The sequence below is a fragment of the Engystomops pustulosus genome, chromosome 1 (assembly GCF_040894005.1).
Source record: "Engystomops pustulosus chromosome 1, aEngPut4.maternal, whole genome shotgun sequence".
NCBI lineage: Eukaryota > Metazoa > Chordata > Amphibia > Anura > Leptodactylidae > Engystomops > Engystomops pustulosus.
Genome location: NC_092411.1, coordinates 83,354,358 through 83,498,536, shown reverse-complemented (window position 1 = coordinate 83,498,536; position 144,179 = coordinate 83,354,358). Strand labels below are relative to the sequence as shown.

Genomic DNA, 144,179 nt, shown 5'->3' with positions numbered 1-144,179 from the left:
AACGTGTCTTTAACAGGTGGAGTACTGGAGAGGTATTTGGAGGGAGCCACAGGATGTATTTCACCAGCCTGGATGTAAGAGCAGGCTGGGAGGCAGCTGTGTCCTTAGAGGAGGCTTCAGCTCGGTCCTGGATCTCTTCAGGTATCACCCTTGAAGGTAGGAATGATACCCCTTTTCCTCACTACACTAACTCTAGTCTTAGCTTCCACTTCAGGCAGGGGCTAGGCTCTTCCTGCACTGGTCTGGTATGCTAGAGTCTCTGAGCGGCTGCTCAGCTAACTACTCTCTGCTTGCGTCCTGCAGACCCAGAGGGCCTGACTAGGACCGGTCTCTTCTCCCTTCTGGGAGAGACTGCTCTCCTCTCTCTCTGGGGAGAGACTCCTCTAGAACATTCTGGGCTAGGGGTTTTATTACCTTCCCTTGGTCAGGTGGTGGCTGCTCCTCCAATTACCTCTCAGTGCACATTCACAGGATGTAACACAGACATTGGTCAATAGCATCTTGCATTATACAAAATACTTAACCTCTGCCTTGCCAGGCAGGATTAACCACTGCAATTTCCCCTTGATCCTATAAGGACCATGTAGTGTAATGTGGTGTTACCTACAGGTGGGACGTATTCGCAAGCACTACCTCGCCATTGCATCGGCGAGGGTGTTGCATACCCCGGGGGCAATTGAAAGAGCCGCCCTCGGCTCGACTACAGATGTTTTGGGGCACAGAGGGGGCTAAGGGCACTTCTGGGAAGTGCAGGCTGTGTGAGGTGTAGGGACAAACCGCCCATGGTCCTGGAGACAGGCACCTGGGTTGGTGTCGGACTAAGACAAAAATATAGCTGTATGACAGTTGGTCGCTGACGCCGTTAAACCGAACTGTACAGTAGGAAAGGTGTGGTGTCATGTCCTGTAATCCACTCCTTGCACCAAGGCCTGTATATTTGTTTTATCAACGCTTCTTCCCTGGCGGCAATTATATGGTGTCTATCTGCATTGCGTTAGCATATGCGACACAAGTACCTCCTGACTGACAACCTTACCCATGTATGAGTGGCATCCAGGTGCTATCTGTGTAACACCCCCGGTCCCCTAAAGACCCGCAGTTTACGGACTACCCCCATGTGCAAACCTCAGTTTGAGGGATCAGGTAGCGGTCAGTGTTTTACACAAAAAGACGGTCCGACACAGCCACACTACAACCTGAAAAGCCTATGAAAGGGTTAATGCATACTACTGGCATATATTGACAGGGTGCAAATATTTTTGTAAACTCACATTGGCTTAGCAGCCCAATGGGTACACATCTTATAACATAACGTTACAGATAGATAGGCTACTCAGGGTAGCACGATAGTAAATGTCTCTTTTCCTGCAAAGAAAAGGCATAAAAAAGTGCAAGCAGAATGTCCATACCTAAAAAGGAAGGCATTAAGTGCAATATAGTAGTCAATAGACATAGCAACTTTTCCTGGGAGTATCTGGCAAAAGTCTCTCAGAAGGTCTCTAATGACAAAGTCCATCTTCTGGGTACAGCCCTTGATGTGGGGGGAAAAGTGCAATGAAGAAGCAAAGGGTCTCCTCTTTTTGGAGAGGGACAGAGTCCTTTGAAGAAATCTCTGCTGTGGCAGAGGAAGGGTGCTATCATAGCACATGACAGTGTATAATCTCTTGACTGAGATAAATAAGGGTAAGAGTCTCAGGACTGTCTCTGGCTCTTTGGGGAAAATGGAGATATATACACAAGATGTACATAGTTCAGTACCTGGAGAGGGCGACAGCCCTTCAGGGGTTAATCTTGCTGCTCAAAAGCAATGGCTGCAGGCATGGGAGCAGGAACTGCAGCAGGGACATCATCAGCCTGGGAGAAGAAAGCAGTGTTGAGATCTGTCACCTGAAGACATCTGGTGGTAGACACTGGAACTGCTGACATGGAACACCCAGAAGCTGGAGCTGGAACAGCAGGAAGGTCATCTGTGGCGGCAGGCATCTCAGCAAAGGAAGGAGACAGGCACTTCTCTGGCTGACCTTCTGTAGCTGGGGGCGCTGTGGAGCGCATGATGATGACCGCAGGAGCTGTAACTTCTTCACTGCTGACAGCTGAAGGATTGTTGTTCCTGGACTGACCTGCAGCTCTTGGGGGCGCTGTTGCGCTGGCGCTGGTAACCTCTGTAGCTGGCAGGGCGTTCTCACCGGACAGCCTGGGCCTCTTAGCAGGTGGTCCTGGATACTCCGCAGGACGATCAGCAGCATTAGATAAGGGGTCAGGCCCCTTTAAGAGAGTCCCTTTTGTAGCCGGGCCTCCTATGGGGAGATGTTGACCCTCTGCAGGGAGGCCGGACTGTACCCCAGCCGGGGCTAAGGGAGATATAGTAACAGTCACTGTGATATAGGCCCTGGGGGCCATGGTACTCACATCCGCGGTGGTCCTCTGGAGGTCTGGAATCGGAGGAGGCAGCCGCTGTGGAGAATCCGCCATTGGAGACTGCGTACAGGGGACAGCAGTAAGCGGTGCAGCAGAGGAAGGGGCCCGAGGCTCGTGGGCAAGCCATGCGACACTTGGTTCTTCATCGCGGAGGCTGTGCGGCATGTCGGCAGGACAGGAGACAGCACGTGGAGAAATCCAAGATGGCCGATTAACCTCTCTGATGCTGGATGGCGGCTGCGCTGACTCTGAGGTACCTCGTGGGCTCTCACTGGCGTTGCAGCGCGGGAGAGTTTCGCGCCAGAGGGCGGAGCTTGAGTCTTTCCCGCCAGGAGCTGTGGCGGGCTGAATTTTCTGCTGCGCCACAGCGCGCTGAGGCAGGATTCGCGCCATACGTGCAGGGGGCGGAGCTTAGCGATGTCTCTGGGTTTCCCGCCAGTGAAAGTTTTGGCGGGCTGGAATTACTTGCTGCGCCACAGTTTCTGAGGTAAAAATCTTCAGGCGCGGCAGCGCCGGATGTAGCAGAGCTGGTACAGTTCTTGCAGGGATTAACCTCTTGAGTGCTGGAGCGGCGCTCGACAGCACGTGGCAGCATTACCACAGTTCAATCCAGAAACACACAATTACTTGGGCCTAAACCCGGATGGCAGCAGGGTTAGGCAGCACAGTCTTTTTAATAAAGGAAAGTCTTTAATGCCGTAATAAGGCACAGAAGTCTGTATCCTGTTCGTGACGCCACTTGCAACATCCCCCACCGGGGCCTAGCCCTTGAGGTGAGGCCTGGAGACAGCCGGGGCCCGCGGTACCGGAGTGGCTGGCGGTTGCGGCCTAAGCACGCTATCGTCACGGTGCTTGGTACGGGGGGAACCGGAGGGCTGTCCTACAGCCTGGCAGGTCTCCAGCAGGGTGGTGTTGGCAAGAAAAGATGAGGGAGCGGCTGCTATAGCGGATCTCCCTGGGGCAACCCCTTAATATCCCGAGTGTGAGTCTCTGGGTGATGGACAGGGTGCCGGTGATGAGGGTAGTTGTAGTAGCAGGGACCAGACGGAGACAGAGGTTGAAGAAAACAACTTACAGTTCGTTTATTGCAACCGGCAGGAACTGCAGAAAACGTGTCTTTAACAGGTGGAGTACTGGAGAGGTATTTGGAGGGAGCCACAGGATGTATTTCACCAGCCTGGATGTAAGAGCAGGCTGGGAGGCAGCTGTGTCCTTAGAGGAGGCTTCAGCTCGGTCCTGGATCTCTTCAGGTATCACCCTTGAAGGTAGGAATGATACCCCTTTTCCTCACTACACTAACTCTAGTCTTAGCTTCCACTTCAGGCAGGGGCTAGGCTCTTCCTGCACTGGTCTGGTATGCTAGAGTCTCTGAGCGGCTGCTCAGCTAACTACTCTCTGCTTGCGTCCTGCAGACCCAGAGGGCCTGACTAGGACCGGTCTCTTCTCCCTTCTGGGAGAGACTGCTCTCCTCTCTCTCTGGGGAGAGACTCCTCTAGAACATTCTGGGCTAGGGGTTTTATTACCTTCCCTTGGTCAGGTGGTGGCTGCTCCTCCAATTACCTCTCAGTGCACATTCACAGGATGTAACACAGACATTGGTCAATAGCATCTTGCATTATACAAAATACTTAACCTCTGCCTTGCCAGGCAGGATTAACCACTGCAATTTCCCCTTGATCCTATAAGGACCATGTAGTGTAATGTGGTGTTACCTACAGGTGGGACGTATTCGCAAGCACTACCTCGCCATTGCATCGGCGAGGGTGTTGCACCTAGATTTATGGATTATACTTTACACTACACTGTGATTCCCTGCCTTGAAACTTGTGTGACAGAAAATGGATAAAAAATCCCTGTGATCAGTACACATATGGATGGTGGTTGCGTCCTTGCCCTAGACTTCACAAACAATCTTTGGAGTACATTAACCCCTTAAGGACGGAGGGTTTTCCGGCTGATTTCTCGCTCTCCAACTTCAAAAATCCATAACTTTTTCATTTTTCCGTGTACAGACCTGTGTGAGGGCTTATTTTGTGCGTAACAAATTTTACTTTCCCGTAATGTTATTTATTTTAACATGCCGTGTACTGCGAAGCTGAAAAAAAATTCCAAATGTGGAAAAATTGAAAAAAAACCGCATGTGCGTCACGTTCTTGTGGGCTCAGTTTTTACGACTTTCACTCTTCGCTCCAAATAATACGCCTACTTTATTCTTTGGTTCGGTGCGATCGCGGTGATACCAAATTTATATAGGTTTTATTGTGTTTTAATACATTTTAAAAAATTAAACGAATGTGTACAAAAAAGAAAAAAATTTTTTTGCGATCTTCTGACGCTAATAACTTTTTCATACTTTGGCGCACGGAGATGTGTGAGGGGTCATTTTTTGCGAAATGAGGCGACGTTTTCATTGCTACCATTTTGAGGTCTGTGCGACATTTTGATCATTTTTTATTTCATTTTTTATGTTATGTAAAAAGGTGTAAAAGTCGCATTTCGGACATTTGGGCGCCATTTCCCGCCTCGGAGGTCACCGCCGGCCGTAACCGTTTTTATATTTTGATAGATCGGGCATTTTGGGACGCGGTGATACCTAATATGTTTGTGATTTTTACTGTTTATTATGTTTTATATCCGTTCTAGGGAAAGGGGGGTGATTTGAACTTTTAATATTTTATTAATTTTTTTTATTTTTTAAACTTTTTTTTTTATTTTTTTTTTCACTATCTTTTAGACCATCTAGGGTACATTAACCCTAGATGGTCAGATCGCTCCTACCATATATTGCAATACTTCTGTATTGCAATATATGGCATTTTTGCAGCACATTCATTACAATGAGCCACTGGCTCATTGTAACGAATCTGCAGCTGCCAGATAGCCTTGTGTCAAAAGAAGACACGAGGCTACCATGGCAACCGATCGCCGCCCCCCGATGACGTTCGGGGGCGTGGCGATCGAAAAAAAGATGGCGGCGCCCGTGCGCCGCCGTCTTTTAAACGCCGCCCGCGACTTTGCGGGCGGCGTTTAGAGGGTTAATAGCCGCGATCGGTGCAAACACCGACCGCGGTTATTAGCGGTGGGGGTTTTGTGCAATATGCAAAAACCCCCACCTCTGTATGAAGAGGACTCAGCCCGTGAGCCCTCTTCATACAGCCCTTATACCTCTGCGCCGTAGAGCTACGGCGCAGAGCGTTAAGGGGTTAATCAGTGTTTCTATGCCAGTTTCCTGGCATATAAACACTGAAATTAAAGCTATTTCTTGCACAATGCAAGAAATTGTGATTATTTTCACGACTATGCCACTTCTACACCATGCGCGTGAAGGGGAGTGAAGGGGCATAGCCAGCCGTGCCTGCACACTTTCCAAAAACCTGCGAACATTCACCATTGAATGTTTGCAGGTTTTTATGTAAAACTATGCCAGGTATAACGTATAATGACAAAGTCCGAATATATAAAAGGAATTTCTGGAGGACTTACCCAGTAGCTGGCTAAATCGGCCATCACTCAAGTCACAGAAGAACCGAGTTCTAAATAAGAGCACTTTCCCTTGTATGTCTTTTATATGGTTATAAGGCTTATAATGTCTACAATCTAATGTACCTTTCATTAGATATGTCTATAGCCCATGTTTGGACAGATGTTTCTGCCTGTGATTGTTTAAGATAAAACAAAATAAAGAGTTGATAAAAAAAAAGAGCACTGAAAGCTGAGTGCTGTCATTTAGAGCTCAGTTGTTCTTTACCTGTGACTTGAGTGGTGGACGGTTGATCACCCTGCTGGGTGAGGCATCCAGGAACTCCTTTATATATCTGCCCATTACACCTTGCTGGTTTTAATATTCTTTTGACATCTTGTTATCTTTCCTGTGTCACTTTAGGAAATGTCAACAAAAAATCCCTAACCAAAAGGGTTTGCAAGGCTTGTTAGCTAGGTGACCAAGATTGTGAGCGAGTTTAGGGCCTTCAACCCTTTCTCAATTGTGACACTGTAACCAGATTTTACTTCAACCTCCTCAGGTACGGTACATAATGCCCCTTATACATATAAATCCTTCTCTTATGTGAAATCACGCCTGTTTACCCATTAAAAATACTGTACTCCAAAGTTACGGGAAAATGAGCAAAGAAGAGTCATATTTTATTGTGATCGGAGTTTAAAATCTGGAGGTAAAATCTGGTCACAGGTCCCCTTCAAAGGGAAACTGTCACCATACTAACCCCCTATAGCCCACAAAGAGTACCTTCTTATAATATATATTTACCCAGGAGGTCTTTTTAGCATATTTCTTGGCTGCAGCACAAAAGAAAAATCCTCTTTTATTCTTTTGTACAGTGCAGTCAGGTATCCCGGGCTCCTGAAGTCAGGCTGCTCTGCCTGCTCCATATCCCTGCCTTGTAGATTTCCAGAGATTGCCAAAGAATGGCATCACAATTAGGAGGCAGGCCCGAGACCCCCGATGCATGGAGTAGGCAGAGCAAACTGACTGCAGGAGGCGGGGTTACCTGATTGCAGGAGGTGGGGTTACCTGACTGCAGGAGGCGGAATTGCCTAACTGCAGTAGGCGGGATTGCCTGACTGCTGGAGGAGGGGTTACCTTACTATCTGACTGCATCCCACAAAAGAATAAAAGATGATTTCTTATTCATGCTGCAGCATGGTACTGTTTGTGGGCTTTGGGTTAACAGGTTCCCTAGGGTTTTGACATGTATTGATAGCCTGTCCGTATACTCCTATACATCTTTACAGATAGTGATGTCAGATAGGAAGTAAGGAGAAGAGGATAGGGAGGATGTAAAAGGAAATCCTATTATATTACTAGGATGGGGAGAGTAATGTTTCCTGTGCCCATTCAGACATAATACCTTGGCATGTAAACAATGTCTCTGGTATAACATGGGGATCATCTGATCCTCAGCCCAGATAAAGACATTGCTACATATTAATAATATAAAAATGTCAGATGCTTTTATAAATCTTCTAAACATGTCCAATTACATAAGCAGTATATAACCAGAGAATATGAAAGAAATAAGATGAAGCCTCAGGGCGCGTTCACACGTTGCGTTTTGACCTGCGTTTTCATTGCGTTTGAAACGCATATACAACAGCTGAGGAGAGGTGATTTGCCTAATTTCATCACTGTTAACGCATGCGTTAACAAAACGCATCGTAAACGCGATGTTAACGCATGCGTTAACAAAGCGTTAACGCATGCGTTTTGTTAACGCATGCGTTAACATTGCGTTTACAAACGTAAACGGTAATGTAATTAGGCAAATTACCTCACATCAGCTGTTGTATATGCGTTCCAAACGCAATGAAAACGCAACCAAAACGCAACGTGTGAACGCGCCCTCAGACATTCACAGCAACATGAGGACTCAGCTCTCTACACAGGTGGCATTAACATATCCCATTTTGTTACTTGCATTTGAGGATATTTAGAGCTGAAGCCCAGGAGCACTCTGACCCATTGTAATCAATGGGTTTTTACAGACTAGCATTCTTTTTCACGCACATTTTTTTAAACACACGTTTAAATCTCAGCATGCTCTACTTTTGCAAGTCATGCGTGTCAAAAACGCACCATACAAGTCTATGGAGATGCATCAAAGAGCCATTGCACCATGAGACACATGCAAGTCCAATGCAAGTGCAATGTTTTTTTTTCCAACCATTAATTGCCATAGAAAAGATAGAGCTCAGTCCTGACTCCTTTTCTGCGCGTGAAAAACGCATGAAATGCATTGATAACCTGAGACACTGAACAAACTCTGCCTGAAATCTGATGCGTGATCTGCAACGCAAGTGTGAAAAAGGCCTAAGGCCGGCGCCACACGTGGTGCTTTGTCTGCGCTTGCAAACGCAGACAAAGTCGCGCCCACTGCCGATGCGATCGGGCCGAGGCCCGCCCCGGTGGGCGCGACTTTGTCTGCGTTTGCAAGCGCAGACAAAGCGCCACGTGTGGCACCAGCCTAAGGGTGATGCCACACATGGAGTTTTTGGTCCGTTTTTAAGCATGCGTTTTCAGTCCGTTTAAGAATGCATGCATTTTTAAAACTCATATGTTTTTGCCAATTTTTCCTAATCATCTTAACAGATAAACAAGTTGTAAGCAGCCAAACGCATGGTAAACAGTCAAAAACGGATGCGTTTTCAAAAACACATGCGTTTTTAAACGGACTGAAAACGCATACTTAAAAATTTACCAAAAACGCCTTGTGTGGCTTCACCCTGAGGCCGGTGGCACACATGGCGCCGTTTTTAAGCAGTCCGTTTAAAAAACCATTCCAACAAGTACACAGTGGAGCACAATCTACTTACCCGGTCCAGTCGCGATCCCGCGGCATGTTGCCCGACGAGGATTCAGGTCTGCCTGTATTCACTAAAATCGTGCGCCCGATATCCAGCAGGTGTCACTGCTGCGCTGAGGTCCGCCGGAGTTCACCTTTTTCTTCCTGGTACATGTAAGTGCTTGATCTTGCGACACAAATCACTTTTTAAATTCTGCGTTTTTTCCGAATCTGTCGGGTTTTCCGACGGCCTCGCCCCCGATTTCTGTCGCATGAAAGCCGGCACCGATGCGCCACAATCCGATCGTATGCGCCAAAATCCCAGGGCAATCCAGCGCAAATCGGTAATATTTGGGAAACCCGGCGAAACTGCAGAGTTCGGACCCTTAGTAAATGAGCCCCAGTGTGGGGTTGATGTGAGTTACGGTGATGCCACACATGGCGTTTTGAAACCGTTTTTAAGCAATCTGTTAAAAAAGCATGCGGTTTTTGAAAATGCATCCATTTTTTAAAGGTTTTCTGAATTTGCGCAATATAAAACGGACAAAAGCGGATGCGTTTTCAAAAAACGCTTGCGTTTTTTAAAAAAGGATGTGTTTTTTAACGGACTGCTTAAAAACGGACCAAAAACGGTTTCAAAACGCCATGTGTGACATCACCCTTAGTCACATCAAACTTGCTCGTCGGCTTTAGGCCCTAGAAAAGAGTTTTGCCTTGTTTCTATATACAAACTGAATAAATTCAATGACACATAATTAACTTTAGCAAATGTACCTTATGGCAGTAATAATTCTGTATGCTCCATTGGAGGTTAAATGGTAAAATATTTCCGATATTATATGGAGATGTATAGCCCTGAAGGCAATCCTCTAACCTTATTTACATTGAACTATCTGTAATTCTCCCACATCTTATTACATCAGCGTTTATGGTTGCAAGCAATCTTTCCTATTAAGTGCATTGTGGGCAGATATGTGACTGGAATTATAGTGCTATGCTGTCTTCTACTTTTATTAACCATTTCATGTAGAACTAGAATGTCACACAACCATGGTAAACTACTTATCATGATGCAGCAACAAAGGCTATTTATAAAGACGTAAAACAGAGGCCAAGATAAAAAATAAATGCAGTCAAATTCCAGCTTGTGGAATTTAGTGCACTTGTCATGACAGGTGCACCTTAAATAAGGATATATACGTCACCATTTCTGAAATCAAAAATAGGTATCCTACATGGGAAAGACGGTCATGTGTAGTGTATCCACTGTGCAGAACAACTTCCATGTGCGCTTACACAAGTCACCATTACTCTGATGCTCCTGGACCTTATAAATAAGCAAGCTATATTCTCCCATAAAAGAGCCAAACACATGTCACTTAACAGTGGCCAAAGCTCTAAATACCTCCTCCTCTGTGATAGACACTGTGCATTGGAGTTCAGGAGATCTGGTAAGGGATATCTTTGGATGCAAGACCATCAATTACAGTGAAATCGGCTTTTTGAGGAAGGGAAAGCTTTATTTCAGTGTTAAAATCTCTGCCTCCTTGACTTTATACAGCCAATTTACATCTCACTGCAAAGCTGATTTTCTGAATGATGCCACTGAGCTGGGCCATGAAATAGATCTGATCTGGAAGGCGCTAGACAACATAGTGGTAGTGGTTTATTAGGTGAATTTCTGATGACAGGTTCCCTTTAAAAGAGCCAGTCATGTGTCCCTGTAATAGTGACAGCTCTTTGGCCCAGTATCCATGGCTCACTACCATAAAACTGCTAGCCATACAGTCCAAGGTCCTGGTTGCACACAGTTCTTGCATTCCCTATTAAGACATATGGGCATATTAACCATTTATCTGAATGGCCAGCATGTAATACTTTATTATCAATAGCTGGACATGGCTATAACTGGTGGAAACAGATGATAAAGGAGTGCTGCCGTCGAAAGACTGGGTCAGCACTGGGAGTTGCAGGACTAAAAGCCTGCGAACATTCTCCGCTGATACCTGTCATAGCTTTGTCCGCCAGTAAAGTATGGCCAGCAGATAAACCATGAGGTCTTAGCCTAATCATGTTTCTGCCATGGCGGGGAGAAGGAGGGGTGGATATAGAGCGCCAGCGTATGATTAAATGTACATTAAGGGCTATCTTCACCTGTCCCATAGTTAATGAAAAGTATGTCTTTGCACCAGTGCAACCGCCACTCTGTTCAGACATGTTTAAGGGGTTTTCCTGATAGGTGGGGGTAAAAGCACTTAACCCCTTCTTCTTCTTTATTCTGTGGAAAGCAGATATGTTTTATTAATGGGCAAAACCATTATATACAGAGCTTTTTATTCTTCATTTGGAAATGTGGTCATTTTATTAGCTAAACCCCACAGACTTTTTAAAAATCCACTGGACATAGAAAATAATGAGAAGAGGGGACGAGAGAGGAAGCATATTTAGAAGCAGAGAAAGATGAGTCTGGGCTGGCACATCCCAAGTTAGCTTTCAGTTGTTTTATGTATTTTTAGCCTGGAGGAGGCTGCCTATCTCTAGTAACATACATAAGCCACACAGCACATGTCTATTTTTATTGTGGTTTTGGTGTGGATTAGATATCAGGAAGGTGCTCACCCACTACAGAGTCACACACACATTAGGGGCTATTTCTGAACAAAAATCTTATCCTCAGCAAATAAAAAGGGTCATAAATGACACCTGTGCTGTGACTATATGGTCTGCATAGAAAACGTAGGCTTTTATTGTACGTTTAAATAATTTAATAAAATTGTAGATATTTTTTGGCAGACTTTTTTTTTTCCCCTTAATTCAGGCACATCAGTGTTCTAATGAAATAAATGTTATAAAAATATGTACATGAGTCTGAGGCGCTTAGCCTGACGTCACCCGAGTACCTCATGGCTCCGCCATCTACTAAAATATGCCCGCCCCCACTTACTTAATATTCACCCCTTCGCACATGCGTAACAAGTCTATACTTGCGCAGCCACACAAATAACCTGCCACCTGTGCAAGGAAAGACTTCTCATGCATGTGGAAGGGAAGACGGTGAAGCCATGAGGCTCTCTGGCGATGTCAGCCGGAGCGCCTCAGGCTAATTTACATATTTTATAAACCTCAAAGATATTGAGCATGCCTGTGAGGACAGTGCACCATCAGTAATCTGATGGTAGATATTCCTTAAGCAAAAAATATACTGTAAGATGGCCAGGCAGCCACAAGTGCATTCATCTAAAAAAGACCAGCATGTGGCTATCCTCAATGAATGGTTTAAAAAAAACTACACCAATACTGCTGCATATGTGTCTACTCAACTTCTGATGCCTGCACAGGATCGGATCACATCCAGACAGTTTCAGCTGTTAGACATCACAGTCAGTAGACATCACATAGAGACGGCATCTTTGTGGGCACTTTCACACGATTTTTATGCGTTTTTGACTCATTCCGCCGGCTTCAGCCTTAGGCCGGCGCCACACAGGTCGCTTTGTCTGCGCTTGCAAACGCAGACAAAGTCGCGCCCACCGGGGCGGGCCTCGGCCCGATAGCATCGGCGTTTCTATGGAAACGCCTGCGATCGGGAACGAGCCGCCGGTGTTTCGCGTTAAATTAACGCAAAACACCGGCGGCTCGTTCCCGATCGCAGGCGTTTCCATAGAAACGCCGATGCCATCGGGCCGGGGCCCGCCCCGGTGGGGGCGACTTTGTCTGCGTTTGCAAGCGCAGTCAAAGCGCCCTGTTTGGCGCCGGCCTTAGTCACATGGTGAGGTTACATTGCGTTTCCACTGCATCTGCTAAAACGCAATGTAACCTCAGCATGTGATCAAGGCTGAAGCCTTTGGAATGTGCAAAAACGCATCAAAAAACGAGACGCAACGCATCATATGAAAGCACCCTCAATTAATCAATCAAATTGAAATGGTTTTGCAGAGAATCTGCGCATATTCCATAGTGTAACATATTAGAAGGAACTATGCAATAGACTGTTATTTACAGGGTCTGACTGTGAATTTAAAATGGCTCTGGAAAAAACTATAAAAGTGTCCCCATTTTATGGACGGAGTCAAAACAAGTGGGTGTGGTCAGATAATGTGGGTGGGGTTATAACAGACAAATTGTTGGTAGATGATGCAAACACATGACCCGATAAGCCTTAAATACCTTTCCCCTGTGCCATACATGTACAATTCAGAGAAACAATATATTGATACTGCCTCCTATGTACAAGAATAATGCTACAATAACACATTTAGAATAACACATTCAATCCTGCCTTCTATATACAAAATAAAACTACTACAATACCTTCTCCCATATACAAGCCAATTACTATAATACTACCCCCTATGTACTAGACTATGGGGCAGACTTATCAAGCTGTCTGAAAGTCAGAATATTTCTGGTTGCCCATGGCAACCAATCACAGCTACCCTTTAAAATATTCATGAGCACTGGTAAAATGAAAGCTGAGCTGTGATTGGTTGCCATGGGCAACTAGAAATATTCTGACTTTCAGACAGCTTGATAAATCTGCCCCTATAACTACTATAATACTGCCCCCTATGTACAAGAATATAACTACTATAACACTGCCCCCTATGTACAAGAATATAACTACTATACTACTGCCCCCTATGTACAAGAATATAACTACTATAATACTGTCCCCTATGTACAAGAATATAACTACTATAATACTGCCCCCTATGTAACAAGAATATAACTACAATAATACTGCCCCCTATGTAACAAGAATATAACTACAATAATACTGCCCCCTATGTACAAGACTATAACTACTATAATACTGCCCCCTATGTACAAGAATATAACTACTATAATATTGTCCCTATGTACAGGAATACAACTACTATAATACTGTCCTCTATGTACAGGAATATAACTACTATAATACTGTCCCCTATATACAAGAATATAACTACTATAATACTGTCCCTATGTACAGGAATACAACTACTATAATACTGTCCCCTATTTACAGGAATACAACTACTATAATACTGTCCCCTATGTACAAGAATATAACTACTATAATACTGCCCCCTATGTACAGGAATATAACTACTATAATACTGCCCCCTATGTACAAGAATATAACTATTATAATACTGCCCCCTATGTACAACTATTATAATACTGCCCCCTATGTACAAGAATATAACAATTATAATACTGCCTCCTATGTACAAGAATATAACTACTATAATACTGCTCATATGTACAAGAATATCACTACTATAATACTGCCTCTATGTACAGGAATATAACTACTATAATACTGCCCCCTATGTACAAGAATATAACTACTATAATACTGGCCCCTATGTACAAGAATATAACTACTATAATACTGCCCCCTATGTATAGGAATATAACTACTATAATACTATCCCCTATGTACAAGAATATAACTATTATAATACTGCCCCCTATGTACAAGAATATAACTATTATAATACTGTCCCCTATGTACAAGAATATAACAATTATAATACTGCCTCCTATGTACAAGAATATAACTACTATAATACTGCTCATATGTACAAGAATATCACTACTATAATACTGCCTCTATGTACAGGAATATAACTACTATAATACTGCCCCCTATGCAGGGGCGTAACTAGGAGAGCTTGGGCCCCATAGCAGATTTCTGCATGGGGCCCCCTTCCTCTTAAAAAAAATTATATACATATTGGTACGGACACGTTTATACGATCGAACATATTTCGATCTCATGCACTCATGTACACATATTTACATTATATACACACAGGTAAAGTTCTAAATTCATTCACTCACTTTTATATACCCGTATACGCACACATTTATGCACTTACATATACGTGGGGACAGGAACGCCCCGCACCGGCCCACTGTCTGGCGCCCGGACACGGCCCTCCACACCACCGTGAAGGTGGTGGATTGGCGCATTAGGGTGCAAAAGTCCTGATAAATACCCCCCATACTGTGTATACATACAGCATATATACACATACAGTATATACAGAATGTACACATGTACTGTGTATACATACAGCATATATAAACTTACAGTATATACAGAATCTACACATGTACTGCGTATACATACAGCATAAATACACATACAGTATATACCGCATATACACATGTACCGCATATACATACAGCATAAATACACATACAGTATATACAGCATATACACATGTACCGCATATACATACAGCATAAATACACATACAGTATATACAGCATATACACATGTACCGCATATACATACAGCATAAATACACGTACAGTATATACAGCATATACACATGTACCGCATATACATACAGCATAAATACACGTACAGTATATACAGCATATATACATGTACCGCATATACATACAGCATAAATACACGTACAGTATATACAGCATATACACATGTACCGCATATACATACAGCATAAATACACGTACAGTATATACAGCATATACACATGTACCGCATATACATACAGCATAAATACACATACAGTATATACAGCATATACACATGTACTGCATATACATACAGCATAAATACACATACAGTATATACAGCATATACACATGTACCGCATATACATACAGCATAAATACACGTACAGTATATACAGCATATACACATGTACCGCATATACATACAGCATAAATACACGTACAGTATATACAGCATATACACATGTACCGCATATACATACAGCATAAATACACGTACAGTATATACAGCATATACACATGTACCGCATATACATACAGCATAAATACACGTACAGTATATACAGCATATACACATGTACTGCATATACATACAGCATAAATACACATACAGTATATACAGCATATACACATGTACTGCATATACATACAGCATAAATACACATACAGTATATACAGCATATATACATGTACCACATATACATACAACATAAATACACATTCATACTGAAAATATACACATATATACATACACACCATATACACTCATACAGAATATACATACTCATACAGCAGATACACACATACAGCATATGCATATATACACACACAGAGGCATACACATATATATATATATATATACATATACATATATATGTACACAGATAAAATTATTAACTTACTTTATGGTCCTGGCGGGCGGTGCTTTCAGGAGGGGTGGAGCGTCCCGTGAAGTTCGATTTAATAGTGATGTCCTGCCAGGGGTGAGCGGGGGTGAGGCAGGGGCGGGCCACATGGCTGTAGTCGGGCTGTGGGCGAGTAGGGAGACGTGACGGCGGGCGTCTGATGGAGCCGGCCGGAAGGACGCACTGACAGGCAGGTAGGGGAATGTGCCGGCGGGGGTGGGGGGACATGCTGGTGGGCGGGCAGGGGATCGTGGAGGCGGGCTGGCGATCGTGGAGGCGGGCTGGCGATCGTGGAGGCGGGCTGGCGATCGTGGAGGCGGGCAGCGGATCGTGGAGGCGGGCAGGGGATCGTGGAGGCGGGCTGGCGATCGTGGAGGCGGGCAGGGGATCGTGGAGGCGGGCTGGTGATCGTGGAGGCGGTCAGGGGATCGTGGAGGCGGGCTGGCGATTGTGGACGCGGGCAGGGGATCGTGGAGGCGGTCAGGGGATCGTGGAGGCGGTCAGGGGATCGTGGAGGCGGGCTGGCGATCGTGGAGGCGGGCAGGGGATCGTGGAGGCGGGCTGGCGATCGTGGAGGCGGTCAGGGGATCGTGGAGGCGGGCTGGCGATTGTGGACGCGGGCAGGGGATCGTGGAGGCGGGCTGGCGATTGTGGACGCGGGCAGGGGATCGTGGAGGCGGGCTGGCGATCATGGAGGCGGGCAGGGGATCGTGGAGGTGGGTGGTTGAATAGGAGGATATGGTGGCAGGCGGGCAGACATGCAGGTGGGCAGGTAGGAAGAATGCTGGTGGGCAGGAAGAATGCTGGTGGGCGGGAAGACTTGCTGGTGGGCGTTTGGAAGGAGGATGTGGAGGCGGGTAGGTGGCAGGATGTGCTGGCAGGCGGGCAGGGGCACATGTCGGCGGGGAGGATTTGTTGCCGACTGTCAGGGGGGACGGGAGAGTGGGCGGACATCACGGTCCACATCCATCCCGGGCCCCCTAGCAGCACGGGCCCCGTAGCAACCGCTACGGCTGCTACGGCTATTGTTACGCCACTGCCCCTATGTACAAGAATATAACTACTATAATACTATCCCCTATGTACAAGAATATAACTACTATAATATTGCCCCCGATGTACAAGAATATAACTACTATAATACTATATATACATATATACACAGAAGCGAACATGCAAAAAATCAGTATTTATCATATACAGCTACATAAAACACATGAGATCCTCACCTATTGCATCCAGTGACATCAGGTGACGTCTCCCCGGATTGTACTCGTTCCTTATCTTCTCCATTAGTTCCACCATCACCTTGTCTCTTCCTCCAGGTACACAGCTTTCCTGCAGAGTTTACCACACAGACGTCTTATGTTCTGCACTTTCCCATTGTCCCTTAACTGTCCCTTCTTCTGCTGTCACCAATACTGTGCCCCAAATACTGTAATAGAGCCCCCTAAAATATTAGTACCACACAAATAGTGCCTCATAATGTAACATACTGTAATGGTAAGGATAATTTATTTCTTCTTTCTCTCCTACCCCAGCCTACCCCAGACATAGAATGAATGGCTCCAGCCTACCCCATACATAGAATGAATGGCCCCAGCCTACCCCAGACATAGAATGAATGGCCCCAGCCTACCCCAGACATAGAATGAATGGCCCCAGCCTACCCCAGACATAGAATGAATGGCCCCAGCCTACCCCAGACATAGAATGAATGGCCCCAGCCTACCCCAGACATAGAATGAATGGCCCCAGCCTACCCCAGACATAGAATGAATGGCCCCAGCCTACCCCAGACATAGAATGAATGGCCCCAGCCTACCCCAGACATAGAATGAATGGCCCCAGCCTACCCCAGACATAGAATGAATGGCACCAGCCTACCCCAGACATAGAATGAATGGCACCAGCCTACCCCAGACATAGAATGAATGGCCCCAACCTAGCCCAGACATAGAATGAATGGCCCCAACCTAGCCCAGACATAGAATGAATGGCCCCAGCCTACCCCAGACATAGAATGAATGGCCCCAGCCTACCCCAGACATAGAATGAATGGCCCCAGCCTACCCCAGACATAGAATGAATGGCCCCAGCCTACCCCAGACATAGAATGAATGTCCCCAGCCTACCCCAGACATAGAATGAATGGCCCCAGCCTACCTCAGACATAGAATGAATGGCCCCAACCTAGCCCAGACATAGAATGAATGGCCCCAGCCTACCCCAGACATAGAATAAATGGCCCCAGCCTACCCCAGACATAGAATGAATGGCCCCAGCCTACCCCAGACATAGAATGAATGGCCCCAGCCTACCCCAGACATAGAATGAATGGCCCCAGCCTACCCCAGACATAGAATGAATTGTCCCAGCCTACCCCAGACATAGAATGAATTGTCCCAGCCTACCCCAGACATAGAATGAATTGTCCCAGCCTACCCCAGACATAGAATGAATTGTCCCAGCCTACCGCAGACATAGAATGAATGGCCCCAACCTAGCCCAGACATAGAATGAATGGCCCCAGCCTACCCCAGACATATAATAAATGGCCCCAGCCTACCCCAGACATAGAATGAATGGCCCCAGCCTACCCCAGACATAGAATGAATGGCCACAGCCTACCCCAGACATAGAATGAATGGCCCCAGCCTACCCCAGACATAGAATGAATGGCCCCAGCCTACCCCAGACATAGAATGAATGGCCCCAGCCTACCCCAGACACATAATAAATGCCCCCTGCCAGCCCCAGATATACAATAATGCCCCCCACCCCAGACACATAAATAATGCCCCCTGCCAGCCCCAGATATAGAATAATGCCTCCCGCCATATAATTAATGCCCCTTGCCAGCCCCAGGTATAGAATAATGCCTCCCGCCATATAATTAATGCCCCCTGCCAGCCCCAGATATACAATAATGCCCCCCGCCATATAATTAATGCCCCCTGCCAGCCCAAGATATACAATAATGCCCCCCCACCCCAGACACATAAATAATGCCCCCTGCCAGCCCCAGATAATAAATAATGCCTCCCGCCATATTATTAATGCCCCCTGCCAGCCCCAGATATAGAATAATGCCTCCCGCCATATAATTAATGCCCCCTGCCAGCCCCAGATATACAATAATGCCCCCCCTCCCCAGACACATAAATAATGCCCCCTGCCAGCCCCAGATATAGAATAATGCCTCCCGCCAGCCCCAGATACAGAATAATGCCCCCCCCCGCATGTAATTAATGTCCCCCTTTCTATAATTTAAAAAAAAACACAACATAATACTCACCTCTTTGGTCTTCGGTAGCTTGGTGTAGAGGCGCAGGATAGTGACGTCACTGCTCCGCGCCTATTAGACACCAAGCCGCAGAGCTGCAGGGAGGGTCGGACAGCTGACATCTCATAAGTGTCAGCCTCCTCCACGCTACACAGGTTGCGCAATGATGTTGATTGCGCGACCTGTGTAGCTGCCTGTATACACAGACGCAGAAGCAGCGGTGCTGCGCTGCGTCTGTGTACTAATCAATAGTACCTGCATCGTACTATCGTACGATGCAGGTACTATACATTAAATCAAAAATTGTAGGGATGGAGTGCGGGCGGCCTGGATCAGCTCCGGACCGGCCCACGGTGAAAATTCCCGGTGGGTACAATGCCCAGTCCGCCCCTGGTTATTAACATAACTCTTTACTGTATCTTTATTGTAGATTACTTACATGGACAGTGTCTAGATGTATTGTACAACCTCAATAAAGGGGACAGTGACAATTTGATCACTGGACTTCTACTAATCCTGGAAATTGTGGGTCCCGCTCTCACTTATTGATGTCTCGCTAACTGTGTTAGGGCGTTTTTAGGCCGTTTTTAGCTAGTGCGTTTTCAGATCGTTAAAAACGCATGTGTTTTTGTCCGGTTTTCCAAATTTTCACAAATAAAAACGGACAAAACCGATACGTTTTTTAATGCATGCGTTTTTTACGATCTGAAGACGCACTAACTAAAAACGGCCCAAAAACGGCCTAAAAACGCCATGTGTGACATCACCCTTAATGTCGGGAGTTTCTGAGGACGCACTCAGCTATATCAAGCACTTTCACAGACAGTGAATCAGTGCACTGGAGAGACTTGAGTGCTGTCCTCTCCAATTTCTGTGACTATCACATTATTGAAAGGAGCGGCAGGGCGCATGCTAAACCTCCACTGCATCATTTATTGAGACTGTAGTTCACTAACCACTGGGACACCCACTGATCAGATTGTTACGATCAATGTTGGTACAACCCATTTAACTGTTTTCCTCCAGTGTCTTTTCACATACTATGGCCGCGGTCACAAGTACCGCTCGGGGTCCGTTCATAACACGACGTTAGCGCACAGGGGGCGGTCCTTGGCCTGCACGCACATGCGTTTCCAGGGAAACGCATGCGATTGATAAGCCGATCACATGCGTTTCTCTGGAAACGCCTGTGCGTTCGGGCTGAGGACCGCCCCCTGTGCACTAGCGTCGCGTTATGAACGAACGCCAAGCGGTACTTGTGACCGCGGCCTATGCCAACAGCAAATTGGAGCTGTTCCACATTATCAGTGATCAGCCCTTTGATCGTTTACAGTTTCAGCGCGGCTGTTTAATAGGGACATCATGCAACCTGGTCGCTCTGTGACACACGACACAGACTGGGGTCGCAATCAGTGGATCTTTTCCTATTGAGCTCCATACCTGCTGTTAGTGTGAGGGCGCGTTCACACGTTCATAACGCGACGCTAGCGCACAGTGGGCGGGGCTCGGGCCGATCGCATATACGTTTCCTGGGAAACGCATGCGATTAATAACCCAATCGCATGCGTTTCTCTGGAAACGCATATGCGATCGGCCCAAACTCCGCCCCCTGTGCGTTAGCGTCGCGTTATGAATGTGGCGCTAGCGAAACGTGTGAACGCGCCCTTAGGCATAATGAAGGTTCCCAGTGTTTTCATAATGACAAAGTAAAAAAAAAAAAAAAAAATATGTATATACCTATTTGGTAATTATTCCTCTGTACAGCATTTCCCCCCATTTTCTATCCTTATTTAGTTGGTCTTTCCAGGGGTCTCTTTGCCCACACTTACCTCTGCACCATTCCGAATAGGGACACAGAGCTGAGACCAAACGCCAGTAGGCCGGCTGCACATTGAAGATGCAACACCCCTGCCAACGTATCGACAGAATGCAGTCAGTGTTAGGGTGATGCCACACATGGCGTTTTGAAACAGTTTTTGGTTAGTTTTTAAGCACTCCGTTAAAAAACGCATGCGTTAACAAACGCATCCGTTTTTTAAAAAGCCCATGCATTTTTTGAAAACGGAATCGTTTTTGTCAGTTTTTTATTGCGCAAATTTGGAAAACCTGTCAAAAATGGATGCATTTTAAAAAAAAGCATGCGTTTTTAAAAACGGATGTGTTTTTTAAACGCATGCATTTTTTAACAGATTGCTTAAAAACGGACCAAAAACGGTTTCAAAACGCCATGTGTGGCATCACCCTTAGAGCCCGTTCACACGTTGCGTTTTGACCTGCGTTTTCATTGCGTTTGAAACGCATATACAACATCTGAGGAGAGGTGATTTGCCTAATTACATCACTGTTAACATTTCCGTTTACAAAAACGCATCTTAAATGCTATGTTAACGCATGCGTTAACAAACTTAAACGGTAATGTAATTAGGCAAATTACCTATTGATGTCTCGCTAACTGTGTTAGGGCGTTTTTAGGCCGTTTTTAGCTAGTGCGTTTTCAGATCGTTAAAAACGCATGTGTTTTTGTCCGGTTTTCCAAATTTTCACAAATAAAAACGGACAAAACCGATACGTTTTTTAATGCATGCGTTTTTTACGATCTGAAGACGCACTAACTAAAAACGGCCTAAAAACGCCATGTGTGACATCACCCTTAATGTCGGGAGTTTCTGAGGACGCACTCAGCTATATCAAGCACTTTCACAGACAGTGAATCAGTGCACTGGAGAGACTTGAGTGCTGTCCTCTCCAATTTCTGTGACTATCACATTATTGAAAGGAGCGGCAGGGCGCATTCTAAACCTCCACTGCATCATTTATTGAGACTGTAGTTCACTAACCACTGGGACACCCACTGATCAGATTGTTACAATCAATGTTGGTACAACCCATTTAACTGTTTTCCTCCAGTGTCTTTTCACATACTATGGTCGCGGTCACAAGTACCGCTCGGGGTCCGTTCATAACACGACGTTAGCGCACAGGGGGCGGTCCTTGGCCTGCACGCACATGCGTTTCCAGGGAAACGCATGCGATTGATAAGCCGATCACATGCGTTTCTCTAGAAACGCCTGTGCGTTCGGGCTGAGGACCGCCCCCTGTGCACTAGCGTCGCGTTATGAACGAACGCCAAGCGGTACTTGTGACCGCGGCCTATGCCAACAGCAAATTGGAGCTGTTCCACATTATCAGTGATCAGCCCTTTGATCGTTTACAGTTTCAGCGCGGCTGTTTAATAGGGACATCATGCAACCTGGTCGCTCTGTGACACACGACACAGACTGGGGTGCGTTTCAAACGCAATAAAAACTTGACCAAAACGCAACGTGTGAACACACCCGTATGTCTCAGTAGTTTTAGACCCTGCCTGTATAGCAAGGGTTAAGGTATGTGATGTTTCTTATCCAGTTATATTCTTCCATGTGAACTAGAGTGTGATTGGAGAGTGAGCCTCCACCTGACCAGGGAATGACAAAACCCCTGGACAGGAAGGGACAATGTCTCTTAGGGTGAAGACACACATGACGTTTTTGGGCCGTTTTTACTAAGTGCGTTTTCAGATCGTTAAAAACGCATGCATTAAAAAACGCATCCGTTTTTAAAAAACGCATGCGTTTTTGTCCGTTTTTCCTAAATTGCGCAATGAAAAACGGACAAAAACGCATGCTTTTTTAACGCATGCGTTTTTAACGATCTGAAAACGCACTTAGTAAAAACGGCCCAAAAACGCCATGTGTGTCTTCACCCTTAGGCCTGAGTATTTCTTCTGAGCACATGCTCTCACCACATGAGCAGCTCTTTACCACCAGCTCTCTTGGAGAGCACATCATCCATCCGAGCATACAGAGAGACTGTGTGACGCACACTTTCTGTGCTACTCACAGAACACCCAGGGTAAAGCTGCAGCTTCCATATCTGGACACAGCTACATCCCAGCCTGCACCTACTACCAGGCTGGTGAATATTCTCCTGAGGATCATGCCTGCAGTTGTTCTAATAAAGAACCGAGAGTTATTTTGCACAACGTTGCCTCCGTCTGTTCCCTGGATGGGGCGCCCCATCCATTACCCAGGGACTCATACTACAGACACGAAAGGGGTAGCCCCCGGGAGATTATTTCTTGCACACACCACCTGCTGGAGACCTGCCAGGCTGTAGGACAGCCCTCCGGTCCCCATATCAAGCACCGTGACCTCAGCGCGCCCAAGGCCACAATAGCCAGCCACTCCGGCATTCTGGGCCCCGGCTGCCTCCAGGCCCCAAGAAAAGGCTAGGCCCCGGTGGGGAATGTTGCATAGAGTTTTACTGTCACGCATCCTTCCCCGGCTTCCTGTTCCCAGCACTTGGACATGGACTTGTAGGAGGACCCAGGAGCATAAAAGGGATGTCCTCAGAAGACACATCATACATATCAAAGGCTTATGCCCTGCTTGTGCAACACCCTCGCCGATGCAATGGCGAAGGAGTGCTTGCGAATAAGCCCCATAGCATGTCACCACATCACACAGGGGACATTGCAGTGGTTAATCCTGCCTGGCAAGGCAGAAGTTAATCTGTGTATGATGTAAGAGTCTAGTATCCAATGATCTGTGTTACATCCTGTCTCTGTGAACTGAGAGGTAATTGGAGGAGCAGCCACCACCTGACCAAGGGGAGATAATAAAACCCCCTGGCCAAGAATATTCTGAAGAAGAGAGCAGTTAGCTGAGCAGTAGCTCAGAGGCAGAGACTGGAGTCTCTCCAGTACAGACTCTTCGGAGTCTGTACAGCTAGCATACCAGACCAGAGCAGGAAGAGCCTAGCCCCTGCCTGAAGTGGAGCTAATAGCTAGGTAGTGAGGAAAGGGGTATCATCCTACCTTCAAGGGTGATATCTGAAGATATCCAGGATAAAGCAGAAGCATCCTTGAAGGTAGGATGATACCCCTTTCCTCACTAACTCTTGCTTTTTGGCTTTCAGCATCGTGATCTATACCTTGATCTATAGGGGACCAGGAGCACATTGGCTACATAGTGGCTGTCTTCAGAGATTTACCCGGCTGCACATGAGACATCAAGAGAAATAGCTACTGCCCCGGTGTGTGTATTCCCTGCCACATGTGTGTCTTGCACCAGATACGGTACATGCCCTGCTACTGCAAGTCCTGTTAACAGCACCTGGACCTATAAGCAAAACCAGACGTGGTCACCAGGCCCAGCATCTGAAAGCTCGGTACACCCAGGATGGCACAAATATAGCGCTGGCACACAGGCAGCTCAGAGCGCCAGCACCAGGTGCTAGCAGTACTCCAAATCACACAACTTATTCCAGGACCAAGCACCTAATTGGATAGGTGAACCAGGCCGCATCGGAACAACCAATCAGGCTCATTAGAACAGCGGCACCAGTCAGCACATGGCACCTGCAATGGTCACCGAGATGAACTGCCAAACACCCCATTGCAGGGCCATACCCTTGTATGGTTATGTGTTCTGCTTTCTTTGTGTTCTTGTTCTCCCTTTTTTGCACGTAAAATGCATGTAACTTGTATCCTGTAACATATGTGTGTCTCCTAAATTCATGTAATGGTAACTGTAAGGCTACGTATCACACGATGTATGCCCCGCCCCTCTCCATAGGAAGATACAGCGCATGACGCTGTATCACGGGAAAAGATAGGACATGTCCTATCTTTTCCCGGGCTACGGAGCGGTACAGTGCCGCACATGTGCGGCACCGTACCACTCCCGTAGAGGGCCGTGAGCCCATAGAAGTGTATGGGGGACGTATATCGGCTGTATATACGTCCCCCATACGTGTGTGTGAATGTAGCCTAAGCCTGTTACCTAGGATAATATGTAAAAAACATTTCCCTTTGGGATCATTAAAGTGTATTGTATAACTTAAAAAAAAATGGATCAAAATACCATTTTCCCCAATCCCTTCCCAATAAGAAAGGGGTTAATAAAAGTTTATACCAAAATGGTCCCGCTGTGCCAGAGGCTATATCTAAAGGCTGCGGCTTAGTGATATATCCGGTGGGTATGCCCTCTTCATGCCCAATTGGCATGGAAATGGCGCAAGGAGGAAAATAATTGCAATTCCTGGCCATGGAGAATTGGGATTTTTTTCTTGGCTTGTACACCAGAAGCCTTGATAAATCCCCTCTCCTGGACAGAACATAGCTCTCGGGCTGGTAGCATTGTTGTATATGATACTAGGCAGCACCATGCTACAGCTCTGTAGAAGGAAAAAGGAATGAGGTATATGTGAGCAGTGAAAAATTAACAAAAAAAATGGTGTGACATGAAGGGGTTAACGTCCAGGAGATACATCCTTCAAATGGTCCATATTACAACTGATAGGAGATAAATATAAGGTGTATGACCAGCAATCACCATAGTGCTGGATTAATTAGAGCTTCCACGAGCCCTCCTTTTATCTTATCAATCCCATAAAATGACATAAACTTCCACAACACGTGCATGTTCCCTTAGAAAGCCAAGATCGAGACTGTAAGAGCTCGTGTGCAATTACATTTTGTTACGCAAGATTGTATCACAAGTTAAACGATTAAATCTACTGCTCGCCATTAATAAGTCACTAACAAATGATTCTATTCTTTACCACACAAGTTCAGTCTCCGTAGAGACTGTCAAAAATTGCCGGTGCCGGCTATATTTCAAGCCGTCACGGCGGGGTATTGGGAAAAGTTTTCAATTAGCAATAATCGCGCCTCGGATAAACCTCATTGGCTACGATACTGCCACTGCGCAAAGCTACCGAACTTACACAGCAGTGAGGAGCCGGCCGCACGGACTATGTACCTACATTATAGCGATTCCCATATTATTACTTTTAAGCTTGTTCTGCATCTACTTGCACCCGTGTAGCCTTCCGTTCTCTGGCCGCTACCAATACAGTCACCGTAACTAATATACAACATATAATAAACACACAATCACGCATGGCAGTGCATGATGGGTATTCCATGCAAATAAGGAGGCGAGCTCTTGACGTCACGCGCCCCTCTACCCAGGATGCACCTGCGGACACACAAGCGCGCGGAGCTGCCTCACAAGTGCCGGGCTGTAGTACTACATCACTTGTGTGTTATAAGAGCAGGTTGAAGCACGGTATCATAGAGACGCTCGGTTCTGTGTCCGGTTACCAGAGTGTCTGCTTCTACAATTACATTGCTGTGATGGAATGCCTGTAGACTGCTCACTAGAGCCACCTAGCGGCTAGCAAGAAAAAGCGCTGCTGCTGATTCCCTGGTGCTGTGTGGAGGCCGGTGCTGCACGTTTTCAATCACTGTTGTAGATGAAGAGTAGCAGGCGCCGTGACATAGCGCACACTTATTGTAGATGTAGAGTAGCAGGCGCCGTGACATAGCGCACACTTATTGTAGATGTAGAGTAGCAGGCGCCGTGACATAGCGCACACTTATTGTAGATGTAGGGTAGCATGCGCTGTGACATAGCGCACACTTATTGTAGATGTAGAGTAGCAGGCGCCGTGACATAGCGCACACTTATTGTAGATGTAGAGTAGCAGGCGCCGTGACATAGCGCACACTTATTGTAGATGTAGAGTAGCATGCGCTGTGACATAGCGCACTTATTGTAGATGTAGAGTAGCATGCGCCGTGACATAGCGCACACTTATTGTAGATGTAGAGTAGCAGGCGCCGTGACATAGCGCACACTTATTGTAGATGTAGAGTAGCAGGCGCCGTGACATAGCGCACACTTATTGTAGATGTAGAGTAGCAGGCGCCGTGACATAGCGCACACTTATTGTAGATGTAGAGTAGCAGGCGCCGTGACATAGCGCACACTTGATGTAGCGTAGCAGGCGCCGTGACATAGCGCACACTTATTGTAGATGTAGAGTAGCAGGCGCCGTGACATAGCGCACACTTATTGTAGATGTAGAGTAGCATGCGCCGTGACATAGCGCACACTTATTGTAGATGTAGAGTAGCAGGCGCCGTGACATAGCGCACACTTATTGTAGATGTAGAGTAGCAGGCGCCGTGACATAGCGCACACTTATTGTAGATGTAGAGTAGCATGCGCCGTGACATAGCGCACACTTATTGTAGATGTAGAGTAGCAGGCGCCGTGACATAGCGCACACTTATTGTAGATGTAGAGTAGCAGGCGCCGTGACATAGCGCACACTTATTGTAGATGTAGAGTAGCAGGCGCCGTGACATAGCGCACACTTATTGTAGATGTAGAGTAGCAGGCGCCGTGACATAGCGCACACTTATTGTAGATGTAGAGTAGCAGGCGCCGTGACATAGCGCACACTTATTGTAGATGTAGAGTAGCATGCGCCGTGACATAGCGCACACTTATTGTAGATGTAGAGTAGCAGGCGCCGTGACATAGCGCACACTTATTGTAGATGTAGAGTAGCAGGCGCCGTGACATAGCGCACACTTATTGTAGATGTAGAGTAGCAGGCGCCGTGACATAGCGCACACTTATTGTAGATGTAGAGTAGCAGGCGCCGTGACATAGCGCACACTTATTGTAGATGTAGAGTAGCAGGCGCCGTGACATAGCGCACACTTATTGTAGATGTAGAGTAGCAGGCGCCGTGACATAGCGCACACTTATTGTAGATGTAGAGTAGCAGGCGCCGTGACATAGCGCACACTTATTGTAGATGTAGAGTAGCATGCGCCGTGACATAGCGCACACTTATTGTAGATGTAGAGTAGCAGGCGCCGTGACATAGCGCACACTTATTGTAGATGTAGAGTAGCAGGCGCCGTGACATAGCGCACACTTATTGTAGATGTAGAGTAGCAGGCGCCGTGACATAGCGCACACTTATTGTAGATGTAGAGTAGCAGGCGCCGTGACATAGCGCACACTTATTGTAGATGTAGAGTAGCAGGCGCCGTGACATAGCGCACACTTATTGTAGATAGAAACAGATAATTAACATAAATAAACTTTATTTCAATCAATGTAGATGTTAAAAACCAAACATAATGCAGCATACATGAACGGACAACAATAAATTAAAATTGTGTGTATACCAAATAGCGGTAGTAACCAGCCAATACAAAACATACCACACTGTGTATCAGTAATAGGTGAGCAGTAAAACGAGACAATACCCGAGAGTAGATTATCTAGAAATGTGCATATGCGAAACCTGTCGGGGCATTGTCTGTGTGTGATCCTCTCCTTGGTATAGTATTACAGCCACCGGTTTACAGCTCTGTTATGCACATTTCTAGATAATCTACTCTCGGGTATTGTCTCGTTTTACTTCTCACCTATTACTGATACACAGTGTGGTATGTTTTGTATTGGCTGGTTACTACTATGTTTGGTTTTTAACATCTACACTGATTGAAATAAAGTTTATTTATGTTAATTATCTGTTTCTGTGTTCTTTTGAACCTTTTCCTTTTGGTATTATTCTATCTTACCCTATGGTATTTTGTTTACATGCCCATACCTAACGGGTTTTCTACTTTTGTGCACACTTATTGTAGATGTAGAGTAGCAGGCGCCATGACATAGCGCACACTTATTGTAGATGTAGAGTAGCATGCGCCGTGACATAGCGCACACTTATTGGGCCACTGCACAATAACTCAACCACCAGGCTGTACCTAGAGGTCTACGCCCAGGCTTCTCAGAATAGAAACTGGGACCATTATACAGGTGCATTGCTTGTTAAAGCAGAGCCATGGAGACAAATGTACAATGGAGATGTGACTGCGCTAAGGATTTTCCAAGGGCTAGAACACATCCCATCTACTTGTATGGGCTTACGCTCACAGCCGAGGCTTCCCCTGTCCCGTGCGTAAGCCCGCTTCCTGGGACGCAGAAGATGGTAGATAGTGGTCCCTATTGTCATCGGCGTGAAAGCAGCACTCACCTGCCGATAACACAGGCCACACACAACAGTACCATTGTTTACGTCCCGAGAAACTGCACTGGGCATGCCCAGTAAATAGCATTAGGTTCTATTAGTTCTACATTTATTCCATCAAAAATTATGGATGAAATGTGCCGTGCCATTTAGTCCTGCAAAACTGCCAAGCTGATCATGAAATAGAATCGGGCTCCTATTCTTGATGTGGTTCTGTGCCCGTAATTAGATAGATCCATGGATACTAGGTACATAGAAAATGGCAGCAATGGCCATTTTGCATCTTCCACGACCCATTTTTTTAAATCTGATGTGTCACTGTAAGCCCGAATTCACACGACCATATGGACCGTGTCACAACTGCAGCTCCGTACCACTCTATACACAGGGAAAAGATAGGACATGCTTATCTTTCCCTGTGTTAAGGGCCGTGTGACGGGTGTCTCTATGGAGAGGGGAGGGGTCACACAGCTATGGCACATAAGGGCATACGTTGATGTATATTCGGCCTAAGTGGTTAGAACTTTGGAAAGCTTTGACATATCCAGGTGATTTTGAGACTATTTTTTGTAACACATTGCACTTTTTGTCAGTTGAAAAATATGGGCGAAATAGAAAAGTTCTCGATTTTTGAAATTCTGTACGCCGTAATAGTACAGCACTGGTTGGGAAGGACCTGGAGTACTATAACTGCGCACGTCGGGAATGGTCTAAAGAGGTTTTACCAGGAAAAACAGTAAAGTTCTACTTCATTTCTGTTAAACCCTGAATGGGATACCGCAAGTATCGGCAGGAATAAGACCTGCTCTGAGTTTTGCAGCTCATGAATGTGTGTGAGCTCACAGAAATAAATTTGTCGGGGTGCTAACCATTGAATCAGTGAATAGGACACATAGATAAGGAGCCTGCATTTGCATTAAAGATGACCTGTAAGAGCGATTTGGGACACTAAACCACAAGCAGGTCCCTATAGGAGCAGTCACATGTGGCGCCTGCATAGCGTTTACAAATGCAACACAAGCATCTGGGGGAAGGCCTGGGACCAATGGCATGTGTTTCCATGGAAAAGCATGCAATTGGTGCCCAGCTCCGAGATCTCGCAGTGCTTTCATAATGGCAATGCAAGCGTCATATGTGACCATACCCTCAGACTTAGGACATATCGTCAATATCTGATAGCTGAGGGTCCAACAGTAAGTTTGGATGGTAGTATGTTAGGTTTAATTGATTAACCCCTTAATGCATGAGGACATTTCTGTACGTCCTAATGCCGTTAAGGATGTATTAAGAGAGCTCACAGGCTGAACCCTATTCATACGTGGTTGGTGTTGGCTGAACACTGTACACTGAAACACACGATCGGTAAACTAATTACATACTGCCGGTGCGTGGCCGACCCAAAGAATACAGTAGAGTTGTTATTTAGAGTGCATAGTGCAAGATGTAAAAACTGTGTCTACAACGCAATTGACACAAATGCGTTTTTACTACCATTTCTCAGGCTATAATGAGGTATAATCCCATGTAAAACTCTACAGTGGATTCCATAGGGACTTTTTGGAGCAAATTTTTATTTGGCCTTGGCACTTTCACACTGTTGTTGTTCTACTCATCTGTAATTTTCACTTGAGTATGAAAGGGAACCTGTCACCACAATTTTACAAATACAGCTAGTACAGGTTCCCACAGAGCCTTTCATCCACATAAATCAACGTTATGTATATGTAATATGTTATATTCCCTGGTATCAGTGGGGGGTATGTCCTGCTTGGACAGCCCCTGCCATCTACTCCTCCCCATGGTCCATGCCTTTTCTAAGTATTTACTGCTTCATGTCATGTGACCAGGATGATGTCATCTAAGGTCTTCTATGGAGCATGGGAAGAAGTAGAAGTAGAAGAGTGATTTAATGTTATAGATAAAATCATGTCATTAAAGGAACCATTTTCACACTTCAGTTTTTCTTTTCAGTGGTCAGTTTCAAACCTGTTTTGTTTGTGTTCACTGAAGACTTTGGATCAGTGTGAAAAGAAAGGTTCAGTAAGGAAGGTCCATAAGAAAGATCACTGAAACCAAGAAGAGAAAAACATTCTATGCGTGTCCATAAGCCAACATGAGAAATCACAGATGTGAAAAAAACAACAATATGCAGCCAACCTTAATTTGGGTAGATATGACAAGATATGTGTCTGTTTGGGGTAGTCATAGAACAGTGATGGCGAACCTATGACACGCGCGTCAGCACTGACACGCGTAGCCATTTTTGGTGACAGCGCCCGCGGTCCGCCCCCTCCCTGTGTAATGTGCTGCCCCTGCGTAATGTGCTGCCCCTGTGTTAATGTCCCTCCCCTGTCCCTGTGTTTCTGCCCCCTGCTTACCTGTCCGGCGCCGCGTTGGTCCGCCCACCGTCTGCAACTCCTCCAGGCTGCAGTGCGCGCTGCTCGTCACATGACTGAGGCGACCTGGGAGGAGCCGAGCCGCCATTATCGTCAGACCTGCCAGTAAACCTACAGGGAAGAAGACATCACTGCATATTGCAGAAAACCCCCACCGCTAATAACCGCGGTCAGTGCTTGCACCGATCGCGACTATTAACCCTCTCAACGCCGCCAGCAAAGTCGCCGGCGGCGTTTAAAAGACAGCGGCGCGCAGGCGCCGCCATCTTTTTTACGATCGCCGCGCCCCCGAATGTCATCGGGGGGCGGCGATCGGTTACCATGGTAGCCTCGGGTCTTCTTTTGACACGAGGCTACATGGCTTATTCAGGTTCGTTACAATGACCTGCAAAAATGCCATATATTGCAATACTGTAGTATTGCAGTATGTGGTAGGAGCGATCTGACCATCTAGAGCAGGGGTCAGGAACCTTTTTGGCTGAGAGAGCCATGGTCGCCACATATTTTAAAATGTTATTCCGTAAGAGCCGTACAATACGCACATGCCCCCCAGTAGATACAGGTGCCCATGCGATCTACATCTTGGATCACAGGCACAGCTGTGCCCATCTCAGCTACGCCCCTTTCCGAGTTCGCCCACCTCTCCACGTTTCTGCTCTCATCCCGGCTGGCCAGTGCACAAGCCCTGGCACTCGCAAAATTAAAGGGCCTGCTCGCCACCTTACCCACTTCCTGGGTTCCTATAAAGACCGGCAGCTCCCAGCATTCCCCGCCGGATCTTAGTGCTTCATGCCTATGAGGAAGCTTTCCACAGTGTTTCCTTCCCAAGTTGTGACCCCAGACCTGTTCCTTATTCTGGTCCTTCGCTGCCAGCCCTGACCTCTTGCTCCGTCCCCAACCTTGCATCGTTGCCGCCTGCCTTGACCGTCTGCCTGTTCATGACCACGAGACTGCCTAGTGATCCTGTACCTCATCCTTGGCTGCCACCATGGACAGGTCGCGCCCGTGGAACGACCTGGTAGTACCACGCTTCAGCAAGACCATCCTGATTTGCGGCGGGCTCTGGTGAAGACCGAGTGCCACTTGGATTCCGGTCCCAGGTATCTGCTTACATCATAGTCCACGGTGGTCCAGGGGGTTCACTACTCCAAATCCGGACACCCACCACATACCCCCCAGTATATAGGCAGCCACAGCACATGCCCCCCAGTATATAGGCAGCCACAGCACATGCCCCCCAGTATATAGTTAGCCACAGCACATGCCTCCCAGTATGTAGGTAGCGACAGCACAGGCCCCCAGTATATAGGTAGCGACAGCACATGCCACCCAGTATATAGGTAGCCACAGCACATGCCCCCCCAGTATATAGGTAGCCACAGCACATGCTCCCTAGTATATAGGTAGCCCCAGCACATACTTCCAGTAGATAGGTACCCCCAGCATATACTCCCAGTAGATAGGTAGCCCCAGCACATACTCCCAATAGATAGGTACCCCCAGCATATACTCCCAGTAGATAGGTAGCCCCAGTACATACCCCCAGTAGATAGGTAGCCACTTACCAGCGCTAGAGGCAGGATTAAGCGCTAGTATAGCGCGAAACGGACCGTCGCCCGTGGTTAGTCTCCCGCAGTCTAGTTCCCTCCCGCAACGATGTATTTTAAAGTCTTGGAATAAAGAATCTACTTTTATTGGTGAGTGCCAGCTCTTTTCTTTCTATACGAACTGTTTGCTATACCTGAATGGACTTTCTTTTGAGCTAGAGCACCACTTTCACTTTCTACACGGCTGATATACAATATTAGCATTCACATATGCTAAAATAATGATGGACTAATTTATGTGAAAGTTTTTCTTGAGTAGTGCCCCTCACCCTACCTCCTTCTTTTATAACTTACCAGCGCTCCCTGCAGCCAGCTCCTCATTGCTCCCATGCTCTTCTCTTTGACCCAGGCCTAGACGATGGCGGCGATGGCACCTGGGTCGTATAAAGAACGTAAGCAGCGGTAACATCGCTGCCTGTGTCCAGTGATCAGTCTAAGACACACAGCAGCCATCACTATTTATTAAAGATCTGTCTGAGAGCCAGATGCAGCCAACAAAAGAGCCATATATGGCTCCCGAGCCATAGGTTCCCTACCCCTGATCTAGAGTTAATGTATCCTAGATGGTCTAAAAAATAGTGAAAAAAAAAAGAAAAAAAAAGTTTAAAAAATTAAAAAAATTAATAAAATATTAAAAGTTCAAATCACCCCCCTTTCCCTAGAACGGATATAAAACATAATAAACAGTAAAAATCACAAACATATTAGGTATCGCCACGTCCCAAAATGCCCGATCTATCAAAATATAAAAACGGTTACTGGTGGCGGTGACCTCCGAGGCGGGAAATGGCGCCCAAATGTCCGAAATGCGACTTTTACACCTTTTTACATAACATAAAAAATTAAATAAAAAATGATCAAAATGTCGCACAGACCTCAAAATGAAAAAGTTATTAGCGTCAGAAGATGGCAAAATTTTTTTTTCTTTTTTGTACACATTCGTTTAATTTTTGAAAATGTATTAAAACACAATAATACCTATATAAATTTGGTATCACCGCGATCGCACCGGACCAAAGAATAAAGTAGAGGTGTTATTTGGAGCGTAGAGTGAAAGTCGTAAAAACTGAGCCCACAAGAACGTGACACACGTGCGTTTTTTTTTTCAATTTTTCCACATTTGGAATTTTTTTTCAGCTTCGCAGTACACGGCATGTTAAAATAAATAACATTACGGGAAAGTAAAATTTGTTACGCACAAAATAAGCCCTCACACAGGTCTGTACACGTAAAAATGAAAAAGTAATGGATTTTTGAAGTTGGAGAGCGAGAAATGAGCCGAAAAACCCTGCGTCCTTAAGGGGTTAATAAGGGGAGGCCGCTGCTGGACATGCTATTAATAAGGGGAGGCCACTGCTGGACATGTTATTACAAAATTAGGGTTTTTTCTAAAGGTGACACATCACCCGAGTTATGCTCGGTTTTTTGGCGAATTTTGACACACCAAGCTCAAAAGGTTGCCCATCACTGTAATAGAATAATGACAAAGTCTGGACCACCTGTGGCATTGCATGTATTTTTTATTATTTATTACTTTCTGATCTTCCAATTTTTTATCCTATTTTTGTTGTAGCTAACAATAGGGCCCTTCAGTTTCAGCTAACCACAAGCTCAGCCTGTGATAATAATATCTAATATTTTATGGGTAACTGCAAAATGTTATTTTATCATGTACAATATTGCTAAATATTGACATAAATAACACGGTGTGTGATTTACATTGTTACACATTTCCTTCTCAGGTATAGGGAAACAGATTGGAACGGCACCGCGCAGAAGTCGGGTGCAGGCCTTCAGAGCGGGTCTGACGTGGCTCGCTAGATGCAATGAGAGAATAGGATGAAGCAGCACTCCAATATGTAGTGAAGAAGAAAAAAGTTTATTCCACCATTGATGCTATTTCCTTCTCATTTATAAGCGTGTATATATTATTGGGATTGTACTAAATAAGATCACTTAAGATTGTGGTTCTATATACTTAAAGGGGTTTTTCCACGAATCAAAGTTAGGCCCTATCCACAGCATAGGGCCTAACTTGCTCATAGGTGGGGGCCTCAGTGATGACTGCCGTGCATGACCATTCTGCTCCATTGAGACGTATGGAGCAGAAAGGCCATGCACGGTCGTCTGCCTCATTACTCTCCGGGAGCGACAAGGGGTCCGAATGAGGTAAGTGGGACCCCATCGGACCCCTCGTTTTTTGTGATCTGTGGGGTCTCATCACTGAGACCCCCACAATCAGCAAGTTAGGCACTATCCTGTGGATTTGTGGAAACCCCCTTTAAGTATCATCTTTTGTGCGGTTATTAGCACTTTTAATAAATTGTGTTGTTACTAGAAGTTAGTGCACAGCTTCTCTTTCTATTACAAAGAATAATAGTGGGAGATTGGAGAAGTAAGGATCAGTTTCCGACCTGAAGAAGCACAGGACAGAGAAACTCCGCTCTACTCCGGTGATTTATTTTCTTGGTGGTTTGGTGTGTCAAACTTTGGCTCACAGCTTTGCAATCCATTATTATTGGCCGAGGAAATAATTCTAATCATCTTATGGATGCACTTTATTAAGGGGATATGTTTGATGAAATGTTTCATTATTGTTGACCACTTGAACATGGAGATGGAAATAAAGATTAGAGAGGTTTCATGTTTCAGTGATATGAAAGAGATTTTCTCCAGTCTGCCACATTCTCCTAATCAGGACACAGTGTCAGAGAAGTGCACTTTCCATACATGGGAAGGATTTGCTGCTGATCTCACACTGCCAAGCATTAAACACAATGAACAACACTCCCTATTGAATGCATTGTGCATGACATAATTATTCAGTGGAAAGGCTGGATCCCAGCGGTTATCTGGAGTAACAAGATTTCACATTCTATTACAGCAAGTGCTTAGCAGAATGAAAGCTGTAATGTTTGTACATTAGTAATAATATCAATAGATCCTAAGCATGCGTTCACATTGCATCATGTTTTTTGTTGCGTTTTTGCTACATTTCCAAGGCATGTGATCACAAATCAAGCCTTTGGAGTTTGTCAAAAACGCAATGCATCGTGTGAACTCAGCCTGAAGAAGTGTTAGGTGTAACATAGCATCCATCTGGGACATGAGTAATTGCATATTGCTCCTCCTTTAATTAATATTAGATTTTAAGTCAAGTTAAAAAATTTTCCCCCACTACTTTACAATTTTATTCAGTTTTATTGATGTTTTAGCTCCTAAAACTCAGTGATGCTCAGTGCAAAATTCCTGAATGTGGGCAGACTCTCTGAGCAGACACATAATGATCCCTCTAGTGCTGTGAGATGCTCTGTGCTGACAATGTGCATAGATTATCAGGGTACAGGTTTATCCTGAGACTTCTTAAAAAAACAAAAGGTGGCCGGGAGGGGGCTGCTTAAAAAAATAAAGATATACTTCCGTGCACGCCAAGTAAACAAAAATGGCCACGGAAGCAGTGCTGGGCTCCAGCACTGCTCCCGCATAATTATAATTGAGGATCCAGGCAAAAAAAAATTTTGCCCCAGAGGAGAGCACAGAGGGGAGAGCACAGGGGGGAAGAGTTATACAGCTAGGCAGTGAGGGGGTTAACTGTATGTGGTGTGCAGGTGATTTATGGTGTGAAGGGTCACTGTAGGCAACTTATTTCCTTTCTCTGTGAAGGAGAATGAGGAGATCAGATACTGATACTGGGAGTTCAGTGGGAAAGCCTGTTTCCTGCAAGTCTATACTAACTGATCAATCACAGCAATCGCTTCATTGGGGGAGGGGGGAGGGGAAGCTTCTATTTCTCCCCTGACATGTTGATGAGTGCCTTGGTTCTCAGAAACCAAAGAAGACATGATGTTCCACAGCGTTATGGTGTCTTTATGCACTGGTTTAAGGGGTTAAGAAGCTTGTCTTTGTGGGAATACCATGTTACTATGTCTGAGCGGTTATAGGCCCCTGCTATGCCTCCTTCCTTTGTAGTTACAACCATGTACAAGCAGTCCCCGGGATACCTACAAGATAGGGTCCATAGGTTTGTTCTTAAGTTGAATTTGTATGTAAGTCGAAACTGTATATTTTATAATTGAGGATCCAGGCAAAAAAAATTTTGCCCCAGTGACAACCGGAGTTTCAAAATTTTTTGCTGTAATGAAACCAAGGATTATCTATAATGCTTCATTGCAGACACTTTAAATCTGATTATTGCAATCTAGGATTTTAGTAAAGCTTCCAGAGAGCTTCACCAGAGGTCACAGGGGGCAGAGGGGTCCGTCTTTAACTAGGAGTCGTCTGTAAATCGGGTGTCCACCTGTACATGACTATTACTTTGAAAGTGCCGTGGTCAGTGAATGAACCATGGACCATCCTGTATCCCCGACTGATGACACTGCTGGATATAGGACTCCTTACATTATAGCGACCTATGATGTAAGGATTTCCTGCTAATTCACTAAACAGCAGTGCAGACACTGTAATCATGGTTACAGTATTGGCGCTACAGTTCAGTGAAGAAAGAACAGATGTAAAAGGATCTGTCCACGTCAAGCACTATTTCTCTGGACAACAGCCAGATTCCATGGTGCCCACTGTATTAGTACTACAAGTGGAAGAGAAGACTCGCCATACACAGCATCCAGCATACCATCAGCAATCTTTTTTGCTTTATACATGCATGCAGTGACTGATATCCCCAAAAATAAAAGCTATTGGAAATCCCTGCACACACATTGGGTTAGCTGGCCATTGAATTATTGGAATACAGTGGTAATTGCAGTGTAGTATATGGTATTATGAAAATTACATTAACACATTGCGAAAACTGATTCATCATTTTCAGCAGATCCCAGTGTGGAAATTTGTTGATTTCTAATTTGTACAGGCAGAATTTACACAAACGTATGCCGCCAGATGACCCCTCCCTTCTCCATAGAGATGTGCAGCGTACAGGCCATGCACACCGGGAAAAATAGGACATCTATTTCTATCCTATTCCTATTCCAGTGTACGGAGCGGAAGGGTGTCGCACGTGTGTGGAACCTTATCGCTCACACCTCCATTACCATCTATGGGGGGACGTATTTAAGGCTTGCAGCGTACATATGTTCCCATGAATGCGGAGTGTACACAATTTACTGTGAATTACTGTAGGGAAATCTGGGATTAGACTTGGATACTGTAGTAAACATACGTATTGGATTTGCACCTTGTAAACTTCCTAAGAAGATTTGCTTTATTGGAAGAGTAAACTCCAGAGCTAATAGAGACCGTACACTTATATGTTCACTGTCTCCACATCTATTGTTATAGGAAACTTGTCTCCTCCTTTAGTTCCCCTCAGGGGCCATCATTGTCTTTATCCATATTTTCTTGTCCCTCCATACTTTTCTTCTACTGGGGTGTCTGTCCGATTATACAAGCCCCCATTGTGCCACTGGTCCTCATTCCCGCGCTGTCAGCACATTCAATTGCCGGATAAATCAGTGTCCTGCACCTGTACACCGAGGTTATTCATAGAGCCGGGAACTTCCTGTTTGACGCGCAAAGAACTGTGGGAGTTGTAGTTTATCGCTGCCATTGGCTGTCACTCTTGGGGTGAGTGTAATGTAGGGAATATGTCGGGGAGGGGTTGTATTAACCTTTGGGAAGAAGTACAATGATATGTAGCACGGCTTTCCGAGCAGGTTATATACCCGGCGGTGTCATGGTGGAGCAAGCGCAGCTAGTGTAATGGCCGAAACTATGAGTGTCCTGCCGTTTAGTGCTTGTTGCTGCAGTATGTGAGCAAATTGTCAACATGTCTCTAGTACTGCCATAAGAATTTCCCCCAATTATATCACTATCAAGTGCAAAGTAGTCAGTAACCCAGCAGCATTATGCTTCAAAAGGGAAAATATTTAGGAAGGCGACATATATGGAGAAATATATGAAATGCCGGGCATGTGGCTCTTACACTAGCTTACACTACTAAAGAGCCAAACTAATGGAGACCACTAAACCGCTTGGGTTCCTAGATTTAGTTGGGTTTAGGATCTAAAATCTGTTTACCCCACTAGTTTTCAAGGATCTGGCACTTGAAGAGGGGAAAGCTGTGGGGCATCAGTTGACTTGCATCTGTGCCTCAAGTCCTCCCCCGTTGCACCTAGAGGACCTGTCACCCATTAAATCACGCACTTCCTAAAGTTAGCAGCTTCTACCGCTTCTCCATTTTGGCAGTATTAAACTGCTAGCTTTAGGGTGATGCCAAACATGGCGTTTTGAACCCGTTTTAAGCAGTCCGTTAAAAATGCATGCGTTTTTTTTTTTTTTAAATGCATCTGTTTTTGACAGGTTTTACCAATTATCTTGATTAAAGTGTAACCGTCATTTCAAAAAACTTTTGATATGTTGTAGGGCAGATGATTTTAAGCCCTTTTGCAATTGGATTAGTTACCCGAATCTTGCTCCTTCCTCCTGTATTCTGCAGACTTCTCTTAGATGGCAGTCACTGCTCAGAAAGCTGTTACTATGGACATTCCGTCTTCATAAAGAAGACTACAGAACAGGAGACACGCCCCCATCCCCCTGCACACAGCTGACCACCTCATAGCTCAGTGCTGCAGCAGTCATGTGCAGGGAGAAGCCCTCACTTTCCCTACACTTGTGTATAAACACATAATCCACACAGACAGAAACTGAAGCCCCCCATCACCTCACACAAGGAAATGGCAGGAGACAATCTCTAAGTCTTCATACTGTGCCCTAATGTGCTGTGCTGGAGTGTTACATAGACAGATAGATAGATAGGAGATAGATGGATAGATAGATAGATGTTAGATAGATCTATGAGGCATAGATAGATATGACTAGATAGATAGCTATGCTCTCATTGGTCAGCACCATGCACTTGTGATGAGGTGACAGGAGGCAGGCTCCGCCCCTCCATCTTGCTGATTGTAGGTATTTGGAGAGCTGGAAACCCTGGTTGCTATGGGCCAAAAGAGGTACTAAATGAGGACCGAGAGGATGTTTTGAGGAATGATTCCCTGGAGAATGTATTTTAGTTTTTTTTTTGTTCAGAATGATGGTTACACTTTAAAAGAGGTCAAAAACTGATGTGTTTTTAAAAACTGGATGCGTTTTTTGATGGACTGCTTAAAAACGGGTTCAAAACACCACGTGTGCTATCGCCCTTAGGCCCCTTTCACACCTGTGTCTTTTACGTGCGTGCTTTTGATGCACAGAACTTGTAATCAATGGTTTTTTTCAGACTTGCTTTATTTTTCATGGACTTTTAAATCTCAACATGCTCCCCTTTTGCGAGTCACGTGCGTGAAAAATGCACCATGCACCATATGCATATGGAGATGCATCAAAAACGCATTGCACTCTGAGACGCATGCAAGTCCAGTGCTTTTTTCACTGATCAATTGCCATAGAAAGATAGACCTGAACCCTTTGAAAATACAAAAAAAATTGTGCATGAAAAACTGAGGCAGGCCCCTTTCACACTTGCGTTGCAGATCGCGTCAGAGTTTGATCAGGGTGCGATCAGAGTTCAAATAGTTTTCAGTCAGAGATTGTTCAGTGTCTCAATTTTTCACGCATGTTTTTTGTTTCAGTGTTTTCAATGCATTTTTAATGCGTTTTTCATGTGCAGATAATGCGCATGAAAAAGACACAGGACTGAGGTCTATCTTTTCTATGGCAATTGATCAGTGAAAAACGCATTGCACTTGCATTGGACTTGTGCGTTTTTCACACGCGTAACTTGCAAAAGCCTACTGATTACAATGGGTCAGAGTGCAATTCAAGTTCACGCGCATAAAAGAGGCCACACTGAACAAACTCTGTCTGAAAACTGATTTAACTGATGAAAAATGGCAGTTTTTCACTGACCAAACCCTGATCGCACCCTGATCAGACTCTGACGTCATCTGCAACGCAAGTGTGAAAAAGACCTTATCAGAACCCTCCTATAAAGCTAGCAGACACTGCAGCGCCATACCCTCGGAACGCCAGACCAAGCTCACAACGGTCGGGTGTACTCATAAGGGGGCAGTCCGAGACGCAGCTTCTCCCCTGGACCGCCCCTCTCACTCTATAGGCCGGCGGTGACTGCCAAGTGTCATTCGGCAGTTACCGCCGCTAATCCTGCCCCCTCATGAATACGTCGGACCACTTACAGCGCGGCAGTGTTTACTGGTGTTATCGGAGGTTTCCGATAGCGCTAGCAATGTAAGGGTGAAGACACACGTGGCGTTTTTAGGCCGTTTTTGGGCCGTTTTTAGTGCGTTTTCACATTGTTAAAAACGCATGCGTTTTTGACCAGTTTGAATTAAGATAATTGGTCAAACCTGTCAAAAACGCATGTGTTTTTTACGATGTGAAAACGCACTAACTAAAACGGCCTAAAAACGCCACGTGTGTCTTCACCCTAAGGCTGCATTCACACTACAGTATGGGGGACGTATATACGGCCGACATACGTCACCCATACACTTCTATGGGCTCGCGGCGCCCTACGGGAGCGGTACGGTGCCGCACGCGTGCGGCACCGTACCGCTCCGTAGCCCGGGAAAAGATAGGACATGTCCTATCTTTTCCCGTATTACGGCGCCGTGGCCATACATCGCTATGGAGAGGGGCGGGGGTGAGCTGCGCTCACCTCCTCCTCCTCCTCCTCCTTCTCCTCCTTCTCTCCCCGCGCTGCCATGTGCCCGCCGTGCTATCCACTCAATCCACTCAATCTTTAACCGTTGATTGAGTGGATAGCACACATACACATTCATTTCTATGGGCTCATACTCACTGCCCTGGTTTCTACAGCTGACTGCCTGAGCTGCAAAACTCTGGTTTTGGTGTGTTTTTAATTGTTTTATAAATGGCCAAACATTTTAAAATGTATGCTTTTTTTTGCTTGTTTACCCAGTGTTTGGCTAGTTTGAATCCGTTTTTCTTCATTCCTGGATATGTCAGCAGCTCTGAAAATGTTAACACAGCTGCTTACACTACCAGTAATGAAGAAAAACTGATTCAAACCAGCTAAACACATTGTAACATGCAAAAATGCATGCCTTTTAAATCGCGTTTAAAAATGCACCTTGTGACCGCACCCAGAGGGAGTTGTATTGGTGCCTGTGTTTGCGGCTTGGGGAATATTTTCAACTGTCATCATCGTGCAAAATTACCTTACATGCCGATATATTGGCCACACACAACAGACAATATGTCAGCACCTCTTACGGTGTACACCATGCTTGTACCATATGGTTCTATGGCTTTATATTGTGTACATATGGACATTTCTAGGTTTGAGAAAAAATATTTAATCATCTTTCTTCTTGCCCACTGGCTTTAACAGGCGCTTTGCTTCTTTTACAGACGTCTGGTCTCTGGATCTATATGTGATACTAAGTAATGTGGATCAATGTTTGGAAACGCTGTCCTGTACTTCGATGGCACAATATTGATTTCATCAGGCATAGCTCCCACCTTAGCATGTCAGAGTACATCCCAGCTTGTCCACCTCCAAAACCCGAGGAAGTTCAGAAGCTCCAGGACTTTTTACTGCGTTCTCAGCGACTGTTTGTCATGACTGGTGCTGGGATCTCTACAGAATCAGGAATTCCTGATTATCGCTCTGAGGGGGTAGGACTTTATGCAAGGACTGAGCGGAGACCCATTCAACATGCAGAGTTTGTCAGGAGTCAGGCAGCACGCAAGCGGTACTGGGCTCGCAACTTTGTAGGGTGGCCGCAGTTTTCTTCCCATCAGCCTAATCCTACACACCTGGCTCTGGCTAACTGGGAGAACACTGGAAAATTGCACTGGCTAGTGACGCAAAATGTGGATGCGCTTCATGCTAAGGCCAGACAGCGGCGGATGACTGAGCTGCATGGCTGTACTCATCGGTAGGTGTTCTGGTTTTTATACTTTTACCAATATTCATATATCATACTCTTTGGATTAACCATCTTATGCAAACCCAACTCCCGATTTTACTGTCAATTTTCTGATTAATCCTTTATTAAAATGCTATGCTATACTGTCTTTAATATTATGAATTTTACATCCTTTAGGGTGATTTGTCTTGGTTGTCACACAGTGATAAAGAGATCTGAACTTCAAGAAAAGTTTCTGGCACTGAATCCGTCTTGGAATGAGCAGGCATATGGTGTGGCACCAGATGGCGACGTCTTCCTTACAGATGAGCAAGTATCACATTTCCGTGTACCATCTTGTGATAAGTGTGGAGGTATCTTAAAACCACAAGTGACTTTCTTTGGTGACACAGTAAGCCGTGAAGTGGTGTACTCTCTTTATGAGCGTTTAAGTGAAGCTGATGCATTACTCATTGTTGGATCCTCACTTCAGGTGAGTACATTTTAAGGTGCCTTTGCATTAGAGATTCGCTACAGCTAAAAATCACAATTAATCATCAATTACCTGAATGGTCTAAGAGATGCAATGTGAAACCATGTCCAGATGCAGCCTAATAATTTGCAGTGTATAGTGAGTATCTGACAAGTGCATGCTGTTTCCGCTTCTATAAGAGCTTCCTCACGCATAATATTGATCTTTGTTCCGGAAATAGTGGTCCAGCACCTGTCATTGTTCACTTGTAGTGGCAATTAATTAGTAAATAAATAAATACATATTTATACATTTATTTTAGATTATTTTATTTTAGATCACTAGTAACAAGCAGCATGCTAAAATGTTAACAATGTTTTCCTGTTTTCTTACATGATCACTACTTTTTCTATTTGCAACAAACTTCTGTTTTTCTCTCTAAAATTTCCCCAGAATTCTCTCTAGCAAGATGGACATCACCTCACTTGGGTATTAAATCAAATATAAGCTTAATGTTGTGAGCAGGGGCCAAAAATAGGGAGGGCACGTACCCCAGGGCACCCAGCACTTTGCAGAAGGCAGCGGCCTCCACCAGAACCTGAAGCATCCAGACAACTCCAGCTGTAAATGGCCATTTTGTGTTCCCTTTATTCCCACTAAAACCACTTACTATTGACTACTGTGGGGCAGGACTGTAAATTGTCTACTTTGAGGGCATTGTAACAAAATTTGAAGTGTGATCATTGTTACTAGATTAGCTACTGTGGGGGCACTGTGACTACATTGGCTTTTGTAGGGGCCCTTTGACTATTTTGGCTACTGCAGGGGCACAGTGACTATTTTTGCTACTGTTGGATCCCTGTGACTATATTGGCTACTTTGGGGAGCAAAAGAACACTGTTAAGTTTGTGATAAGACGGTAGAGTAGATGATGATGAAGTGAGGAATGTAAAAATTTTAGGCCACAGTATGGCCTCCATCACCAGCCACCTCTCAGCATATGTCGTGGGTGCTGACCTAGTGATGTAACTGTCCACATATAGACAGTTACATTATTCAGGAGACACCCTGAACATTAGCAGCAGCAAATCACAGGCTGCTACCAATGTTTAATTCTCCCGCTATCAGGAACTAAACCAGGGCACTTATAAGGTATAAGAATGTAGTAAGGATATGTTGTAGCCCTCTGTGGCAACAATAAATTGGGAAACCTCCGTCCTTATAACAAAGAGAATAAATGAGAATGCATCAATGCAGCCATAAACAAACATAAGAAACGTATGTGCATGCTATTTGGGGGTTTTGGCATCCCTGTAGGGACCCCCACTTCATTATTTTTTTTTATCCAAGGGACCTTGACCAACCTTAAACTGTGCCCTTGTTATGAGGGGTGAGTCACAGAAGACCCCACTACAGGCAACTTCTTGGCTCAATCCTGACCTGTGCAAACTAGGAAAACAGAAGGCAAACACAGTGATGTATCACATGTCTTATTATTTATGTTTTCAAGGTTTTATTCTTATCTGTTTTCTCTGGATATTTTCCTTTTGTGAGTCAAAATCTTTCCGCAATGGGTGTAGTTGCTCTTCTTTTGGGTCTGCTCCTAAAGTGCTGTAGATGGTCAATCATATATTGATAGTCCACTGCCAAAGCCAGTGACTAGGTGCAGTGATTACCTGACTATGAATACAACATTGATTATGGGGACTGGCAGGGCTGTGGAGTCAGTGAAAGTTTGTGTGGAGTTGGAGTTGTGATAAAATGTACCGACTACAGCTCCACAAATAAATTATATAATTTCCTTTTACTGAAGACCCCATAGCAGGCTAAAAATACTTGTAGACCCCCAGAGCAAACAAATACTGATACTGTAGACCCCCAGAGAAGATAATAATACTGAAGACCGCATAGCAGATAATACTGGAGAGCCTTAGTGCATAAAATAAATAATACTGGAGACCCCCAGAGCAGACAATAAAACTGGAGACCAGCTAAGCAGACAAAAAAACTTAATAAATCCTCCCCTTTCCTGGCTGCTCTTCTGCTCCCTGCATCACACTGCAGCTTCTTCTCACCTCTATGTGCCACTCTGTGTCCAGCGCTGGTTCTATGGGTCAGCATCAGGAGCAGAGTGGTGCCAGGTGCAGGAGAAAGCAGTAGAGTAAGTACTTATCACTTCTGAGTCCTCCAGCACCAATGATCTGCCATGATTATGGAAGTGCTCACTAGACTCTGCCTGTATACAGGGTACGGACACATATGGCCTGTCGGCGCAGGTTGTGCAACCCTCTAATAGGCTTTTAGTGGAGATGAATGTGTGCTGCACATTATGTACATGCTCAGTAATGAAGCTCCCCTGCCATAGATTAGAGGAATGCACTGGGAAGGAATGCCTGCATTTATCTCAGCACTGTTAGTGTTTCCAGGAAAGCAGGACTGTGGAGTAACGTCAGTGACCATTTTGCTGTGGAGTCGAAGTTATGGAAATTGAGGAGTCTGAGTCGGAAGTATGGCCTACAACTCCACAGCCCTGGGTACTGGGCTGTCTTTAAGGGGTTAATACTAGACCAGACAGATATATTTTTGCGTTTATGCACTGTATATAATTGAAAATATAATATATAATGTAATTTATAAAAACTCTTTTTTTGGGTGTGTCATAATGTATACAGTAAACTTTGCTTTGGCTAGCTATAGAGTGATAAAATACAATGACCTGTAACACTCAAATAGGAAGAAAGCAAGGCTATACAAACAAGAGGTTAATGTATTTGAGATTTATGGACAATGACACAGAGTGCATCCACCTGCTGTTAGGTTTAAGAGCTTTCCTTTTATAGGAAGTTAATTGATAACTAGAATGTTGCTCAGACCTTGTTGAATTGAGATTTTTAGCCGATGATGAGACTAGAGATGGGTTATGTAAATTGTGAGTGTCTACCTTCAAATATACAGGTCTTCAGGAAATGCTTCATAATTTAATATAGTATTAAATATATTATAATATTAAAAATATTAAATTTAAACATAATTTAACCTTTCCCACTTATATCTAACATTTGTTTTTTTGTTTTTTTTTTCAGGTCTACTCTGGGTACCGGTTTGCACTCAAAGCCCAAGAGAAGTGCATTCCTATTGCTATTCTTAACATTGGAGCTACTAGAGCCGATCACCTTTCCATCGTTAAAGTTAACGCTCGCTGTGGAGATGTCCTACCAAAACTAATGGCTGTGGACCAAGAGCAGCAAGAAATCGGGGTCTGAATATTGTCAGGAAACCCCAAAGTGAATCTCCAACTTTTACTATCATGTTCATTTAGTTAAAACGGAACCTGTCACCACATTTTCACATATACAGCTAGTGACAGGTTCCTATAGGACCCCAGTAACTAACTGGGATCCTGACCAGGGTGACGTCATCTAAGGTCCTATACCCTTCACCTTTGCAAAATGTACCACAAGTATGTACCTTTTCACATGCAATCACTGAATGCCTCCATGGCTCTGTCAAAATAAGGGGAGGGGATTAATTTGTATCCTGGGAGAGGAGAAGAGTCAAACCCAGGAGAGAAAAATGGCTGTAATTAAGGTACCCTGCTTTACTGGCAGTTAATTTTTGAGAGGACTTATAATGCTTTACCGGCAGGCATTGCTGTTTTGGGGATAAAATTCTGATTACAGCTTTATAATTCTTTAAAGGAAACATACCATGAGGAATCTACCATCAGAAGTAGATCTGATGGTAGATTCTTCCATTTATGCCTCTGCCCTAATTTAATAATCCTGGAACCTAACGTTACTTGTTAAAAACTTTATTTAGGTAATATGTAAATTAACTGCATAGACTACTGGGGTGTCTACTGGCCTGGCCAGGGACTTGGGAGCTAAGGGTACTCCAGTCATTAAGAGACAATATGAAGGCTTAACCAAAGAAGAGTCCGAAACACATCTACAAGCTTTTTGTTGCTATTGGATGTTTCAACCTGACCAAGTAAAGTTTCAAGTTTTATATTCAATATGCCTTGTGCTGGATCGTTCCCTATTGATTCTTTTACCTAACTTCTTATTTTCAATGGTGGGCAACTTATGAGCCTAGAACTGTCATACACATACCCCTTGCGGGGGGAATTCACAGAGTTTGGTATGTTACATAGCCAGCTTCTGTATCAATCAAAAAGAGAGAAAATCAATGTGATTTTTAAAGTTGTTTTTATCTGGTATAAATGTGAGTGTCTGACTATTAAACAGATTTTTAAAATTTGTGCAGCATAATAAGTAAAACCGAATTTGATTTTCTCCTTCCTACTGCCCCAGTAGTGGCAACTTCCAAAATGGCTGCAAGTATTGACGTAGCCGCCCTGTACTCCTCGATTCCCCTCAAAAAGTGGTTAGAAGTGGTACAACGTTTTCTGTCTACGAGAAGAGTACAATGTAGAGCCTAAAACCAGCTGGTCCTGGACCTCCTGAGTTTTTCTTTTACACATACCTACTTTCTTTATTACCAAAAGGTTTACCACCAGCTCAGGGGCACGGCAATGCGAAGCCCACATATGCCAATTTGCTCCTAGGCTGGGGGAGGCCACACAAGTGTTTGGGGACAGACAACAGATTTATATAGGGAAGATTGACCTTTTATGAGGTTTATAGATGACATCTTTGCATTATGGCTTGGGACAAAAGAAAAGTTTAAACATTTTTGGAACAACTGAACAAAAACTCAATAGGCCTGCATTTTACGTATGAGATTCAAGAATTCTCTTTACCCTTCCTAGATGCCCCCATTACGAAATCAGCAACTGGTACCCAGAAACCATGATATATCGAAAAACAACAGCAATACATTTCCTGTTAAGATGAGAGAGTCAACATCCATACCCACTCACAAAGGGAATACCAAAGGGGCAATAACTCAGGGTAAGGAGGAACTGCAGCTCCAAGAATGAATTTCTTGCCCAGGCAGACATAATGAGGCAAGGTTCAGAGATAGGGGGGTACCTTGATGTAATTTTAAGAGGAGCTTTTCAGAGCTGTTCCCAGAGACAGGAGACCTACTTAAGGGGGGGGGGGGGGCTCAAAGTAAGAAAACTCAGATGAGAAGACATTAAGAATTCTATATTACCACATTTAATAATGGGTGCAGACAAAGCAAGTAAAGTAATTGAAAAGTGCAGGACCATCCAGATGGATGAAGACTTAAAGGATGTGGTTGGACTATTAGAAATAGGCTAGGCATAGCCTGCCCTTATCTATTGACGGGGAAAACCTTCAAGTGAAATGTGGCAAAACCTACGGGATTACATCAACTGTAAAATTATGGGGGTAATCTACAAGGCCACATCTAAATGTGGCTTGGAGTATATTGGAAAGACTTTCAGAGAACTGCAACGTTGTGTGGGTGAACACTTGGGAGGTATCTCAAACAAGAGAGATAAGCTACTGGCCAAGCTTGTTGAGATATATCAAGCCGTAGAGCCCTCTGTGATTCAGTTCATGGGGATTTACAAAATCCATTATCCAGAGAGCGGTGGTGACTGGGACAAGACAAGAAAACACAGAAAAATTTGATTTTCACCTTGGATACACAGAGCCCTACAGGACCCGTTTGTTATTGCATATTTTGTTATTGCATATTTTTTAGTTTTCAAACTAATTAAGTAGTAGCACTAGTACATCAGTGTTCTGTATATGAACTGATTCTAGTTCCCAAAGAGGGACAGACTATTAACGAGAAAATATGGACAATATGGTAATGCGCCTCTGCACCACACTGAATATACATACCTGACTGATATGAAACCGCGGTGCATATAAATGGTGCTGTAGTCTGTTTCCGACGTCTCCTAGGAGACTCGTCATAAAGCAGGGCATCCAGCTGTGTACGAAACAAGTGACACCCTTGAGCATCATTTGACACAGCTGGGAGGTACTAACTAGGAAGGAGTTGCACCTAACCCAATGTATTTTTTCCTCTTTTTTTTTTTTTTAGTGACTTCAGAACAAACAAAAAAGGCACAATAGCATCCATGCTGGTAGGAGTGCTTCCCCAAACTCTCCTCCATCATTGTGGAGTGGAAGTGATGATTCGCAATTCTGCGATTCCCATTGAAAGGACAATAATGTTTCACAATTATTTTTTAATTATGTTTCACAATTATGAAACATGTTAGGGGGCACAAAAAATTGACAGGGACAGATGTGGGTGGTGCCCCTGTAAGGTGGACTAGGGGCAGAAAAGGGAATGCTGCCCGACCCTCCACAAAATATCGCAGAGAGCTTCTAACCCAACATGATTTCACATGAGCCATGGTAAGATTATTTCATCTACTTTCAATGAGCACATGTAAAGCTTTGGAAGATAGCAGGGTAGAAAGAGTTACATTTGTCTGCAATTTCCCGTTATGAGCTACACTGTGGGACATTTGCTCATGGTGGGATTCCAACAGCATAAAAAAAACGTAGGGAGAAATCCAAAAAGGAATCCAGCATCCAGGCAAAAAGTGAAAATATAAAATCATGGTACTTTATTGAAAAAATGGTTAAAAATGCAATATTTAAAAGTCACATAATCTGACGCATTTCGGACCGGACATGGTCCTTAGTCGTAGCCTAAAACCATAGTGACATAATGCATGTTATATACAAAAAGGGAGTAAACTTCATTGGACGTAACTTAAGTGAGTACCACCCACATGGTTTGCAATGCTTTATGGGATATTGGCCAAGATAAGAGTATGTCACATTATTTGACAAGAGTCCATCTAATGTGAATACATACCAAGATACATATGTGCACAGAAATGTGCATACAGACAAAACACACCTCATATAAACGCATTATTGCAGATAGGTAAGGTCATTCTCGTAGTGGAATGTATGCACTATGCACTCGTATGCACAGATGTTCACAAATGTGCACAAAAATGTGCTTATAGGCAAAAAACACACCTTATATAAAAACACCAATGCAGATGTGTGAGTTTTCAGGTGCTCAAATCTGGACAAAAGCGCACCCAGTGTGAATACATACCAAGATGCTTATATGCACAGGGCCATGTATATAGACAAAAAAACACCTCATACAGAAACATTGGTACAGATGTTACAGGTCATTATTATAGTGGGATGTTAACCAAGATGAAAATATGCACACATCTTGGTTAACATCAAGTGCTCACATCTTTACAAAAATGCCCCTAATGTGATACATATTTGCACAAAAATGTGCATGCAGACACCATATATAGAAAAAACATGTTTGGTCAGTCCTGAATTATATGCTAATGGAGTTGGATTTATGAGGTTTGGTTTAGTTTTATTCCATTTACAAACTTGCATTGTGAGCTTGTTGGAACGTCAGGTCTGATGCTCAGAAACCGCCAGCATGTCAGTTCGCTGCACCAATCTCGTTTGTGGACAATCGGCCTTAGTCAATGTAGTATTAGTGACATGAGTCAGTGACCATTTTGGTATTATTTGGTCTCTGTGTAAACTAGGTTCTGTAGATAAGAAGTTATCAATGATTGACATTGACAAGCAAATTGGAAGCAAGGAAGCACAGGTATGACATCAAATTATGAGTGAAAAATGGGTGATATGAAATAAATATTTACATAATCTGTTTAAAAAGCAACTTTTTCCTTATAATCCTACACAGAGCCTGTAAAAAGCAGTGAAGGCTGGGCGTGTTTGTTGCAGACTTTTACCAGACTTTTACCTGGGAGGAGTCTATTAACCTCACTGTAAAAGATTCAAGGCCAGTTTAGCAAGAAAAGTTGTCAGCCAATGCTCTTAAATTGAGCGGACTCTTCTGACTTGTGGTCACAGTTCTGCAGCATGGCAGGAATAAAGCTGCTGTTGTGCTCACTGGTCATAGGGCTCTGTGCCCACTACTTTTACTTCACAGAAACCATATCCCCAGGTGAGTATGTTTACATAGATGTAATATGTGTGCATATGTATATATACATACACTGAAACCTCTTTGAGCAAGCCACATGATTTTGCACAGGGAATGGTCTTTTGAATGGGTAGTCTGGGGCACTTCCAGGAAAGGATAATGGTAAAAAAAATCGCCTTTTTTGGAAGGTGTTCTTCTCTTCTTATATGTAAAATGTACACAGCAGTAAAATGTTACATCTTACTTTTCATACACTCATATCCGGCTGATGGTTTTGTGAATTGCTTTTCCTTTCAGAAATGGTAAAAGGAAAGCGAGTACTAGTGACTGGGTCAAGTACTGGAATTGGAGAACAGATTGCATACAAGTTTGCAGAATTGGGGGCTCATGTGATGCTGACTGCCAGAAGGGAGAAACAACTACAGGAGGTACATTTATACAGATTCATGTTTTCATGAGAACATACAATACTACATTTCGGTGGCAATTATGATTAGAATAAACTTAAAAACATACCTGCACCATTTTGTGGCATATTGTATGAAACTATTGCCTCCATTTAATATGGGATGCTTAGAAATTAGATTACAGGGGTTGCGCACGAAAATGGTAGTTTACTAGCGTCAGTACAATACCCGAATAGGGTAAAGGTTGGGCAGTAAAGTAGTTTTCCTTGGCAAGCCCCTCCAAGCATTGCAATGGGAGTGGTGTTCACAGATGAATCATATGTAAAAAGTGCACACCCCCTGACTGGCCAGAAGAACATGAGATGTCACAGGAAGCCTCGAAGGTGGCAGAGGGTGTGTCACATGACCCTCCGCTTCCATACGGATTTTATGGGTAAGTGGAAGCCCAGTGCTACAAATTAATTGATTATCAGCAAGTGTGACCAGATATTTTAAAGCACAAGTATAGGCAGTTTATATGCTTTTCCTCTGCTTTGGGAAAGGGTTATAAGGCATTTTCCAAACAATTTCCATATTTTTTTACAATATGGTGCAAGCTCTAAATGAAAGTCAGTAAAATTAAAATCAAGTTTTAATGCTATTTATTTTTAGGTGGCGAAGAAATGTCTCAATTTTGGGGCAGCATCTGCCAATTATATGGTGTCTGATATGGGGAATTTGACTTCAGCTCAGATTGTTGCCGAAGAAGGAATTAAAAAATTAGGTAACATTGTTATTAATTTATATAACAAACAATGTCTCATATAACTAAGTATGGTAAAATGTAAGCGGACTGATGTATCATATAAGGAGCAATTTTGTAATGCATTGTGAAGTCATAGTGCAGGGTAGTTTTATGTCATATATGTACAATATTCCATATGTGTCTGAAAGATGAGTCTTGGGTTAGCACATATCTTCAAAAAACGCATATCTTAACCTATATCTCACAACTATTATTAATAGCTGGCTGTGCATTTCACTTTCTATTCACCATGAATACCCCTTTAAATACTTCTATTAACAAAAAGGAAAGACTTACATTTTAGTTTCTTTTGTCTTCTTGTTTTTTCTGGTTCTGCTACCTAGTTAGCGCATATTATTCATTGCTTAAAGTCATAAAATTTGCTAGTCATTGGTTTCTTTTAAACATGTGCAGTGATGTCTGAGGATCAACTTTTATAATGTAGGTTAAAGATATTTATTAAAATTCCTAGTGCGTGTTGTTTTATGGCTATATAAAAGGGAAGTTGTAGTGAAGAATCCACCAATTAGTTAAAGTGAACCTTTCACCAGGAATGTAATTTTTAGCCGGTGACAGGTTACAATCGCCTAAGCTATGCTGATCCTGTGTGCCTGTGCCTTAGCCTCCTCTCCTCAACGCTCATCTAGCTCCCTTCCCACCTCCTGTCATGTGCATTGAACAGGAAGGAGAGGGAGAGAAATGGGCAGCACTCGGACACAACCATCACTCACTATTAGGCTGCTGATGTCTCCTTCTACATCAGTGTTGGCCTGGTCCATCCCGCTCTTCTTCCTGTAGCCTCCTCATTGTTACCGAACCTTCTCCATCAGGTAGAGAACTTCTCCCGGGTGTGACTTATCACTGCAGAATTTGCCACCCAGCTGACTGTGGCCTCTGAAGAACATCTCCACACTCCGTCTCTAAAAAAATTAATACTAAATGCTCCCAAATGTGCCCCCTGCATATACAGATAATACACTGTGACCCCTCAATATATTATAATACATACTACTGTATACTTACCCCTAATTAATTAACATTTAACACAAGCAAATCCTAATTGATTTAGATGGCACAGCACTCCCAGTATATTTGTAGCCCTTCACATGCCCCAGCAGTATATAGTAGCATAAAAATATAAAAATGAATACTCGCCTGCACTCCCTGCAGCCGACTCCGCGTTCTGGAGATCTTGTGCTCCAGGCGCTTACGTCATTGCTTAGGCAACGGCACCCGGGTTATAGAGATTAGTCCTCTCTATGACCCAGGCGCTGTCGCATGTACCTGGGCCGGACAATGGAAGCACCCCGCTGATCACTATTGAGGGTCGGGACGGCTACACCTCGTTCTGGCCCTGGGCTCCAGAAAGTCAATGGGCCCAGAGCCCCTGCTCCCGTGACCCCCCCCCCAGTAGCTATGCCACTGAATGAAACCAGTTTGGCTTATGGACAAATACAGGTTGGTTTTTGTTCTTGGCTTCAGGGATTTTTCACTGATGCCTTAGTGAACCTTTCGTTTCAATGGGCTTTTTCACACTTGAGTTTTTTTCATTTATAAGTGATCAGTTTAGAACCTGTTCTTTTTTTGTTCTCAGAGAACATTGGATCAGTGGAAAAAACAGAAGTGTGAAAACCACATTGGAAAGAATGGGTCAGTAAGGCATCAGTGATAAATCACTGAATCCAGTAAGAGATAACCAATCTGTATGTATCCATAAGCCAAAATGGGTTCAGTGAAAAACCACTTATGTGAAAACAAACCCCAATGTGAAACCACCCTTACAAGGAGAAGGCGTTGTAATCATGGAGCCTTTGTGGAGCTGGTAGTTAATGGTTCAGGATCTTAAGTCTAATATAGATTACCTATTTATATTCATATATATTGCCTCCAGATTGCATTGTGGATGAGCCAAAGTTTATTTTTGTAGCATTATTTTATTTTGTTTTTTACTATTTTCAATTGTGAGATTGAGTGAAAGAAAAGGCCAGACATGGCATGGATTTCAGCTATAACCTGAAATAGTAAATTTAATAGTGTCCCGCCACATCCATATTTTCAACAAAAAGTGGAGGGGCGGAAGAGAGGAAAAGTTCTAGACTCATGGCACCTGCTATTCTCTTCTTATTGTTTCTCTATCTAGGTGGCCTTGATTATCTGGTATTAAATCACGTGGGAGGCAGTGGGTCATTCGGATCTTTCCAAGGTGATATGGAAGCTGTACTGAGTTCCAACAATGTGAATTTTCTCAGTTACATCCAAATGACATCTACAGCACTGAAGGCGCTACGGGAATCCCAAGGGAGCATTGTTGTTATGTCCTCACTAAGTGGTAATATTAATGGCATGGTTGTTCAATATAATAATATATTATAGCTTAGGGTAAATTCACACAACCATAGATGTTTCCCATAAGTGTAATTGTAGATAAGTTAAAGAGGACCTGTCACCTCTAAAAACTGCACTAGGAGCTGCTTACTAAAGTAAGCAGCTCCTCGTGCTACAAGAGACGCCACAGTGTTACACTGTTAGCGTTATCGAAAAGCTAACAAACACTGCAGCGCTGTACAATGGAAAACGCCGGACCGTGCTGTAAATGGTCGGGTGGGATTGAGGGCGATGACTGCCGCTTGAAGCTCGGTAGTCACCGCCAGCCTATGGAGTAAGAGGGCGGTCTGGAGGAAATGCAGCGCCTCGGACCGCCCCCTGATGAATACACACAACCACTTACAGCGTTTTCCATTGTACAGCCCTGCAGTGTTTGTTAGTGTTATCGTAGCTTTTTGATAACGCTAGATGTGTAACACTGCGGCGTATGTTCTAGCACTAGGAGCTGCTTACTTACTAGTTTTTAAAGGTAACAGGTCCTCTTTAAATAGTTTAGACTATGAAATTTTTTTTTTCAAAGTGTCCACCAAGTCCTTTCAACTTTACAACCACCAATGCCAATGCCCTGTATAAGCACAGGTTCCCTCACTGGTACTATACATATACTATATTCATTTAAATAAAGGATGCTGAGGCCATTAATAAGGTTGGGTTGTCACATGCAGGCTGCTGAGTCAGATTGGAGGGATAAGTATTCATTGTTTTCTTTTTTTATTTTATAAAATATGGTTAAATAATTTTTTTTTTTTTACATTTTTCAAAGGTCACTTTAAGGGCTCACTTATACTTGCCATTAATTTCTACAAGAGGGAGGGTTTTCTTGTGGAGTTATACAGTGAAAAGTTTGGGGGTCATGTTACATGTCCAATAGAAGAAAACGAGAAGCAAATTTATGCACAGCAAGACCTTAGGAGTGCTTCTTTAATCCCCTTAAAAAGTTTTATATAATACATAATTCAAGTTTTTTTTTTAATTTTGTTAATATAATTTTACCAATTTTCTACAGGACGTATTGGGGCACCATTTACAACCAGTTACTGTGCAGCCAAGTTTGCTTTAGAAGGTTTTTACAGTTCCCTCCGCAGAGAATTTATACTTAACAAGAGTAACGTATCAGTCACGGTGGCTGTTCTGGGATTTATTGATACAGGTGAGGTCCATTGCATCTACTTTATTGTAGGCATTTATTGCAATTTTGTAACGTATAAGGCACCCTTAAAAACGGCACAAGGAGCTGCTTACTATAGATACTAATTTGTATCATTTTGACTCACTACACACTACACAATTCTGCAAGTGTCTTACTTACTATGTCTCGAAGCATGTGAAGTCCAGCTACAATTCAGAAATATAAATGCATTTTTCTCAGTCCTGCTGTTGCTACTAACAGCATACACAGAGGTATGGTTACACAGCTCCTCAGTGCTGCTATACAGAACTTTGTGCAGCTGTGTATGGTCAAAACTGCTGGTAGATTCCATATAATATCCACTGCTGTCTATAAACATAGAAAGCAGCCATTTGCATACACAGATACGACTTTGTAACATGAAAAAATGGAACAGTAAGAATGATATATTATTGTTCCATTTCACTATACAATTATACTTTCTGTAAGTATCATCATAGGAATATGGACCCTCAGGAGTATTGGATAATTGTTCATTACATGTTAACCATCTTAAAATATATTATTTAAAGGATTGGCTAATTACGTGGATATGTTTCCTTAAACTGTCAGCAAATTAGATTTTTTCAGTGGCTATTCAGATTTTTTATTTAATTAATGATCCAGGTCCATTTCTTGTAAATAGTTCTCTGACAGGTATTAGGGCCACAAGTCAGAGCCCATCTGGGTGACGTTCATATGTCCTAATAAGTTCTCCTCCTAGACCTACCCTTATAATATAGTGCTCTGAATTTCAGCTTCCCAGAAAATCTATGTCAGTGATGACCAACCTTTTAGCGGCAGAGTGGCCAAACTGCAACCCAAAACCCCCCTTATTTATTGTGAGGTGCCAAACAAAAATTAAAGCAGTAACTTATTGCTCCCTTTTTAACAACTTTTAATCATATTGGTCTCCTGAGGACAGCATCATTTTAGCTTCTTTCCAGTGTCCCTCTGTACACAAAGAAAATTGTGGGGCCAGTAGGAGGCCCTCCAAAGATAATTCGGCCTTGTCTACTCATTCTCCCTCTTCCTACAGTCCCAAGTAGCGAAGTAAGTATCAAAATATGACTGAAAGCAGTATCTTTTAAGTTGCTTGGAACTACAGAAAGATTCTTTGAGTCCTTTCTGGTGTGCTGGGGCAATGGCCTGGGTGCCCACAGAAAGGGCTCTGAGTGCCGCCTCTGGCACCTGTGCCATAGATTCGCCACCACTGATCTCTGTGAATATCCAGTGATTTCAACTGAACTGGAATAATATGGGAAAACTATGTAAATTTGTCTTATTTTCCAGAGAGTGCTATAAGGAAAGTAGGTGACAAAGTGACCATGTCTGCATCACCCAAAGAAGAATGTGCTGATGAGGTGGTTAAAGCAGCCGTCTTACGAACGCCAGAGCTGTTTTATCCTTTCTGGGGTATTAAACCATTTGTGTTGTTGCGAGATTGGGCTCCGACTTTGATTGGAAAAGTACTAGATAAATTTTATGTGCTAGAAAATATTCAGTGAACCATCTGTGTCAATTAAATACTCCCATTTTATGTCTTCTCTCTGAACATTTTTTATGATTAAAGTTATGTCTAAATGTCATTATATCCGGTTTATCAATCCAGGTTGGGCAGCATTGTTGTTTTTCATTTATATAAAATACACAATCCAGTGATAAAATACACAATACACAGTGTTTTTCCACTATTGAATCTAGTTCTAGTAAACCTCTAAATGCTGTAACCACAGTTTTCTGTTTTCGGTAAACCAGAATAATGTCCAGTGTGGTCTAATGCTGCTCTTCAGTACTTTGATATGGTGTTGTTGTGGTCATCTTCATATCAACTTTAAAGAGGACTCATCAACTTTACTGACAAGCTTAACCCCTGCAGGACTAAGCCATTTTAGGGCTTTAGGACAAATGCTGATTTTTTAAAATCTGCCCTGTGTCATTATGGGAAAATATGCAAAGTTTTCCAGGATGGGATATGGAAAATCACACCTTACAAGCTACATTGTAAGGCAGCTCCCTCGACATTAAGCATGACCTTCAGGAAGCCTTATGACATGATGTGGGATTAAAACCAAACCAGTAAATCTATTCCAGAAGGACCAGACTCCGAACTGTAGACAGCACTGTTTCGATCTGATTGAGTCTCCAATCAGGTCAGCAGGTACAGCGTAGGGAACTCGTTGAAACTATGCTGTCTACAGTTGATGTGATAAAGCTTCTTCTAGGTCATGCTTGGTCTATGCCAACTTGATGGACCCCCTGCTGTGGGCAACTCCCCGAAGCTCAACACCTTCCTCAGGGAGAACCCCAGCAGCGCAGTCCGGCTCCCACCCATTTCTAAAAACATTTTTTGTTTTTCAGGCAGATTCTCATAGCACCCAAGTAACTTTACAACTGACATTTACCAAATGTCTGCTTTATATTGGCGTGTCTTTTTATGCATCCGCTCTCTTTTCTAGGTTTTTAGGAGGTTCAGAATTTTGGGTGCAATTTTTCTCATTTTTGTGAAAATTGCCAAAACCCTTATTTAGAGGCACCTGGTCAGCTTTAAGCGACTTTGAGAGGTCTACATAACAGTAAAACCCTATAAATTATGCAATTTTAAAAACTACAACCCTCAATATGTGAAAAATCAACTTAAAGAAGTGTTTTAACCCTTTAGATGTTTCACAGGGGTTAAAACAAAATGGAGGTGTCATTTACAAACTGTCATTTTTTTTAGAGAGTACATTAATTTTGGCCAAAACTTAAACTGTCACAAAGTATTAAATGATTAAAAATCTCCACAAAGTTTGATACCTAATTTCTCTCGAGAATGAGGATGCCCCATATGTGTTGGTAAACTGCTTTATGGTCACACAGCCAGACATAGAAGGGAAGTTGGGCGGCACGGTGGCTTAGTGGTTAGCATTACAGCCTGATTTGGCAACTGATTTGGCAAGCTCTGTGTTGGAATCTAAGTGGTACCTGGTCTTAACCAGAGCACGCCCCAAAGCGGGATGGTCTTGCTGCGGCGGGGTGCCACCAGGTTGTTCCACAGGTGCAACTAGCTCGCAATGGCAGCCAAGGATACAGTACCGAATCGTAGTACAGGCTCGGGGTCAAAAGGAGGCTGGTAGTCAGGGCAGGCACCAGAGATGCAGGGTCAGCATACAGGTCCGTAGTGGGCAACAGGAGACTAATGCAGATGGGAACGGGAGAGCAGGAACATGGGAACACAGGAGCTCAGGAATGCAGTAACATGGGAATACAGGAACATGGGGACACAGAGACGCTGGAATGCAGGAACACTACAACACGGGAACACAGGAGTATAGGAATGTAGGAATACAGGAATAACGCAGGGGAGCTTTCTCTATGGCTCAAAGATCCGGCGGGGAGTGATGGGAGTCATCGGATTAAATAGAAAACCCGGAAGTGGCCAGCGCCAATCAGCATTGTGCTGGGCCTTTAAATTTCTGAGTGCCGTCGCATGCGTCGGGAGCAGGAGTGTCGTGCGTTGGGGGGAGGGGTGGGGTGACAAGACTGGTGCTCAGTGTGCCTAGTCTTGATAAATTTTCCCCACTTCATTTTATTTAGGGGTATCAGAGTACAGGGGGCTACATACATATGTACAACACCCGTTTAAGTTAATTTGCAAAATTGGCACAAACATGTCTTTCTACTTCAGACGTACCTTATACTTTAATAAAAATATCAATAAAATACATTTCAGTTTGTGGCTTTATTGTTTTAAAAAAAATCAAGGGGCTTGAATACTCCTGCAACTAACTTATGTGCTCTAGAGACAGGACCCACATTTATCTGACAATTGTGTCTGAGTTGATAATAACTACAGCTCAACTCCCCGCCATTAATGCCTGAGGTCGGTGCTGACACTGATTGCAGGCGTTAACTCTTTAAATGCCACGGGCAAAGTTTTACGCGTGTCGGCTGTAACCTGCACACATGCACAGCCATAGGTCTTTTAAATGCGCTGGCAACTTTGGCAGCAGCATTTAAACAGTCTACACTACCAATTAAGCGCGTTTCTGGTTGGGGTTTGGATGATTTTCAACTGGTGCACTCATCATAACTCTTTGAAACAACCTTCAGTAGAGAAATAAATACAAAAAATCAGATATTAATTTGGTGTAAACCTTTTATTTCATTTTAGTACCTTATGTTACTATCGTTTAACAATATTTGTTTTTATCCAAGTCTTTGTAGGCAGCATTGTATGGCGATTTAGAAAAGCAAATAGCAGCAGTACGGTCACAGTTGCAGATAAACTGGGCACAGGCATCACTGTAAGCTGTTGGGATACACACAGAATGTCATAGTCATTAAAAAGGGTATTATTTAGGTGCATAGTGCTTTTAAAGTGTTTTTTTTTCACTGCACATTTATTATTTCTATTCATATTATTATAATATGTCAGTTACTATATAGTTCTTTCCATGAATGCAAAACTAAATGTTTAAAGCCATTTTAGCTTCTAATTATAGAAATCAATAGTGTAGATAATAAAAGAAAACTGTATTAAGGAAAAAATATTCTTTTTCCTATTTTACCCTGAAAGTAGTCCTTAAAGAGGACCTTTCACCCGGAAATGAGCCCCAACAAATGTGCCCCCCATAATCCTTAATCATGTCTTTCCAATGCTGTATGCAGCCCAAAAAATGCTTATAACCCTGCTCAGCATCCAGTCAGGGGGTTGGGATTATTGTCCCAGCAGTCAGGGAGGTACTCTTCATCATGGCCACCCCATCATCTAACTACGCCTGCTTATCTGCATGGACCCTGTCTCCTTGTCGACTCCCCTGTCTGGGAAGTGTCTTCTTGTAATTCCAGCGCATGTGCATCAGTCATCTCAGATCTGTGCCCTGTGTGTACTCGGACAGAGACACTGCTCATGCGCTGGATTTCCATATAATCCAGACATCCAGCTTGCATCTGTAAATATGCATATTATTTAACATACATAAGTATTGTATTTATACTTACATGTACAGGTGATAGATGTTCCAGAGCAGGTAAAGTCATAACTTCTAGTGTATGGATTGTCTAAAAGCCCTTTACAGCTGGTGTGGGACATTGCTTGTGAGTAGCAGTTGTCATGAGTTTGGCAGCATCTGTATAATAGGAAGAACAATACCAGACATCAATATGTTTTGTCATTGTCAGATTTAGAGAAGGAATAAGGATGGAATCATTAGTAAATATGATTCTAGACTGGTGTTTTCACAAACAAAAAAATTTGACAACAACATTTATTAGAACATTGTAATTTTTTTTAAATTTAACTTTCGTTTTTTGAATGCAACCTAAGATTTAAAGGAAACCTACCAGCAGGAATACACTAACTGAAGTATTCCTGATGGTAGATTCCTTTCTTTCTTCTAAGCCCTACACTGCCTTTACCAAAACTTTTCCCCCTAACTAAGTAAAAATGTTTCATTTATACACCAGATCTTCAGAGGCTAATGGGGTGTGGAGTAGCCGAGTGCCGGGGGGCTAAAGTTACTCCACGCCCCTGTAGCCTCTGAAGTCTCACCTTCCTTCTCGTCCCCACAGCGCTCTTCAGCCTGTGCCCACACGTGCAATATTTTCAGGCGCAGTGCCGGAGCTCTAGAGAAGAGATAGGAGTTATCAAGTCATGGAGTTGGTCCTGACCCGAAACATAAAGAAAGTAGATAAGTGTATAAATGAAAAACTAATATGAAACTAAGCAGCACCAGATCACGGTGCAGTGTGTGGTGGCCTCTACACAATAACAGTGGTGTGTGGCTAGCTTTCTTAGTAAAATGGATGGCAAAAACAACACAGATTTGCAATGTATCTCAAGCTTAACCTATTAATCACTACATTTCTTTGAATGTTACTTTAGTTGAATTAAATCAATTTATTACAGAGAACCACACACACAGAATTCATGCTTACCGGTCCAGAGTATCCTTGGGAGTCCCATGTCCTCCAAGTCCACAGTAGCATCCATAGTTATTATACTCTTTCAGTGGTGCACTGTCAGGAATGGCACATTTGATCAAACTGTGAAACTGCCATAGTGCCCTGTTGTAGGGAGAGGCACAAGCGCAGGATACTGGGAATAAAATCAAAATATGTTACTGTAGAGGTAAAATGAATTATCATTGAGATTCTAACATTGCTGAGATATACATAGTTCGCCAAGCTTAAAGAGGACCTATCACCCTAAAAAAAGCAGTGACTGCAGTCACCACCGGCCTACGGCGTCGGAGGGTCGGTCTGGGGAAGAAGCAGCTACTCAGGCCACTCCCCTCATGAATATGCCGGATCGCTGAGAGCTTGGTCCGGCCTTCCTAGGGTACAGTGCTGCAGTGTCTGCTTGCTTTATCGGAGGGTTACGATAAAGCTTGCAGTTTAACACTGCTAATAATGTGGTAGCACTAGGAGTTGCTTACTTTAGTGCGTTTATTTAGGGTGATAGGTCCTCTTTAACAGGGAAAACTGACAGACAGTAGCTAAGGGTCCCATTAAAAATATCCTTGGTGCTTGGTGTATATTGCAATACATTAGTGTTGAAGTACAAATAGTATCAGTGATCATACCCCTTAATATGCATACACATAAGAAACAGTATGAACAAAAATATGAAATGTGGCCACATTATGATTAGAAGTGGCGCACACTTTGTGCTCTAGATGCGCAGTACTTTAATGCCATCTATTGGCCATGGTGTTACTCTACTGCCAGTTTTAAAGAATGTATATGCACAGGGCAGGTATAACCATAATGAAACTGATAATGAAACTGATGAATAATTTAGTGCCCTTGCTCAACTGACACTGGTTGAAAATGATGCCAATACAGTTTAAAGCTTTAGCAAGGTGTTCAGCGATACACAACTTGCTCTGCCGTTTTAAGAGGAGAAGTGCAATGGTGGTGGTGGGGGGGGGTTGCTATCATATTACTTCTATAACATCAGAGATTCTGATGATGCAGGCGCTGACGACAAGCACTATTCTACCTGATAAAATGTAATGGTTGTGTGTCTAAAATGCAGGTCAGCTGGTCATCTATGGCCATTATCACCCTTAGTTTATTGCCACATAAGAACATAGAGAAACAACCTGTTGTATGATGCGGAAGCCAGTGTCTGAAACAATGGGGACTGTCTGACAATGTTACTTTGCAGTGAAACAATATGATTTCAAAGGTGTGCTGCACTGAACAGAGCCGGCATTAGGGGGCGGCAAAGTGGGCATTTTCCCAGGGCCCCCTGTCCTAAAGGGGTCCCAGTATGTGATCTTTTGTCATCATATATCTCCTGTCTATATATCTATCTGTCTAGTTATCTCCTATAACTTCTATTTTATATTTATATATATGTTTATTTAACAATTTATCTATATAGCTTTTTGTTTATCTGTCTCATATCTATTATCTATCCATCCATCTATCAATCAATCAATCAATCAATCAATCACTTTTCTATCTCTCATATCTATCTAATTTCTATAATATATCTAGCTATCTATTTATAATCTACTTTATATTTCTGCATTTATACATCTATCCATCATCTGTCTATAAATTTATATCATCTTTCATATTTATCTTCTATCATCCATTTACCTATCATCTGGCTATCATCTATAGAATTCTCCTGCAGTTCCATATTACAGATTGCCTTACCATACTACTGTGTGTAACTACAAAGCGTTATTACTGTGTAGGGCTAAAGGAGCCTCTTACTGACAGTGACTGTTCATAAAATAGTTTTATTTTGGGGCCCCACTCTGTCTAAAAGCGGCCCTGCTTATGAGTGATGCTCCAGTGGTCTTGAGGCTCGGACCCTTATACCCACTTTACTTTTCTAGGGAATGAATACCTATGTTTCTGATTGCTGAATACTATCAATCAACACTTTCTCAACCATCTAATGTGAATAGCCTCTCGCACCTCCCCGATGACAATATTAGAAAGCTTAGGATTGGTGAGTTGGAATCCAGCTTTAAGTTTGGCAGCAGCTCTTTCTATAAATTACACACGCACTTTTAACTGAACAGATCAAGCGTGTGTGTTAGGGACTTTATAATGTGCAATGTGGCCTTCGAGCTGAAGAACAAAATTTTAAATATCTAAGTTCTAAAAGTAGAACTAACCTGTTCAGGACACCAGGGACTAGGGCTAGAGTTATAAATATATTTCCCTTGTTTTATTTTTGATAAAACTCCCTCTATATTTTATAATTTAGTCTATTTACACTGTCCTCTATTTATGTAACATGTACGAAATTACTCAACACAACGACATATACATCTGATAGATGTGTTCTTCAAAACCATAGCAGATGAAGATAATAAGCTCAGAAAAAGCCTACCTGCCAGGAGAACAGCAAGGAATCGGAGCATTGTGGCGGTAGAGACTCAGTGTATGCTAAGCCCTAACCCTTTATATAGGGACATATTGACCTTCATACTTAAGCGACATCAAGATCTAACTAAAAACTGCTGCCAAGTGCACATTTTCTCACTTTAGGCGTATGGCCTTCAACTTGTTATTTTACTAGAAAGGTGAGATAAGTTTTACTTGTATAAGCACTCTGTTGTTTATCATTGTAGTGTGTCCCTATATGGTACAGTAATAGTAATATATAATGTATATAAATGAAATACAGCTAACATTATAGAATCATCATTTGCACACCAACATATGAAAGGTGGGTGTACATGTTACAGATCTTTCCATTTGGACCCAGGGTGTGTCGACCTGGAGTACCTTGGGCTAACCAGAGAAAAAGTTTTGGGGGACCCACCTACATGTAAAGAGAAAGGCTAGCAGGTTTATTAGGAGCATTAGACAGTGCCAGAACCAACCTCCATACATAACTTCAGCATCCAGCCAGTTTCACTATATAAATGAAGAGCCAGAACCATGCTTGGTACATAACTGCAGCACCCAGCCAAGCTCACTATATAAATATATAGCCAAAACCAAGCTCTGTGCATAACTGCAGCACCCAGCCAAGCTCACTATATAAATATATAGCCAAAACCAAGCTCTCTACATAACTGCAGCACCCAGCCAAGCTCACTATGTAAATATATAGCCAAAACCAAGCTCTGTGCATAACTGCAACACCCAGCCAAGCTCACTATATAAATATATAGCCAAAACCAAGCTCTGCGCATAACTGCAGCACCCAGCCAAGCTCACTATATAAATATATAGCCAAAACCAAGCTCTGTACTTAACTGCAGCTCCCAGCCAAGCTCACTATGTAAATATATAGCCAAAACCAAGCTCTGCGCATAACTGCAGCACCCAGCCAAGTTCTCTGTATAAATACAGGGCCAGAACCAAGCTCCGTACATAACTGCAGCACCCAGCCAAGCTCACTGTATAAATACAGGGCCAGAACCAAGCTCTGTACATTACTGCAGCACCCAGCCAAGCCCACTATATAAACAAAGGGCCAAAACAAGCTTTGTACATAACAGCAGCATCTGGCCAAGATCACTATATAAATACACAGCCAGAACCAAGCTCTGTACAGAACTGCAGCATTCAGCCAAGTTCACTATATATATATAGAGCCCGAACCAAGCTCTGTACATAACAGCAGCATCTGGTCAAGCTAACTATATAAATACACGGCGGGAAGCAGGCTCTGTACAGAACTGCAGCATTCAGCCAAGCTCACTATATAAATATAGAGCCTGAACCAAGCTCCGTACATAACTGCAGTATTCAGCAAAGCTCACTATATAAATATAGGGCCAGAACCAAGTTCTGTACATAACTGCACCATCCAGCCAAGCTCTCTATAAAAATACAGTACCAAAACCAATCTCTTTGCATAACTACAACATCCAGCCAAGCTCAGAACATTAACAATTTCCCCACAGAAGCCAAAATAGTCACAATGCCCAGTCAGTATTCAATATAGTCACAGCCCCCTTTCATTATCCAGTATGGTCACAGTCCCATCCCAGTAACCAGTATAGTCACAGCCCCCCAGTAGCTAGTATAGCTACAGGGCCCCCCAACAGTATATTCACAGTGCCTCCTTCCCCGAGTATAGTCACAGGGCCTCCCTCCACCCCAGTATTGTTACAGGTCCCCCCCACCACTATAGTCAAAGGGCTTCCCCCCCAATATAGTCAGAGGGCCTCCTCCCCCATTATGCTCATGGCCCCCAGCTTTGCAAAGCAGATACAAAAAAGGCAAGTAGTGGCAAGCTATATCTTAAAGTTATTCTGAAGTTCTGTATGGAGCCACATTATTTTTCAGTTAATCCCTTGCCACTACAGCTAGTTTGGACATCTTTGAAAGCGCCATTTCCAGATCTGACTTGTGTCACTTCAGAATGCTTTAACATATCAATGTGGTTTTAAGATTGCTTTTGTGACAAGTTGCACTCCATTATGGTTGACATGTTTTGTGTTTATTTTTAAAAATACATTTTAGCTAAAATTTGGAACAACCAGCAATATGTGATATTTGAAAATCCTCTGCTTTTCAGACAACTTTACCACCCAATTTAGTTAATTAGTTAACATTAACCAAATCACTGCTTTATGTTAGCATCATTTTTAAATATCTTTTTTTTTTGTTTGTTTTAGGACATTAGAAGACTTACAAAAAGCAATGTTCCAAATTTTCAAGAACATTTACAGAATCCATTTTTATGGACTAACTTGGATTTTACAGGGACTTTGAAAGAACCATATATTAGAAACAGTTCATAAATCACCACATTTTTAAAAGACAGCACGACTAAGGAGCTTGTTAAAATAATTTGGAGGTGGATTTCTAAAATTCAAATGTCATAACTAAGGCAGTCACTCAGCCCTTAAATGTATACGTTCCCAAAGGGTAAAAGGATAAAACATAACACAACAATTTGTTTTGCTGTTTGTTTGGAAATAAACTACATATGAAGGAGAATAGAATTGGAAGGAAATCTACTATCAAAATCCATCATGACAAACCCAGGACACTTACTCATAGACCCAGGCACCGAGACTGTGGTAATCTTCTTATATTTGATATCCATGGCCTCCTTCCTTCTAAAATTAACTTTTAAAATAATGCTAACGAACCAGAAGGGCTCTGGGGAGTGTTACACGAGCCACTCCATGCTGTAGCATAAGTGCTGCAACATTGGCTCCCTCTCCGCCTCTGCTCCATCAGCACTTCCCCTCCCCGCTGTAATCTCTCAGCAGCAAAGGAAATTATAACACATACAGGGAGGAGGAAGTGCTCAGCACAGTATAACAGCTTGCCAATCTACTGCACGGAGGGGCACTGGTAATGCCCCCCCCCCATAGACTTTCTGGCTCATTAGAATCATATAGAATGTTTATTTTAGAAGGGAGGAGGTCATGAATAACAAGAAGATTAACCCAGTCTCACTGCCTGGATCTATAAGTAAGTGTCCCTGCTTTATCATGCTTAAAGGGGTATTCTCATCTGGGCATTCGCATTCTGTTTCATAACTCTGCTATATATAAACATTTCTCCAATAAGATGTTATTGAAAAAAATTTACCTGTGTGAAGATAATTTCTCATAAATGTAGTCATATGGTCCCTTAGAAACAAGACTAACTCCTTGGATGCGACCACCTCTGCTGGAATTATTGCACAAAGAAACAAAAAGTTTTAGTATATATAATGTCTCAGAGATACTGCATGACCAACAGCCATCCTATGCTAATGATTGCTGAATCCAGGAGGTCAGGCAGGACTCAATTGAGCATGTCTGGCCACTGCTGCCAAAATCTTAGGTGGTTATATCCAAGGAAGCTTTCCCGTTTCTAATGGACAACATCACTACATTTATGAGAAATTATCGTCACACAGGAACATTTTTTTAATAACATCCAATTGAAGAAATGTTTACATCTGGAAAATAAATTAAATTAAATGTAAATGCCCAAATGGGAATACCCCTTTAATTTTGATGGTAAATTTCTTTTAATCACATTGGTCCATAAAAATTCCTCCAATTCGTCCAATAAAACAAAGCTTTAATGCAAAAGATTTAAAGGGGTTATATAAGCAAATGTTCCAATGGTTTGTTATTTCTTCTTAACAAGAATATACACAATAAAAGGAATGTATTAAGCCATTTTTCCTTTCTTCTTGTGTAAGTTGTCTTCTGCCCCATTTATCAAGGCTTTAAGACCTCATTTCAACATTTTTCTCACTTGTCTGATTAAGGGGACACGCCATAATGAAAAATACACATTGGGGCACATTTACTTACTCCGTCCCCAGAGTTCACAGAAAGTGCATTGTCCGACTCCAATGCAAAGTGCAGCGTGCAACCCTTAGTAAATGAGCCCATTGTATCGCAGTTTAGACTCAATGGCAGAACACGAGTTTAAACTGCGCCAGATTTTAACATCACAATAATAAATGTGGCATAAAAATATTGTTGTCTGACTCTGCACTGGCTGAGCCTGTGCCAAATTGATAAACTCCCCCCCCCCCCAATAGGTCTGATATTGCTTATGGTAAAACATTGTAAGCCCCCAGCATTTGCTGCAAATTTTAAATTTTTCCATTCTCATTTTTCACTACCCGTCTTAAAAAATCGAAAACTTTTTTATGGTATTTAATATTCCATGCCTTGTATTGGGAAGCTGTAAAAAAAAAATCACAAATGTGATGAAATAAAATGTAACACATTTGCGACATTTTCTTGTTTACACTTGTTTCTTGTTTTTACAGTTTTCACTATGATCTCCAAATGACACTTCTCATGTATACTTTGTGTTGGTACGATCACAGGGTGATCACAGCGGGCGCCCACTGATACGGCCACAGAACAGGAATCATCAGTAACAGTGGCGGCTTGTGTGTAGTGTGGATGCATGGCTGCATGTGCGGAGGGAACGTCCGCGGATCAGGAGGGAGGGCAAGAGCGTGTCTGTGGATTAGGAGGGAGGGCGGCCAGCCACAGATCTGGTGTCGACTGCAGATGTGGTGGGAGGGTGGTCAGTGGCCGCAGATGAGGGAGGTGGGTAGTAGGCAAGGTAGGCAGGGTTGCCACGGATCGGCTGGCCGGTGGCCACAGATGAGGTGGGCAGATGCCTGTTGTTAAACCAGGGTGTTGAACGCTCATGTCAGAAGGAAGGGATGTGTACAGAACAGCATTTACACATTTTGGTTCCTCCGTTCATCCTGGGGCCCTGTGCCACAAGGGCCCTGCAGAAGCTGCTACGGCTGTTGTTACGTCCCTGCCTGATGATGTTGTGGAGAGGGGGGGGGTGCTAATTGGCAGTAAAATGGTGAAATGATCACAGTGCGGAGAGACAACGTGTTCTTACTACACCGTGACCAGGTGCAATAGACATCAATGGAGACCCATATGCAGCTGCATGGGAATGAGCCCATAACCAGGGCAACTAACAGGCTAACTGCCACAACTGTTGCCAGAACCAACTGCAGCAGTTAGCTGCAGGTTTTTGATGTATAATACAGCAGATACCTGACCTGTATGCAGAGGGAACGGCTTACGAGCCTTCTCCATTTAGCCCTAACCTTTTTATGTGGTATATTTATATTGGGCAATCCTTAATCAAATGCAGACCCAAGATTGGTTGATTGTTACTTTTTTCTTTTTGTTTTCAAATAGATTCATTGCAGACACTCCCGATGGTGAATGAAGGCTCTATATTTTTGCATAAAAATGGTCTCTTTCTCAAATCCTGAAAAGTTTCTTTTCCTCTCTAACATCCTAACTGTGAAGATTATGGATTGTTATTTACTGACTAGATGTGTCACTGAATATTATATGAAATTATGTATTTTTGGTGTAATCATTGGTTTTTATAGTATCTATTTGTTGGTTATGTGTACTAGTTACATTCTTTTTGCATTAATCAGTTTATATATATATATACACACACACACACACACACACATTTTTTTTTATTTATCATGCATTTCTGTTACTGTTTTGGTATAGGAACCAATTTTGAAATACTGAAGTATTTATTGAAGTTTATATGTTGAAATATACTGTAAGTATAATGTCTACAGCTATGTAAATATAATGTTATATATCTGGATATACACTCACCAGCCACTTTATTAGGTACACCTGTCCAACTGCTCGTTAACACTTAATTTCTAATCAGCCAATCACATGGCGGCAACTCAGTGCATTTAGGCATGTAGACATGGTCAAGACAATCTCCTGCAGTTCAAACCGGGCATCAGTATGGGGAAGAAAGGTGATTTGAGTGCCTTTGACGTGGCATGGTTGTTGGTGCCAGAAGGGCTGGTCTGAGTATTTCAGAAACTGCTGATCTACTGGGATTTTCACGCACAACCATCTCTAGGGTATACAGAGAATGGTCCGAAAAAGAAAAAACATCCAGTGAGTGGCAGTTCTGTGGGTGGAAATACCTTGTTGATGCCAGAGGTCAGAGGAGAATGGGCAGACTGGTTCGAACTGATAGAGAGGCAACAGTGACTCAAATCGCCACCCATTACAACCAAGGTAGGCAGAAGAGCATCTCTGAACGCACAGTACGTGGAACTTTGAGGCATATGGGCTACAGCAGCAGAAGACCACACCGGGTGCCACTCCTTTCAGCTAAGAACAGGAAACTGAGGCTACAATTTGCACAAGCTCATCGAAATTGGACAGTAGAAGATTGGAAAAACGTTGCCTGGTCTGATGAGTCTCGATTTCTGCTGCGACATTCGGATGGTAGGGTAAGAATTTGGCATCAAAAACATGAAAGCATGGATCCATCCTGCCTTGTATCAACGGTTCAGGCTGGTGGTGGTGTCATGGTGTGGGGAATATTTTCTTGGCACTCTTTGGGCCCCTTGGTACCAATTGAGCATCGTTGCAACGCCACAACCTACCTGAGTATTGTTGCTGACCATGTCCATTCCTTTATGACCACAATGTACCCAACATCTGATGGCTACTTTCAGCAGGATAATGCACCATGTCATAAAGCTGGAATCATCTCAGACTGGTTTCTTGAACATGACAATGGGGCAGATTTACTTACCCGTTCCATTCGCGATCCAGCGGCGCGTTCTCTGCGGTGGATTCGGGTCCGGCCGGGATTCACTAAGGTAGTTCCTCTGACATCCACCAGGTGGCGCTGCTGCGCTGAAGTCCGCTGAAATGCACCGGCCTATTCCTAGTGAAGGTAAGTGCAAGCTCCGCGACACTTTTTTGTGTTTTTTAAATGCGGCGGTTTTTCCGAATCCGTCGGGTTTTTGTTCGGCCATGCCCCCCGATTTCCAAAGCGTGCATGCCAGCGCCGATGCGCCACAATCCAATCGCGTGCGCCAAATTCCCGGGGCAATACATGGAAAATCGGAAATATTCGGGTAACACGTCGGGAAAACGCGAATAGGGCCCTTAGTAAATGACCCCCGATGAGTTCACCGTACTCAAATGGCCTTCCACAGTCACCAGATCTCAAGCTAATAGAGCATCTTTGGGATGTGGTGGAACGGGAGATTCGCATCATGGATGTGCAGCCGACAAATCTGCGGCAACTGTGTGATGCCATCATGTCAATATGGACCAAAATCTCTGAGGAATGCTTCCAGCACCTTGTTGAATCTATGCCACGAAGAATTGAGGCAGTTCTGAAGGCAAAAGGGGGTCCAACCCGTTACTAGCATGGTGTACCTAATAAAGTGGCCGGTGAGTGTATATGTATTAATCTGAATTAATATGCAGCATGATATCAATGCAGATTCAGATATAGACAATTTATGAGTTGATTTTTCTATTGTTTTGGGTTTTTTTTACAATGGAAAAAGTCCCTGTTAGGTTCTGATAGTATTTGTCTGTGTTAAGTCACGCCACATTCTATACCCTCCCCCATCCCAATAACTAGCAAGATATAACAGTCAGCAAGATATGAGCTCTATACTTGGAATTTGATATATTTAGAACTCTGGTGTGACTTAGGATCTGTTCCTAAAACCCGCATTGCAGTGTAGTGGTTCAATTTACCTTTGTTAGGAACATAAGGGATATGCTTATCTGCTCCTAAACTACCTAGTAGGTTCTGTACTCTGTACTTTTTCCCTTTGTTTTTGTCACCAGCTTTTCTTTTTTGCTTCATAAAACATTTTACTTGATTTACTATCTGTCATCCTGATAGTAAAAATCCATGTCTGCTGACATTAGATTATCCTACGATGCTTTATCCAGACACATAAGGAGTTGACAAATTACATCAAACAGAAACTATAGTTATATATACAGTATACAATGCTGAAAAAAAATAAAGGGACACATCCTAGATCTGAATGAATAAAATATTATCATTAATTACTTTGTTCTTGACAAAGTTGAATGTGTTAACAACAAAATCACAAAAAAAAGCATCAATGGAAGTTTAATTGTGTGAGTGACTCCAAATCCAGGCCTCCATAGGTTAATAAATTTAAGTGGAAAAACACACTACAGGCTGATCCAACTTTAATGTTATATCCATAAAACAAGACAAAATGAGGTTCAGTATTGTATGTGGCCTCTGTGTGCCTGTATGACCTCCCTACAACGCTCAGCAACCCACACAAGTGGCTCAGGTAGTGCAGCTCATTCAGGAGGGCACATCAATGCGAGCTGCGGCCAGAAGGTTTGCTGTGTTTGTTTGGTAGTGTCCAGAGGCTGGAGGAGCTACCAGGAGACAGGGCAGTACACAGGGCGAAGTGGAGGGGGCTGTAGGAGGGCAACAACCCAGCAGCAGTACCACAAATGTGCGCGTGTCTACATAAATGGTTGGAAAACTACTCCATGAGGATGTAATGAAGGCCCAACGTGCCCAGATAGGAGTTGTGCTTACAGCCCAACACTGTGCAGGATGCTTGGCATTTGCAGAGAACACCAGGATTTGCAAATTCGCCACTGGAGCCCTGTGCTCTTTACAGATGAAAGCAGGTTCACACTGAGCACTGGACAGATTTTGCAGATACTGTGGAGAACAATCTGCTTCCTGCAACATCCCTCAGTATGACCAGTGGGTCAGTAATGGTGTGGGGTGGCATTTCTTTGCTCACCAGAGGTAGCTTGACTGCCATTAGGTACCAATATCCTCAGACCCCTTGTGAGACCATATGTTGGTGTAGTTGGCCCTGGGTTCCTCCTTATGCAGGACAAGGCTAGACCTCATGTGTCTGGAGTGCGTCAGCAAGATGTAGGCATTGAAGCTATGGACAAGCAAGTCCGTTCCCCAGACATGAATCCGAGTGATCACATCTGGGACATCATGTCTTGCTCCATCTACCAATGTCAGGTTGCATCACAGATTGTCCAGCAGTTGGCGGATGCTTTAATCCAGGTCTGGAAGGAGATCTCTCAGGAGACCATCCTAAACTTCATCCTGCTGAGGCGTTGTAGGGAGGTCATACAGGCATATGGCAGCCACACACAATACTGAGCCTCATTTTGTTTAAAGGACATTACATCAAAGTTGGATTATCCTGTAGCATGTTTTTCAACTATAATTTTGTGGGTGACTCCAAATCCAGGCCTCCATGGTTTACAAATTTGATTTCCATTGATGATTTTTTTTGTGAATTTGTTGTCCGCACATTTAACTTTGTACAGAAGAAAATATTCAATTAGCATATTTCATTCATGCAGCTCTAGGATGTGTTATTTGAGCATTCCCTTTATTTTTTTTTGAGCAGTGAATAATTCCAATTATTATAGTGAAATGGTGGTCAAGTAGGTAACTGACCTAGGAATCTAAGAGAGGGCCGTAACTATAACCCTTATATAATGTAACCATAAAATGAGCTTCTGATAGATTACTATACCACATATATTTTAAAATGTTAGAAATATTTAAATATGAAAAACAACAACACACGTTAAAATTTATCATTTATTTTTTTTGTAACTATCTTTAAAAAAAAAATTCCAGTTGCAGTAACAAACATTATTGCTTTGAACTTGCAATACAGCATTGTACGTTTCCTTGTGCAGAGTTAACTCTTTATCATGATCACACAATCCTTGCAGCAGGAGATGGGTTCGGGACACCAAATATTTGGAATGCAATGTTTTTATTTCCTGCTTGTAGGAATGTACCAACATTTTAAGTGTTTGGGGACACCTGAAAGTCAACAAGATTTTACACAATGGCCAGGATATATAAATATCTGACTTTGCATGAATTAAATTGTGACTCAATCAACATACAGTAGATCAGCAGCATATTCACTTCTGTGTTTCGTTAATATCCTCTGCAATGATAAGATGTGTGGCATAGAAAGAGTTAATCTGTACTGAGGCTAATGCTGGGGGTCTCAGCGTTCTCCTGCACTGAAAACACCCCAGCTTATTCCAGTGGACAGAACTGTTGTAGTAAAAAGTTTATAAAAAAAACCTGTCAATCCTTCCAGGTTTTGGGAAAATATTGCTAAAGTACGGACCCAAATTGGCAAAGGAGAAGCCGGGACCAGAGAAGACCTGGAGGTAGCAGAACGATCAGTCTGCATTATTTACATATTTTACAGAGAAAAAAAATTCAACCCAGTTTTGAGAAAATTAAAATAATTTCTGTTCTACAAATAGTATTTCATTTAGCAAAATATACATTTGTCTTGTTCTTGTGCATTGTCCACTTCATGTCATAAAAGCCGAAATTTACATAAAAAATATTTTTTTTTTGTTAAAAATAAAGAAAACACATTCCCAGACAGCCGGACTTCAAATACCATTCCCTCCCTACAGCAAGTGGTACCAGATTTTTCCTGCATCCCACCAGAACAAAACTAGCTATTAGAATGAGAAAGGTTTTCTTGACACCTATCATGAAAACACAAATCTAACAAAAAGGAGAGAAAAACAAGACGGACATGAAATAAGAGAGAGAAAAAAATCAAAATAAATAAAACGTCCTGGGAGAAGGGAAAATGATGCAGGAGGCACCGGTTACTCTGCTCAAACACAAGGTGGCGTGTGGCTGTCTGACAGACTCAGAGCTGATGGACAGAGTCACGGACATGAACAGCTTCCACATTGGAACCTACAAATACAAAGTGACAATCCATTGTTGGTCACATACTGTTTTTGTCTTGGTGCTTACAAAAGACAACACTATAGGGATTGAGCACAAGTGGAAAAGTGATGTGTGGCAGCGTTTGGGAGGCCTAGTTATTCTCTAATATATAGATGGAAATTTAATGCATTAAGTACACCAAGAAATGCACCCCATTACTATATTTACTCTGCACTTACCTCGGCCCAACATGTTTACTATAACCTGCTGGTGTAGATTTCTATTCTGACCTCTCATTAGTCCTAAATTATCAAGACTGGCTCATTTTTAAAAGTGGTGAGTGCTGCAAAAAGTTGTGTATTCCTTGGTTTGCAGACATTTACTTGCGTTCTACATCAAAAATGGTGGACAAGACATGATACTTTATTGGCATCATTGTATTTGTTGATGTAGGGGGCCTGTGGGCCCCTTTGGACTAAAGTTCCTATCCAAATTGCTGTGACCCCATTAACTACATCAGTACCCATAGGGGCATATTTATCAGGACCTCTGCGCACCGCCAGTGGCGCAGAGGCCCTGAAATAATCGCAAATGCTAGCTTATTGCTTGCTTTTGCGATTATTTTCCCCAATCCGCCACCTTCACGCCAGTGGGGCGTGAAGGGGCGTTAAGGGGGGGCGCAGTGGGGCGTTACTATCCCCGCGCCTGCGCACTCGCTGCTGCCGCCGACTTTTCATACGTGAAAAGTCGCCGGTTGCGTATTTTTCTACGCCAGGCCCTGCCTCTTCATGTATCGGGCTGCGAATTTGCAGTGGCGGGGCGATCATACGCTGGCGCAGCGTATGATAAATATCCCCCATGGACTTCTTTGGGGATGACTGTGCCATCATTTACCTCAGATTTTCGGCAGAAGTTCTAATCTCTCCGAGATTGTAAGAATGGACGGTTCAGCGTACATGACGCTTATGCTAATAACAGCATTTTCACTCTTATCACATATTCTTAACCAATATTGGTCTAAATTGAAAATTGATAATCTGTGGCCCATTTTCTGCAAAATTCACACTTACTTAAATGTTTAGAAAATACTACATGTCCAATATAGACTTAAAAAAGTGGTCACATTTCATCACTACAGTAAAGATCTATCACATTTTCGGTCTGCCTTTCATTTGAATTATATGGGGGAGAGTTTCGCTCTAATGTGCAATACTTAACCGCTACATTTGTTCATTCTGCTCTCACCAAATATGTTATCTACTGAAGTTCTAGTGGAAAGAACGAAATTCTCAAATAAAAAATACCTACATTTTATTTTCAAGGTCAGTCAGTTGTGCATGTGGATTTCATAGAAAGAAATAGATAACAGCACAGAGCAAACCTGTATTACTTTTTGGAGTAGTTAACGGTGTATCCTAGGATTTATGTATTTATCCTAGTTTTAATTTTATTGACCCCCATTCTAAGAATAGATAATTATAATTAAATCTTGGAACCCTCTAAGCAGCAGCAAAACCACCCCCTTATTATTTAGGTGTTAGATTCATCTACAAACCTCCACTGTGACCTGTGAATTCAGTGGTATCCATTAGTGAAAGCTGTGGCAATCAGAGGACCCTGTAGAAAAAAAACCTCATTAATAAAAAACAAAATAATGACAAATGTGTATAGAGAAGGACAATAATCATTAAAAAAAAAAAAAGAAGGTTGCCTTAAATAAAATGCAATAATTTTTTTTATTTCAAATGTTCCATCAAGTTTCATACAGCAGAGAACCATTAGGAAGTTGTCAGCGGCCAACCTACATGACATAATCATTGGATAGTAGTAATATATTGATAAGTCTCTTAGGCTTGGTTCACGTAAGAATTAAGGTTCCATTGCTCTCTACAATTAAAGGGAACCTGTCCCCACATTTTTCACATATACAGATTGTGACAGGTTCCTATAGAGCCCTATTAACTAACTGAAACCCTTCTTTTAGCTAAAAAATAGTTTCTCCCATATATAATCAACTTTACAACCTTGCCTTGCATATTGCCACATCTATAGGGAGTCAGGCATGATCCAGTAGCTCCTCCCCATGTCTTCTCAGCATCACCAAGTAATGTCATGTGACCAGGGTGACATCATCTAAGGTCATTTAGCCTCCCAACATTAGCAATTGTACCCCATGCATATATCTGATGACATGAAATCACAGCATGTCTGCATGGACTTCTAATCCTCCCCATCCTCCATGGAGGCATTCTGTTATTTCATGCGATCAGATATATGCATGGGGTACAGCATAAATACCGAAAGTACAACATAGGAGGAAAAGAGCAGAAAACTTTCTTGTACTAATTCTCAATTCACTTACCCCAAGGCTGTGTCCAAAGCCAGTGCTTGGTGCTGGACTTGCTGCACTGATGTAGCTGCTGACTGCAGATTCTTGGTTGGCCGCTCCATATAGTTCTGCCATTGGTCCTGGGCTGCTGGTTCCCAGAAAACCCCCTGTGCGGGTTGGAGTGGAGCCTTGTTTACAGAGTAAAAAAGTAGATCTTACAGACAGCCCCCTACACTCTGTCCCCAGCTCTGTCCCCTCCACCTGGAACTGCATACAAACATCTAGACATTTCTGTTTCCCCTCCACACATTTAACCCTATATGTGACGCTAAATAATAGATAGAGACTATATTACAAGTGTCAGTAACATGTTACATAACTAGCTACTTTATTTATATAAATGTGCTGTTCTCAATGAATTCATAAGAGTCTGGTTACCTCTCACCACAGCTGCAGCTGCTGCCGCTACTGGTCCATATGCAGTCAATGGAATTGCTGAAAAACACAAGACACCTCCACTTAGAATACAGAATGAATGTTGTAGGTAATGAAATATCAATAGGACAAGAACCAACATCAAGATGCATGAAAGACACCAGACACTGGAGCATGCAGAACAATAAACATAAACAGATCTTTACTACAGAGGATTTAACTTTTCCACAAAGAAAAAGCAGAAGCATAAGTGTCTGATGCAGAGGGAAAAGAGATAATGTCATAGTACATATATGAGCTCACAGATCTTAAAGTGTACTAAAAATTTGAAAACAAACTTGCATAAATGAATAGTGCCGATGATACTGGTTAACTTTGTAATATACTTTATTAGAGAAATAAGCTCCTGAGACCTTCTTTTCCCCCTGCCTTTCTTCCTTATTTATGTGCGTAAATCATCTTTCTGTCTCCACTGACAGCTGAGAGATAAAGTAACATGCTAATGTTTCTAAAGGGGTTTTCCCAAAAACAAAAGTTAGGCCCTATCCACGTACCCGCGTCGGACCCCGCGTCACTCCGTCAGATTAATGGAGCAGATGGCGGCACATGACCGTTCTGCTCAATTAATCTCCATGGAGCTGACTTAAATTGCAGAGCGCCATGCTGATGGAGTAAAGAGGGGTGCAACAGACCCCTTGTTTTCGTGATCTGTGAGGGTCTCAGCACTGAGACCCCCACTGATCAGCTAGTTAGGGCCAGACATCTGTTCGGGGGAAAACCCCTTTAATGACTCTTTCCACTCGCTGTATAGTCTAGTCTGTTTAGAGAGACGAGTTATCAAGTGAGATACTCTCTAGGTATAAATGACAGAATCTTTAACCTCCTTCCCTTAACTCTTTGCTGTGTATGGCATTGCAGACTGCTCACTATAGGAGAAAGGAGGAGAAGAAAAAGGCACAGAGAAGCTGCTTTACTTTATGAAGTATGTTATAAATTTTATTATTATCATCTGCACTCTTTGTTCATGAAATGCTTCAAAAGTTTACACTTCATGGTTCTCCCCACGTGTACTCACATTATGGAGGCCTTTTATATAACCAGGTGAATAAGATCTGAAACATGCAAAAACTGACCTGTGTGTGTGTGTGTGTGTGTGTGTGTGTTTTTTTTTTTTTTGCTGCAATGACTGTATGACTGCTGTCTCAAATGTGCGACTGCTGCAGCTAATCAAATTTTCCAGCAGTCACAGAACACATGTCATTGCTGGTGCCTGGATGCATAGAGAACAGCAAGGGACCAAGAAATGGCTTCCACAGGAGTTCCAGGAGAGGTGCGCATGGTGTTTTTTTTTTATATTTTAGACACTTGCCTGTTTTTCTAATGGCATTCATAATCCCCTGGTGTATTCATGTACCCAAGGAAATAAACAGCCACAATAGAAGATTTAGTTTTGGATGTAGTTAGCAGTCTCAAAACTCTTACAATGAGTCACTTTCTTACCCTCAGGACTTGAATCTGTCATGTCTCAGCCCCATTAGCAGTGAATGAGGTAAAACTATAGAGCTGCAACTGATAAATCATACCCCCAAAACTGAATTTCTACATTACCACAACATAGTCCTAAATGGTAAATCCAGGAATGATAAAGAATATACAGAAAGAATACAGATCGCATAATAATTTAAACTGCGTATCTTCCATTTTGCAATTGTAGCAGGAGCCAGATGTGAATATGTCGGAGGAGACAGGGCAGGAGCAGAGAAAGGCGACTACAGCCTGACACAAGGTCACAATGACAAAGTATAAAAGTGCTCCTGTATAAAGGGAATCTGCTGTTCAAACAACAGGCAGCATAAAATACAGACAGGTTCCATTGGTAATGTGGAGTATTTAAAGGAAATCCAGCATCAAAATCAAGCATAGACCCAGGCAATGTAACTGTGGTAATCTTTCTATATTTGTTATCCATGCCCTTCTTCTAAAATAAACAAATAAATTAGCATAAAATATGCTAATGAATATGAAAGTCTACCGGGGCGACTCCCACAGCCCCTCCGTGCTGCAGATTCCCTGTTACAGTGGAAGCTCTCACTGTGTGCTGGAACTTTTTGTGCTTCAGTGATATTACATCGGGCAAAGGGAGTGGGGGGGGGGGGGAGTGCTGAGGTAGCAGGAGGGAAGTGGAGACATTCTAACTGCTGCACTGCCCCAGTAGTCTTTCAGGGATTACTTCAAAAGTTAAATTCAGGCCATGGATAACAAATATAATATTTCCATAGTGCCTGGATCTTTGAGTATGTGCCCTGGTTTATCATGCTCGATTGTGATGGTAGATTTCCATATAGAGACAGAACTGGTTTCATGACGGCTTCTCCCTGCCTGACTTGGTGTAACCGATAGGTTTCTTTCTTTACGGAGCTTGAATCTGCTGGGTCCAAATGCAAATTCTGTACCAGGACTCCCAACTTTAAAGTATAGTTCATAGTATTTTTTTTAAGGAAAGATCAGTTCACTTTGCATTCTCCCAAGTTCACCTGCTGGGAAGAGATCTGCCATCCATGCTAAACCAGGTAGGAAGAAGCCGTAATGGATGCACCTTTTCCAGTATATTTAATTGCTATGTTGTTTAAGCTTCATTTTACAGTAAAAACATGTGTCTATTTTATGCTGGTCATGGAATTAATGATGTTTCCATATTTTTTAAAACAAAAAATGACTACTCCTCATTTCCTATGTTATCCTGTATGGTGCTCGCATTGTCCTTAATTTTCTTGTGTACAGACCGTCACAGGAGCCAATCGGTGGGTGCAGTAGTCATGTACTGACATCACCATTACAATGATAGGAGCCAGTAATAAAGCAGGTGACCACTTCTGCCACTCACTGCCTGCAGTGGTCACCATCAACTCTTCTGTGTATCAACATGGAAGGATTATGGGAGCATCATTGTTGGATTGCAAGGAAAATTAGAGGTCAGTACAAGTTTTTTTATTGCAGATTTTTCACATTTCTTTAACACATTTAAGAAAAAAAAGAGGAAACGACTTCTTCACATATCTGTAGATGGAAGTCATAAGACAGCTACTGAACACCAACAATTCACACATGTAAGGAAGAAAACTATTGTGAGCACCTGTATGTTATATGGAACATCTGATATAAAATATCCTGGACAAGAAATGTGCCAGATGCAGTCCACATTACCCACAAAGCAGGGCTGGCACCAGCTCACACTCTGCTTATGCTGTTCTCCTCAGTTGTGAGGTTTAGGAAGTTAATGGGACTGACCTGTTAGTTCTGGGAGGACGGGGGTGCCCGGGAGAGGGGTTCTCTCTACACGAAATTCTAAAACGAAATGTGAAACAGCTTAGGAATGGCTAGAAGCCCAGCCTACAGAGGTGACTGGCAATGAGTATGGAATTGTTGACCAAAACCACCCAGTGTCAATGAAATACCAAGTCAATTGAAATTATTGCTGACGTTCCCAATCCTTGATGGACATCTGAGCTGACAAATGCAGTGTAGCTTTTACACTAATCTGCCACCACTAGTCCACACAAGTAGTCCTCAACAGGGAAGTAACATCGCATTAAAGAGTCTCAACAATATTTAGTGGTATATCTGACTCACCTGGAAACTGGTAAGTATACCCTGGAGCAATGCCTGTGTAGCTACGACTGGCATAAGTCGCTGCTTGGAAACCAGGATATCCTAAAAAAAAATATATCAAGCCAAAAAAAAAAGTTTATTACTTTTTCTTTGTGTAACAATGCATGCTAATTTTGCTGATCCTAAGTAAAATAATCTATTTAGCCACCTAAAGTAATATATACAGGCGGTCCCCTACTTAAGAACACCTGACTTACATACAAAACTAGTTACAAACGGACCTCTGGATTTCGGTAATTTACTGTACTTTATTCCTAGGCTACAATAAACAGCTGTAACAGTTATCACAGGTGTCTGTAATGAAGATTTAATTAGTGTTAATCCTGATTCTTATGACAACCCAACATTTTTAAAATCCAAAAGACCAAAAAAAGTTCTGGCTGGGATTAAAATGATAAAATATACAGTTCCAACTTACTTACAAATTCAACTTAGGAACAAACCTACAGACCCTATCTTGTATGTAACCCGGGTACTGCCTGTATTAGAAAACTGCATAATGAAGAACATCCTAAATTATAATTGCAGTTTAATCTAAATTCACCAGAATTTTCAGTAATAGTAATGGACAATTCAGTTTTTCCCAGGCAGAAGGCGTTTAAACCCTTGCTGCCTTTCTGGTGCCATCATCTGGTCTGCAGTCAGCATCCCCTTAATCCAGAGACATCATAATCTTCTTAAAAAATTATTCAAATACATGTATTTCATTTTGTAATTATTTTAATGTCACCATTGCTAGTTTAATATTTTTGAAACTTTTTAAAGTAAGATTTATTGGACAAAAAGTGGCAAGAAGTCTCTGAGGTGTAGTTACCATTTGTGACCAGAAGAGGGTTTTTGTTTTCATGAATTACGAGATTTCATTCCCATAAAATTACCTAGCATGCCAATTCCCAGCATAAAGGCGTCCATCCCATACGGCATAACCCGAGATCGTCCCCGTACAGAACCTGTTGGTGACATCACCTCCTTCGGTTGTGCCTTCTTACATTCAACCTTGAAGTAAAACAAATAATATAGTTTAACAATTAGCATAAAGCAAGTTTTGTATAGGTATAAGTGATAACCAGCTATAGCTTTCCCGGAATCATTTTATGGAGAAGGTGGAAGAAAGATTTTCAGCTTTTAAATAAAGTTTCCATAAGGACATAGTGACAAGGAATACAAGTCTTTAACAGAAAAGGAAGAGACATATCTGTTTACAACAGCTTTTACAACAGCTCTTGTCACTACAGAGCAGGGTGGTTGTATAGGTGGGTGGCCTTTGACATAAGTCTTGGGGGTTTGGGGTACCATATAGGTACCATAAGGAGATACAGTAACGGACCCTTATTGTTGGTTTAACATGCCAGCCTAACTGCCCATAAATATTTACTGGATTGCCAATTACCATTTTATTGTTGATCTCATGGAAGTGAATCTCACAGACTTTCTCAACAATATCTTCGCCTTCAAAGGTCACAAAACCAAATCCTACAAGAAAAATCAGACTGTAATATTCGATAAATGCAACAGTAAGATACTTCAAGAATACTCAAGGTCAGTGGTAACATAGGGAAATGTAACGTATTTCTGTGGTCTCCAGTATGGGATACAAAATTGTAAGATGCCATATCATAGGTACAGTGGCGTAACTAGAAGCTGATGGGCCCCAGTGCAAAGTCTGTGCCAGGCCCCCGACTATAATGTATGGTTTATAGTAATAGTCTTCTCATATGGGAAAGTGACACCATAAGGGCCCCCTAAACCTCTTGGGCCCAGGTGCGACCCCAACCTCTGCACCCCCTCAAGTTACGCCCCTGCATAGGTAGCTTTACTCAAGCCCAAGTTTAATTTTCCTGCTTTTGGGTCTAGGTGCAGTTTCCCTCACTAATGTGCAGGGTGGGCCAGATAATTGAATACTGGCGCACCCTTGCCCTGCTAGGAGAGTCTGCACCTATTTTTTTTTCTGGTGCACCTTTAACATAGAGCTCGAATTTTGTGCATTTGCAGTGATGAATGTGGCCCACAGTCCGATTCTGCACCATAACAACCCTTTAGGTGCAGAATTTAATGGCACGTCGGGCATAGTGCAGCCACGTCACAATACTGGTGCAAACAGTTTGCATGTCAGACAGAAAATTGGTGCAAATACTTTAATAAATATGAGCCAAGGAATATCATAATTTATTCATTTCCTAGATTTTTTTGTCCGCAAGTTCAGGCCACTTTTCAATAAACTGTAACTTTTCTTTGCTGTTGTTGCAAAATGTCTAATGAATATAAGGGGAAATTGGGAATGTTGTCAACATGCAACATTTCAGTGCTTCCAAACCTTTTTCGCCACAAACCTTAACAGTGCTCTGTAGGAAGCGGTGAGAAATGCATCATAAGCTGCTTTGGAGCGAGGAGGACAGAGCACAGGGGAATTAACCCCTTCACTACCCTACACCGACTGAGATTTAACCAATATACCTGTATGCAATACACTGGTATAACTGGTATAATAATACCAGGTATAATGATATTGTTTGATGTGTTGTGCAGGCATCTTACAGTTTCCACTGAGGGGGACATTTATTATTCAGTTTTTTTTGCAGACTGTTTTTTTTTTCTTGGTACTGCGCCATGTCCCCCATATTTATGAAATGTAGGTGCCACAATTTAGCTTCTTTTCTGACAAGCTGACAATCCCAAAACTTTTCATGCACTTTTAAATTTCCAACACTTTTTTGGTGAATTTTTTGGAGCAAAATTAGACTTACAATTGTCTAGCTCTAAACCACAATATATAAACACAGTACAAAACACAGCTAAAATCAGGCGCCAAAAATACAACACTTTGTGGCAAAAATAATGAATGCCCACTGAGCGTTTTAACAGTTTTCTAATTCTTCTCGACATTCCTCCCTTGCTTTTTCTCCCTTACATCTAGGCTCAATTCTCTTATACGAGTTCAGTGGACAATCGAGAAGCACAAGTATCATATATGATCGGACTTCACCGTGCAGATTGGTCATTGTGACAAGCTCTCAGCATATGGGACTGTTTCAGAACCTTCTGCTGTGAGAAACAATAGCACCATTATATGCTTTAGTGGAGACACAACTCTCACTGAATTCAGAGCAATACTTAGTGCTCAGGTCCAGTGCTGAATATTTTATCTTGGAACATTTCATACATTCCTACATCTAAAAGAGGATTTCAAACTTTTCAAATATTTTCTACCTCAACATGAGACTCACAAACACAATACACAACTTTTGTTCCTGGCAGTTATCCTAATCCCTGGCTTTAACCATACTGTTTTATACACCACTATATAGATGTGAATGAATGCAATCCAATCATTGTTTCAGAGCATCCAGTAAAAAAAGTAATGGGTTAATCTGTGGCATAAACGACTAAAGTGCAACTCAGGGGTTAAAACAGTGTAAAGTTCCCCTATAAAGTTCTCCTATTCATTTACTACATTTATTCTTGACTTTTATAACTTCATAATTGGACATAAAATGTAGTTACAAACAGTAACCAATAACCTCTCTACTGTTGTATCAACCATATAATACAGTGTAAATGATAATGAACTGGTACCAGAAAAAAACATGCAAGGTGTTCCAGCATAATTTATTGTAAATTGATCAGTTAATGGCTACATTTTAGAAACGTTAAGCTTTACTTCACTATTGTTGAGAGCAGAACATACTAGCAAACTATAATAATAGCAAATTTAGATAAGTCCTTGTACAGGGGATGTCTCTTTAGTTAGTGTGAGATGGTATTAGACACAACCTAAAATCTAAGCCAAAGGATTAGGTGTGCGCATAAAAACCATTAAATGTTGGACAAAAGCCACAAACACGTTAAATAAAGGCCCCCCAAAGATTCCTTTTTGGCTGGTGTCATTTATAAAAAAAAGGCATCAATGCGTTTACAAAATAAAATCAAATGAAATACTGACACTTCTCACTTGTTGTTTGGCTTCTTACGTGTAACTGGGAGTGGAGAGCGTTTGAAAAAAATTTTGAGAAATTTAACTTGTCAAAAAACAACTAAGGTCCTTTTTTTTTAGACAAAATAAAAAATGATAAAGCTAGTGAAGCTGTTGTCAAAAACACCATTTTTAAAGAGGCTGTAATTTAATCTAAGAGTTTACTAGGGTACTATGAAAACAAGAAAGAAGTTATACAAAACTTTCCCTGACGCTCTGGTACAGCACTGTGCCTCCCATCACTGCGGATCTCTGTATGTATGCATGTCAGGGAAATCCCCACCATAGCAGGAGCATGCTACCGTCATGACATCATAGCTGCGCCTCTGTATACATACAGAGACCGGTGGTGAAGAGAGGCACATTGCTGGATTGGAGAGCCAGAGAAGGGTCAGTGTAACTTCTTTATTGTTTTCACAGCCCCCATGTCACTCTTACAAAAATATTAAAGCCCAGACAGCCTCTTCATCAATGAAACCATTAAAAATAGTGCATTAGTCAACAACATTTTTTGTTCAATGCACTTGCCACCTACAGTATGCAGGCATGTATAACAATGGGAACAGATAGATAGTCAGCTGCTCCTAATGGCAGGATCAGACAAACTTGTTTCTTTGTATATATATATATATATATATATATATATATATATATATATATATATATATATATATATATATATATATATATATATATATATACTGTGTATATTTATATATATTTAAACAATACTGTACTACTATTTTGGCAGGTGTGGTAGAAATGCTACAATTTAATATTGCATTTAAGAAATAACATTGTTAATAGAAGTGTTACAAAAAAAAAGTTCTGCAGCAGGACAACAACGCTTAACATACAACCAATATCTCTCAGAACAATCGTCAGTGAAGAGAAGAACAGGGAGTCTTCGAGGCAATGAGGTTGATCTCATAGAGTCCTGACCTCAACATCATCAGTAATAACATAAAGAGATAGAAGGGTTTTAGAAATATTACATACACAGATCTATGGTTATTTCTCTGATATGTTTGGACCAACCTACCCGCCAAGTTCCTACAAAACCTGTGGGCAAGTACACCTAGAAGAACTGATGCTGTTTTGAAGGCAAAGGGTGGTCACACCAAATATTAATGATTCAGATTTGTTTTTTGTTCATTCACTCTTAAAGGGATTTATTAATTTTGTTCAGGGTGGCGCTGGAACTGTACTATATTTTTCAGAGGGATGCAAGTTTGTGGCGCAAGGGATAAATGAATTGGCGCACTGACACCAAAATTGCACCAAAAAACGAGTACGAAAAATAGAAGTGGCAGAAAACAGGTAGATTCACAAGCGGTGCCAAAATTTTGCACCTACAAATCGAAAAAGTTGTGTCGGAAAACATCAATATTGTGCCGCCAACAGGAGTCACAGAAGAGTCACCGTTTGAAAGGCCATAATAAAGGACACCCCCCCCCCCCACACTGCTCTGTATTTAGTTAACAGTAACTTTTAAAACTTCTACTTTTGAAAGCATTCTTACTTTTTGTTCTACACCTGCCTTAACGTTTTGCAGAGTGCATTATAAATGTACATATATACGGTATGGGAGTTATAAAGAGTAGAGCCTCAAAGTCCATACTGTACATAAATATAGTTTACATTTTCAATTTTCTAAACATATCCACTCTAATATTTGTAGTTACAACTTCTACGATTCATGGCAAATGTCTGATATTGCTGGGGAAAGCCGAAGCCATCTAAATATTAACCCTAAAGAGGGTTCCCCCGACCAGGTTTGGTTTTAATGACAACCCCGATATGAGGCTTGTAAATGTTACTCCATTACAGTCAATTCTGGGCCTGATATCACAGAATGTGTGATTTATGAACAACAGATAGATTATTACTGTGCAGGCTGAAAAATGACACTAAGCCTTTACTAACAAAAGTGCTGTAAGTTCTGTTAAACTAACACAAAATCATGCCTCTATGAGTTTACCTAAACAAAACCATACCCTACGACAGATATATGCTACAAAGTTGTCCTGTACAACTAGAAAGATATGTGTATACACATTCACATTCAAAGTGGGGTATGCCAGAAAATATTAAACTGTACTAGATTTGTGCAGCATCAGTCACAGGGATAATTCTTGTGCTGTTAAGTATAACTCTACACCACTTATTTGTTGGCTAAGCGCTTTGCCTGAAACACTTGGGTGCTTTTCTGGTGCACAGTGTCGCATCTTAACCTCCCCCCCCCCCACACACACACTTTTATGTGTGTGCTCTGTAAACACTCTGTATGTACATGTGCCTCATCTTGATATTTTGAGTCTTTTCTGACCAAAAACAGGACCTGAGAAGATGGGACATGGGAAAACATTCCCAAATCTTTCATTTACAAATGGTACCTTTTGTTTTGTCCTATGGGATCCGATCCCATACACCTATAAGATCATTTTACTTCTAGTTTTGGACATTTTTTGTAAATACCACTCTAAAAGGACATGCAAGGGTCAGAGATAGATGACATTAGCCCAACGCTATGCCTGATGCAAGGGGAAGTCATCAAAGTGCTTCCTCCTCCGAAGTTATAGGGGGTATAAACTCTACCGGTGACACTCCGCCCATGATACTAATATAATAAATGCTTACTGTATATATGTGCCTATTCATTTTAAATAGCACATACTTTCCCATCTCTGTGTCCAACTTATTATATATACCAAAATAGCTTTTATGTTGCCAAAGCTGTATAGTAGTCCCTAATACATCCTGTGCTCTAAGGGATACATGTAAATGTGATGCCTGGCTGATGCCCTTATCATGTGACTGATCAGATAAAGATTTGTATAATCTGCCTACAACCAGCAGCCAGCATGGGTTAACAGCACTGCCATATGTAATAGTGTACCCTGAAAATCTAACGGGGTTATCAGCAGAGATTGCAGGCAGCAACAGAGGATGGACAGGTATTCAGAGTCAGGAAGGGAGAGAACAATGAAGCTGTGTCCAGCTCAGCGCGGACCACATGCTGAACACTCATCCCCAGGAACTTTACCATTTTTATGCACACACAAGCCTCTGTAAAGAGGATTATCACATCACAAGAAGCAGATCTGGGTGGACACATTTCTCTTCCATGTCTAAAGCACAGCACATAGACTTACCTCTGTGTCTGTTTGTTGTTTTATCAAACATTAACATGGCATCATCAACCTGTACAAGAGAAGGAGGCAATCAGTCCAGTGTAAATGGATAACATCTATGGCATCTGTGCCACAAACTATATGTGGAAAAGGTAACCGTGTAAGCCTGATGGTTACATTTCAGGAAAAGAGGGGCATTGAAACTGTGCATTGTGCAAAGAATAGGGGGTGAGGAGGCCTACAGTGAAGGGCAGGGAGCAGGCAGAAGAAAAGAAGGAAAAGGAGGCCACACAGGGACTTCAGAATGAGGGGGAACACAGAAAAGAAAGCTGTGAGGTATAAAAGTAACTGATGGGAGAAAATGGAAGCTCTGAAAATCACAGCCGTTATGGGATGCTGTGTGTCCTGCTAGTTGCTAGATCTAAGATCTATGAGATATTTATTTACTCATCAGGTCAAACAGTTTCTTGCCTTTCAAAGAAAACCGTTTGGTTCCCTGGAGAATCAGAGGCTCTGGGAGCCCTGTCCTGTTACTATGACTGCAGCTTAGTATGTCCTGAGCCGCAGGGGAGAGGGAAAGAGGCAAAAGCTTTTGTGTGCGACTGAAAAGATGGGGGGAGGGGGGAGGGCCCCAGCAGATATCAGGGGAGAGGGAGTATGAGATGCAAGGAGAGACAGAGATGTAGAAAGAAGAAACAAAGACAAAAGTGGGCAAGTAAAATAAAAAGTAGCAAGAATGAAATAACAAGATACAATACAAGAATACAAGCTTTCACTTTAAAGCCCAAGACACAAAGTTTCACTCTTTTTTGTAATCTGTGTTTGTGGACAGGTGACCATCACAGTCTATAAACCCTTGCTGAAATAAAGTGTGCCCCTGTCATCTGTGTGTAATGTATAATCACCACCCCCTACAATACACTGTGGTAGATAATCTGCAGCCGATGGGAGAGAAATCCGAGTCATCCAGTGATCTCTCCAACCTCCTAATTAAATGGGGATCTAATCGCCTTATAACAAGGCTTGTTCGTCACTGTCTGTGAGGGGTTTATAATGGGGGAGGGCAATCCTCAGGTGTCATGGACAGAGCAGAGAAGCCATACTTTGTAATAATCTCATTATCACTGCAGAATTGCAACTTTTCATATGGTTGTTGTATCTAACAATACCTCTAAACCAAAAGAAAAAAAAAAAGGAAATGTGTATTGCTTTATTCGCTTAATCCCCAAATCTACAGGCTTCTTTTGAAATCTCCCCACGTGCTGACCAGCGACTTACTGACGCGGATGAGAATGCCTCCCCAGCTGTCATAGAGACCACAGGCCTTCATTAACATATGCTTTATCAGGATGATGGATTTCGGCTAATTACCAAACAACTCAGTCAATAATTTGTGCCTAAAACTTTGTGATCACAGAAAACATTGCTGAAAACACAGACTCACCTTTCCAAACTGCTCAAAATATTGTTTTACATCCTCAACAGTTGTATTCACCGACAGTCCGCCCACAAAAATCTTCTTTGTCCTTGTCACCATCTGTAACAATTAAGAGTTGTTAGTTGACGTGTGTGGACAAGAGACTGACCAGGAGACGAGCAGCAGGCATGAACACAGGTGCTGTCTCTGCATATGATGAAAGTGATTATATAATTTCTTTATAGCTCCACGGAAGGTTATAAAGTGTGTAGAAAAGTATCCTACTTTTTATGAAAACCCTTTTACGAAAGCCACTTTGATAAGGGAAAAATGGAGTGAAATTATTCCCAGAAGGCACTTGCCAGAGATGATATAAAGACATACATGGAAAAAAAAAAATCTGACAAAAACAACTAATCACAGCAACTAATAAAATGAGCCTTGTTTGAGGGTCTCCCAGCTGCCCCTAATTACCCTGGCGCTAAGCTTCCTGGCTCTGACACCAAGATGCCGTCTGTCAACAAACTACTTAAGGGAATTAACCCAGTTCTGCCGGTGTTTGCAGGACCCAATTCTGATCCACCTGCCAGTTATTGGACATAAGCCGATTTCCTTCCAATAGTTACATCTCTCTCCTAGGTCTCTCCCCTGCTGCTTTACTGATTGTCCCCAACTATCTCCACCACACTGCTTCCAGGAATTTACTCGCTTTAATAATATCTGCCTATTGAAACCCACATACTGCTGATCCTGAACTTACCTTAGGCTGAGCTCTGCGAGGAAAGGCTACTTTTGGGTCAATCTGAAAATAAAAATATGGAATTTTTTAAACTTTTGCATAATTTCTTGAAGTACAAACAAAGAAAGCTACGGAGATGTAATAATGTAACTAACGCCGACAGTAGGAAACTAAAACCAACTGAAAAACACAAAAACAACTGTAACCCAGTTAACTATTGACCAATTAGAGTGACAGCAAAAGGGTCCTTACATTCATTAGATTGTCAGCGTATCCAAGTAAACTTGGTGGGATACGAGAAGTATTTAATGTCTATGACCAACTAAATAAAGACAGCCATATTCCTTAAGCTTTCACATATAGACCTGTAAGATGTTGACAAAAAGTATCTACAACTTGCCTTATATAATGTATCATAGATTACTGTTGTGGTAAACTTATTTTATTTACAGAACTCAGACTTATGATCACACCATTTGCCTGCCGTTTCTATATTTCATCATGACAGGCAGTCAACTACACAATTTTTTTCAGGCACAGTACTAATACTATATGGTAACTCAAAGCTTTTATCAAAAATAAAAAGAACCAACAAATATTATATAAAAAAAAAAATCTGAAAACTTTTTAAAATGACCAATATCATTTATAATATAGAGGAAAACCATGTGGTGCTAGATTACAAATACGGCAAGAAAATGACACACCATACAAGGCTTAGTTTATATCAAAATCCTACACATACATACAACAATACTTTAACATTGCATTGCCATCCAAGACTTTTGTAACATATGCTATATACATTACATCCATTCACATTTGAGATTGGAGTATCCTTGAATGACGATTCATCCTTGTTTATTTTTTTATTTTTTTTTGTGATAATCATTCAAGGTATATGTGTTCCTTACTATTAATCACAAAGACCATATAAAATATTAAGTTGTTTTCTATATCCTTATTGTGGATAAAAAAAGGCAAAACAATAACATAAAAGCAAAAGCAACCTCAAAATTACTTACAAAGCCTTCATCATATTGATTCATGACATCATTTTAGCTGTTGTGAAATATAGGCGCCTAAGGAAACATGCCTTGTAGGGATCCTATATCAATGTGGTGACACCCAGGTTGCCATGGATACTGTAAACAGTCACTCCAGGAGCACTTGCTCATTTCATTATACTTTTTCCCCAACTACAGATAGAATTCTATGGGGGGCGGGGGGTCTGGAAGTTTTCATGTTAAGTCATTGTTGGTCAGAGTAAATTTATTGTTTAGAATAGTCATAATTACATTGTAGATTGGAATTTTTTAAGGCTCTTCAAATTATTATTATTTTTTACGGCTTGTTAAATTATTATTATTGCTACCAGGACACCAGATCTGCAGGGACAGCATATCAGGGTCAGATTTGGCAGATAGTCTGCGGCCCTCACCGATGAACTGGGGAATGTTTGTGCTTCTGGGCATCAAGGGAGAGAAATCAAAACAGGAGATAGAATATCCCAACAATACCCCTTTGTCATGACATTCCTCTCTGCTATGTCAGCAAAGGCCAGGAAGATGCTATTAACTGAGAAAGCTGCAGCTCAGAGCAGGAGGGAATGCACCAATTTCACATCACTAAACACAAGTCACTATTGTTACAGGTAAATGGCACAGACACCTGTAGCATTCAGCAGGAGAAGAAGAGACAGGAAGAGTACAGACAGACAGAGACAGCATTAGACGGCATTCTCCGCTTTAAAAAAGGCTTCATTCCCACATGGGTCCAGTTACATTCACATACAAGGTAATGATCTACATTCAGCTTCAGAAGCATAAAAGTACAATGTTACAAAGTATAAGCATCCAGATAACTCCCATCTACTAATATCAGCTATTGCGATAATTATGGCAGAACTGGCCTTATTATATACACTCAACACCAAAACTGTAACAGAGGCAAGGACTCTGTTAGCAATACATTTATACAAATATGGAAAAGTGACACTACACTATCATTATTTCTAGTAAATGTATAACCTATTGTATTTATTAAACTTTAAATCTCTAGTACTAAAAAATACAAAAAAAAACAACTCCTGATTGGATGGTGAAAAAGTGGCAAAAAGATAGATAAATATATTATTTGTTCCTAATGAAAAATTTTGGAATAAAAGTTTATTTTTGTATTGAAAAGTCTGGGAAGACCAAAAACATTTGAAAGTATCGTAATATAATGTACCGTACTTAACCGTATACAGGCTAATAATGGAGCCATGTTGAAAGGTTTGTTCAAGTTACTAATGGTAGACTTAATAATTTTCAATATATTAAAATAGGTTTAATAAATAAATATACACTATATTGGACAGCAATCATTCTACGACGTGAAGCCATGGGCTATAAAAACCCAATTTAAATTTATAATGAAAACCTTCACATCACAGTCCACATTACCCCCATCCTCCACCAATTTTGCTAACATAAGCCTATACAGTTTCAACCGAACCCTCTACTCCTCCAACTGCAGTTAAATGATAAAGTGTCTACATTTGCATCTCTACTGTTTCCCACTGCTCTTTGTATAAAGCACACACTTGTCCCCTCCCAGGTAACAAAAGAAACTTCCCATCCAAGAAGCTGGGGACAGCAGCATAAGCTTCACTACTCCCCCTCCCCCTGTGTCTGCAGAGACACAGTCCCCTGAGCCGCACAGCTTTAGCTGATAAACAAGAACCCTCCAACTAGGATACACTGCACTCAGCTGAATAGAAAGTGCCAGAATGGCTGCAAGAGTTACATGTCTCCAAAAATACTGAAAACATTTAAGTAACTGGGAAAAATATCGTTACTGGCCTACATACTCAGGGACTAGGTGTATAGAATATATATACATTTTTTTGTTCTTCTACAACCAAATATAAACACTAGAATACAGCACTGTATAGAACATTATAATGATAAATAAGTAATAAAAGAATTAGTATCATAATATAGTGAAAAATGTAACACCACATTGTAAACTTAGCAAAAGCCTACTGATCCCTGTGCCAAGATTTCTACCCGTAAATCCTCTTGGGACCAGTGCTAATGATAATGACAACCTGATGAAAGCTCCTCCTGCCACCTGAAATGTTCTGTAAGAATTGCATAGTGAAATCCTCTTCCCTGAGTAAATGGGATAATCTTCCTCTTCTTGACAGTCTATGTTTGCCATCCTGCACCCCTAATTTAATATATTCACTTTAATGTATGGAAATATGAAGTTTTCTGACAATCAGATTTTTTGTGTTATACACAGATGAATAAATGTGTCTCTTGTGTTACATCAGGTATTGGCTTATGACAGGACTGCTGCATCACAGATGATGCATGGGCATATTACAAGGTATCTTGGGAGTTGCAGTGTAGAAGTAAGCCAGTCCATTTCCATTGTAACAAAGTCAAGTAAAGTAGAACTTTCTACAACTAATACTATGGCAGAAAACATATGACCCTCTAAGTCAAAGAGGTTGGTTTACAGCTGCTCATAGAATAGAAAAAGGTACTGATAACAAAAGATTTAGATTTATAATAAACAATTGATTTCATGTCAATGTCAAGATCAATCATAAGGCAACACACAAACATATATATCTTAGAAGGAAAAAAAATGATAGAATAAATAACTAAAAAGCTAAGAGACATTAATGGATATGTGACAAGAAAGCAGTTTTACGAACTGACGACCTTCTAAGATCTGGTCTCCAGTACTGTACACAGCAGTCTAACTAGGTTCTTTTTAGTGATCTAGTATGTGGCATCACTAATGGGAATGACACAACCTATACAACACGGTATCATACCTGCTTTCCCCCACATGCTGTCTAAATTGCTTGCCTGCTAAACAAAAAAGATACTTTACTTTTCATACAAATGTTGAACAAGTCCGTATTATCTGCAGCATCAAAGCCATTGCGCCACTAATGCTGGAGATCACCTATGAAGTTTGCACTGGCTGTAAGTCACAGTCTGTGCAAGGTGTAAACCATTGTTTGTACCAAAACCTCTCAAGAATCAGCGGGTGGTGTGAATAGCGGGTAGTGGATCATAGGCCTCGGTGAATATCCACTCACAGCATTGTGATTTTTTTTTCCGACGCTATCTATTATGTAACAAATATACTAATGATAACAAACACTACAACATTGTTATGTACACGTCTACATCACATAAAAATAAAACATTGGTTTTACCACACAGTCTTCATATAGCATCTTACAGACTTTCAGTACTCAGAAAACAAATAGCTCTCATACCGTCTTGGAGTCCAGTTCGTGTCTTGATTGAGCAAGGACTTTGTCTACTCCAGCCTGGTCCATAAAAGTGACGAATCCAAAACCCCTAATGAATAGCAAAGCATGAGAGAATAAGACCACTGACCCATGTACATTCAAGAGATAGCACATCAAATCCATATTTATACTGAACCTCACCTGGATCTTTTGGTTAATGGATCTCTCATGACAAGACACTCCTTCACGTCCCCGAATTGACTGAAATACTCCCGCAGGCCCTCTACAAACACAAGAGCAGCCTATCACAACCAAGTGAAGCAGACGGATCCCAGAATGCAACAGAAAATCCAATCACATCGTGTCCAAGCAAAGGGAGAGGGAGAGAACGCGATGGAGGGAGGGTGCACATATGAGGGAGAAAGAAAGGAAAGGGTGGAGAACACAAGGAAGAAAAAAAGGGGTGAAAAAGTACAGGGGTGCCAACAATTCCGAACCCACACATTCTGCCCATCCGACTCGCTGTGAAATGATCCCGCTCACCTTGTGTAGTCTGCCAGCTCAGTCCCCCGATGAACATTTTGCTGGAAGGACAAAAAGGAACATGAAGAAGCGTCAGGAAAGACAAACAAAAGACAAACGCCAAACCATAACTTATTTGCGCAAATTCGTATATAACACAGGGTGAAAAGCAGCAGGGAAATCTCTCTGAACGTAGTCTGAAAGAGAAAGGTCAGGGCGCTGTGCAAAAATACCTGAACCAAGGATATTATTAAAGAGATGAAAACCTGGGGAAAGAGATGCAGATAAAAAGACAGGGCTTCCGAACCCATTCTGAGCCAAGCTTTAAAAGCGACATATCATAAAATTATATATATATATATATATATATATATATATATATATACATACATACATACATACATACATACATACATACACACACACACACACACGATGGAACAGAACAATACATTGCAACAAAGGCATCTAATGGATAAAAGCTCAATAGGTTCAGAGAAACCAAGTACCATAATCCTCTCTATAGTTATACAATAGGAGTATTTAATTAAAGGCTTTATTAATCTTCAATGAATAAGAACATGCAAATGATTTATATAATTCACCAATCTGTCATAAAACAAATAGTAGAGTATGGAAACTATTATAGAGACAATTGTAACTTGTAGGACCACTCAGTGACTTCAGGGTCAGCACTGAGACCACCAGAGGGATGACCAGAACATTTTGTGCGTTCTGCTGAACTTTCTGAGTAGGGAAGTGATGAGGGCCAGGTGATACCAGTCTATACTCTGGAAGTGCAGATGGATGGTAGAAAGGATGGAGCAGAAACTTATCATGGGCGCCTGCAGTGATGCTCTGATTGATATCCAGTGCCAGGGATTAGGGAACAGACATGTAGCTGAGAAGAAGCAGAAATGCCAGTGTCTGGGTACAATAAGTGCCACCTAAACTTTGGTTAAACAGGAGTCTCCAGAGCCCTGGCAGCCATACTGCCCATCACTGCATCCCTAAGTACTAGCTGCAGTCCGGCCTCTGTTTCCCCGCGTCCCTGACCTGCACATAAGGTCCCCGTGTACCCAGGTACCTCCCCACGTAGGATGCCCTCCTGCGGCCAGCACCGCACACAGCCCCGGGCATGAAGACGGCCAGCGCTCCTTACCAAGGGTCGTGCGCAGAGTCCGGGGGCGACAGTCCGGGCTGGGGCGCTTCTGTCTCCATTCGGTCTCTGGCGGCTCCTGAGAACGGAGGCAGCTCCCGGGACAAGAGGATGGAAGGGGGCGTGCTGACCACGCCCATTATAGTCCTGACACACCCCCATTGGGACAAACCTAGCGGTTTATCCGAAAGGAAACACCTCCCCGCTTTTAGAGCCCGCCTTCACTGTAGCGCTAGGCCACGCCCCTTGTCCTGGAGCCCTCCCTGACACCTGCCCCCACCCCCCCCTACTGAGCCAGCTTGCCACTGACTGTCCCTAAAGCCACTGGAAATGTGGTGGGGGTGGGGATGGCATTCCAGCCGAACTACATATAAAGCATTAACTATGAATCACAAGTGCCTCCCTATAACCTGTCACCAGTCTGTGCCCAGCTGTGACCTAGGACTGGCATCATCACCAGTGTGATGGAGTAGCGCAGATGCCACATATAGCAGTGGAAATATTAGTAATAGTATTAGCAATATCATCATCTTCATCCTCCTTCTTCTTGGTGTAGTTTGCACAGTAGAGCGTGTTCTCAACCCATTGTCCTTGCAGAGGCTCAGCCTAGACATCAGCTGAACATCAACCACAAGTGAAGCTACTGTATATGGGATGAAATCGGAGCTGTATACCCCAGGCATGATATACAATGTATATTCACCTGATCTTCACACCATTCTGATCCATTCAAACTTACATCAGAGATCAGACATGCGTATGGGACTGATGGGCAACAGGTGTCATGGCTGTCTGTACCAGAATTATAGATCCAGTAGCCCTACATAATAGGAATTATTACCCCAATACATGAAAAGATCTGATAATTCGATAAGCCTATGCTACATAAAATATTATGAATAAATGAAATACAATTAGTTGTCTGTTTTTACTCACTGGACTTTCTACACTAGGATGGTAATTGCTTATCCTATTGATTACTAAGAGTAGCAATGTTCAGGATGAGTTCTTGGTAATTAAACAGGTTATTTCCCTACGAAGCCAGCTCCACAATCAAACTTCTATTTGAAGAAAAAAACAATGTTTAAAATTACTAAATAAACATCCAGATAAAATTGGCATAAACATTCAGAAAGCCATAATTACAATAATACATATTGGATAAAAGATGCATAAACATAGTATGATAGATTAATATAGAATTATCTAGGTAGACAGATATTATATAGATAATGTATAGATGATGTATAGAAAGATACATACATATAAGGGAAATAGAATAATAATCAGATCAATTGATATCAAGTAGGAAGGCAGTTAGATTAATGGATAATTAGTAGAAAGATATTAGATAGACAGCAATTAAACAGATATTAGGTAGATAGATAATAGATGGATGATGATTGATAGATAGATGGATAGATAGATAGATAGATAGATTCTGCCAAAAAACTGGCAGCATTCTTAAGGCCCGTTCCACACTTGCGAGTGTGATGCTATGAACTCGCATCACACTCGCAACGCAAGCGCCCGAACGCTGCACCGCAGGAGTGAACTGACATGCTGAGTTCACTCACGCGGTGCAGCGTTCGGGCCGTGCGTTCCCGGCAGCTTGCGTTGCGAGTGTGATGCGAGTTCATCGCATCACACTCGCAAGTGTGGAACGGGCCTAAGGCTTGTGAGGATCGAGTGGATTTTTTAAAGCAGCCTGCTCGCACCCAACTTGTGTAAAATAATTTTAATATAGCAGTGCTGCATTGGATTTTTGTCTCTTTAGATATATTGATTGGAGAGACATTAAGTAAATAGACATAGATTAGACAGGTAGGTAGACATATTGGGGCACTTTTACTTACCCGGTCCATGGAGTTCCCCGAAAGTGCATTGTCCGAATGCACTGTGTCGCTATTCACTAAGATCGTACGCCTGATATCCTGCATGTGTCGCTTCCCGCTCAGGTCCGACGGAGTTCACCTTCTTCTTCCTGGTGCATGTGAGTGCATTGTCCTGCGACAGAATTTGAAAGTTAAATCCCGTGCTCAGTCCGTATCAGTCGGGACGCCCCCCCGAATTTCTGTAAGCCCTATTATGTAGGAAAGTAAATGATAGCTAGCTATATAGCTTCATTTCACTATGCAAACTGCTATTTATTTGAGGTTTTTCAAAAAAAGATGGGGGATAAGCGCTTGTGGGGCAACCTCTCTAGATCTGTGTATATTCCAGTGGTTGGTGAGCAGTGTGGGTATAGTCTCACCTTGCTCTGTAGCTTGTAGTGTGTTCACTAGGACTTCTGAAAGCTCTAATATTTTGAAAGGATAGCGGTATATTCAGTGTAGAAGATGAAGAAAATAGGACCTTGGTGGTGCTTTGGCACCACCAAGCAGTGGCGTAACTTGAAGCTGTTGAGCCCCAGTTCAATATTTTTTCATATTCAACAAACTTAACTAGAGTAAAGTTTGTTTTTTTATTCATCCATTAAGATTTACTCAATAAAAGGTCTATATTATTTCTGTCTAAGCTATATACCACAAAAAAAATCTGATACAGCACAAAATATTTAATTGGGTTTATTCGGGACTGGTGGTAGCCAGTGTAAAACAGATTGACACTACATCATAATTTTGGAAGTAAATTGCACTGCTGGTGTTAACAGAAATCTACATGAGCCTGAGCCCATGGCATATCAGTAGAGTAAGGGGTTTGCCCATGAAAGAAGGTTCTAAAATTTTTATCCGCTAGTGATGTTTACACAATAAAGATACTTTTTAACCCCTTACTTTACAATTTTACTCCGTTTTATTGCTGTTTTAGCTCCTATAACTCAGTGATGGTCATTGTAAAATTTCCAGAGTATGGGTGGGGACTCTCTAAGCAGACACTTCATGACCTGTCTGTGCTATAATATGCTGTGTGCTGACAATGTGCTGGTCATCAAGGTACAGGGTTTATCTACACTTTTATTTAGCGAGATCCATGAGATGGATTTAAAACACAATGGGATTGTCAGCTCTGCTAATTCACCTATAACACACACAGAGTTAGCTCTGCTATAAGCCTCCATCCCAGATATAGACCTTATCTGTCTGTAGTAAGTAGAGGAAGTCTCTGCATGCTGCTTGTTGGCAGGAAGTTCCTGTGTCTGAGCTGGTCTTGTAATGCAGGGGAGGGGCAGTAGGCAGAGAGCACTGCAGTGTGCAGAGAGGAGCAGCTATTCATGAGAATATTTGGACCATAGTCAGAATATTTATGCTCATATCCAGGTGCAACCAAAATTGTTAACACCAGGACTGATATAGACAGGTTGAAGAAATATCTGTGAACTAGAGACTGTGTTATTTTGATATTCTGAGTATATTTAAGAATCTTGTCTTCTTGGGAATACCTCTTTAATTTTATCTTATTTATCATGTATATGTGAAATGATATGGTAGTTTTTGTTTGTCTGGCCCTGGCATATTTTATTAGATTGGACGCCCTATAGGTGACAGGGATTGATATTTTTAAATAGTTTCTGTGCAATATATACAACTTAAACAAATAATATGTATATAACTGCAAGATTCTAACAATTCCTTGGTCTGTTCTATTGAAGTGAACCAAGCTGTATGCTTGTGATTGTATTCTGCCCTGATTTGGGGACATCAAATTTGAATTTGCTGTGTACACCAACATTTATGCCAAGAGAAGTATGTATAAGATTGTTTAACCAAAGCTTTTTATATTGGTATTATAACGCCAAATGCTGATAATCCAAGCATCTAAAACCTGACACCCAGTGAATAATGTTGCCATTGCTACCGAGAACTAAAGGTGAACTGGCATTTGTAATAAGACATTGCTTTCAAAGATGGTAAGCCATCTCCAGGCTAAGAGCCTCGAGGGAAAGACTATTTACAACAGTAGTGATGGAAGCTGCAGTTTTCCATACACCTTTTCATGAGCATCACATGCTAGCAACGATTGCTAAGGAAAACTCAAATCCTGATGGAAAACACACATAAGGATATCAATTCTGGTGTGCTCATGTCACCACTTCTTTAGAATGGGGGGTAAAACCCCATCCCCCACCAGAAACACATATCATACCTACATTCATCTCTGCAACTAACATCATCTCTACTATCCCCAACTTGCATACCTCAGGAATACATCCATCATTCCAATTTTTGTCTATTTGTATTGGTATTGGTATCTATCCCCAAATAGATTTTACTTCTCTCAAAGGAATTCTTGTTTAAGCAATCTTGTCACCACACTAAACCCCAAAAACCTACAAACAGTACCTTCTTCTGTAATATGTATGTCCCCTGGATGTGTTTTTAGCATATTTCTAGGTTGCAGCATGAATGAAAAATTACATTTTATTCTTTAGTACAATGCAGTCAGGTAAGCCCACCTCCTGCAGTCAATCTGCTCTGCCACTCCATGCATCTGGCCCTGCCCTGCCTCCTAATTGTGATGATTCTCCTCCTATAGATCTAGGAGGCAGGGCTGGGTCAGATGCATGGAGTTGGCAGAGCAGCCTGAGTGCAGGAGACGAGGCTACCTGACTGTCTGACTGTGCCTTATAAAAGAATAAAAGATGATTTTTTTTAAAATTCATGCTTCAACCTAGAAATATGCCAAAAATACCTCCAGGGGTTATTGTACCCATTACATAAGAAGGTACTGTTGGTAGGTAACAGGTTCCCTTTAATAAGTGTTCCACAATGAAAAAGCAAGAACTCCAACTATTCATATTTATAGAAGCGGTAATTAATGGAAGTATAGTTATCATATAGGTCTTGTATATGGATATGCTGTAGGAATGGCCTTATACTCAGAATGGAGAATGTGCCCCTACTTGCCATTTTGCACAATTGGTATCATAATTATTTTATATATATTTATATAGCACAAACATGTTCCACAGCATTTGATTAATCAATAATTTTAGCCCATACAATACTGCCAATTAGTACCCGAACAATAGATTTATCTTTCGGATAGGGAACCACTTCGAACAATCGACACAATTATCCCAATAGAAGATGTCAGTATAATTTCAGATGTTGTTAAAAGTGAAACATGCTGGATTCAGACAACTCTGAAGAGGAAGAAGGAAAGAGTTTGTATGTTCTCTCCGTGCTTGCGCAGGTTTCCTCTGGGTCCTCCGGTTTCCTCCAACACTCCAAAAAACATAGTGATAGGTTGATTAGACTGTGAGCCCCACTGGGGTCAGTTACCGATTTGGCAAGCTCTGTCCTGCGCTGTGTAATCTGTGTGCACTGTATAAATAAAATAATTATTATTATTAGTAGAGAGATGTAAACAGGCAGAAACAGATTGGTTGATGATGATAGATAGATAGATAGATTAACAGAAAGATAAACATATTTGTAGGCAGCTATCTACAAAATCTTCTCTCTTTTCATTTTCAGTTATTGTCTTCTGGTGCCTCTAAGTCACTGCCTATATAAGCTGCTGCCTGACATGAACAAGAATTGTTAAGCCATTAAAATATACGGCAGATTATTTTAGCAGGTATAAAGTAATGAATCACTAAGGCTTAAATAAAACCAGAAACTACCATCCGCTTGTCGGAATAGCACTTTAATAGTTTTTCTGCCATGTGTCAAGCTACAACTTGCAGAAACAGAAGTAGAAAATATATGATAACGCGGCATAGTGCTGTCATTTTTGGCACTAAAGGCCTGCATAAATTTGATTTTCCTTTTTACAAGTTTAATAAGACTTTTTCATACTTTATAAATACTTCAAGTAATTTGTAAATCAGTTTATACATGTGCTTAAACGAAGACAATTGTAAAACAGGTTGAATAAGATGAATTAACAATAAAAACCCAAGTTTAATGGTTTGACATGAAACAAACTTTTACAGGTTTTATCTTCAAAGTTTTTTCATTATCATATTACTCGAGGTACTTAGAGGGTCATTCAAAGTCTATATTACCTGCCCTCTTAAGAAGTCTCATCATCCTATTGCACACAGATGTCTATGTCTTGAAATGTTATGGCTGGACAGATATACACTTTACTATGTGTCTTGCTAACAGGTCCCTTCACAGTTCCCTCTCAGTTTAGCAAACTGAAATTAACTCGTGCCTCGCATAAGAATTCCAGAGGGTAAGAGGGACCTGCCGAGATTACAGGGAGGGCCTCAATAGAAGCTTTTATTCCAGACAACAAGAGCAGGGAGGGCTTTGTGAGCTCATGTGGGAAGCAGAGGCGCATTCATAAGAATTCATTGACTCACAGGTGGGGGAGCAAGGTCTAAAGTATCAGGATTTAGGATTTTCTCATGAGCTAACAAAACTTACAGTCTTAGAATATTCAATTTTTGTGGTCATCATTAGACATTACACATCATATAGGGCAGCAGTTTCCTGTATTGTAGTTATGGTTGATTATTAATTTCAGCAGTTATGGATGTGGATTTCTATGTATATTGTTAGCTGTCAATGTGAACTGCATTACAATATGGCTGTATCTCAAGGACTTGTGAGTTTCTACCTGCAAGATCACCTGGTCAAGCACTGATGTTCTCCCACTTCCTCCTTCCCTCCCACATTGTCCTCCCCCTCACACTGTAATTCTGTATCACTATGTGCTGTTCTTGGTCCCCTCTGTTACAAGCTGTTTCCATCCATCTCACGGTGACCTATATACTCTGTTTGTGGAGATGCTGCATCGATTTAAGGTCAGTCCCCTCCTCCCAGTTGATGTAATCAGCTAAAGAAGGAGGCTGGAAATTGGATTGAAAAGCCCAGCGTTAGTGCAGGATGAAGAGGATCTGCAGGGATTGTTATGCTAATCAGCTGAGCTCAGCACTTCCAGTGTCCTTCAAGCTCAGGGAACATACTGGAGCCCCCCAGAAAGCCTCCCCACAAAGACCCCAATCTTAGAACATCTCATTAGGATCTCTCAAATAAAGACCCACATTAGTGCTGTTGGCAGAATAAATACCCTGGGTAACTTGAAAGTATTTTTTTTATATTTTACTTTTTGGATGATTTGGTGTCAGTCTGCAGCAGGAAATATACCATGATGAGTTAGAGAACTTATGGATTGTCCTCTAAAGACTCTAGCAACTGTCTGCAACTGGACAGTGGGTAAATGGCACCGGTTGGTGCCCAAAAGGTGGGGGTTGTGGTGAAGTTATTGAGGGCAGCTGCAGCTTGGCAACATGATTCTGACAATGGGAGTACAGGAGGCGGAATGTTTCCACATGCCTGATCAATGGGAGCGGAGAGCAAACAGGAGCTGGGAAAGAGACCCACAGGCATAGCCCAGCGCCTCCCATCTATCACTCACTTGGTACAAACTGCAGAGGCCACTTCCAGGGAACTCTTAGAACCCAGTTTGTCCAAATCTTTCCCCCACTCATCCTCAAGAGGCAGTACATAATATCTAGCACTTACATTGCTTTTTTTTTAACCTGGTAGAAGAGTCCATGGTTGTCATTGATGATGTCATGTCTTCGATTTATTTACTAACACCATTAATTTAAGTAATGAACATAAACATATACACATGTATACAAATATACAGGTGGAGAGAGTGAGAAATGAACTATCTATCTTTTGATTTTGCTGCCAATATATTTTGGGCAAATGCACTAATGGATCAATAGCCATCTAATATGAGTTTCATATGAAGTACAGTAGAGTTCTACCCGGACAAACCTCCCCCTCAGTTTCTGTCCTTTCCCCCACAGTATTGCTCCTCCCCATAGGTCTGGCTCTCTCTGAATCTAAACTGGGTCATGAGGTTTGAGTGAATACAGCCTTTTCTAAAAGGTGAAATAAATCTGCTTCTTCCAACAGAAGCTACGTCACAGTAATTCAGGTGTATAAATAACTCACTGTGACGGGGAGGAGGGCCTGTCCTGTCTGACCTGTAATTAGAAACTCTGCCACTCAATGGCACTTTATAGAGACAAAGAGTAGAGGAAGGAGGGACCTGTTCACAGACTCAACTATTTTGTTCCTAATAAATTATTCAGGATTTGGAAAGCTGATCCAAGCGCCCATCTGTTAGGAGCCAGCTCCATGTGAGCCAGGGGATCCCCATGGGCACTGCACCCAGATGTGGCTAGGAAGGAGAGAGCCTGCCCTATGACAGCCAGAACATGCACCCATTTTTCTTCATACAAAATTGCGGAAGGACAAGGTTTAGAATAATAACAAATATAATCACGATATAAACTTTTGTTTTTACAGGATAGCATCAGAAACTGGTTAAATATTATAATCATAACACAGGAAATGCGCAAAACCATATAGCATAGAAAAGTGACAATTATAGAGACCACAATATCAGAGAGACATTAGAGGTGAATAATGAGAGGGTGACGGGCAGGCAGGTGCAGATGACAAGCAGCAGGAGGCAGGTACCTGAAGAACCAGATTGCACAGCATTGAGTGAAAGATGCAGGCAGGTGCAGATAACATTAAGGGGACAAACATATAAAGGCGAAGGTAATATGCCAGAAAAAAATATGCTCAACTTAAAGGTAAAATATAAACATGAGGTTAACAATAACAGCTGCTTGCAACAAACAAGTTTTCAGGGTTTTAGTAAAGGATTGTTTATGACTATCTATTATAGCAATTGTTGTTCTTTTGTATGTAAGAATTATTGCCTAGTGTAAATGATCAAGACAATCAACAATATAACCATGGGGAATTAAATATTAGAACTGAAGGATCATACATTTAAATAAGCATTTAAAGGCAGTCTACCACCTCCCGAATAATACACAATTAAAAGTAGTAATGTATAAAACACTTTTAAAGCTTTCAAAATATACCTTTCCTGTTTTCCAGTGACCTATCATTTTGGTGAAAATATAGTTTAGTTTAGTTATATTGATGAAATGAGCTTCTTAGTGCACAAGGGACCAGGGACTGGGACTAGTGCACCAGGGACTGTTGTTCTACCTATTTCCTTATTTCTATGCTTCAAGCACTAAGCTGCACCCAACATAACAAGTGGACATATTTTTCAGAAAGAAGATATAGAAAGGGATAAACGGGTGCACCAGCAGGCATTGCCACTCCCCTGGTGCACCACAAATTAATTTAAAGAATGAGAAAAACAAAGTTTTCTTTAAATGGCATATAGCTGGAAAACTAGAAAGGTATGTTTATATGGTAAATGTATACCGGGCTCTACAGATTACTGATTTTACTGAGGTGTGAGTCAAAAGGTGTAAGCACCCTTTAAAAATGTAATGTATGAATGCAGCTTTAGTAAGTACAGTGGCACTATGTCTTATATATAAAATAAGCATATAATGATATAAGTGAATCCTATGAGTGAATTTCTTCATAAGTGGCCAAATTTGTTGGTACACCTTGTCTATTGAAAGAAAAACCCACACTGGTCAGAAACAGAAATAACTATAATTTGACAAAAGTGAAAATAACTAAAATTTTTATGAAACTGAACAAATTAAAGGAAGACATTGCTTTTTAACCATGCTTCAACAGAATAAAAGAAAAAAAGAAAACTTATGAAACAGGCCTGGATGCTTGATCTGCAGAGCTGCTGCTTTAAGATGCAAAGCAAGGCATGGTGTCATCACGTTACTTGCGTCAAGACATCATCGATCCAGAGCTGGCATTTGAAAAAAGCAGAAGCGCACAGGGTCAATGAAATGAAATGTTATTATTATTTTATTTTGGGACCATTTAATAAAAATTGCCATCTTGCCTTGAATTGTCGCTCCCCGTGATGTCATCTAGGAGCAACGATCTGTTGCCATTACAGCCTCGGATCTTTGTAAGATCAGTGGCACATTGTCATAAATGATCAGTAAAATACCTATTGAAGTATGGCACTGTAGTATGGCAGTATATGGTAGGATCAATCATACAACCTAGGGTAAAAATAAATATAAGAAAATTAAAAATAATAATAAAAATAAAAATCATAATAATTAAAATCACCCACTTTACCTAGAACTGATATTAAATTAATAAACAGTAAAAATCATAAACATGTACATAAACAGTATCAAATATAATAACGGTTATTCCCAATATTTAACCCCGTAATGGAAAATAGCACCCAATTGTCTGAAACAACACTTTTTTTGCCATTTTGCTACATATACATTTTTAAAGTGATCAAAAAACCTTATGGTCCTCAAAATGGTAGCAATTAAAAAGTCAGCTCATCTTTCAAAAAATGACACCTCAAACAGTTCCATACTCCAAAGTATGAAAAAGTTACCTTCTTATATATTGTATATTGGTCCCCTTTGTACAATATACAGATTGTATATCCCAAACTCTACATTTTAACTGGAAAAGTTGGGGGTTGTCTGCAAAATACGGTATATATACTGCATTACATGTATTTATTTATACCATATTATAATTTCATAACTTAACCCCTAACCAACGTGTACGTCACACATTGATTACAGGAGTATGGAGAGGGCTCAGGGGCTAAAACCACTACATATAATCCGGATGTTTGCTGCATAACACACTAATAACATACATGATCAGATCTAGGACCGATGCGGGTGTTAAGCCTTCGATTGCTGGTGGCAGTCAAAAGCCAGCGGTGCGCGGGTGCCGTCATATTGGTTTAAATCAGGGGTATGGCTCTTTTGTTGGCTGCATCTGGCTCTCAGACAGATCTTTAATAAATAGTGATGGCTGCTGTGTGTCTCTTAGACTGATCACTGGACACAGGCAGCAATGTTACCGCTAGCTACGTCCATTGTTTAACCCAGTCGCCATTGTCTAAGCCTGGGTCAAAGAGAAGAATGTGGGTGCATTGAGGACCTGGCTGCAGGGAGCACAGGTAGGTGAATATTCATTTTTATTTTTTTTTGCTGTGACTACCTATCTACTGGTGGGCATGTGCTGTGGCTACCTATCTACTGGTGGGCATGTGCATATTCTAGGGCTCTCATGGAATAAAATTTTAAAATATGTGGCGTTCATGGCTCTCTCAGCCAAAAAGGTTCCTGGCCCCTGGTTTAGATCATCGCTGCCCGTGACATCATCGGGAGCAACAATCTGTCTGTTAGGTTTGGGTAACACAGAAGACAGGGGATAGTGTGCCCTGAGCTTGTCCCAACCTCTGTCCCTTCCTATAGCCCCCCCACGCTAAACTGTGGGGCGACTACTTGAAGACTCGAAATACACTGGATAAGTGTGGGAAGGGAAACACAAACAGACTGACAAACATAAAACACAAAAGAATGGTAAACTAGCCGGAGTCACAACGAGAGGGTAAGTCAAGAGCAAAATCAGTAAGCAAAGAGTCAATGTCAAAAACTAGCCGAGGTCACAAAGACACAATCACAGATACAGAGCAATACAACCTAATGCAGCAAGCGAGTGATGAAGGGATTTCAAACACTTTCACAGGTGACTAGTGAAGCTGCAATTTATGCAGCCAGAACTCCACCTCCAGAACCTGATAGGAGCTGGACAGCTTCTGGGAATTAACCCCTCATGGTGCAGAACAACCAGGCATCATGCAGAGGTACACAAGTCCCAGCAGTTCCGAACACAACTCCTAGACAGCGCGAGGTCTTAGCAGCCGCTGCCCGGGACGAGAGGTGGAGTTTGCACGGATACGCGTCGGGGGTCGGAGAACGCTGCTGGCACCAGCAGAAGTACCAGAAGTCCCAGCATTCTCCCTAGCGACCCTGACACTGTCGTCATGACATCCACAGGTTCTTTAAAAGGCCTAAGGCTGTGTCATTTTTGAAGATCTTTTACAATGTGCCAGTGCCATATTTTAACAGCACATGTGAAAAATCCCCATATACTGCCATACTGTAGTATGACAATATATGATAGGATTAATCAACCTAGGGTTAAAGTACCCTAGGGGATCTAAAATATAGTAAAAAAATTTCAAAACAACCCCCCCCTTACCTAGAACGGATATAAAAATAAAAAATCATAAACATGTCAGGTGTAGCCACAACCCAAATGCCTGACCTATCAAAATATAAAAACGGTAACACAGAAAAAATTATATATAGTATCCTCAATTGAAATAATAATCATTGAATAAATGTTATATTTAATCATCCCCCCTTTTTTCCCCCATTCAGTGAACACAATATGTATTGTAATAATATAATGGGGGCTCTATATTACCGTATATACTCAAATATAAGCCAAGTTTTTGAGCACACAGAAAAAAATGAACACTGTACTCACCTTTCCGATACCCCCTGCCGGTCCTCTTCTTGCTTCAGGTGCTCCGGGTCCGTCTTCCGGTCCTCTGACTCCTCTTCGGGTTTCTCCACATCCTCTCTGGGATCCTCCAGCTCCTCTCTGGGTTCCTACAGGTCCCTCGGTAAGTGGCTGACGTCATTGTGTGTGCTGGCGCAAGCCAAAGGAGCTGGAGGAAACCGAAGATGGATCCGGAGCACCCAAAGCTAGAAGATGACCTGCGGGCGTCGTCGGAAAGGCGAGTACAATTTTTTTTATAGGCATGGCATGCTCAGGGGTGAGCATATATACTTGGCCGGCTTTATACTTGGGGGATGGGCTGGCTATAAACTGGGTAGGGGGGGGGGGCAGGGGCTGCTGGCTACATACTAAGGGCAGGGGCTGACAGGCTATATACTGAGGGGCAGGGGCTGGATCTATACCCGGGGGGGGGGGGGAGAGGCTGTCAGGCCATATACTGGGTGCAGAGAGTGCAGGTTATATACTGGGGGGCAGGGCCTGGTATACTGGGGACAGGTGCTGTCAGGCTATATACTGGGGGCAGGGGCTACAGGCTGTATACTGGGAGGCAGGGGCAGTCAGACTATATACTGTGGGGCAGGCGCTAGCTGTATACTGGGGGGCAGGGGCTGGCAGGCTATATACTGGGGCATATGGGCTGGCAGGCTATATACTGGGGGGCAGAGGGCTGGCTATATACTTGAGGGCAGGGGGCTGGCTATATACTTGGGAGCAGGGGCTTGTTGTATACTGGGAGGCAGGGGGCTGGCTTATACTCGAGTCAATAGGTTTTCCAGTTTTTTGTGTAAAAATTATTCGAGTATATACCATTATTAAGGGCGCATTGTGTACATCATATTATTTTTAAATAGGGGTCTGGTGATTTATTAAAGTTTTTAGAATATATATTTTATAAAATATTGAAATTGAGAGGGGATTCATATTTGTGTGGAACATAGTATTGTCAGTTCTGGTGTGAAGGATATATATTATTTAGGAGCACAGCATAGTTATACAGGTGACATTATACTGTAAGTGACTGTCATATTTTTAGTTGCACAGTGTGGAGAGCAGAGCTAAAGACATCTGCGGGTGAATACAGAAGCAATAAGTCACATCCAGGAAAAGCCTCCGTATTTTGTACCCAAAAGAGCTGATCGTCACATATAAGTTACTAGATGTCACATCTATGTGTGCCTGATCTGTACTGTTACCAACTAAACTCCAAATTGCATCATATGCTGCACAATGGTAATGTTTTGTGCTGTGAGTAGAGGGCAGAAGGGACTATTGAGTATCTATACACTGTACACATCTCTTAATTTGGTTATACTCTTCCACTATGAAGGGAAGTAAAAGAAATCAAATACATATCATGTATATTTCACTATTGCAAATAAAAAAATACATATATTTTGATATATTAACGTAGAAGTATGACAAAGTTACCTTTTCATGCTGTCTATTGCAAATGGTAAGCCAATTTAGTTTCTAGCTTTGTGTACCAACAGATACCTGAGTAAGGGACATAGGGGGTCATTTATCTTATCTGAGCTTTTTTTGCGCTTGTTGTGAGTCTATTTTTGAACCTCATTTGTCTTTGTCGTTTTGGCCCCTTGTCAAAAGCAGGGTTTTTTTTAGCCTTATTAACATATATACTTGAGTATAAGCCTAGTTTTTCAGCACAAAAAATTTGCTGAAAACCCAAACTCGGCTTATACTTGAGTTAAAAATGAAAACTCACCTTTCCGGTGTCCCCTGCTGCTGGCTATATACTGGGGTAGGGGGCTGGCTATATATTGGGGAAGGAGGCTGGCTATATACTGGGGGATATGGGCTGGCAGGCTATATACTGAGGCGCAGGTGCTGGCTATATACTGTGGGGCAGGCTCCGGCAGGCGATATACTGGGAAGGCTGTGACCAATGCCTTTCCCACCCTCAGCTTATACTTGAGTCAAAAAGTTTTCCCAGGTTTTTGTGAGAAATTAGGGGCCTCGGCTTATACTTGAGTCGGCCTATACTCGAGTATAGACATTAACTAATACCATTGCCTTTCCTAAGTATGGTCAGGACTGGTGTGTTATTACGCAATTATTTGTGGCCGTATAGGTGTAAATTAATGTTAAATAAGGTGCAAACATCTTTAAAAAGGCGCAGTGTAATAACAAATAGGGTGCAATAACACAAAATGGTTACATGGCGAATTGAGACGTAACTGTAAAGTCCATGCTAAATTGTCGCACTATCCGCAGTTGGCGGAATAGATGGCGTTTATTTGTGTGTGAACTGTGGCTCACATGGTTCAGAATCTGTCTGAACGTATGCAGAAGCATGAACAGTGCCTCCCTTTGATTTCTGGTCAGTCCAGCGTTGGACTGGCCCACCGGAGTACCGGAGAATCCTCCGGTCGGCCCTGACGCGTGCCGGGTCCCGGTGCTCCTATGCCGGCGCGGCCCCGGCACTCCCATGCCGGCACGGCCCCGAAGCTCCCATCTCCCATCTCCGTGTGGCCGCGTGGTCCCGGCGTCAGATGCCTGCTTCCTGCTCCTGTGCCTGCACCTGAGATGGAGCGTTCCCGCGGCTGCTGCACAGGGTGAGGCCCTCTGTGTTTGTATATCTGTTTGTACTGGGGTGGGGGGAGGCCCTATCTCTATACTGGGGTGGGGGAAGGCCCTATATCCTGGGGTGGGAGGTCTATGCTGGGGTGGGGGATCAGGCCCTTTTTCTATGCTGGTGTGGGGGATGAGGCCCTTTTTCTATCCTGGGGTGGGGGATGTGGCCCTTTTTCTATCCTGGGGTGGGGTGGGGGGTGAGGCCCTATTTCTATCCTGGGGGGGGGGGGTGAGGCCCTATTTCTATCCTGGGGTGGGGGGGGGGGTGAGGCCCTATTTCTATCCTGGGGTGGGGGGGGGGGTGAGGCCCTATTTCTATCCTGGGGTGGGGGTGAGGCCCTATTTCTATCCTGGGGTGGGGGGTAAGGCCCTATTTCTATCCTGGGGTGGGGGGTGAGGCCCTATTTCTATCCTGGGGTGGGGGTGAGGCCCTATTTCTATCCTGGGGTGGGGGGTAAGGCCCTATTTCTATCCTGGGGTGGAGGGTGAGGCCCTATTTCTGTCCTGGGGTGAGGGATGAGGCCCTATTTCTATCCTGGGGTGGGGGGTGAGGCCCTATTTCTATCCTGGGGTGGGGGGGTGAGGCCTTATTTCTATCCTGGGGTGGAGGGTGAGGCCCTATTTCTGTCCTCGGGTGGAGGGTGAGGCCCTATTTCTATCCTGGGGCGGGGGATGAGGCCCTATTTCTATCCTGGGGAAGGGGGATGAGGCCCTATTTCTATCCTGGGGTGGGGGATGAGGCCCTATTTCTATTCTGGGGTGGGGGTGAGGCCCTATTTCTATCCTGGGGTGAGGGATGAGGCCCTATTTCTATCCTGGGTAGGGGGATGAGGCCCTTTTTCTATCCTGGGGTGGGAGGGAGGCCCTATCTCTATCTCTATCCTGAGGTTGGGGGAGGTCCTATCTCTATACTGGGGGGGGGGGGGCTGTCTTTATAGTGGGGTGGGGGGAGGCCCTGACTCTATACAGCCGCAGTACACAGCCATACATGGAGCTACAGCCGCAGTACACAGCCATACATGGAGCTACAGCAGCAGTACACAGCCATACATGGAGCTACAGCCGCAGTACACAACCATACATGGAGCTACAGCTGCAGTACACAGCCATACATGGAGCTACAGCCGCAGTACACAGCCATACATGGAGCTACAGCCGCAGGACACAGCCATACATGGAGCTACAGTCGCAGTACACAGCCATAAATGGAGCTACAGCCGCAATACACAGCCATACATGGAGCTACAGCCGCAGTACACAGCCATACATGGAGCTACAGCTGCAGTACACAGCCATACATGGAGCTACAGCCGCAGTACACAGCCATACATGGAGCTACAGCCGCAGTACACAGCCATACATGGAGCTACAGCCACAGTACACAACCATACATGGAGCTACAGCCACAGTACACAGCCACACATGGAGCTACAGGAGCAGTACACAGCCATACATGGAGCTACAGGCACAGTACACAGCCATACATGGAACTACAGGAACAGTTCACAGCGAGACATGAAGCTACAGTCGCAGTTCACTGTAATATAATAAGATGTTTTCCCAGCGATGATTGGACACAGTTAGGGTGCATTCACACGGCCTTTGTGGGGACGCATATATGGCTGCAAACTTGGCTGAATACTACAGTTATATATGGACCTCGATTCTGGCTCTGTATCTAATTTTTGATACTAATGATGCCCAGAGAGAAAGCATCATGTCACTTCTTCGTGGAAGCCCTCATCCCAACCTCTGTGAGAATGTTAAGGGTCCAGTGGCCCCTCATAAAAGGGGGGTACTGTAACGTCCGTGCGTAAATGTCGCACTATCTTTAGTTGGCGGAATAGATGGCGTTTATTTGTGTGTGAACTGTGGCTTAGGCCGCGGTCACACGTACCGCTAGACGTCCGTTCATAACGCGACGCTAGCGCACAGGGGGAGGTCCTCGGCCCCAACGCACATGCGTTTCCAGAGAAACGCATGCGATCGGCTTAACAATCGCATGCGTTTCCCTGGAAACGCATGTGCGTTCGGGCCGAGGACCTCCCCCTGTGCGCGTTATGACGGACGCCTAGCGGTACGTGTGACCGCGGCCTTACTGCTTGTGTTTGAATTAACTGAGCCACACCCTGCTCCTTGCATTTCAGCCCTGCCCAGCAAGGGTTACTAGCCTGATGGACAGTTTCCCCAGTGTGCTGCTGGAGGCGTGTCTGGGAACGGATATGTGTCCGAAAACGTATATACCTGCCTATTCCCATCATACCTTGCTGGTTATTCTTCAAGTCCTACCTGTGTATCTAGTGCTCTTGCTATCTTGTTTGGTATTCTGTATCCGATTCTGTACCTTTGCAGCCATCTTGGTTTTTAACCAACCCGTTTGATCTTGACATGACCTGTATATAACCTGCTTGATCTTGACCTGACCTGTATATAACCCGCTTGATCTTGACCTGACCTGTATATTATCTATTTGATCTTGACCTGACCTGTGTATAACCCGCCTGAAGTCTTGTATCTGTTGTTTGTCCCTCAGTTTTGTTTACCTCTTAGTGTTATCCCGCTTTCCCTGTCTCAGTCCTGTGTTAGTATTCTTTGCACCAATGTGAACACTGGTCTATTCCTGTATTCCGGTTACATGTCCGCTCCACCATCCAGCAGCTGCCAGACGAAGTAAGTCTTCCTGTTATGTTGTAGGGTCACTCAGGGACCATCAGTTAGGTTCCTGATAGTGGGTTTGCCCTTATCAGGGAAGTTTATCTGCTTTAGGCAGGGCCTTAGCCCGCAGGGACGTCGTAGGGCGAGTTCGCCACCACTTACCTAGTCTGACAGCTAGTGCCAAGCCTGGGTGTGGTTGAGCGGTTGCTGGACAGGTGCAGTTTAGAGTTTAGGCCTTTTACACAGCAAAGTACTTCTGTGTAGGCCAAAAAGTCTTTTGGGCATACTAAAAAAATAGGTACCTAATTTTATTCAGATGGAGTCTGAAAGGCAACCTCTACCATATACAATGCACCATTTGTCAAAAGTAGTGCAATTTGACTGTGTAGTATGCAGAGAGCGTCAGATTAATCAATACTGGGGGACAGTATTCATTAATAACGGTGCCCCCTGCACTCCTCAGGAAGTGTGCGCCAACTTTTTTTGGTGCACCTTTAACATAGAGCGTGCAACACAATTCTGTTGCACTAATAAATGTGGCGCACGGTCCGACTCTGCACCGACAGCCCTTTAGGTGCATAATTGTGTGGTGCAAAAACTTTATAAATACACGTGCAAGCAGTTTGCACATTCATTTTAAGTCAGACAGGAAAGCCACAGTCAAATTTCACATTTGTTATCTTCTCTGGAGTGTCAGTTATTAAAGCTAACCAGTGAAGAAAATTATGCAAAGAGGCCTAACAAAATTTGGCTAGTAGAGGCCCCAAAAAAATTCTTTAATGCAGCCCTGGTATAGGAGCCATTGATTGTGCAGCAGCCAACAATGTGTGATTTTGAGGTCACAAAAGGTCCAGCAGCATGTCTGATTTTAATGCTCTACTGCTACCAGTACAGAGCCAAATTGTCATCATCATCACTCGAACACAAGACAACTGGGTAAACACAACTATAATATGCAATGCCACCTTTATGTCCCTTAACAACATATAAGTGATAGCCTAACAGTTTTCTATGTATGGCATTACTTAATTCTAATGCAACACAAATGCCAACGCATAGGCAAGGTGGTAGTTGCGAATAGCCCCCTCTCCATGTCAAGAGACTGATCACCTTTCTAGGAGGTCTCTAGGTATTGGAGAACTCAGTGATTGCAACTGTATCCACTGCCTGATAAGGCAAGAGTTAACAATACCTAATTTTGTTTTCCAATGATGTTCTTGTAAAGCAAGCTGGAAGCTGACCAAGGGAGTATATAAACCCCTGTTGGGGGGAGCACATGGTCTTAAAGGGAACCTACCACCACAAATGTACCTATAAAGGTTACATGGAGCAGCTACTCCACGCCCCAGTAGCCTCTTTTCTCCTCCTACTCACAATCTTCGGATGCGCAGGATAGCAGGCCCGCGCCAGGGATTCATCCTACAGACACCTCAAGGGTTGCCCCAGCGAGAAACCACTGCATCAGCCTCTCCCTCCATATTTCTTGCACACACCCCCTGCTGGAGACCTGCCAGGCTGTAGGTCAGCTCTCCGGTCCCCATACCAAGCACCGTGACCATAGCATGCCCAAGGCTACACTACCCAGCCACTCCGGTATTCTGGGCCCCGGCTGCCTCCAGGCCACAATAAAAGGCTAAGCCCCGGAGGGTAATGGTGAGTGCAAAGAAGTGCTATCACCGGATGACTTTCACTTATATTCTCCTATAATGGCTTCAATTTGAGATTTCAGATGTTTAGCTCCTTAGATACCATAGTCCAATGATGGTGCCCAAACTACAGCCAAAAACCCACTTAGTTATCACAAGTGTCGTCACGGCAGTTTAATCAGCAATTTATTGTTCCCTGCTCTGTCACAGCTTTCATATCAGCGTCCTGGGGACACCAATACTGTCGAAAAAGGAGAGGGAATTCAGATCATCATTTTAGCTTCCCTCCAAGGTCCCCTTGACCAGGTAGTAGCTCCAATGATAATCCAGCACTGCCCACACCTTCTCTTGCTTTCCCAGGAAGTGTTGCTTTAAAATAGCGCTGAATGCAGCACATCCTGAACTACCCAGGACTGCAGGAGGATTCCTTGAGTCACTCAACCTGTATGGCAAACTCTGTACTGGGATAATTGCCTGGGTGTCGACAGAGAAGGCTCAGAGGTGCCATAGGTTTGCCACCACTGCCATAGCCCATAGCTTTCTCGGTAGCTAGGGGTTTGCAAGCCAGCTAAGAGACTTAAATGTTCCTCCAGTTTGCTATCACTAAAGGAATGGTTAGAAAGGATCTGCCGTCTCTCCTTCAATGTATGTTGTACTGGTAAACACATGTGTTCCTCAGAGAATAACAATGCTGGAGATAGTTATTGTTACCTTTAGTCTGATAATCTGTCAAAATGAAGAACTAGGCTGCTGATTTCCTGCTGTTCAAAAGATCTTCACTCATGTCTGGATTTCCTGAAAGGAACAATGAAAATTCTTCGTCATGGTCATTGTGCTGAATTCATTTGTATTTTTTAAACGTTTCATGCATTTCTAGATTGTTGTGCCATCAAGTACCTGAGTATGGAACATAAATTTTAAAGTTTAGGCCTTTTACACACCAAAGTACTTCTGTGTATGCCAAAAGTCCTTTTGGGATACTAATAAATAGCTACTTATATTAATTCAGATGGATTCTGAAAGGCAACCTTTACCATATACAATGGGCCACATGTATCAAAAGTAGTGCAAAAGTGCACTATGGGGTAGATTTATATTAGTCTAATGCACATTTATCGTGTTTTATTTTAGTGACTTTTCGGGCACATTTGGGTGTTTGCTCATTTTTTTGCGCCTTTTTCCAGCAGTTTGCCGGAGTTCGATGTGTAGCAGTAATCCTGGTTTGCTCCTAATTTGTCTTTGTATATCTCCTGCTCCCAGATGTTTGCGCCTTAATTAACATTGAGTTTCACCAGGTATATAATCAGGCTACAGTTATGAAGCAAGTCAATCACATATAAAGACAAATGGTGACATGTATACGGACTAGAATTTTGTGCAGCATGTGCTTGAGGGACATGTGGGTCTATAGCTGCTAATGCCCTCCAATAAACATGGATATGATGAAGTATTATTCGTTTAATAGTAGGTAAAATCTGAAAAGAAAATTTAGGACATTAACCAAGCACTTACTCCATAATTCTGGCTTTAAAAGTGACACATATTACAACTGCAACATTTTACACACACATTTTGCAACATTATGAATGTTTTTGCCACTTGCACCAGTTTTTAAAAGTGAATGGGAACATCAGTATAGACATGTAGAAACATCTTCAGGGGGTTGGCCTGTCATTTTTGTATTGCGTGTGCAACTGGGGGGCAGAACACTAGGTAATTTACTAATATACATGTATTAAAAGTTCTGTAGAGCTTTATTGATATATAAAGTGAAGCCTCCTGTCTTTTACATCACCAGCCAGACATACCTGGCCATAAAATGGCCTCAGATGGGGGGGTCATGTGATCTCTGTCCATGAAGAATTGCCCTGCCAAAACATTATGATAGTATTCAGGAATATAAGATCAAGGTCCTTGCAGGGAGATTGTTCACAGACGATAGAGATCACATGACCCTCCCTCTGCGGCCATTTTATGGTCAGCAATGTCTTGCTGGTGAGGTAAAAGACAGGAAGCTCTAATTTACATATCAATAAAGAGCTGCAGAACTTTTAATAGATGTATATTGGTAACTTCATCAATTATATTCTGCCCCCCCCCACACACACACACACTTACAACTCCTTTAAGACAGAGGCACCAAGTCTATCAAGCAGTTCTACTTTGGCACATCTTATATTCCATGCAGTTTACAGACAACCTAAATTCAAAGGGCCCTATGACAATAAATACCACCCCCATCAGGCTTGTGAAGATCTCAGGATCCCTATAAATGTTCTAGAATATTATGCCATTAGATAAGATAATATTCTATTGGGACAGGGTTCCTCTTAGCATGTTTAACATACAAGACCACTTTGTAGAATCCTAAAAAACAGCATCCTCCTAATTTCAAATGATACATTTTCTTGGGCCCTCTCTCTATTCAAATTTACTGGGGAGATGGAAGCCAAAATAAAGGCACAAATCAAAAAAACATTGTAAATAAAAGAGCAATGCACCTATAACCAGGTTAACTACATAATTTTCCTGTGTTTCATTGTGTATATCGAACACAATTTTTTTACCCAAAAACCTGTGGTTTATATGCAACTAAATAAAACAGGATATAAAGTGATTTACAGCAAGTACTTACGTATCCTGAAACGGTACCACTAAAAATGTTAGGTCTTTTGTGATGTTCTTTTGTTTTGCAAAAGCAAATAAATGTATAAATTTATAAATGTAGTATTTTTCTGTAACTGTATCAATGAACACGGTAAAATGTAAAGCATTAAAAGACAAATGAAAAAAAAAGTGCTTTTCTTTTTTATTTCTTTCTAAAATAATGTTAACAAATTTATACCACAATAGTGGCATTACAAAATACAAGTGAGGGTGCGTCCACACGTTCAGTTTTTAATATGCAGTTTTTAGGCCCAAACCAGGAGTGGAGTGAAAATAGAGGAGGATCAGCACTTCTTAAAGGGGTTGTCTGAGACTTATTTAAAAAACTCAAGGTGGCGGGGAGGGGGCTTTTAAAAAAAAAAAATTAAGGTGTTCTTACCTCCTGGCGTCCTCCGGATGTCCTGCGCTGCTATCACTCCGTTCCCATGTGCCATATAAACGGGTGGGTGTGGTCGGCCAAAAGTTGAATCCAGGGCAGCTCCCTTGCCCATGTTTGTTTACATGGCGAACGGACCAGAGAGATAGAAGAGTGGGACACCCGGATGGCACCAGGAGGTAAGTACATCTTTATGTTCTTAGGCAGCCCACTCCCGGCCACCTTTTGTTTTATTTAACCCCTTAAGGACGCAGCCATTTTGCAGGTTAAGGCTCAGCCCGATTTTTTGGATTCTGACCTGCGTCGCTTTATATGGTTATAACTTTTGAACACTGTTACTTATCAAAACGATTCTGAGACTGTTTTTTCCCCACATGTTGTACTTCATTTTAGTGGTAAATTTTGGCTGATAAGTTTTGCGTTTATTTACAAAAAAAAAGAAAATATGATACATTTTTTTAAAAATTTGCCATTTTCGAAATTCAAAATCATTGCGTTTCCAGGCAGATAGATTTACCACCTAAATAAGTTGCTGAATAACATTTCCCATTTGTCTACTTTACATTTTCATAATTTTTGATATGTCTGGATAATTTATTTTGATGTCACGCGGCTTACAAAAAGAATATCGCTTTTCCGGATTTTCAGAATTGACTATTTTGGGGATAAATACAGTTTTGAATGAAATTTTACATATTTAGCATCAAAACCCCCTATATAACCAACCCATTTTCAAATCTGCACCCCTCAAGCTATCAGAAACCGCTTTTACGAAGATTGTTAACCCCTTGAGATCTTCATAGTAATTGAATCAAAATGGAGGTGAAATTTAGAATGGTCAAATTGTTCCCTTATACGTTCATTTAGCACTAAAATTTACACATTTCCAAAATATAAAAAGAGAAAACCCACCATACAATTTGTTCTGCAATTTCTCCTGAGTACAGAGACCCCCCACATGTGGCCGTTACTTGTTTTATGGGCGCACAGCGAGACGCAGAAGGGAAGGAGCGCCCTGCAGCTGCCAGGATTTTAGTTTCCTCATTGGCCCCTTTTGAAGGCTATAAAATTTTCGCTTTTGCGTTATTGGGGCCATGTGATGCCATTTTTTTTGCGGGATGAGATGCTTTTTCCATTGTTACCATTTTGGGGTTGGTATCACCTATTGTTGAAAATTTAGGAACTTTTTTTGAGGGCAGGAGTAGAAAAGCATCAATTCTGTACTGGATTTTTTACTCTTTTTTTTTTTGGTGTTCACCGTATAGACTAATAATCATGTTATCTTTATTCTATGGGTTGATACGATTACGGGGATACCAGACTTGAATATATTTTCTTACGTTTTACTAAATTTGTCAAACAAAACCCTAATGTGGGGAAAAATCTATCATTTATGTATTGCCGTCTTCCAAGTGGCATAACATTGTTACTTTTTTGGCTACGGAGCTGGTTGATGGCTTGTTTTTTGCGGGACATGTTGTACTTTGCACCAGTATCATGTCGGAGTACACATGGTTTTTTGATCGCATTTTATAGCATTTTTTGTGGGATTGAATAGCTAAAAATCATAATTTTTGGAAGGTTTATAGCAGTTTTTTTTTACGGCGTTTATCGTGGGGGTTCAATAATGATTTACTTTTATTCTACGGGTTGTTACGGACGCGGTGATACTATATATGTGGGGTTTGTGTTATGATTTAGACTTTTTTTTTAGTTATATGTCTCTTTATATGTTTTGGGGGTTTTGGGCATTTTTAGTGATTTATTACTTTATTTTTTTATTGAATAACATTTTTTTTTTTACTTTTTCACTTTTATACCATGGGACATGAACAAGCAATCTTCTGATTGCTTCTTCATGATAATATTCTGCAATACTCATGTATTGCAGAGTATTATCAGTGTCAGCCTATACACTTGCATAGGCTGGCACTGTGCCAGTAAGATGACGTCACAGACGCCATCTTACTGGCAATTCTTGCAGGTAACTCTGGGGTCCAGATCGGACCCCAGAGTTACTATAGCAACGATCGGCGCCCCCCGAAAACGGTTCGGGGGGGCCGATCGTGGGGGAAAGACCCCCCAGATACATGTTAGATGCCGCGGTCGCGCTGACCGCGGCATTTAACGGGTTAAGCACCTGCGATCGGAGACAACTCCGATCGCGGGTGTTACACTGGGGTGCCGGCTATTAGTTACAGCCGGCACCCCGTGTTTCCCGATGCCGGTTCGGCTCAGATCTTGAGCCAAACCGGCATCAGCTCAGCGTCCGATATATCGGACGCTGAGCGCTAAGTCACTGAGCTCAGCGTCCGATATATCGGACGCTGAGCGGGAAGAGGTTAATAAGCCTCGGACAACCCCTTTAATGCTCTTAAGTGCTCACTCATTATGATCCACCCCTGCTTTTGGCTTCAAAAACTGCATCTGAAAAACTGAATGCGTGGCTGCACCCTAAATCTGCAAACAACAGGCCCTAATGTAGCTATATTTATTAAAAATAAAAGTTGTGGCTCATGGAAATCAATGACAAAACATAAAAAAGAGGCCATTAAAGGACCCCCAAAAAGTGACTAAAATAAGCTTGAAAAGTTTATTATCATTATCTGTGATTACAATACTATACCACTTTGTAGAATCCTAAAATACAGAATCCTCCTGATTTCGAATGAGACATTTTCTTGCAACCATAGCCCTCTCTCTCTCTATTCAAATTTACTGGGGAGATGGAAGCCAAAATAAAGGCACAAATCGGAGGTCAAGCAATGATAAATGGACTGCATAATATATTTACTCACAGTATTGTTGGAAGTTTTGTATTTTGACGTAGCTTGTAAATGCAAAGAAAATGTGTAGTTATCATCATGGCAATGAAGTCATCATCATATCTATGTGATGTATATGTATTTTAAACATTTATTTTTTTGTCACTTCATTGTATTTGCTTTATATAGACTACAATGCATGAACAGCACTGGATAGACAAGTTACAACATGTTGATGCTTTATCCTTCCACGTGATGAACCAGTTAATGTGTTAGCTCATTAAAACAGCATATAACACTTTCTTAAATCAGATAGAACAAGAAATCTACAGAATTTCCGAACAACTGGGCAACAGCATTTGCAGCCAATATATGTTGGTAAATAGCTTACTCTCAATCAAGTAGAAAATGTATATAAGATCCTTAGGTCTGATCAGTTTGGGAAATTTTCATTGATCTATGAACAATACTGCAACTGCTTTTCTGTCAAGCAATGTATAACATATTTTAAGATTTCTCTTCCTGCTATATAAAATCAGGGTGTTAGGCTATGTTCACATCTACATCTCTGTTTGGAGCCTCAGTTGCAGATTCTAATAAAAACGTAGACAGTATAATCCGGTATAGTAAAAGATACCATATCGGAAGCCCGACATGAAAACAAGGGTGGAGGGCGGGAAAGGGGTTTATGTTTGTACTTGTAAATTTAAAAACTCTTCAATAAAAAAGATTTGATTTAAAAAAAAAAAAGAAGCCCAACTTTGGCCAATGTGTTTTGTTGGGTGTTTATTATTGCACACCATGGTGGCTCAATTGTAATAATAATAATAAATCTTTTTTTCTATAGCACCATCAAATTCTGCAGTGCTTTACACACACAACAAAAGATTACAGAGTAATAGCATTCATATGAAACAAAAGACGCGAGCTTCTGTTTTTTAGCTTAGTGTAGTGTAGTTGATGAAATGAGCACATTTACTGAATAATTGGACAGTTGACATTTTACTTCACTGTTTGTTCTGTACTGGATGAGATCCAGAGGGTTGAGATGGTTTTAACATCTTTTGGACCATCATAAGGGTAGGTAATTAATGTCTGAGGGCATCTTGAACCCCTGGTAATGAAGGTGTAGGAGCATCCCATTCATTGGGAACCTAGGCATAGTAACTCATCTATTTGAATTAAAGTGACAGTATAATACGCATACAAGATACATAGGGGGGGCATTCATTATTAACTTTCCACCAGTTTTTGGGTAGATTATGTTTTCCTTTGCTGCACCTTGTACGCCATATTTATTAAGTGTTGACTTCACAATATTGGTCCTTTTCCACTGTGTAACCAGCAGCTGCTATGGGGCCCGCAGTGTCAGGAGGGCCCCGGCATCTGACCTGACAAACTAATGAATGGAGGCTGTATACAGCATAATAGGTATATTACAGTACACCACATGAATCGGCAGCTCAGATAAGAAATCTCTCATCTCTAATACCATGTATAAATGTATATATCAGTACATAAATGCTTCTTCATGAGTGTATAAATGTGTGTAACAGTGTATAAATGTGTAGTATTATAAATATGCATAAAAGTAATGTATATGTATATTTATTTTCTGAAGGGTTAGGGGGGGGCCCATTCAGAAGTCTGCTATGGGAACCTGCCTCTCCTACTTACGACCTTGTTCACACCTTTTGTTTATTTTTGGTTGCTCAATGTGAACACAGCTTGGTAATCCTAACACTTTTCTTGTGTTTCTATGTTCCAATAACTTTTTTTGGTGCAATTTTGACGCACAAATCGATTAGCTGAAAGCTGATTTACCATGTTCTTTTTCAACTTCATGAATGTGGAGACAGTTCTAAACCTCTTTAGTCATGCACCAATTCATTAACCCCTTGCGTCACAATCTAACATTCCAGTGTAAATTCCCGCAAAATTTGTGCATCAAAAATATGCACCTTACACCACAATTGATGCATGCCCCTTGTAGTGCCTTGCATTATATAAACAATTTAGTGACCACATGTTCCTTCTGTCTGTGGTTCTAAAAAATTGTATTTAAATGTTAAATAAATTTCTAACCAAAAAAATGAAAACACAATTTACCTCAAAAAACAATTGTAAATAAAAGAGCAACACACCTATGACCAGGTTAACCACATAACTATCCTGTGTTTCATTGGGAGGGGGGGGGGGGATTTAACAATGTGTCTCAGGTTCTGCCAGTTTCGAGCTGGAAAACACTAGTCTTCTGCTGCGCCAGATCCATCACGGTCATGATGAGTTCTGGTGCAGGATAAGACTGTCGGTTCCTACTTTAGACCTAAAGTCTAAACCATGTGCCAGAATTTTGGGCGCACAGACAGTTTCCCAGAAGGCCACGCCCCTTATTCGGACAAGAAGAAAAGCTGTCCAATAATCGTCTAAAAGCCTTGATAACTGTGGTACAGGGTATTTTAGACAGTGGGGCACATTTACTTACCCGGTCCATTCCCCGAAAGTGCATTTTGATTCAATAAGATTGTGCGCCCGATTTCCTGAAGTTGTTGCTTCCCCGATCAGGTCTGCCAGAGTTTCTTCTCCTCCTCTCCTTCTTCCTCCCGATGTATGTAAGTGCATTGTATGTGACACAATTTTAAAATTAAATCCCGCGGTTTGTCCAAATCAGTCAGCCCGCACCCCAATTTGTGTTGCATGAAAGCCGGCGCCGCTGCGCCAAAATCCAATCGCGTGCGCCAAAATCCCCTTATAGATGCTTGTCACATCGGTGCAAATCCGAAAACTTTGGAATATCCGACTAAATTGCAGTCTGCGGGATCCTTAGTAAATAAGCCCCAGTGTTTTTCAGACACAAAACCACCAGAATTGTGGCGCAAGTGCATTAATACATCTCCCCTATTGTGTTTGATGAACACAATTTTTTCCCAAAAAACAGCGGTTTATATGCCACTAAATAAAACAGGATATAAAAAGTGCTTTGCAGCAAGTACTTACGTACCCTAAAATGGTACCACTAAGAATTTTATGAGAAGCAGTTGGGACCAGCACAACATGAAAGGCACTCCACGGATGTTCTGAGTAAGGTTATGAGTAAGACACTTTTCGACGAAACGCGTTAACCAGTCTGTCTCCTCGTGTCTAAGGATGCATTTTATACAATAAAGCAGGGCCGCATCTGCCATGAGGCGAGATGAAAATCTCGCCTCAGGCGGCAGAATGTGGATCCCTGTAAAGGGCGGCGAAATTCGCCGCTCTAAAGTGGGCGATTCGGGCGCCGTTAACGCCCGAATCGCCCACCTGCTAAATAAATCGTGCCTGTCTCTTTAAGACACAGGCGCGATTTATATGCGGAGCGACGCAGCGCCTTTCTGGCAGCTGCGTCGCTCCATTCCAATCAGTGACACAGGCGTCATGACGTAACGCCGCCTGTGTCGCTGTGCGGAGCCGGGGCTCACAGGAGAGCCGCGTGAAGACGGGACCCGCGCGCCGAGGGAGCAGCTGCCTGCAGGTGAGTATGATTATTATTATTTTTCATGTATTTTCATTAATTAAATGTGGCCAATAAGGGGGAGTGGGGAGGTGTCATTATCGTGGGAGGGGGGGAGTACTGTATACATTCTATGTGGCCATATTTGTTGCATACTGTGTTTGTGGGGGGGGGGGATGCTGTATATGGATTATATGGATATTATGGGGCCAGAATTGTGTTATACTGGGGGGGGGGGTACTGTATATATTTTATGGGGCCAGAATTGTTTTATACTGGGGGGGGGCGTACTTCATATATTTTATGGGGCCAGAATTGTTTTATACTGGGGGGGGGGGTACTGTATATATTTTATGGGGCCAGAATTGTTTTATACTGGGGGGGGGTACTGTATATATTTTATGGGGCCAGAATTGTTTTATACTGGGGGGAGGGGTACTGTATATATTTTATGGGGCCAGAATTGTTTTATACTGGGGGGGGGGTACTGTATATATTTTATGGGGCCAGAATTGTTTTATACTGGGGGGGGGGGGGTACTGTATATATTATATGGGGCCAGATTTCAGCTGGGGGGGCTGTATATGGGATACAGTATATTACTAAGCTGGGGGGCTGTATATTAGAGGGTGCTATATATTCACATTGGTCAGGGTTGCACTGTATGTAAAATCATGTAACATAATAACAGGGAGGGATATATTAGTTATAGGATACAATAGATTAATTTGCATCATTTAAACCAAATGTTAGGGGGTCTGTATTAATAAATTGGGGGTGTTGTATATTGATTGGTGCTGTGTATGCTATAATTTCAGTAGAAATATACATGAAGGGATATTTTATATGCGGGGAGAGTGCGGTCAGTTGTGCTGTGAGGGGTATATAATATTTAGGAGCGCAGTGTTGTTATCCAGGAGACTTTATACTGTAAGTGACTGTGGTATTTTTAGGGACGCCGGGTGGAGATGCTGCACGGAGCTGAAGACATCTGCCAGTGAATTCAGCAGTGATAGGTCATGGATTGAAGAAATTGAAGAACCAGGAATAAAGTCCCCCTGATGGAAGAGATTGTCATCTATAAGGTACTAGAGGACACTAATGACTCCCAAAACCTGTAGTCAGTAACACAGTGTCAGGGAGCTGCCTGTGGCGATGTTAGTTGTTAGTAAAGTTTTCAACATTTACTTAACAGGGAGCGGGGGGGGGGGCAGCATTTTAATATTCGCCTCAGGCAGCAAATATGCTAGAATCGGCCCTGCAATAAAGGATTAATACTTTGGCAAAGAATACCCGTGGAGTGCCCTTAATGTTGTGCTGGTCTCAACTTCTTCTCATACAAGTTCCAGACGGCTATGGATGGACTATTTTCTGTGCACCAGGAGGTGTCCAGAAGGTGTACTTCCTAGAAAGTGGCCCCGAGGTTGGGTGAGCTGGCGGTTTCATTTTTTCTACCGATGTAGTTAAAGTGCTTTTTGCACTAAAAATTTTAGGTCTTTTTGCACAAGATGTTCTTTTGTTTTGCAAAAAAAAATAAGTGTATACATTTATAAATGTAGTATTTTTCTGTAACTGTACCAATTGACATGGTAAAATGTAAAGCATTAAAAGACGATTGAAAAAAAGTTTTCTTTTTGATTTCTTTCTAAAACAATGTTTGCAAACAACAGGCCCTCATAAAGCTACATTTATTTTTTTTTAAAAGTTATGGCTCATGAACATCAATGACAAAACATATAAAAAGGTCTTAAACCCCCCCCCCAAAAAAGTTATTAAATATCCTTAAAATGTTTAAAAGAAAGTTAATTTATTCAATTCCATTATTATCTGTGATTATCTGGAAAACAGATTTGAGGTCCAGATTCCCACTGTACTGTGACACAGAGCAAAGGAGCTGATGGTTCACTACTCTGCATTTACCAAATCATAGGCCACAAAAAGCCTGTAGCCTGTGAGATGGAGGGCCTGGAGAAGGGGTGTAACAACAGTCATGGCAGACATATGGGGCCCTCAGTGTCAGTGGCCCCAGCCCCCGAACTGTTACACTAAACAATGGGTGAGGTGCACCATTACATACACTTTTATAACAGTTCATATTTTCCATAGTACACATATGAGCTAGGAAATCTCGGGGGAGCAAGAGGGGACAGCAGGACTAGGAAGCTCTCAACTCCATTTCCCCCATATGGCCAGCAGCTACTGGTCCCCAGGATAAGACGACTGCCTGATAAGAAATCTTCTTGGGTGCCCAGCCTCTCCTAGTTATGACCCTGGCCTGTAATAGTTCTGCCTGTGCATTGTGACTTGGCTACTCTGGGCAATGTGACTATGGCCGACTGTGTGGACACTGTCCAATCCGGGGTTAGCAACGGGAGGTCCAAGCAGATGGGAACGGGAACACAGACACACAGGAACGCAGGACACGGGAACTCAGGAGCAGGAACACACGGAAGCAGGAACGCAAGATACACAGGAAAACACTGGAATGCAGGAGACACAGGAATGCAGGATAAACGCTAGGGAGCTTTCTCTCAGCCTGTGAGGCACAAAGATCCGGCAGGGGGCAGGAAAGGGCTGGAAATTTAAGCAAGATGGCTGGCCAGCCAGTGCCAATTATCGGCGCCCTGGCCCTTTAAATTTCCTGAAGCTGCCGCGCACATCCCTGCCTCCTAGGGCGCATGGGAGCTTCAGGAAATTTAAAGGGCCAGTGCGCTGATAATTGGCATTGGCCGACCAGCCATATTGCTGCCGGAGTCAGCGCTGGATCGTGGGGAGGTGAGTGGGACACGGAGCAGTGGAGAGGGGCACGGGTGGGCCTGCTACCTGGGAGATAGGTCGCAGGAGCACCGGAGACAACTATAGATTAGACAAAAAACTGATTAGGTTAATCTTTATATGAAATAAAATAACCTTCTTGCGCCACTAAAATCTAACTTTTATTCGAAATATTTTAAAATTTTCAAAAGACAAAGTGAACAGTGCTCTATCAGTTTTGAAAATTTTCAGGATGAGGCTCAAACTATTTGTAAATATCTTACATCAATCGAAGCTCTTTTTAGATCTCTTAAATCTCTTTTTAGATCTTAGAAATCCGAGTCTATGAAAATAACTGGTGATTTGTGTGTTTAAGGTACAGTCACTATTTTTACTGTATCCTATATTTAATACTTTTGAGGCATTGTTATTATATTGACTATGGTGGGGGGCAGCATTATTATATTGGCTACTTTAAGTCCGTCATTACTATTTTGGCTATTGTGGTGCATTGTTACTATACTGGCTACTTTGGGGGCCAAGTGTTTAGAATGGCCACTGTAGATTAGTGATTATTAGTGATCTCTTGAAGAGCTAGAGAACAGATTAAATTTTGTAGTTAGAAAAATAATTACTATAAAAATAGTGTTTACTATATGTTTTATTACTATACTGGATTAGGTTAGTTGGGGAGATTTATTGGAAGTGTCTCAGAGCAAAACTGTTCTAGTTGCTCATGGCAACCAATCAGAGCACAGCAGTTTATAAAATGATAGCTGAGCTCTGATTGGTTTCCATGAGCAATTAGAAGTCTTGCTCTCGGACACTTCTGATAAATCTCCCCCACTAGTGAGTACAAGAACAAAATCTCTGGTGTCAAAAGAAAAAAACAATATAAAAATAAAATCGAATTATTGCTCGTCTACATGACCAATACATAATAAAATATTCTGTTATTTATTTGTCAAATAAGTATAATAACAATAGTGCTAATCATTAATGACCACCTTATTGGCTTTTTATGGCGGTCATTAAGGGTACTTCTTCTGACGCAACGCCTTTCTAAGGCGGCGCTTCAGAAGAAGATTTCAGGGCATCAGGTTTAGCTGGTACATCGCAGCCCAAACCCGGCACTAACACCCGGACCCTATGACCGCTGTGTGTAAGTGTCCCCACCGTGGATCGGTCCCCCCCCCCCTCCCCCCGGTGTGCTTACCGGGGGATCTGATCCCTCCTGCTGCAGCCCCGAGGCCCGGTGATTCCTGGGGTCCTATCCTGTAATAAACAAATACTCATAGGGGTTCACTTATTAAGGGTCCGGCGGACGCATTTTTGTCTGGTTTTCCATCGATTTCGCTTTGCGCCCAATTGCCCCGGCATACGATCAGATTTTGGCGCATCGGCACCGGCTTACACATGACAGAAATTGGGGGGCGTGGCCGTCGGACAACCCGATGGATTCGGACAACGTGCAGGATTTGACATTTAGAATTGTGGATCGAGGAATCCACCACTGGGCCCTGACACCTGGAGGTATTGCAGTGGCCTCCGTCACCATCGGTGACCCCTGCCAGGGCTAATAAGAGTATTACATGTGGCTGCTAGAAGCAGCCGCTCGATGGCTATTCATGCAGGACAGGTAGAACAGGCAAAGTCTAATGACATCTGCATCTTTCTCTCAGTGCCTGTATCATGTCACACTCTGATCTTGGATGTGGGGCAGGTTTTTTTGTGTTTTTATTTTTTTTACTACAGCCCAAGATGGCCGGAGGCAGTTTCTATAAAGTGATATGGGGGCTGCAAGTATAAAATCAAAGGAGTGGAAGAATATATAAAATGGAAGAATGGGGACTGTATATATAAAATGAAGGAGTGGGGGTATATACACTCACCGGCCACTTTATTAGGTACACCATGCTAGTAACGGGTTGTACCCCCTTTTGCCTTCAGAACTGCCTCAATTCTTCGTGGCATAGATTCAACAAGGTGCTGGAAGCATTCCTCAGAGATTTTGGTCCATATTGACATGATGGCATCACACAGTTGCCGCAGATTTGTCGGCTGCACATCCATGATGCGAATCTCCCGTTCCACCACATCCCAAAGATGCTCTATTGGATTGAGATCTGGTGACTGTGGAGGCCATTTGAGTACAGTGAACTCATTGTCATGTTCAAGAAACCAGTCAGAGATGATTCCAGCTTTATGACCTGGCGCATTATCCTGCTGAAAGTAGCCATCAGATGTTGGGTACATTGTGGTCATAAAGGGATGGACATGGTCAGCAACAATACTCATGTAGGCTGTGGCGTTGCAGCGATGCTCAGTTGGTACCAAGGGGCCCAAAGAGTGCCAAAAAAATATTCCCCACACCATGACACCACCACCACCAGCCTGAAACATTGATACAAGGCAGGATGGATCCATGCTTTCATGTTGTTGACGCCAAATTCTGACCCTACCATCCGAATGTCGCAGCAGAGAGTCATCAGACCAGGCAACGTTTTTCCAATCTTCTACTGTCCAATTTCGCTGAGCATGTGCAAATTGTAGCCTCAGGTTCCTGTTCTTAGCTGATAGGAGTGGCACCCGGTGTGGTCTTCTGCTGCTGTAGCCCATCTGCCTCAAAGTTCGACTACTGTGCTTTCAGAGATGCTCTTCTGCCTACCTTGGTTGTAACGGGTGGCGATTTAAGTCACTGTTGCCTTTCTATCAGCTCGAACCAGTCTGCCCATTCTCCTCTGACCTCTGGCATCAACAAGGCATTTCCGCCCACAGAACTCCCGCTCACTGGATGTTTTTTCTTTTTCGGACCACTCTCTGTAAACCCTAGAGATGGTTGTGCGTGAAAATGCCAGTAGATCAGCAGTTTCTGAAATACTCAGACCAGCCCTTCTGGCACCAACAACCATGCCACATTCAAAGGCACTCAAATCACCTTTCTTCCCCCATACTGATGCTCGGTTTGAACTGCAGGAGATTGTCTTGACCATGTCTACATGCCTAAATGCACTGAGTTGCCGCCATGTGATAGGCTGATTAGAAATTAAATGTTAACGAGCAGTTGGACAGGTGTACCTAATAAAGTGGCCGGTGAGTGTATAAAGTGAGTGTGCCTCACAAAGCCCCCCCCCCCAGTAAATGATATGCCCACACAGCCCCCAGTAAGTAATGTTCCCACACAGCCCCCCAGTAAGTAATGTTCCTCACACAGCTCCCCAGTAAGTAATGTGCCTCACATAGCCCCCCCAGTAAGTAATGTGCCTCACATAGCCCCCAGTAAGTAATGTGCCTCAAACAGCCCCCCAGTAAGTAATGTCCCCACACATAGCCCCCCAGTAAGTAATGTTCCCACACAGCCCCCAGTAAGTTATGTGCCTCACACAGCCCCCCGTAAGTAATGTGCCCACACAGCCCCCCAGTAAGTAATGTGCCTCACACAGTCCCCCAGTAAGTAATGTGCCCACACTGCCCCCAGTAAGTAATGTGCCTCACACAGCCCCCCACTAAGTAATGTGCCCACACACAGCCCCCCAGTAAGTAATGTGCCCACACAGCCCCCCAGTAATGCGCACACACAGCCCCCCAGTAAGTAATGTCCTCACACAGCCCCCCAGCAAGTAATGTCCTCACACATTCCCCAGTAAGTAATGTGCCTCACATAGCCCCACCCCAGTAAGTAATGTCCTCACAAAGCCTCCCCAGCAAGTAATGTGCCTCACATAGCCCCCCAGTAAGTAATGTCCTTACACAGCCCCCCAGTAAGTAATGTGCCTCACACAGCCCCCCAGTAAGTAATGTGCCCAAACACAGCCCCCCAGTAATGTGCCCACACAGCTTCCCCAGTAAGTAATGTGCCCACACAGCCCCCCCAGTAAGCTCTGTGTGTGCACTTCTTTCCCAGCAGATCATGTGACCATGACATCATCAAAGGTCCTTCAGCCTCTGGGAGTCTTATTCTCCTGGAGGCTGCAGCTACTGCTGGGGAAAGTATTGCACTCCTTCTCATCACAATCTGTATCCTGAGGACACAGATCATGATGAGAGAGGGGAGGATACCCTGGCAGCGGTGCAGATGTCCTGCTGACCCGAGGAGATCCGGGGCACGATCTTTTGACCTAGCGACGGCCCTGTCCCCAGCATGTCAACACATACCTCCCAACATTTGTGGAAGGGAAAGAGGGTGCCGCGGTGATCCCCCTAAGCCACACCCCCAATCACTCCCTGGCCGCGCCCCAAATTTCTAACATATTATAATTTTTAAAAATCATCTTCTCAATAATAACATTTTTTTTAACCTGGTTGGGATTTGAACCTAGAACCTGGAGAGTCCATGTGCCAAAAAGACACAGAGCCTCTATCCAATAGGCTACAGACTTTGCAGATAGCAAATAGTTGATTTTTGGAAACTAAGAGCTGGTAACTGCTACTGTTACACTGTGACACAGACTTAATGCAACGATATATAGAGAGGGACCTTCTCAGAGAATATTGTAATTAATGAGACAATTATTATTATTTTTATTATTATTATGGAGATGATGATTATTATTATTTTTACTATTATTAATAATCGTCACCATAATAATAAAAATAATATCATTTTTTATAAAATTAATTGTCTCAATAATTACAATAATAATCTCTGAGAAGATCCCTCTCTATATATCAGTGCATTAAGTCTGTGTCACAGTGTAACAGTGGCAGTTAACAGTTCTTAGTTACCAAAAATCCTCAGTTTGATAATCACTGTGTTCATAGCTCGGGGGATAGAGGCTCAGTGTCTCTATGGCAGAGGATCTGGGGTTTGAATCCCAGACTGGGCTAAAATTTATTTAATTGAACCTTGTGTCTGGGGAAGCCCTAGGAGACCATATATGGATAAATGGTGTTCTGAACCTGATGACGTGGTCCCTGCTCTCCACTAACCCGACACTTCACTCAAAAGGATTCCCCGCCCGATGTCTGTAGGAGCCATTCACTACTATGAGTTCTGGCTTTGAAGGTATTTACTATGTGGGACACAGAGCCGGGACAACCCCAGTCAGTGCGGGACCTGGAGGGAATATCCGTGACAATCTGACAGCTGTGAAATGGGGCAGAGGTAAAAAAAAACGGGACTGTCCCAGCAAAACCGGGCCGATCGGAGCTATGTGTATACCCTAGCACTACTGTACTGTTCTGGTGTCTTAAAACATTTTATATGGCAGACCTTCATTATACGGCTATCGTGGTTGAAACTTAAAAGGAACCTGTCATCAGAAACTAACCTAATTAACCACTACTAGTATGTTGTGAAGCAGATAAACACCATAATGGTCTAGTGGGATGGCCTCATTCGGAAAATCAAATTAAGTGAGATACAATTTGGTTGTTTAAGGTCATGCAGGCAGAGAGCTAAGCGTTGAAGTCAAGCTCTCCTCCCCTCAGAATGAAGGAGATCTGATTAGCGATGTGTCTGAATGCAGGACCATCAATTACAGTGATGAGGACTTTCTGAAGTGAGGAAAGCTTCACTTCAGTGTTAAAATCTCTGCCTCCTTGACTGTATACAACCAAATTACATGTCACTTCAAAGTTGATTTTCTGGACGATGCCACCAAACTAGGCCATGACATGATCTAGAAAGTCTTCGGCAGCTTGATGACATACTGGTAGTGGTTTATTAGGTCAATTTCTGCTGACCGGTTCCCTTTAAGATGTATACAGAAACTTTTCGGACTTCGGACCTAAGGTTTGCCCAGACTTTTGATTCTAGCTTTAAGAGAGGTAGCATCCCTAGTCCATAGGACCCTTGCATCATTGCTTGTGTGACAAAATTTCTGACATAACGTAACCACTGCAGCTGGGGAAGCAGGTATTCATTTCTAATCTCACTGCCAATGCCAAGGATTTCCCTGATCCCGGAATGCCGTGATATAAGTTATATGCAGTGATAGGGTGGGCACCCAAAATCAATATTACTGGTGATACCCCATTCCGACCCTGTGCATGTATATGTTGTATTTACTGAGTGTGTATATATGCTGTATATACTGGATGTGACTGTATATATGCTGTATATCTTTGTATATGTCATACATACTTGATCGGTGTGTATATACAGTATACTGTATATCTGTGTAAATATTGTATATACTAAATCTGTGTGTAAATGGTTAATATTTACATGCAACATTTTTTTTCTGGAGTCCAAAGGCAGCATAAGGAATACAATATGACTAGGTTTGCTAGATATAATCACATAGAGACATGTTAAAAAGCAGTGACCAATAGAAGCGGTAGGCTGCATATGTTGTATTGCATCAAAAGTAGGCAATGGAGCAGCACTGTAGTGTCGCTTGCTTTGGTCCATGTTGAGTGTGGTACATACCATGTCACAGAACAGTCTGTAGCTGTAGCCTTATGTACAGGCCCACTGACTGATTACTAGATTGTAGACACTTGCAACACTAATTGGTGTTCATTTAATATGTCCCTTTCCTCACATTTCCAGGCACAAGTTTTTTTTTTTAATTCTGTTGAAACATGGTTGAAAAGCAACGTCTGACTTTCATTTGTTCATTTTCATAAAAGTTGGATTACTAACAATTTTATCCACGTGTGTATGCTGTGTATTTGTTGTGTATACTGGATGTGTGTCTGTATATACAGTATGCTCTATATCTGTGAATATGTTGTATATAATGTATCTGTGTATATGTGTGTACATGCTATATGTATATGTATTTGCTATATATCTGTGTACATGCTGTATATAGTGTATGTGTGTGTACATGTCTGTATGAAGTCTGTATGCATGTGTGTATATGCTATATGTATATATGTGCAGTATGTGTGCATATCGTATGTATATGCTGCGTTGCTTACTTACTAAGGGTTGCGAATTGCACTTTCATCGGACTGTTCATGGTTTTCGGGATTTGCGCAGCTTTGACAGGTATTTAACAGGGGTTTGCGCTGGGATTGTGTGCACGCGATTGGATTTTGGCGCAGCTCCGCTGGCTTTCATGCAACAGAAATCGAAGGGTGGGCCATTGGACGATACAATTGCACAATTGGACAAGACAATGCACTTACATACACCAGGAAGAAGAAAGTGAACTCTGTCTGCCTTGGAGGGAAACGACACATGCAGGATATCGGATGCACGATCTAAGTGAATCGCGGCACAGTGCATTATCGTCGGACAATGCACTGGCCAGGTAAGTAAATGTGCCCCTGTATGTCTAAGTATATGATGTATACATACTATATGTATGTATATAATGTGAATGTACTATACAGTATTTGTACAAATTTGATGTGTATATAATGTATGTGTGTATATGATGTGTATTTACTTTGGAATTGTGTAAACATGTGTGTGTACAAATATGTATATATTTTTTAAAGTGAAGAGGGCCCCATTCGAAGGTCTGCTATGAAGTCAAGCTTCTGCTAGTTACGCCCCTGCTACAGATCACATAACTACAGCAAATATATATAAAATAAATATACAGTAAATAATGAATACTGACAATATTGAGTAGACCAGAGAGGGCCATCCTGAGGGAGGGTATAAGTAGTAGTAAAACAGTCAAACTTTACATCCTCCATCAGAATGCCCTCAATGTAGTATAAAGCTTGTGTTAAAATGGTGGAGATAATGAAGTGAAGAACCTAAAGTGTTTGTGTTGCTAAATCAGCCAAGAGAAAAGTTGTGGCTGGAAGAAGTTGACATGATGGGCCATGTAGTAGAAAATGAATGACATCATCTGTGATTCACCAGATTAACAGTAAATGCTGGTATTACCAATGTGCCCACAAATCTGAAGTGTCTCTCCTGTGCTGTGTTATTTGAGGATGACCTACATGGAGATAATCTTACTCAGCATCACACACTTGATAAGATTACACTATACCTATGTAAGAAGTTTAGTTATGTTATGCTTTCTATGCAAAAAACTTTGTTATTTTAATGTTTTTAAGCGCTAAAAGTCAGATCATCTAAAAACTCTACACAATTGCATAGATTCATAATCTATTTACAACCGAGGGCCATTGATAGTCTTAAACTTATGTTTGAGATGTGGTTGTAAAGTGGTTGTAAAAGATCGGAAATGTGAACTAGGGGAGCGCAAAATTAGCCAGTGAAGGATTGGCAAGGAAAAATATATTTTCAGATAAGGTAAGAGAGGAATGTAGAAATATAGAATTGTAAGAATAGATGATGCAGCCTTAACGTCCACCAAATTACACAGTACATTGAGCACTTTATTTTGCATCATAACACAATTCCCTTTAGCTAGCACAAAGTTGGGGTAGGTTTAGGAATAACAATTCATGTCACTATTTTTCATTACATTTTTATGCATACAGTTATTGGGGCACATTTACTAAGGGTCCGAACACCGCATTTCCGTTGAGTTTCACGTTTTTTTTCCGTTTTGCCCTGAATTGCCCGGGTTTTTTTGCCGCACACGATGGACGTCGGAAAACCTGACTGATTCGGACAAACCGCAGAATTTAAAAAGCAAATTGTTGCGCAAGATCAGCACTCACATGAACCAGGAAGAAGAAGGTGAACTCCGGCGGATCTCAGCAGGGGAAGCAACAGTTGCAGGAAATTGGACGCACAATCCTCGTGAATCGCGGCAGACCCGAATCCTCGTTGGACAACAAATGGCGGGGACGGGACGGGTAAGTAAATGTGCCCCATTGTCTTGATTGAATACAGTAGTAAGAATAACAGATACCTGATCACTAGTAAATGTATTACATGAGTATGATACAGGCTAGGAGAAATATTAGTTAGAACCCATCTTGGAGTACTGTAACAGTTACATCCTATTGGAGGTTTAACAATCATAAAATTGAAACAATAAAATAAGTGCTAAACCAGCTGGAGCACTTTCAGCCCTTACTTTAGAGTAATTGTGGGGGTACTAGACGTCAGCGCCACATACAGTATCAAATATTTGGGAACTATGTCATTATACAATCCTCAAAATCTTTTTTAAACAAGGGGAAGTGGAAACAAGACAAAAAATATTCAAGATTTCTTATGGAGTCTATATGGAAGATATGAGATTTTCATATTCTATAGATTCTCATGTCTATTCCTTATATATAGTTCCAAATAGGAAATGTATTTCCTGGCTTATACAATAACCTGTCAGCAGGTACAGCAGGCAGAAAGTAAATGTTTCCAGTTTTCTTTTAAACTTTCCATCCACCTTCTCACACATGCCCTGCACAGAGAAGCCGCTTTAGAACTCCCCCCCTGCTAAGAGCTGCTCTATCCTGTGACCTTTTAATTACAAAAGAAGTGACCCATTCAGTCATGGCTCCTCCTGCAACCCCCCTTAATGAGCATTAACCCAAAAGTATCTGAAACTTGACAATCACAAGTCACAGCATAAAAAAATTACCCTGGCACATTGTAACAAGACTTTACCGGTATATGAATGATTTATTAACTACAATGCATGAAAAATAAGCAACACATATGACTACAAAGAGAGAAATTTCATAATGTGCATTTAGAAAATTCAGGGAAGTCTTCAGGGAATCCTGCAATTTATGATGGAAAAACACTCATCAGAAAAATCACATTTACATACAAATTGTGGCAATTGGGTGGCATGCAGTATAGTTCTTTGCAAGAGAAATTCTTGATACATTTTCTCATTTTTTAATTTTTTCCTAAAATATATATTACATTCACTGATTTTGGGAAAGTCACATGTGATGTTGGGCTCTGATTTGTATGTGGCTATGACAGAGATATCATAGACCGATATGGAGCTTTTACTGTGCCTCTATGTTCTTCTGAATATGTAGAAGGATTATGGATTTTTTTTTCTGTCAGGGCCTGACCAAATCTACCAAAGATTTTGACATGCTCCAGTGTATCCTGTATGTAAAGGCACAGTTCTCTATATACGTCATACAACAGAGATTAATGATTAATGTTCCCTTTATTCTTTTTTTCCCCATTAAGGTCTGTCTGTATATCCACTTGCACCTCTTATATATGGATATAAAGATATTAATTATAATAAATCTTTATGCAGTCCCACCATATTCTGCAGAGCTTTACAGATCATGGGCTACATACAGCGTCGGACTGGCCCACCGGAGCACCGGAGAAACCTCCGGTGGGCCCTGACGCCTGACATCCTGTGCTCCGGCGCCTGCTAGGCCCCGGCGTCAAAGGCCTGCCAGGCCCCGGCGTCTGCTGTGCCCCCGCACCTGACAACTTGTGCTCCGGCGCCAGCAAAGCCCCGGTGTCCGGTGCCTGCTGGGCCCCGGCGTCAAAGGCCTGCTAGGCCCCGGTGCCTGGTGCCAGTGCCTGAATTCGGGGCCCCAGCAACTGACATTGTGCGCTCCAACGACTGCTTGGACCAGGCACCCGGGCCTGGCGCCTGCTAGGCCCCCGCACCTGACATCCTGTGCTCTGGCGCCTGCTAGGCCTTGAACATACGAATCAGACGCCGGGGCCCAGCAGGCTTCAGACGCCAGGGCCCAGCAGGCTTCAGACGCCGGGGCCCAGCAGGCACTCAGTCTTGGAGCGTCTTGGTGAGTATAAGGCCCTGGGATGAAGGGAGGCCCTACATCTATACTGGGGTGAAGGGAGGTCCTATATCTATACTGGGCTAAGGGGGGGCCCTGTATCTATACTGGGGTGAAGGGAGGCGCTATATCTGTACTGGGGTGAAGGGAGGCCCTATATCTGTACTGGGGTGAAGGGAGGCCCTATGTCTGTACTGGGGTGAAGGGAGGCCCTATATCTGTACTGGGGTGAAGGGAGGCCCTATATCTATACTGGGCTAAGGGGAGGCCCTATATCTATACTGGGCTAAGGGGAGGCCCTGTATATGTACTGGGGTGAAGGGAGGCCCTATATCTGTACTGGGGTAAAGGGAGGCCCTTTATCTGTACTTGGGTGAAGGGAGGCCCTATATCTATACTGGGCTAAGGGGAGGCCCTATATCTATACTGGGCTAAGGGCAGGCCCTGTATCTATACTGGGTTGAGGGGATTACCTATATCTATACTGGGGTGAGGGGAGGCCTGGGACTATGCTGGCTACTGAGGGGAGGCCCGGGATTATGCTGGCTACTGGGGGGAGGCCCGGTGACTATGCTGGCTACTGGGGGGAGGCCCGGTGACTATGCTGGCCACGATAACAATACTGGCTATAGTGGGGTCATCATTGTAAAATTGCCCACTTTGGGACACTGTTTATGAAGTGAGGAGCCTAAAATGTTTTTGTGTTCTACAGAATCTACAGAAAAAAAGCTTGGGGGCTTCATGTACACAGCCACCCATGGTGCTACAGCCGCAGTACACAGCCACACATGGTGCTACAGCCGCAGTACACAGCCACACATGGTGCTACAGCCGCAGTACACAGCCACACATGGTGTTACAGCCGCAGTACACAGCCACACATGGAGCTACAGCCACAGTACACAGCCATACAATGGTGCTACAGTCGCAGTACACAGCCACACATGGAGCTACAGCCACAGTACACAGCCATACATGGTGCTACAGTCGCAGTACACAGCCACACATGGTGCTACAGCCGCAGTACACAGCCACACATGGTGCTACAGTCGCAGTACACAGCCACACATGGAGCTACAGCCGCAGTACACAACCATACATGGAGCTACAGCCGCAGTACACAGTCACACATGGTGCTACAGCCGCAGTACACAGCCACACATGGTGCTACAGCCGCAGTACACAGCCATACATGGAGCTACAGCCACAGTACACAGCCATACATGGAGCTACAGCCACAGTACACAGCCATACATGGGGCTACAGCCGCAGTACATGGCCATACATGGAGCTACAGCCGCAGTACACAGCCATACATGGAGCTACAGCCGCAGTACACAGCCATACATGGAACTACAGCCGCAGTACACAGCCATACATGGAGCTACAGCCACAGTACACAGCCATATATGGAGCTACAGCCGCAGTACACAGCCATACATGGAGCTACAGCCGCAGTACATGGCCATACATGGAGCTATAGCCACAGTACACAGCCACACATGGAGCTACAGCCGCAGTACACAGCCACACATGGAGCTACAGCCGCAGTACACAGCCACACATGGAGCTACAGCCGCAGTACACAGCCACACATGGAGCTACAGCCGCAGTACACAGCACCGCTCCTCACTTCTAATAAATTCGCCAGAACGTGTTTAACTACGAGAAGTCTGGTAGTCTTTCTTTTTACATGAAGGGTGGGCCCCCCCAAAAATTTTCTCTGGTGGGCCCAAGGTACTCCAGTCCGACACTGGCTACATATACAAACAAAATAAGACATTTCAGAATAATAAGATGGTCAGAGAAAGCTATTAGGAGTGAGGGCCCTGCTAGCAAGAGTTTATAATCTATCATAATTTCCATCTTTACTCTGTCAACTAACTTTACTAATTAGAGTTAAAGGAGTAAAAGTTTTGGAAACCTATTTGCACAGAGAATTAGGCAAGTATTTTAGTTTTAAAGTAAGAAATGTAATATGTGCCTCTAATTACATCACTCAATACATCGCTTAAAGGGGTTGTCCACCTCATGTTTTTTGTAATGTGTTTGTAAGTATGGGGGCCAGGATTTTAGGAATTTAACCTAAATACAACTATTAATAGTTCTGCTTCGCTTTCCCGATATATAAAGTGAAGCCTCTTGTCTTTTACCTCATCATCCAGACATTACTGTCCAAAAAATTGTTGCAGATGGAGGGTCATGGGATCTCCAACTTGTGATTGTTCATGGACAGTTAGAGGTCACGTGACCCTACATCTGTAGCCATTTTATAGACAGAAATGTCTGGCTGATGGGGTAAAAGACAGGAGGATTCTCTTCACTACACTACGTATTAAGAAAGCAGTGCAGAACTTTTTTTTATCATTCTTTATTTGAGATAATTTGCAAACAAGATATAGGACACGCAGGTCCATAGCACAAGAGTTTCATAAAGTAATATACATCATCGATGTGTATATAGATGCTCTGGTACCAATTGCTTAATCATATAGTCGTATTGTGCAATATCTCTAAGCAATAAAGAAAATACGGACAAAAGAAAGCACAGGGTCATAGCGGGAATATAAAGCATAGTTACTAATCGGCACCGCTTGCTGAGCAGTTTAGTCATCTCCTATTGACACTGGGCTTGGAAGAGTCAGGAACAGAAGGACAGTAGCGAATCAGGAGTAGAACAGAAATGCAGGGGATTGTTTAAACGTGAGCCATGGGTCCCATACTACGGCATGGCTTTCCCCCTTGTGGGGTTCTGCAGTTAGTTCTTCTAATCTATACAATAGGGTCATATCTCCGAACCTGTCTGAGATCTGCGGGGCTCTAGTAGTTCTCCACAACTTTGGAATGAGGGTAGCTATGAGCATAAAGCCCATTAGAGAACGTTTGGCTTTGGATTCAGAAATTGGGAGCATAGACAACATCTGAGCAACTTGGGTAGATTGAATGGAGCTTGGCAGGAACCCAGTACCACCTAGACAGTATTTTGAAGTCTGTTTCTTGTGCTTTGCTAGATGTGAATCGCTTGTGGCAGAGTTTGATGAGCCACTCATAATGAGTGAATGATTTGTCCAGTTCCCTTTCCCAAGTTGACACATAAGGAAGACCCTGGGTGCCCTGTTTGTCGAAGAGGAGACTGTAGACCACTAAAATGGCATGTGGTGTCGCTGAATCAGAGATGCACAAGACATTGAATGGGGTCTCTTCCCTAGGTAAGTCTATCTTTGATCTCATTGAATGATAGTAATTTTTGAGCTGAGTGTACTCCCACTGCAGACGGGACAAGCGTAAGGGTGCTGGGATGGCTTCTTCATAAGTTTTAAGAGCATTATTGACAGTGAGTGAAACGGAGGGGTTTCTGAATTCTTAGGGGATTAAGGAAGTCAAGGGGAGGTTCCAGGGGATGGGGGATCCGAATTATCTAATATTCAAGTTAACGAGCCATCGGGTGTAAACAACTTTGTGTGGTCTGGTACTTTCATCAGGTTTTCAGGACTTGAGCTGCCGCATATGGAGTGCGAGAATAAGGTGTATTAGTCCAAGGGAGACCTGTGAGAGGGAATGGTGATAGGTGTTCTTCCAGACGCACCCACATTTTACCTGTACCATGGTGGGACCAGTCAAGATCCTAGCTAGAGTGGATGCCAGGCAGGGTCAGCTCCAGGTTTCAGTAGGCTCCTGGAAGGCAGAGCCTTAGTAAGCCCTATCCTGTTCCCCAAAATATTCCCTAGTTTATCACACCAAACAGCCCCCTCAAGGTTATTTTATATAGATCCTCCCTCACCACCTATGGATTCATTAGATACAGCCCCCTCACCCCTATGGATTCCTTATGTACAGCCTTATGTGGGCACCCAGTAGCTTTGGGCCCTGGCACTTGTCCAGGTATGGCCAGTGCTGGCGCTGGCCCTGATGCCCGGTAGTAACTCCTACAGTATAGCAGGCCCAACCTCCTCCTGTAATTTTCTACGAATTTTCTGTCTTTGCTGTTCTGGGACGAGATAACGCCCATAAGAACCTATTTAGTAGGCAATTAAGCTTGCTGAAGAATAGCTTCGTGATCGATTAGAGTATCGTCTCAAAAAGGTAGAGTAATCTGGGCAGGATTAGTTATTTTGACACATCCCACTCTGCCAACCAATTAAATCTTTTTGCTGGTACATCTAGCAATATCAGTTTTCAAGGATTCAAGGAAAGGGCCATAGTTGAGTTGGTTTATCATACTGAGGTTAGCCACAATCTTGATCCCCAAATATGGGATTGCTTCCTTTTTCCATAAAAAAGGATATCAACTAGTCAGAGACGGACTTTGCATATAATCAAGGCCAATTCCCATTACTACACTTTTTGACATATTAATCTTGTGATTGCTATAAAATCCAAAGTTATTTAGCGTCTACATCAAAGAAGGGATGGAGGTGAGGTGGTCTGTAATATAAAGTAGGACCTTGTCAGCAAATACGGAACACATAGAGGAAGAGTCGCCTACCTTTATACCCCTGATATACGGATGGGCCCTTATGGCTACGAGTAGGTGGCAGAGCAGATCTTTTAATAGATGTATATAGGTAAATTACCTAATATACTGCATCCTACACTTACACACTCATTACAAAAAACATGAGGTAAAGTGGCCAACCCCTTTAACTATATTACTAATCGAATATTGTATAATTAAATATTATATGTTCATTGGAATTTCACAAAGCCACTGCCAAATACTTTTTTGAAACTCCAAGAAAGTGAACAGCTCCATGATATCATGATTGTAAAATAGCGAATCAACAAGGTTGTAAAAATTCTGTTTCCTCTATTATCTGCATTATCTGTTTCCTCTACTGCATCAGTAATACTACCAGCATGACTTTAGACAAAAGACGATATGCATCAGATCATGGAGTTTTAGCTGAGATGCCATTGGAGCTACTATACCTGTTCCTTTCCAACTTTTTTTTTTTAATATTACCCTTGTAGTATGAAGCTTAGAAGCATATTCACCAAGATACTGATAGACAATATTTGTTGGAGTAAATGGAAATGGAGATATACAGTATCTCAATCTGATTCTCTGTCATTGTGTCATGAATCATTCTGCAATGCACTGACAATACTTGTTGTGTGCATTTTATTTTTGCATTATAAACCTCTCTTGTGTTTATACTTTCATATATTTTACTACTATGTTGTGCACAGAAAAGGAACCAGTAAGGAATCAATCTAGCATACTAGAATTTATACAATTTCATAAATAAAGTTCATAGTATAATCTGAAAAATAGTCTAAGGGTTAAACACAAATTGAAAATCACTGTGTCAGCTGTAATGTAAGTTGTCTTTGGAGTATTTGTCAGAAGTGTCCTTCCAAAATCTGACTCCTAGTGGCAGATATAAAAACTGCAGTAATTGATTTTTAAAGGGAACTTGTCACCTATTTTAACAAACTAAACAAACAACATCTTCGGGTAGGGTATAATTCCCTCTTTTATGTTACATCTCATCTGTTATCCTACAAAAAATCTCCTCCAAATTAATTTGAAAACAACCAGAAAACTGTCATCTTTGACCATAGATGACTCAGGTTCAGATGCTGGAGGAGGAGCATTATCTTGGGCTCTACAGCAGCTAGAATATGGTATCATATTACAGAGGAGTATTTCATCTTTAAAACTCAATCAAGCGTGTGGCTCAGTGAGCTAAAGAACCAAAATAATAGGTAAAATAATAGTTGGGAAGGCAAGCTGGAGATACAATTTCAATTCCATACTATGACCCATATCTCTCAAAAACAGTGCAAACTGCTTGTGTAGAGTGCAGGGTGCGCCAGATT

The 144,179-nt window shown here is 42.6% G+C and overlaps 4 protein-coding genes and 1 non-coding gene across 13 annotated transcripts; 2 read left to right on the top strand and 3 right to left on the bottom strand.

Moving 5' to 3' along the window:
- Window positions 1–25,779: 25,779 nt before the first annotated feature.
- Window positions 25,780–25,920, bottom strand: LOC140087505 (U4 spliceosomal RNA). The gene has a single exon (XR_011850008.1). It is a non-coding gene; the product is annotated as a U4 spliceosomal RNA (small nuclear RNA).
- Window positions 25,921–38,479: 12,559 nt separating this feature from the next.
- Window positions 38,480–47,383, top strand: SIRT4 (sirtuin 4). 4 transcript variants are annotated; one of them, XM_072146316.1, is made up of 4 exons: window positions 38,480–38,628; window positions 42,397–42,926; window positions 43,095–43,389; window positions 46,452–47,383. In XM_072146316.1, the coding sequence occupies exons 2-4, from the start codon at window positions 42,433–42,435 to the stop codon at window positions 46,629–46,631; spliced, it is 969 nt and encodes a 322-aa protein (XP_072002417.1). In that variant the 5' UTR covers window positions 38,480–38,628; window positions 42,397–42,432; the 3' UTR covers window positions 46,632–47,383. The 4 variants fall into 4 exon arrangements, with proteins under 4 accessions (XP_072002417.1, XP_072002435.1, XP_072002426.1 ...); XM_072146334.1 differs by lacking the exon at window positions 38,480–38,628 and adding an exon at window positions 38,659–38,717; XM_072146325.1 differs by lacking the exon at window positions 38,480–38,628 and adding an exon at window positions 38,689–38,760.
- A 3,568-nt stretch (window positions 47,384–50,951) lies between these two features.
- LOC140126617 (hydroxysteroid 11-beta-dehydrogenase 1-like protein A) lies at window positions 50,952–57,600 on the top strand. Its single transcript, XM_072146268.1, has 6 exons — window positions 50,952–51,285; window positions 51,562–51,692; window positions 52,323–52,434; window positions 54,596–54,784; window positions 55,847–55,990; window positions 57,302–57,600. Exons 1-6 carry the CDS (start codon window positions 51,201–51,203, stop codon window positions 57,514–57,516), a joined length of 876 nt encoding a protein of 291 aa, XP_072002369.1. The 5' UTR covers window positions 50,952–51,200; the 3' UTR covers window positions 57,517–57,600.
- A 2,531-nt stretch (window positions 57,601–60,131) lies between these two features.
- PLA2G1B (phospholipase A2 group IB) lies at window positions 60,132–64,433 on the bottom strand. Its single transcript, XM_072124193.1, has 4 exons — window positions 64,353–64,433; window positions 61,931–62,090; window positions 60,995–61,122; window positions 60,132–60,302 (listed from the first exon to the last, which is right to left on the bottom strand). Exons 1-4 carry the CDS (start codon window positions 64,381–64,383, stop codon window positions 60,184–60,186), a joined length of 438 nt encoding a protein of 145 aa, XP_071980294.1. The 5' UTR covers window positions 64,384–64,433; the 3' UTR covers window positions 60,132–60,183.
- A 9,410-nt stretch (window positions 64,434–73,843) lies between these two features.
- On the bottom strand, window positions 73,844–96,780 carry MSI1 (musashi RNA binding protein 1). 6 transcript variants are annotated; one of them, XM_072146222.1, is made up of 15 exons: window positions 96,622–96,780; window positions 95,481–95,521; window positions 95,139–95,220; window positions 94,962–95,046; window positions 90,695–90,736; window positions 89,962–90,054; window positions 88,539–88,587; window positions 82,804–82,886; window positions 82,292–82,409; window positions 81,375–81,455; window positions 81,033–81,089; window positions 77,748–77,804; window positions 77,343–77,497; window positions 76,536–76,597; window positions 73,844–75,007 (listed from the first exon to the last, which is right to left on the bottom strand). In XM_072146222.1, exons 1-14 carry the CDS (start codon window positions 96,756–96,758, stop codon window positions 76,556–76,558), a joined length of 1,122 nt encoding a protein of 373 aa, XP_072002323.1. In that variant the 5' UTR covers window positions 96,759–96,780; the 3' UTR covers window positions 73,844–75,007; window positions 76,536–76,555. The 6 variants fall into 6 exon arrangements, with proteins under 6 accessions (XP_072002323.1, XP_072002329.1, XP_072002333.1 ...); XM_072146228.1 differs by having other exon boundaries at window positions 77,343–77,476; window positions 96,622–96,779; XM_072146232.1 differs by lacking the exon at window positions 81,033–81,089 and having other exon boundaries at window positions 96,622–96,779.
- Window positions 96,781–144,179: the final 47,399 nt, after the last annotated feature.

Excerpts from the sequence above, each read along its gene's own strand:
- SIRT4 (XM_072146316.1), top strand. The coding sequence starts at position 42,433 with ATGTGGATCAATGTTTGGAAACGCTGTCCTGTACTTCGATGGCACAAT. Across the intron at positions 42,927-43,094 it reads CTGCATGGCTGTACTCATCG|GGTGATTTGTCTTGGTTGTC; the intron begins GTAGGTGTTCTG and ends TACATCCTTTAG. Across the intron at positions 43,390-46,451 it reads TTGTTGGATCCTCACTTCAG|GTCTACTCTGGGTACCGGTT; the intron begins GTGAGTACATTT and ends TTTTTTTTTCAG.
- LOC140126617 (XM_072146268.1), top strand. The coding sequence starts at position 51,201 with ATGGCAGGAATAAAGCTGCTGTTGTGCTCACTGGTCATAGGGCTCTGT. Across the intron at positions 51,286-51,561 it reads CACAGAAACCATATCCCCAG|AAATGGTAAAAGGAAAGCGA; the intron begins GTGAGTATGTTT and ends TTTTCCTTTCAG. Across the intron at positions 51,693-52,322 it reads GGGAGAAACAACTACAGGAG|GTGGCGAAGAAATGTCTCAA; the intron begins GTACATTTATAC and ends ATTTATTTTTAG.
- PLA2G1B (XM_072124193.1), bottom strand. The coding sequence starts at position 64,383 with ATGCTCCGATTCCTTGCTGTTCTCCTGGCAG. Across the intron at positions 62,091-64,352 it reads CCTTGCTGTTCTCCTGGCAG|TATCCTGCGCTTGTGCCTCT; the intron begins GTAGGCTTTTTC and ends TTTTATTCCCAG. Across the intron at positions 61,123-61,930 it reads CCCAAGGATACTCTGGACCG|ATGCTGCCAAACTCATGACA; the intron begins GTAAGCATGAAT and ends CCTATTATACAG.
- MSI1 (XM_072146222.1), bottom strand. The coding sequence starts at position 96,758 with ATGGGCGTGGTCAGCACGCCCCCTTCCATCCTCTTGTCCCGGGAGCTG. Across the intron at positions 88,588-89,961 it reads ATTTTGAGCAGTTTGGAAAG|GTTGATGATGCCATGTTAAT; the intron begins GTGAGTCTGTGT and ends TCTCTTGTACAG. Across the intron at positions 77,805-81,032 it reads CGTCCTCCCAGAACTAACAG|CAATTCCATTGACTGCATAT; the intron begins GTCAGTCCCATT and ends TGTGTTTTTCAG.